The sequence below is a fragment of the Argopecten irradians genome, chromosome 13 (genome assembly GCF_041381155.1).
Source record: "Argopecten irradians isolate NY chromosome 13, Ai_NY, whole genome shotgun sequence".
Lineage (NCBI taxonomy): Eukaryota > Metazoa > Mollusca > Bivalvia > Pectinida > Pectinidae > Argopecten > Argopecten irradians.
In genome coordinates, this window is record NC_091146.1 from 22,669,390 (window position 1) to 22,783,575 (window position 114,186).

Sequence of the window (114,186 nt, forward strand, 5' to 3'; positions counted from 1 at the left end):
AATGAATAATTTTATTTATTATGTCATAACAAATTGTTAATGAGTCCAAAAATGGAAAATGTGTCCACAACCTTTGATGCAGTGACCCCATGATCTTACCTTTGGTCAGTCAAAACTTTGGTGAGTTGACTTCTTGTTTAATTCTGAACAACTCTGCTTCATTATAAATGTTGTAGCAAAATGTTCATGAGAAAATAATTTTTTTAAATTTGACCTTGACCTTTGACTTAGTAACCTTGGCCCATGACCTTACCTTTGGACAGTCAACTCCTTGTTTAATTCTGAACAACTTTGCATCATAATGTTATAACAAAATGTTTATCAGTTAAGAGCAACAACATTGTGATTTTTTTAAATGTTAAAATCCAAGATGGCCGATTTTTTAATTTAATTTCAGCCTGAAAAATTACCAAGCAGATCTAGGATGGATGGGGAATCATCATGTAAAATATGGGGAAAATACTCCACTCCCTTCCATCATTAATGTGCAAAAGAAAAAAAACGGACAGACGGACGGACGGACAGACGGACAACCTGATTACTATAGGGCACCCGCATCTCGATGCGGGGCCCTAATAATAGTAGATCAGAGGGATGGATATTAAATTTGGTTATTCGTTTTCTCTCTCAACAATGCATGACATGTCCCGGTATGGTAATAAATGGTGTTATATCTTAAAAAAAGAGAGTCGATTGTTTAGTGGGCCGGTCTTTCGGTATTGATAATTTAGCCTCGTATCGTAAATAGGATATGTTTTATGCTTTATTGCGCGCGGCAGTGGAATCCTAGCCAGAGTGACAGCTAAGGAATCTTGACCTTGGGTTGAGATTCATGTTGTCGCACTCTTCAGAAGGTTAATGATTATTTATTTTTAACCTTCGATTGTCCTACACCAAGGTATTGCTGTCTGATGTCAGATATTTCTCCTATGCGTGCCGAAAATTTATGAAATATTAATCTTACATTTCACGATAGTTCTGATATATATATTGTTGGCCCTCTTAACCGGAAATGACACCTAACAAGACATCCCTTACAACTATGCTTAAACAAAATGCAACTGATGACGATTCATCGTCGGAGACCCACGTGTGATCGCACAACACTACACTACACTTATCTCCTGTGGACAAACTTTTCGTAAAATCCTCGTAAAATATGCTAATTCATATACTAGAATTGACCAATTAGAATACTAGATATATATTTCGGAGCTCTTCAGAATGAAGGCTGGTTTATTGGTTTGCCCTAATTAATACTTTATACCTAATAACATTAAGACTATTAGTATAAAGCACTTATACAGAAATACCAAATAAAGTTTTATACTGCTATGAACGAAGCTAACAACGCTTTTGTTCATAGTTTACCTGGCCCATACACACACGTGTATACACCGCTCATGCGCTCACAGTATCGCGTACCCAAACATCTTTGTTGTGATGCCGTATACAGTACATAACGCTTACTCTGATTGGGTGGAATCCCATCGCAAAAATGTACTGGAACCTATCAAATTATTCATGCATATAAATTATCTACGGCGATTTTACGAGTTTGCCCACGGGTGAAAAGTGTAGGGTAGTGTAGTGCGATCACCTGTGGCTCTCCTACGATGATGACGATTCCTAAATAATGAACCATTGAAAGGAGAATTTGTACTATGTTCAGTCCAGGAAATAGTGCATGATGCTCTCCTAAATGACTAAAGAGAAATAGGTTCCGATGTACCCTGGCATTTTTCTGAAACGTGCTTTTAGGACCGAAATGATGTCTAGCTTCATTTCATGCTTGTTGCCATTAATATTTTATGCCCCATTAGGGTTATATTCGGCAATCTTGGATTTCAGTTATTACAAATCCCAAACAGCTCAAAGATGCAAATAACAAAGCTAGGCTTTCGGTTCTGTCTCCTGGCCAAGACACACACTTTGTTTGTTTGTTTGAATAATTAACGTTAATTATGTAAGGACGGCCTCCCATGTATGCGGTGTAATGTCTATAAAATTGGTATTTTCTGTTCGTGATTAGCGCTTAGTATACAGGGAGTGGGACGACTGGTACGCTCGTTGTCAGTATAATCTGACCTGGTGAGGTGTGTTACTTGGTGTCTTCGGCGGCATGATTTAGTGCCATAGCACTATACAAAGGGCAAATATCCACTATACAAGAAGACACAATACGAACATACCGCAGTCTCCCAAAACAGGCACATCGCACTACATACACGCTGCACATCGCATACTTCGGAGACCGTTCTTACATAAACCTGCCTTTTAATAGGACGTTAGTTAATCAAACAAACAAACAAAGATTCAACTACGGTAATTTAAGCTGAGGCATACTGCCATAAGGAATAAAAATAAAGACAATTGAATGTATACACTTATGTTCTGCATCTAAAGAATATGTAAATTATCAAAGTATTAATCTCAATTTACAGGTATAGGACTATGGATGTGACCAGGAAGTCAGTGGCACATTGGTTGTCAGAAAACCCCGGTTATTTTTTTTATATATGACCAATTGTCTTAAATATTTTATCTCAGGCTAATGATCTTTCATTTAATCTTTAAAATCTTTTATAAAACTTGTTACGAATGCACTCGGTCATAACAAACCAAAATAAAGTAACAAAGGCAGGCATGGGGAACAAAGCGACAATTTACGTACTTGAGGCTGCTAAACAGTCTTATGCACCGGCTGGTGAGACCTTTACAATGTTGATTTACTACGTATTTAATAAGCATCTTCAAACTTTGGGTTATTTGTCTATTGTAAACTTGAACTATATTTCAATTTAAAAAAAATTGATTGTATATAATAACTTAAACAAATCATATAAATATTTTAAAGCAGGACAGCTTTATTAATAAGCACTATTGCCATGTACTCTCATTAAGAAATTACATGTAGACATTCAAACTTAACTATACGCAAAATCGTTTGAAATATACATTGTACATGTAGCTACATTTATTCTAGCTAGATTGTAGGTTTTAACTGAAATGTATTATGATTTATTTAGTTTATTATCTAAATATGTGGTTTTAGGAACGTTTTCAACTTTCAATTTGACTATCATCCTGGCTCAGGTATACATAATAGTCCAACAGATCTAGTATAGAAAAGGATGTGAATACCTGAGACAGGATGATAAAATGTTAAATTGAAGGTAAAACAATTTATAGCTTGAGAGCAGACATTGTGCCAGTGTGGCGAAATACACATACAATTTTATAATAGCTAGCAATAAGGTAGGTTTGGGGTGAGGCTGGGGTATAAGTTAGCCAAAGGAGTATTGTATCTAAGCATGCTTGGAATACACATACATACATGTATACATGAAGTATAAATTTAACTATAGTCCATAATTAATAAATCCCTCTCCCTCTCCTCACAGAAGATAAATTACATAAAAACCACATACAAAATAATGTGTATATATGATCTGCATTTTGATGAAAAAAAAATCAATAACATAACATTTATTCTAAATTAAAAGAATAAGCGCATTTTAATAAAAAGTAGCTATTAGCATATATATATTATACAAATATAGCATTTTGATGAGGTCGATACATGGTTATATCGACCAAAGAAAAAATGTTGACCGAGGACGTACATTTTGAAATGAGTGTGAAACCAAGGATTTATAAATCTCATATACGTCCTTGATGAAACTAAATAGGCACGCATTGTAAATTCTGCTTCGTGAAGACAGTTACAATCTTATAATTTTGTAACAAGTTTAGTTTAAAAAATATATGAAAACAGTATCAATTGATGCACTTCACGCTTTTATTATTCACGCTTTTATTACATGCATCCCGGTGCATGCGCACGCTTTTATTACATGCAACCACGGTGCATGCGTGCTGTCAATTGCATACATGTACATGTACTCCATAATACCTGTAGCTCCATGTCGGACACAGTCAATTAAATGTATCGTTTGTTCTCCGTTAAAATAATCCACTTCGACGCCAAACATATATTAAAAGATTCAGATTGACATGAAGATACAATATCTTATGCTTAGTACTCCGTAAAACAAAAATCGTATACATACCGTAGGATTAGCCAAGGCCTAAAATTGTTACTAGTCTAGGTGGAATTTTTAAAATAAATATCAAACGTATTTACTATTCAATGGCTCCAGATGCTTAATGAATGTTTTTTGATTATTTCCTTCTCTCCTACCGTGCTTATGTTGAACATTTAAAAGTTTAGGCCTAGTCATCAGCTTGAAGTCATCATCATCTTTGATAAAAACCGAAACAATCAACGTCGTCTGTCACATTTTGTGGTTACGCTTCAAACTCAGGTCATCAAAGCGTTTGTTTCAAAGCGCCAGGAACACGTAGCGTTTTCGTAACGTAGATGATAACGTTATCTAAAAATAACCGTGCAATATACTTTTTCAATAAACTACTTCCGGGAAAATCGTGCAATATAGTTTTTTATCTGTGATCACGTGGCATGTTTTTGACCAATGAGAAGCGACAAAAAATCCAGAAAAATAATAAAGTTTATTGTTACTATTTAAAACAAAAAACACACATGGGGTCAAGTAGACAGTTAGACTTTACTTAACCACTCCGGTTATACAGGAACAGAGGCTGTTGCAGCATGCTATCAATTGAATTGAATGATATAATGGACACCTTGGGTATATTAGGTATACCTTACCTTTGACGCACGACTGGTCATCATCTCAAGAAAGGTATCACAGTCCTAAGTGGTGGGATGGAATAGTTTGTTTGTTTGTTTGTTTGATTTATTAACGTCCTATTAACAGCTATGGTCATGTAAGGACGGCCTCCCATGTATGCGGTGTGTTGCGTGTATGTTGTGCGAGGTGCGTGTTTTGGGAGACTGTGGTATGTTAGTGTTGTGTCTTCTTGTATAGTGGAACTGTTGCCCTTTTTATAGTGCTATATCACTGAAGCATGCCGCCGAAGACACCAAGCAACACACCCCACCCGGTCACATTATACTGACAACGGGCGAACCAGTCGTCCCACTCCCTGTATGCTGAACGCTAAGCAGGAGCAGAAACTACCACTTTTATAGACTTTGGTGTGTCTCGGCCAGGGGACAGAACCCAGAGCCTTCCTCACAGGGGCGAACGCTCAACTCAAGGCCAAAAGTGAGGCGGTGCCAAGGGAGGCATTAGGAAAGACAAAGTCAGTTAGGAAGTAGAGAAAAGATAAGATCCTAAATTTAGTCGCCTTTTACGATCAAGCAATAGGGGCAGCAGGTACAATTCTAATGCCATAGAGGTAGAATGTACAATCTACAATGTACAGTGGATGTATATCAGTGTATATCACAGACTTTTGTACTATATATCCAACACATCAACTATAAATGTACATACATATATGTACATGTAATAATGATATGATAACAATTAGATAATTAATATGTACACGAACGTAGTTAAAAATCCTTATATTAACTTTTTTTCATTCTATATCGATTGAGAAACAAGTTATACAACTAATGTAAATCACTCTCGATTGCCCGGATTTAAAAGCGCGATGGGTCTTAGTGTAGGACGCAACCGGAGTGTCCCGAAGAAAACCCACTTGATCGGGCAGGTGACCCCGGACCTTTTTACGTCCGTGCCGGGTATCGAACCCCGACCGGCTAGGTGAAAGGTGAGCGGCTTAACCACTGCACCACCCGATCATCTTATAAATCCTTGTATGTATATGATGAAAATATTGTATTTTATGTATATGTGAAAACACTAAAAAGGGATCTGACTAAAATGTCTCGACAACATGAATTATGTATGATACTCCATTTTATTGTAATGTACAAGTCACCACTTTTAGGTAATAACCTTCAATAAATGTACATTACATGTTTTAATTCGATATATATTCATTATTATTTCAGTATATATATATTATATATAGGGATTTCCAAACCGACAATACAATGAATAAATTCAAATTAAATATATATCAATCAACATATATTTCAAATATTATGATGCAATATTACATGTGTAGAAACATATGTTTAAACAGAAAATAAGTCTTTCATTTAGATATCACTAAAATGACAGTACATGTTAATAAGACATCAATTCGGAACATTTATGGAATTATTTCGCAAATTTAATTGACCAATCGTCTCAATAGCACAGCTGTGCGGTGCGGACCGCACAACTGTGCGTTAAGGATCGAACAATGCACAAAAGTGCGGACGATGATGTGCGCTCGCAAGTTTTGGTACGTTGGTTGTGTGGTCACACAACTGTATCCTTATCCACTTTAAACAAAACTCCGCATACGTGTTGAAAACGTATTTTACGGTTATTCGGCTCTTCTGGGTTCTGTTTTAAACCCAGCTATGGTAATCGTTATGTTTTTGATATATTTCGACTGAATTTTATTACATTATTTTATGGAAAATTGAATTTTTCATACAACGAAAATGACCAACAAAGTGTAAATACCGTTGAAGCGTAGCATTTCAAACATCATTTCTTTAATACTCGTATAATACCAGGCTGATGCCCTCCATGTTGCGTGCTTAGAACGTGAAAGGACCGCGAGTGTACCCGTCCCTATATATCACATTCAGAACGTTCCGCTAAATGGAACACGCGGTCGGTATTTCTAAAAATGGAAACTGTTTGGTATGGTTTGGTTTATTATATAAACGTCCTATTAAAAACCAGGGTCATGTACGGACGGCCTCTATAGAACGCGTGTATGATTTACATGGTGCATGTCCTGGGAGAAAGCGGTATGTTCGTGTTTTGTGTTCTTGTATAGTTGAATTTTTTTATAGTGCTATACTATCACTGAAGCATGCCACCAAGAAACACACCCCACCCTTTCACATTATAATGACAACATGCAACCCTGTATGCTGAGCGCTAAGCAAGAGGAGAAACAACCGTTTTTTTTAGACTGGAAATCAATCTTAGTCGATCTTTTATTTTGTTTTTATATTCAAGTCGTGATTCAACTACGTTAAGTTCAGCTGAGGCATACTGCCATCATCAGAGAAATAAAGACAATTGAATGTATAAACTTATGTTCTGCATCTAAAGAATATGTAAATTATCAAAGTATTAATCTCAATTTACAGGTATAGGACTATGGATGTGACCAGGAAGTCAGTGGCATATTGGTTGTCAGAAAACCCCGGTTATTATTACATATGACCAATTGTCTAAAATATCTTGTCTCACGCTAATGATCTTCCATTTAATCTTTAAAATCTCCGTTTTGTTACGAACGCACTCGGTCATAACACACCAAAATAAAGTAACAAAGGCAGGCATGGGAAACAATGCGCTCATATTTCTATATATTCAAAGTACGCGAAAGGCCAACAATGATTGTAATAATTTATCGATGATGGGTAACAAAACTAAAGTTCAAACACTAATATAGATACAACCAGGAAGAAAAATATCGACTGAACAGCAGCTTTTGTCTTATATTGACATGGTAACAAAAATGCCGAAATATTATCACGATAAGATAAGTGTCATTTGATATCCAGATTTTGGTGGCCTATGCATCATGTTGCTTGAAAAGTCTCAAATTGCTTTGACATGATTCGTTACATTAGCGTTAAACTGTAATAAAAGTTACTAAGTAGTGCGAATTTCTTAATATATTAGCTAATAAGATATTTTCATGGTTGAAAAGGAATTTCAATTAAAACTCGATTGTTTTCGTTATGCAAATGGCATTTAATTTGGTTTACCTGAAAGTTAACAATAACACTAATATGTTGATTAGATACCTGTACATTCGATCCTCTCCTACCGAGGCTATTTATAGGGGGAAAATTATTTAGTAAACCTGTAAAACGATGATAGGGATTTGTTGCTTATGTATTGAAGACACAGTAAATCTAAACGTGAACTATAAAGGATATCCATTAAATAATAAATATTTTGTTTATTTTTGTTAACTTGATAATTTACGTACTTAAGGCTGCTAAAAGGTCTACTGCACCGACTAATAAGACCTTTGTAATGTTGATTTACTACGTATTTAATACACATCTTCAAACGTTGGGGTTTTTATCTATTGTAAACTTGAACTATATTTCAGTTGGAAAAATGATTGTATTTAACTAGCTAAAACAAATCCTATAAATATTTTAAAGCAGGACAGCTTTATTAATAAAAAATATTGTCACGTGGTCTAATTAAGAAATTACATTTAGATATTCCAACTTAACTATACGCAAAATCGTTTGAAGAATACAGTGTACATGTAGCTACATTTATTCTAGGTAGATTATAGGTTTTACGAGAAATTGATTTAGTATATTATCTAAATATTTGGTTTTACGTACATTCATTCAGGTATTCACATCCATCGGTTTGACTAGCAGGTATAACTGAGCCAGGATGATAGTATTAAAAATTGAAAGTAAAACAATTTATGGCCAGAGAGCAGATTTAGTGCCAGAGTGGCGAAATACACATACAATAGCTAGCATTAAGCTAGGTTTGGGGTGAGGCTGAGGTATAAGTTAGCCAAAGGAGTATTGTCTCGAAGCATGCTTGGAATACACATATATGTATACATGTTGTATAAATTTAACTATAGTCCATAATTTATAACAACCCTCTCCTCAAAGAAGATAAATTAAATAAAAACAAGATACGAAATAATTTGTAAAAAAAATCAATATTATAACATTTATTCTAATTTGAAAGAATAACCGCATTTCGATAAAAAGTAGCTACAAGTTTATTATTATCATTTGAAACAAAAACCAAATATGGGGTCAAGTAGACAGTTAGACATTACTAAACTACTCCTGTCACACAGGTACGGAGGCTTTCACAGCATGCTTTCAATTGAATTGAATGCTATAATGGACCCCTTGGGTATATTAGGTATACCTTACCTGTGACGCATGACTGGTCATCATCTCAAGAAATGTATCACCGTCTTAGGTGGCGGGATGGAAAGAGAGGTAGAATGTACAATATACAATGTACAGTGGATGTATATCAGTGTATATGACAATCTTTTGTACCAATTACATTTGGTATATCCAACACATCAACTGTAGATGTACATACATCTACGTACATGTAATAAAATTATGATTGATATGTACACGGACGTAGTTATCAATCCTTATATAAACTTTATTCATTTTATATCAATTGAGAAACAAGTTATACAACTTATGTAAATCACTCTCGATGGCCTGGATTTAAACGCACGATGGGTCTTAGAGTGGGAGGAAACCGGAGCGCCCGGAGAAAACCCACGGGATCGGGCAGGTGACCCCTGACTTTTTCACGTCGGTACCGGGTATCGAACCCTGGTCGGCTAAGTGAAAGGCGAGCGGCTTAACCACTACACCACCCGATCGTCTTATAAATCCTTGGTATGCATATGATGAAAATATATTGTATTTTATGTATATGTGAAAACACTAAAAACGAATCTGACTAAAATGTCTCTTGATAACATGAATTATATATGACGCTTCACTTTATTTTAATGTATATATCACCACTTTTAGGTAATAATCTTCAATAAATGGATATAACTTTTGTTTTATTTCAATTTCGATTTCATATTTATATACATTATATATAGGGTTTTCCAAACCGACAATACAATGAATAAATTCAAATTATATATATATAATTCAATTTTGCTTGTTACGAGCATTTTCATTGGCTTAAAAATTTACTTTATCAGCCCATAAAGGAAAAAATGGCGTCGCCGTTTATAACGTTTCTTCTGATTGGCTGAGATGACGGCGTAATGATTTCATAGACAAAAGAGTCCCATAATGAATTTTGAATATTGAAGAGATTATCTTTAGTAAATTGAATTATAAGGATTAATTTGAATACATTTTTTATGTTATGGAGATATAACACAAAAATCTGAGTGTACTCTCATCATAAACCGCTTCGCGGTTTATTTAGAGTACACTCAGATTTTTGTGTTATATCTCCATAACATAAAAAATCTATTCAAGTTAATCCTTAAATATCAATCAACATATATTTCAAATATTATGATGCAATATTACATGTGTAGAAACATATGTTTAAACAGAAAATAAGTCACTAAAATGACAGTACATGTTAATTAGACATCGACTAGGAAAGTTTATGGAATAATTTCGCAAATTTGATTGACCAATCGTCTCAATAGCACAGCTGTGCGGTGCGGACCGCACAACTGTGCGTTAAGGGTCGAACAACGTACAGAAGTGCGGACGATGATGTGCGCAAGCAAGTTTAGGTACGTTATGTGGTCACACAACTGTATCCCTATCCACTTTAAACAAAACTCTGCATACGTGTTGAAAACGTATTTTACGGTTATTCGGCTCTTTTGGGTTCTGTTTTAAACCCAGCTATGGTAATCGTTATGTTTTTGATATATTTCGACTGAACTTTATTACATTATTTTATGGAAAATTGCATTTTTTCATACAACGAAAATGACCAACAAAGTGTATATACCGTTGCTAGCATTTAAAAATGAAGCGTAGCATTTCAAACATCATTTCTTTAATACTCGTATAATACCAGGCTGATGCCCTCCATGTTGCGTGCTTAGAACGTGAAAGGACCGCGAGTGTACCCGTCCCTATATATCACATTCAGAACGTTCCGCTAAATGGAACACGCGGTCGGTATTTCTAAAAATGGAAACTGTTTGGTATGGTTTGGTTTATTATATAAACGTCCTATTAAAAACCAGGGTCATGTACGGACGGCCTCTATAGAACGCGTGTATGATTTACATGGTGCATGTCCTGGGAGAAAGCGGTATGTTCGTGTTTTGTGTTCTTGTATAGTTGAATTTTTTTATAGTGCTATACTATCACTGAAGCATGCCACCAAGAAACACACCCCACCCTTTCACATTATAATGACAACATGCAACCCTGTATGCTGAGCGCTAAGCAAGAGGAGAAACAACCGTTTTTTTTAGACTGGAAATCAATCTTAGTCAATCTTTTATTTATTGTTTTATATTCAAGTCGTGATTGAACTACGGTAGGCTAAGCTGAGGCATACTGCCATCATCAGAGAAATAAAGACAATTGAATGTGTCAATTAATGCGAACCTGTGAATTACCAACGTATAAATAGAACTTCCTCAATTCACAGGTATAGGACTATGGATGTGACCAGGAAGTCAGTGGCACATTGGTTGTCAGAAAACCCCGGTTATTTTTTTATATATGACTAATTGTCTTAAATACTTTATCTGACGCTTATGATCTTCCATTTCATATTTAAAATCTTCGTTTTGTTACGAACGCACTCGGTCATAACAAACCAAAATAAAGTAACAAAGGCAGGCATGGGAAACAATGCGCTCATATTTCAATCTATAGTCAAAGCACGTCAAAGAACAACAATGACTATAATCATGTATAGACGATAGGTAACAAAACTAAAGTTCAAACACTAAGATAGATCCAACCAGGAAGAAAAATATCGGCTGGACAGCAGGTTTTTTCTTATATTGACTTGCCGAAATACAATGTATTATCACGATCAGATAAGTGTCATTTGATATCCAGATTTCGGTGGACTATGCATACATCACGTTGCTTAAAAGTCTCAAATTGCTTTGACATGACTCGTTACATTAGCGTTAAACTGTATTAAAAGGTAGTAAGTAATGCGAATTTCTTAATACATTCGCTAATAAGATACCCTTTTATGTTTAAAAGGAATTACAATTAATACTCGACTGCTTTCGTTATGCAAATGCAAAAGGCATTTATTTTGGTTATTTTTTAAAATTTAACAATAACACTTATATGTTTATTAGATAGATAATGTACATTTACGTCCTCCGCTATCGAGGCTATCCATAAAAAAATATATATACCTCACTTCACAATCGGTCAAAACGATGGTCAAAATGCAGCTAACGTGGATTTCGATAGTTCAGATTTCTTACCTTTTTTGAGACAGTGCTGAAGACATCTGTGATCTGTCTCAAATGTAATATGTAAAAGATGGTCGACAGTCAGCCTTCTAGAAATTTGATAGTCAAAGTTTGTTACCGCTTTTTCTCGCAAAGTACATAAGTATTTAATATCAAATTTCAATTAAAGGCCTCCTACCTATGAGCCCTAGTTTGTGCATATTGCATTTTGAAACCGGTTGGTCAGCAAAATGGCCGACCGATCGCCATATTCAATTTAGAAATTAAAAAAAAAATGTTATTGGTATTTCTAAGAAAGAACTGAAGAGATCCGTTTCAAATATTAGTTATTAGTTCGCCTTCTTTTATAGACGCCAATATCTTTTGGTTTGATTTAATCAACGTCATATTAACAGCCAGGGCTATGTGCGGCCGGCCTCCCATGTATGCCGTGTGAAGCGTGTATGAAGTGCGTGTGTATATTTGAGAGACTGCGGTATATTTGTGTTGTATCTTCTTGTATAGTGGAACTATTGCCCTTTTTATTGTACTTTATCACGGAAGCCTGCCACTGAAGACTCCAAGCAACACACCCCACCTGATCACATAATGCTTACGTTCCACTGTCACGAACTGGTTTGTCTGGCAGGGGTCTCCATGAAAGCTGGGTCCACGTCCAGAGACTGGGTGCACTGGTCTCCTGCGGATGGACACCACTTTTGGGGGTGTGATGTGCGTCCGTGTGATATCAGTGTAGCTGAAGGCTTTCCCAGTAGCTCCAATTTGAGCCAACCTGTTTGCCGTGGGTTGCATCTCGTATCCGGGGGAAGAAGGTCCTGGTGGTTGAATAGGTTTTGCTCTTTTTTCTTCCTTTTCTTACTGCTACACACCACTTTGGCTTCAGACTCCGGATAGACGGGAGGTAATATGGGCCCTGTATTATCAATCGGCTGGTCATGCCGAGCCCTTGGTATCCCGATTTCTAAGAAGGCGGTGGCTTAATTTCTGCAAGGGGGTAATCAGATGCCCTGCCTTGCAGAATGATACCGATGCCGATATCTTGCAGTTCTTCAAATCAGAGAATATCCCGGTCACGGAGGTGAGACGGATACTGATAAAGCGTCAAACTGTCAAAACAAACACATTTGTACTCACGTTCGCAGTGCCCAACCTCCCATCATCAGTAATGGTAGGGTACTTGCGCTGCAACATCACTCCATATATATCAAATCCTCTACGATGCCGTAACTGCCAGAGATATGGTCATCATGAGGATCGATGCATGCGCAAGGAGGTTTGTGAGCACTGTGGACGTGAGGGTCATAACGATCCTGACGATTGTGACATAGTAGGCAAACGTTGTGCTAATTGCAAAGGCACTCATGCAGCTTCGTCTCGCGATTGTCCTTCCTGGAAGAAAGAGAGGGAGATTGTTCGGGTGAAATATACCCGAAACATTCCCTTTCCTGAAGCCAGGAGGATAGTCGAGAGTACTGACCCTGCAGCATTGTCCTATGCATCTATAACAAAACCCAAGAAACACAGCACCATAACCGTTAGCGATGCAACAGTACAGGCATACTTTGACAAACCAGCATTCTGTTCTGAGGCACCACCATTGTATGATGAAAAGAATGACAAAATTCTTTTCGGATCACCATCCCGTTTTCAATCAGGTAGGGTTGCTACTGGTAGCACATCGTCGCCAGTCGAACCTGCCCTGCCTGATAACAAACCAACAGGCCCAGCACCTCCAACACGAACAAAACAAGCTATTCGAAACGTGGCCCGTCATAGACGTACATTATCACAACCGTCTATTGACTAAAAAAGCTTGCTGGTAACTACAAGCGACCAGCAACAACACCACCACAGGAGCAACGGCGGACCAAGGCCACCAAGGTAAAGCTGCCGAGGCTCCCAGCAATACAAAATAAACACAGTAAGGGATCAGATGGCCCTGTTCATAGTCGGAACATCTATGATGTTCTCTCGGACGACAGCGAGTTTGGCGACAGCACATCTACCATCGCCAAACAACCTACTTCAAGTAGTCCTGTCGGTCCGGCAAGCTATCCTCAGGGAGCATCATGACAAACACAATCATACAATGGAACATACGCGGATTTAAAGCGAACATAGAAGAACTGAAACATCTTGTACAAGCAAAGAACCCATCCATATTCTGCCTCCAAGAAATAATGCTGAAAGACACCATCAATCTCAGACAATTTACATTATACACCAACACTCCAACAACAGGCGGCCGGGCATCAGGTGGTGTGGCGGTGGCGGTGCATAAAAACGTCCCCCACAGACACATCCAGCTAAATACCACCCTACAAGCTGTTGCCGTAAGTGCAACTCTTCACAGAAAAATAACAATCTGTTCTATATATTTACCTCCAAATAATCCATTTAGATGTGATGAACTAAGTAATCTTGTATCGCAACTACCAGTGCCTTATATTATCATGGGTGACTTTAACGGTCATAATAGCCTCTGGGGCTCCCCAGGTACTGATGATAGAGGTAGACGTATCGAAGAGTTTATTGATAAAAACAGCTTATGTCTTTATAACAACAATGCCCCAACATATTTACAACCTGCCTCTGGCTCGCTTACCCACATTGATCTATCGTTGTGCCATCCATCAATTCTTCTGGATTATGATTGGAGGGTCAACGATGACCTTTGTGGAAGCGATCACTTTCCAATTATATAAAAAAAACATAGGGTCGACAAAACTTGAGGAGCCGGTTCCTCGTTGGAATTTACATAAGGCGGATTGGGCTCAGTTTAAAACCTTATGCGCCGAGGAGCTCATCGCGGATAATTTTCTGAACCTCGATGACCCCATCAAAATTTTCACAGAAGCGCTCGCTTCTATCGCTACAAAAACCATACCAAAATCCGTGCCAAAACCTACAAAGTTCCATCTGTCAAATGATTCATTTATCAATAGATCTGGTAGAAATGCAGCTCTGAGGCGGTACTTGGCTTCACCAACCGTCTCAAACTATAACAACTTTAAAATATGGAGAGCTAAAGCTCGAAGGTCTATTAAGTCCGACAAGAAAAGTACTTGGAAAGAGTACGTTTCAAAAATTAACTCCAATACATCTTCGAAGAAAGTTTGGGAAATGATTGGCAAAATTAGTGGGAAAAGAAAAACAACACCTTCCTCCCACCTCATTAACAAAAATAAAATCTTTTCTACTAAATCCGAAATAGCCGACGCCTTTGCCAAAAATTTCGCTGAACATTCATCGGTCAAAAATCATTCCAAAAATTTAAAAAAGAGAAGGAAAAGAGACGTCTTAATTTTAAATCCTCCAATACTGAAAGTTACAATAGGCCTTTCGAGATACCAGAAGTGCTAGAGTCCCTTGAGAAATCAAGGGACTCGGCAGGTGGACCAGACGAAATTCCATATATGTTTTTAAAACAATTACCAGACTCTTCACTAAAATGTCTTTTAACTATATTTAACCAAGTTTACTCTTCTGGCAAAACTCCCGAGTCTTGGAAGGAATCTACTATTATACCCCTTCCGAAGCCCGGGAAAGATGCTACTATCGTCCTATTTCATTGACGAGTTGTATTTGTAAAACTCTAGAACGTATGATAAATACTAGATTAGTTTGGTTCCTGGAATCAAACAATATTTTAAGTCCTTTCCAAAGCGGCTTTAGAAACCGCAGGGGAACGGTAGACCACTTAGTTAGACTAGAAACATTTATACGAGAAGCATTTGCCAAGAAAGAACATCTTGTGGCCGTATTCTTTGACCTTGAAAAGGCATACGACAAAACTTGGCAATATGGAATCATGAACGAGCTTCATGATATCGGCATACGTGGTAATTTGCCAAAGTTTATTTCAAATTTTATATCTGACAGGCATTTCAAAGTTCGAACGGGTTCAACTTATTCAGAAACACAAAAACAGGAGATGGGTGTCCCTCAGGGTGGTATCCTGTCCGTCACACTTTTTGGATTAAAAATTAACAGCATAACTAAATATCTTGGCCAATCTACGGAAGGGTCTCTATTTGTGGATGATTTCTTGATCTGTTACAGATCAAAAAACATGCCCACTATAGAACGACAACTACAACAATGTTTAGGCAAATTACAAAATTGGGCTGACGAAAATGGCTTTAGATTTTCAAGATCAAAACCTGTCTGTATGCACTTCTGTCAAAAACGAAAACCACACAATGATCCTGACCTCACACTCAATGGCATTAAAATTCCAGTAGTTGAACAAACTAAATTTCTTGGACTAATATTTGATTCGAAACTGTCCTTTGTTCCACACATAAAACATCTGAAGGATAAGTGCTCGAAGGCGCTGAACATTCTACGTGTTCTGTCCCATACTGATTGGGGTGCAGACCGTGAAATGCTTCTGCTTATCTACCGTGCACTTATTAGATCAAAACTTGACTACGACTCGATTGTATATGGATCGGCTCGCAGCTCCTATCTACAGATGCTTGACCCTATCCAGAATCAGGGACTGCGTCTGGCACTTGGAGCTTTTCGAACAACACCTGTGAAGAGTCTCCATGTGGAAGCTAATGAGCCATCTCTAGACGATCGACTAAAGAAATTATCCTTACAGTATGCTGCCCAACTGAAATCCAATCCCAAAAACCCCGCATTCGATCTTGTATTTAAACCACAACACCAGGACATATTCAGACAAAATCAAAAGCTCATACCAACATTTGGCATCAGAATTTCAAAGTTTTTGCAGGAATTAAATATAAATTTCGACGCCATTGACGAGTACACCATATCGGATGTACCACCATGGCTCATTCAAACACCTGATATCAATTTATCTTTGCATGAGAGGGCAAAGTCCAGTGCATTACCCGAAGAACACAAATCCTCCTTTCGGGAGTACATTAGGGCTTTCCCTGATCATGTTAAGATCTACACTGACGGCTCAAAAGATGGTGATAAAGTTGCGGCAACATGCTGTACATCTAATCACTGTTCCTCTATCCGACTTCCAGATGTTGCCTCCATTTTCTCTGCGGAATCTTGTGCTATCGGTCTGGCTCTTGACCACATCGAAGAACACCGCATTGAAAAGGCAATCATCTGTTCAGACTCTCTTTAGGTTCTTCAGGCTTTGAAATCAAGATGTCCTAGAAATACTCTAATTCAAAATCTTTTAATCCGAACATTTCGATTATCTTCTAAAACTCAAATTACTTATCTCTGGATTCCCAGTCATGTGGGTATAAAGGGGAATGAACAGGCTGATAAAGCAGCTAAGACTGCTCTTCGCCTAGCACAAATAGATTTGAAACTACCATACACCGACATCAAACCTTCAATTCAGTCAGCCATCAAACACCATTGACAACAAAGGTGGTCTACCGAAACAAACAATAAACTGTTTAAAATTCAACCTACACTTAATCCTAAACTGTCCAGTCGGAGAGACCGCAGAGAGGAAGTTGTTCTCTCTCGGCTCCGAACCGGACACACATATTTTACACATTCCTATCTATTGAGAGGGGAGGATCCTCCCACATGCCATGCATGTGATTCTCTCACAGTGGAGCATATTTTAGTGTACTGTATTGATTTTAAGTACATACGAGATAAGCACTACGATGTCTCCGACATGTACACTTTGTTTCATGCCGTGAGACATAATCGTATTTTTAATTATCTCAAAGAAATCGGTATTTTAGTTAAAATATGAACGTTTTTCTCATCATATCATCGTATCAACTCAACATCTCATCGTTTCATCAACATTTTGCATGAGTTTTCTCGTGTGTTTTAGCCAAAACTATTTTATCCCATGCAAACTTTTTTATCAAATAAACGTTTACAATCTGTGTTTTAATCTTTACTATACTAACTATACTACTTTACTATATTAATGCCTGACTTGTAGTTTGGCCCTAAATTACCTTAGTTGTCGATGGGCCGTAAAACTCAAACAAACAAAACAAACAAAATGTCTGGCAGGTCTCATTTGAAGATCACAAGTTAGAACCAATATAGCTGCTAGCGAAAGATATCCTAATCAAGTTTAATCAAAACTCTGCTTACGTGTTGAAAAAGTTTTTATGGTTTCCTGCACTTCGGGGTTTTGTTCTAAACCCAGCTATAGTAATCATAGATTTTTGTTTAGATTGCGACTGAACTTCATTACATTACATTAAAGGAAATTGCGTTTTTTCACATAACGAAAATTACCACGCAAAGTATAATTATCGTTGTTAGCATTTAAATATGAGGCATAGCATTTTCAATATCGTTTCTTTACTACTCGTATAATACCAGACTGTTGTCCGCCACGTTGAGCCTGGCGTACTTAGAACGTGAAAGGACCGTAAGTGTAGCGTTCCAAGTTGGCATATCCGGAACGATCCGCTAAAAGGAACACGCGGTCGGTATTTCTAACAAGAGGCCCAAGGGCCTTAACGGTCATCTGACTACCTTCGCAATAATCGTAACAAAATTAATTAGATTTAGTGTCATGGTAACCATCTTGGATTTGTGATCACCCAGAAATGTAACAACAATTTGTCGGGACCATTTCAGGATTAGATCATGCAAGTTTCAGCCAAATTGTACTGGTAGAACTTGAGAAGAAGTTCAAATTGTGTTTTCAAGATGGCGGCTGTGGCGGTCATCTTGGATTTCGGATCGACCCGAAAAATAACAACACTTTGTTAGGACCATGCCAGTATCATTTCATGTAAGTTTCAGAACAATTGCACCAGTAGAACTGGAAAAGAAGTTCAAAATGTGAAATGTTTACGCACGGCGAACGGCGGACGACGACGGACGAAACATGATGTCTTGAACTTCTTCTCCAGTTCTGGAAGTCGATCTGGATTGAATTTTTTCTTTTCGTTATTTCTATTCAGGTCGTGATTCAAGTACGGTAAGTTCAACTGAGGCATACTGCCATAAGGAAAGATATAAAGACAATTGAATGTATAAACTTATGTTCTGCATCTAAAGAATATGTAAATTATCAAAGTATTAATCTCAATTCACAGGTATAGGACTATGGGTGTGACCAGGAAGTCAGTGGCACATTGGTTGTCAGAAAACCCCCGTTATTTTTTTTATATATGACCAATTGTCGTAAATACTTTATCTGACGCTTATGATCTTCGATTTAATATTTAAAATCTTCGTTTTGTTACGAACGCACTCGGTCATAACAAACCAAAATAAAGTAACAAAGGCAGGCATGGGAAACAATGCGCTCATATTTCAATCTATAGTCAAAGCACGTCAAAGAACAACAATGACTATAATCATGTATAGACGATAGGTAACAAAACTAAAGTTCAAACACTAATATAGATCCAACCAGGAAGAAAAATATCGGCTGGACAGCAAGTTTTGTCTTATATTGACATGGTAACAAAAATGCCAAAATACAATGTATTATGACGATCAGATAAGTGTCATTTGATATCCAGATTTCGGTGGACTATGCATACATCACGTTGCTTAAAAGTCTCATATTGCTTTGACATGACTCGTTACATTAGCGTTAAACTGTATTAAAAGGTAGTAAGTAATACGAATTTCTTAATACATTCGCTAAGATACTTTTTATGGTTTAAAAGGAATAACAATCAATACTCGACTGCTTTCGTTATGCAAATACAAAGGGAATTTATTTTGATTATTTTGAAAGTTTAACAATAACACTTATATGTTTATTAGATAGATAATTTACATTTGCGTCCTCCGCTATCGAGGCTATCCATAGGAAAAATATACATACCCAAACTTCACAATCGGTCAAAACGATGGTCAACATGCAGCTACATTGGATTTCGACAGTTCAGATTTCTTACCTTTTTATTAGACAGTGCTGAAGGCATCTGTGATCCGTCTCAAATGTAGAAAAAAAATGATAGTCAAAGTTTGTTACCGCTATTTCCCGGAAAGGACAAATTATTTAATATCAAATTTCAATTAAAGGCCTCCCCCATGAACCATAGACTGTGCATATTTCATTTTAAAACCGGTTGGAAAGCAAAATTGCCGACCGATCGCCATATTCGATTAAAAACATTAAAATTTATTAAAAAGTTATTAGTTCCCCTTCTTTAATGGATGCCAAGATCTTTTTTTGTCTGATTCAATTAATGTCATATTAACATTTTATTGTACGAACTGCCTTCAATATATGCCGTGTGTGTAACGTGTATGAAAGAGCGGATGTGTATTTAGGGAGACTGCGGTATATTTGGTCACATTATACTTACAACGGGAATGGGGTGATGCGGAAACAAACGTCCTTAATATTTATATCAGATATGTAGTTGCTTTTACGAATTGGAAAAAACGTCTCCTATGTACATGTCAATTACAAGAAAAGCCTTTGCCATAGGACGCCACTCTGAAGAATGCAATGTTTGGCCATAATGAAAACATGCCAATTATGGACCTTTGTGGAGGTCCTTATGTTGTTCTATCGCCTGAGTAGAATAAATAATGACCAAGGGCGTAGCAAGGGTAATATTATAAGACTCTTTCATATGTGGATATGAAGGATAGCGATATTCTACCCTACAAAATGTAGTAAAACCCGAGACTTGCTGAAGGGTTTGCAACATTTTGTGATCCCGATGGTAGAATATCCCTATCCTACATATCCACTTATGAAAGAGTATTTTTCTTTCATACCTCGACGTTTTATTGCAATTTTACAACTATAATATCCCGCCATTTTGAACTAAATTCGAAGAAATCCATTTTCAAGTTTTTATACATGTAAAATTACGTGATATTTTCAACAAAAATCCCGTTGTTTGCATCTTTTTTAGTAAAACCAGTGAAATTAATGAAAAAAATGCTAAAATTTTACCGGGGAAATAGAAATTTTGTTGACGCCGTTACGTCACGAGGCTTTATTTCATGGGTAGCCATGCAATACAGCCTCAGGTTACATGAGTGTATTGCCCTAGATTAGCCAGTATTACACCCGTAGCTATGAAAGAAAACACCTTATGGACCTGCACAAAGGTTCTTAACTTTTACTATATTGGATGTATCGTTTCTTTAAAAAATCACAAAACCAATCTTTAATATATATAGTAATGATAAGAACAACGTTGGTCAAAGAACGGCACCCTGAAGAATGCAGCGGTTGTGCAATGAAGTTCAAAAAGGAAAAATCAATAGCGCAGTACACGCTTCAGTATCCATCTTGAATATTGAATAGAGTTTTTTATAAAGAAGAATCCATTGAACCAACCTCATGGGAAGCAACTCGAAGAAACCAGACTGACATCTAGATAGCCAACGTTACAACAGCTTACACCAAACAACAGACAGACGTCTTTCAGGCATAACGTCATTTTGTTTACTTGTTGCCTAGTTTTCAACATTGGGTTGGCATTGAAAAAAAGTGAAGTTGTGCTTAAAGCGATTATACAAGCAGCATAAGGGATACTAGCATACTAGCTAGATAGTTTCTTGAGAAACAACAGTGATGGAATTAAAAGACATGCAGACGGATGGATATACTAATGAATGGACAATATTAACAACAGAAAACAATAGAATCACCTGTAAACATATAAAAGTCAACGTGGGCCCGAACCGTACACAGTCTCTGTTGTGATCCAGAAACATGGTGCAAATAAAATGTCCTATTTTACGGAGGAATTCACATAATAAACACACTGGAGCGCTATAATCTAAAATAGTATTAGCACGCACCACGTACTTAATACACTCTACACACTACATACATTGGATGCAGTCCTTACATGACCCTGGCTGTTAATTTTACCTTAATTAATTAAAACGCAACTTATAATTGTTTCACAAAATAGGTATTTATTTTAATTCTTTAGGTAAGATAATAGATCTAAGCAATTCATAGATATTGAAAAATTAACCTTTCATATCGCTTTCATTTCCTATTGCGATTATAACTATTATTTTGTAATTTTTCATTATTTCCAAAACTACAAAATACATGTAAAAAGTACGATTGTTTACCTAACTAAAATATCAACTCCTGCAATTCCAGATGGTAGTATGTACCAACTTACACACACATATCACTGTAACTTAAAATTACAGCAACCGGTGACTGTTTAGGATTATCTAATACATCTCGGTACACACCCTAACACGTACACCTACAACCCTCATAAAAAAAAAACAAACCACCTAGTTGTTCGATCGTGAACCCAAAATAAAATAAACCCACAAAAATTACTCCATAGGATCGATCAATAAACGCAATTAGTAGACATATTAACCCAAAAAGAACACTGTAGGAAAACAAAAACCAAACATCCATCATAGTGCACAACAACCTTATTATTATGATTGAAAATGAAGCAGTAATTACCCTTTATATACATATAAAGATACTTAAACCAAAAATGTTTCCTCCTTAGATACAATTTTCAAATTTTAAAAATCAAATATAACATGATAGCTTCATTCAGTTGCCGTCGGCCTAAACATTTTATTGAAATGCTTTACGTACAATATACGCTAATTCTTGTCTTCAATGTGATCTTCGTTAAGGTAAATATTCATATTGATCGCTATTTTTATAATTTTATAATAATTGACCACGTGTTCATTATACAAGTCATTTAAGCATGCCGTGAATTCATCATTAACATGTTCTTCATACGTCAAAAAAATCTTTAAACAACTTTAATAACGCTTACTATCAAAACAAAGCACTAGATAGTGTAGCCTAAACCTTCTAATGACAACTAGGGGCCTCCCATATACCGATACTCGAATTAATTACATGTGTAGTGCGTTGGTGAAAATGATTTCTGTGGTAATCATCGATATATAATGATACAAAGCACAACAGGATTTATAAGTAAGGATAAACGTCATCATTAATGTAACAATGGGAATGTATAACATCACAGGTTAGCGATATGGTATGGGGCAAGTTAAAGAAAAGGAGGGTTTTTAAAACTGTTTAACTTACGTAATTGTGAGTATTGATGAAATTCAATCAGATGAAGTTTATATATCACGGGAAGCGCCACCAATTTCATTTTTATCAAATCGATACTGAAGGATATCCAAAATGATGATAAAATGTCAATAATTATTAGGGCATGACGGGAATTTATTGGTGTTATTTCATGTTAATCCGATACTCAGTTGAAATTTTAAAGACGCGTTCTGCGTATGGGTTTCAGGAAGAGTATCGTACTCAATACCTTGGCTAAATTATAATATAACGAAACACGGATATGAAAGAAATAACACGAAATTTATTTTATTTTGTCAACGTCCCTATGGTACAAGGAGGGTAATGCAGAAATTGTTTACTCACCATTAGAGGGTGCACTATTTATGCATGCGAGAGGTAATGTTTTTGTAAATGTGACGCCCACAATCAAAGCACAATGTAAATGGGTTATCCTGACCTTACGGGTCAGATGACAAAACACCATTGATAGAATACGCTCAAAATCAGTCAAGGATGAAATGGATTGGTGTAGTAGCTTGGTCTATAAGATGAACGTCCTATTAAAAGCCAGGGTATAATTATTTGTCGTTCAAGTACCCGAATACTTTTTTCGTTAAGCTATATGTGCTGTAATTGTCATACTCGCGAATACAGTTTTTATATGTCATTAGCCCCCATAAGTTACCAACATTTTCAGAATTACAATGCTTACACAGGTGTAAATTGTACACAGATAATTAATAGCTCAAAATGAGTTTTAGCTGTACATGTACATTACATTTATATTTACGTCTATAGAGCAGTAAAACGAGTAGATATGGCCAGATCGGCCAGATCATGATGTTCTTGTTTATTCTACAATATCTTTAAACATTTTAGAGTGTTATTAGGGATTGTAAATTTACTTCTCTGCAGATATGTTTTCATAAGACATACCTAAAGCATAAAAAAGATTGTTTACATTGCAATACTGTGTTGTGACTAATGTTTATAGGATGTTACAACCCACAAATTTACTTCAAAGTGCGTTAAATATAGTGCAGGTTCAACGCACTTTGAAAAGTATATTATTATTTCATTTTGCGTTTATATGATACAAATCAACGCACTTTGAAAACAAAGTTGATGCATGTATGAAACAACTCTCATCTCAACCGAACGCACACGAATCAAGACAAATCCTATCTAGGTACTTTTGAATACTGTGTAAAATTTAGAAACATCTACTAAAATAGATGATACTTTATACAAATACCTTTTTTATGTTACATATTTATGAGTTCATGCCCTATGAATGAACTATTTTTAAAGTTATAGTGAACTTCATCTTTTTACCATATTATCTTAAAAGTACATAATATTTATTACTTACGTAAATTTGTTAAAGTCAATGTTGTGACATCACCTTAAGCATCGAGGGCGTAGCCTCAACACATTATTAAAGATTCCACAAGGCGATTTATAGAGCGATTCAAAGGTCATTATTTTGATATAAGTTATTTTGTCCTTTTTTAATTTGAAAAAGAATATTTGATGCTCTTATAAAATGAAAAACAAAAACCATTGGACATCACCCTAATGAACGCACTTCTGGGCAAGTTTCTAGAGACAACGAATAATGGACATGATAATAAATAGTTTCAACAGTCTCTATGGCACAGGGACATCTACATACAGGAGACTTGATTTAATAAACAAATTTTACATCGGATTTAATTCGCTACATTTGTGCATAAGTCGAGTATTGATTATGTCCAGTTTTCTGTTACCGAAGGATTAGAAATTGGGAGCAAATTCCTGTTTATAAGATCCTTGTTTTTAAATGTTGAAATAGAATTACAATAACGCGTTTGAATTTTTGTTGCATGAAGTTATAACTGATTTTTAAAAGTGCCTAATCTGGCTCTTAAAAGTACGTAATTATTAAGATTTCATAAATTGTAATTGTTTACGGTATGAACTGGACTAGGCATGAGGTCGTGTTAATAGCGAGAAGTAAGGTTATAATGTATTTTGGAAAATAGTATTAATTTTCTAGAATTTCTACGATTGCTTTATGTTTCCCATCCGGTTTCATAATATAGACTTTGTCGACCTGTAAAAATAGGGAGACCAGTCACAATTCTGGCTACTTTTAGTTGTAGTTTTTTTAGTCTATCTGAATCGTAACTATTGCATTCATCCCAAACTTCACGAGCATATTCAAAAAGAGTTCTTATAAAACAGTATACAATTTTGAGTACTTGAAGTGAATTTCAATTTCCTTAAAATATCAATGTGTTTTGAAACAGTTTTAACTAGATTAGTTATATGTTCAGGCCGTTTAGAATTTTCGTTTAGTGTTACTCCTAGATGCTTATGATTTGGTGAAATTTGTAGTCGTCTATTGTTGAATATCAAATGTATATCAAGAGGATCATTACAACTATGGAAAACTTTTTTAAGGTGTTCAAATAAGCTTTCAACTTATTAGCCCAGTCTTCAATTACAGCTAAATTATGATTCATTACATATGCTATTTCTTAAGCATTATTAGCAGAAAAAGACAAAGGAATAAGTAAATTATCAGTTATATCGTTTATAAAAATAAGAAATAACAAGGGACCAAGAACAGAGCCCCGAGACAAACCTGCCTTTAAATGACAAGTAGATGAGGAAGTATTGTCTAATACCACTCGTTGCTTTCTATTCGTTAGGAGCTCTTTTAGCCACGAAAGAATATTACCTCCGATTGCATGTCTATGCAATTTTATTCGAAAACAAACCTTAAGCAAACATTGTCGAAGGCTTTTGAAACATCAAAGAAAAGTCATGTTGAATCTTTAAATCTCTTTCGGGTGACTTAGAGATGATATGCAATAAATTGACTTTCTCGTGACAATAATATATGTATCGGCATATCATAATAGTAGAACATCAGAGCATCTCACATATTTGAAAAAAACACGATACAAAGCCTATAAGATTCTGTCGAATATTTTTTCCACTGACAATTTGAAAATTCCTAAGATATCACGTGAAAGTGTTCGTAAGAAATCCTACGATAGGTTCGCGATTTTGCTTCTGTTCCAGGTTATAACGTTTATATTTCCTTTGTTGAAAACTGCCATATTTCGAACGCGTTAAAAATGTTGACTAATCAAGTGCAAAATCGACTTACAAACTCGTCAAGTCGACTTATTATGTAACTAAGTCGACTTCAATGTCTCGCAGTGTGATGACAGCCACATACTACCATATAAAACAGTGAAATTAACATTGAATTACAGCTAGAAATAGTGTGTATCCAATCTGATTAAAATACAGATCCTTATTATCACTACGTTTGATATATAACGGAGTGGTTATAAGGATCTGTATTTTAATCAGATTGTGTTTATCATGCTGCCTACTACATAATAGTGTACACATATTCTTATATAATAATATATATATGTATTGAAACATAATGAAAACGAGGATTTGTAGCTTTCTTACGTCGACAAAGATATAATGACTATAATTAACAATGAAAAGGGGGGTAACTCCAATAACATTATTTAAAAAGTGTGTAAAATGTAAGTCATTCTTATGTCACAAAATAAGGGGAGCTAATTCAAACATGCTTCTTAATTGTAATTAAATGAGCATTGCAAGGTGGTGTCTCCCATCCAAGGATGTTGTGCCATTTTCATAAGGAGCAATAAGATAAAAGATGAGCGTACAAAGATAACAAACGCGCAGTATTTTTTTGTTTGTTTATTGAAAGCCATGTTTTAATTAACTATGTTCCAGGATATCTAAAGCACCATTCGATGCTCCAATGATTCTTCAGTATCACTATTGTTTCAGTTGTGTTATGTTATCATATATGAATGTATAATTTCTATGGATAGTTTATCGAGCTATTCGGAAATAATTTAATACATTTTATAAGAAGACTGAAATTCGAAAACAAAATCACATTTAAATAATATCATCCCATATTTAAAGAATCGTTGGGTAGAGGATATTTTACAATATTTTAATTCAAATTTCAATATACAAAATAACTGTAAAACACAAACATCTGTAAAATATATTTTATCAACAGGTCTATTTATCACATATGAATTTTATTAAAGCATATAATAACCACTCTTTGATGCTGCTGATTATTGGCTTATTACCATATTTGCAATGAGCATAGTAGTAGGGGGGGGGGGGTCACTGATGAATGCGCCAATATAATGTGCGTAATAGACACACCTTCCCCTATGGAGGCCCGATACGAGCGAAGAAATACAAAATATTTCGTAATTTGCCCTGATAAAAAACGTTTTATTTTATGCCGACATTATTTAAAATTGAGGTAGTCAATCAAAAGGCAATTAATCATTCGTTACTTCAACTATTTGATACATCAGGAATAGTCGAACTATTGACCTTCTGTAACAAGGAAACCGTCATGATGACCTTGGGTCTTTTAGAGGTTATGAATAACATCGAGCAGACTAGTATTGTAGAATTACCATATACGACGAATTTTAACTTCCTTGTTAGTTTTATCGTATATTGAAAATCTTAGTTTGATATATCTAAACTCTTGATATTTTTATTGCATATATTTTGCTATACCTGTTGTACAGTTTTCCCATTCTGTTTGATATAATTTGTTTTTGTTTTATTTTTAAGTTAATAATTGATATGCGTATTACTCGTGTATTAGTGACTTAACCGATTCACCAAAACGATTTCCCTGATACGACATTGTTGCATGTGGCGAAAACGCGTGTATGTAAAAGCGGTTATCCCAGCTATTTAGAGAGGTTACGAAATAAACATTAACATACACTATCAACAGAATGGATACCTAACTGATTCCAAAATGAAAAAAAAAAACTTTTATAAATTTGACGCATACATCTAAACGGTTAGATATTGTCCAGTTTAAGAGCATCGAGTAGTTATTTATTAAAAATTTGAATCAATACAGTTGGCTGTCAAATATGTGTTCCATATTCTCCCTATGGACACTAATCTTACTACTTCACAAAATAACCGCCTTTAACGAAAAGTTATAACTTATGGACTCATGTATGAAACTAAAATGATCATTTGGGAATATCTTTGTTTGGAAGTCTTTTTGTGAAATGGACGCTAATGTAATACTGATATTATGGTGGAAATGATGGATTTTTAATACAAAAATTTGAATAATAATGGGTAAAAACATTAAAGGTTCCAAACATATTTCATTTTTATGCATTGGAGCGGTACATAAATAAGACGAGGTAAGAATGAACTTGAATACATATAATATGCTTTATGCACTGAGTATAAACTAATTTGGATGTATTATAACAACAACTGAATCAAATTCAATCATTACGGTCTATAACTAAAATCTAAATGTACAATAGATAGATAGAAATCGAAAATATGAAGTCCCACCGCTTAAACTCCCACCCAGGTAGCCATTTTGAAATCATTATGGGCATTCTACATTAAAAAAAAACTATTTTAAATACTATTGATTTGCTGCACCTAAACTGAAATCTGATCTAACAAATGATATCAATGTTACCTAGGAGTAATTGACCGGTCATGTAGCCATTCAATGTTGCAGAATATTAATTTTTCATCTTTAAAATTGATAATCAAACAGTTAACAAGAGGATCATTTCGAAAGTTTATTTATTTTTTTATTGTTTTTCTTATTCCCTATAAAATAATTTAAATTAAACAGTGAAAGTTGATAAATAAATAAAGTAAATAAATAAACTTAATTACGCATGCTTCGTAAGGTGACCATATATAACCTAAAACAAATATGACTGTATTGATTGATTGCAACATAATCATACACATTATTATGATATGAAACAATAGAATTAGTCAAACTGTTGAGAACTAAGGCAGCAGCGAAAGTATAAATATAAAAGCAACATTGGTACGTAACATTATATACATATCTGTTACAAACGCTTTAATACTAATGACGAGAAATTCAAAAACAGCTAACCCTGATATCGCATGCTTAGTTACAATGATTAAACACAGACCTAAGACCACTTGGGAGAGCCGTTATGATGCATAAAATGATTCTCATCTCATCTTGATAATATTTCTGCATATGTTATCACGCCAATATAAGCTAAATCATTATGATTATCGCAGGATTGTGTTGGTATTCATGTAAATATTTCTCATCCTGCTTGGTTTTTCAATTGTCATAAAATTATTTGGGTTCATATTCATTGTTACTCTTTGCTGTGGTCTGCCGATTGAGTTAAAATAAAACGCTAACTGCAAATGCACTTCATTAATTTGACACAGTCGCTGAAAATTAGACTCGTCACTGAAAAATAGACCACCGCTGCAATATTAGACTGTGGTCACCAAAATTAGACCGGTCACTGAAAATAAGACCCATCTCTGAAAATTAGACCCATCACTGAAAATTAGACCAGGTCACTGAAAATTAGACCACCGCTGGAATATTAGACTGTGGTCACCAATTTTAGACCGGTCACTGAAAATTAGACCCATCACTGAAAATTAGACCCGGTCACTGAAAATTAGACCCGGTCACTGAAAATTAGACCCATCACTGAAAATTAGACCGCTGCTGTAATATTAGACCGGGGTCATGGAAATTAGTACCATGGTGGTTATTTTTAGACCAGTTTGCTCAGAATTAGACTTTTTCTGATTATTAGGTCATTTTCTATCAATATTAGGCCTGTTTTGAAAATTAGGGCAATTTTTGAAAAAAATTAGGCCTTTATGGTCTTCCAGTGATGCATTCTTAACTTAAACTTCGTGCCAAATTAGTTTGATTAACAGCTACAGTTGTCAACGAATGTTTGTGCGAGTCGCTATGGTGCGTGGAATGATTATCATTTTATCTAGATAATATTTAAGCATATTTGTTATGGTGCAAAAATAAGACAAAACCGTATGATTATCGCAGCAATGTGTTTGTTATTCTGGTTGGTATTTCTCTTCCTGGTTGTATCTATGTCATAGTCATTGTCACTGTCTGCTCTGGTCTGACGGCCGATGTAAGATAAAGACGAAATATGATCGCTTTATTGGGGTTTTCCCCCTGCATCTCCTGTTACCATTCAGGCTATGACAAAAACACTTCATTAATATATGTCAGTTGCCAACACTTTAATACTCGTAATGAGAAATTCAAATGAATTAATACCTTATTTCGTCAAGCATAGCAAACAATAATTATTAACAGATACAAGTGCGACCTATTTTTTGTGTGACCCATTATGGTGCATTGAATGATTCTCATCTCATCTTGATAACATTTCGGCATAGTTGTTATGGTGCCAAACTTAAACAAAATCTTATGATTATGGCAGTATGTGTTTGTTATTGGGTTGGTATTTCTCTTCCTGGTTGTATCTTTATTTGTCAGAGGCATTGTTACTCTTTGCTGTGGTCTGACGAATGGTTGAAGATAACGACGAAATATGATCGCCTATAGGTTTTTCCATCCTTTGTTTTAATTTTTCTATCCTTGTGTTGGTTCAATATGAATGGGTACACACATAGATTTTTTAAAGAGATAAAATATTCAAGACAATGGATCATACATTGTTTCGCAAAATATGTGTTGTTAATCTAGCCAAGTCTACAGCCAAACACGTGTTTAAGCAGGAAGTGTTATCAATGGTTTGGTAATTAAGTCACTGGTGTAAATTCATTTTAAGATATATCTTCTCATAGCGGTGTCATCACTGGTACGTTATCATCCGTCAAACCTAACAATATCGTCGTCAATGGGTTGTGAACTGTGCTTGCCATACTCTGGTAAAATACAGATAAATCTTTTCCCCAGCAACTGAAAAATAACTCTGACATATATGAGAAAATATATAGTATTTTCATTAATTTCGAATAAAGTTAAATAAAGATCCAAAAAAGATTAAGAATATTATCTCATCATTGATGTATTTATCAAGGACCACATCGTATTACAGCTATGAGTTGCTTTCTTCAGCATTAATTCGAAATCTAAAATACTTTTTCATCCGAAATATATTATACTATAAATGCAAAAATAATAATGTAAAAATACTCAGAAAACGACATTTTGAACATTCTAAAACAGTAGGCCAACTTATGAGGGATATAGGCGATCAATCGTTTAGTAACAACAGAACATATCTGTACAATATCGGTTAGTATCGTATTCTGATAAAGCTTACGCATATACGCCGATCGAACGTTGACGGACGGACAGACGGACAACCTGAATTCAGTAAATCAATATATGCAGCGGTATGATAACATTAAACCGAAGAGCGTTTTAAACATATAAATGATTAAATGCAATTTTAAACTTTTTGTAAATTTAAAGTATAAATATTATTTCACTTATGAGGGCATAAGGATAGTTTAGTAGGTGAAATAAATGTATTCATTGAGAAGCTGAGTTACATAAACAAACACTTGCCAGATAATGTCAATTCTTTTAGATACTGGATCTTTCCTGAATACAACCCTTGCTATTCGTCTCCTGCAAGTAGACCTACATTATCTCCTTAATCCATTTGACGTTTTCGATTGCAGTGAACCATAACATATATTTCCATCAATATTTGCTTTATGTCATTTCATCGCCAATGAAAGTGTTATATGAACAGGATCGTCAAATATGTCAATCATTACATCCGGGCAAACTGATTTTTGTCTAAATGTAAGGAGGGGTGGACTATTTTAAGGTTCCGTATTATGTTCAGCAAGCTGGGTGTTTTCAGAAACCCGCTGTCTGCTGTCTAGAGACCTTGCACTTATTTTTCTGTTTTTATCCGTAAAGAAGTCACCTGTCGTGACCTTGAAGGTCATTGTTGCGGTCTCATCCGTACCTAAGCTTAACTGTTATGAATATGTTTCCCACTATTGTCATTTTAAAACTGCATTAAGGTATGTCTTAGACTCTACATCAAACAAGACGAGATCATGAAGGCAGAAACAAATAGAATATACTATTACAACGATCGTCATTGCAATATCTTCCGTCTTAGATAAACATCCTATTTTGTAGTTTCAATGAAGAAGTTATGAGTGTGGGTATCAATTACATATTGTTATTTTGAAACTGCCATTGTTTTGTTTTTGTTTTTGTTTTTTATTGGTATTTATTTTGCAGTGTCTCGTTTTACTAGTGGTAACGGGGAGCATATTCAGTTATGTTGTGATCCGGTCTGATGGCCCAAGTAAAGGCCCTTTAAAGTTTGGCTCTATTTTGAACTCAGTATACACACGATTATAGTATACACTCTTGCTTCATGTTATTTAGACGACGTGACTTAATTGTGTAATATGGCCTTATTGTTGGCTTTTCTCTGTAATTAACGAAAGTGATACAAAGCACTTACAAATTCTCTAGAATGTTCACCCCTCTTTTTTTCTGTCCAAATTCCATGTAAATATATCTTTATCCTTCCGACAAAAGTACAAATTTGACAGGCCGATATTGTGTACGTCAATAGTATGCATCACATTAACGTTTTCATGAATTAGTGTCACTTCCAGATATGTAAATAAATGGACAGAACAGGAGAAAAAAAACATTCACCCCCTCTTGGAAAATATGCTTAAGATTTTAACACGAATGCTTGAGAACTTGAAAATGCTACCTCAGAAGTCATTTCCCCTCTCTCAAAGCGGTGAAATATATTAGGTCCCTGAAGGATATGCCCGGTATCACAAGTATTTTTAATGTAAGGTCAAAAATACCGCTTCACGGACCGAAACTTGTAAAGACATAATAACAGCAATAATCATGCAGGGATGTCTGAGGCATTGAAGGGGAAAGAAAGAAGTGAAGTAGGTTAAACACCACACCGATCAATGGGTAATACCTGAGTCATGGATGGTAAGCGATATCTTGCTTAACACAATATTCACTCAACCAACTGATAAACATCGACCAGATGTAGCGAACACTGTATCAATGGTTCAATGACCACCGGATTTGAAAGACAGTATGCGATTGTTTATTTGTTTGTGTTGAACGGCCTATCGGTAGCCAGTGTCATTTAGGGTCAAACATTTAATTAAAAAAAATAAAATGAAAAAAAAATTAATAATAATTCATGTGGGACCCTCCTAGCCCATGGCCTATATATGATGTACATAATTACATTGAAGTCTCATACAAAATAAAATAAAAAAATAAAAAAATAATACACAAACAAAAAATTAAAAACAAGACACACCAAAGTTGGAATTATCGTTATACAGAATAGACTAAATGCCTTTAACGATTAAAATAAATTCTTTGATTAAATTCAATTTCAGTAAAAATGAAAAAAAAAAAAAATCTTTACATATTTGAGTTAGCATGTCGGAGACATGGAATTGCTTATCTCTGATATAGTTAAAATCTGCACAATGTAATAAATACATAGATAGATTAGGTATAAAAACAAATTGAATGTAGAACGGTAAATGTGTAATTATGTAGATGTAAGGTAAGTCTAAAATACCACCATTTATGTTAGCTAGGTATACTGTACAGAGACTGCAGCTAGTTTGTTGAAACATTGTAAAGACAACAGAGATAGAAAATGTTGTTAAGGTCATGTTAATAATGAAATACATAAAATTATGACACTATAAAAAAGTAAACACATAATTATGAAATACAATGACTTATGATGATATGTTTCAACAAAGTTGGGATACAAAAATAGACACAAACAAGTAGTTATCAACTGTAAAAGGAAATACAGGCACATAGCTGACGAACGTCGAAAATATATACCTATAAAATGGGTGGAGATGGGTGTTTTTTTTCCTTTGAGAGCTAGACATACAAAACTGGAACAAATCAGAGGCGAAAAACATAGTCGATCAGAGAAAATTTCACTGAGGTGAAAGAGACGCTATCAAATGATGAATGGAACGTTAACGCGGACAGACTCCGGCCCCAATAGTGCGCGCCAATCTGATTGGTCCTCCATAGATGCGGATAACGCTGATTGGTCAGCTAAACCTGATCACGCGCTGACTGACCCTCTGATGGTCAAGTATCACACGGTGATCACGGGAAGGGCTGAACTTAGACTTTGGTTAAACAATGCAATTAGTTTGATAAGGTTTTTCTAATTCAGTCAGATACTATTTTGAAACAATATTGGCTTACAAACAAATACGTAATTTGGCAATGTTTCCATTTCCAGTAGATTTAAAGTCCCACGTCCAATTAAAGTCTATTCAGGTTAACGTATTGATTCAATTTGTCTCGTCCAATTACATTAACTTCCTGGTTTTAGCTCCCATAATGCTTTGTATGCCATGTATATATAATATCTTCTTTACCGTTTAAGCATCAGAGGGTGTTAGAGCACCCGATCATTTAAAATGCAGTTGTCATCATAGTGTTGCATATACTGTAAAACATTTAATGCGTATCTAAGAATTGTGTAATCGCATACTACAGTCATGGATACCAACGCCAATCAGAAATACCGGCCTTTTAGTGCTGGTAGAGAGTTTATGAACTTAGAGAGAGAGAAGTCGAATGTTTTTGAGATCGCTATCAAGCCAGTATCATCTCCAAATCGTACAAAAACTCTCTTTATTGCTGGGACAGCCATCGTGTGCGTGAGTGTTGTTGTGGCCATTGCCGTTGCCGTAACAATTAGCACAAAAGATCAAAGTGATAGCAAGCATTCATCACTGAAGGAAAAAGGTAAGCTCAACACTTGTTTTATTTCTATGTATCTTATTTATCATTAATGTCAGAACATGTTGTCAGACTGCGTCTTCCATCGACATTTCTGTTAGGTCACTTATATTTAATCAATGCATTATGTGAAATAGAATCCCTTATTCATTATACTAATGAACAACGGACTTCCGTTACGATGTAATTTCGTGATGTATAGGTAAACGTTTTATTGTACTTGTACCTTTTCGCAGATTCTTTTGTTTCACCTCCGAAATCTGATAAGAATAAATAGAGAATGCATGTCACCACTTAAGTCTTTCTTAACCATCGCATAAATATAGCCTATATCGTAGGAATCAGACCATGTTTTCTTTTTTTTATCCTGCAACATAACAAAAAATGTTACATACATTAACATATTCGTACTAGTGGTGTGACACCTTGAGGATGTCGCAAATGCAATGAAATGAAGTAGGAACAATAACACTTTACCTGATTTGAAAAACCTAAAATACCGCTTTGTTTCGAATTATTTGGACTTTTTATATGCAACGCCTCAGTTTGTCAATTTTATTATTGAATTAGCTAGGGTGAAATAAACAGAAAATGACGATTTTGGCATATTTAACCAAAACATCTGTAACCAGATTATTCAAAAATATAACACGTAGTCAGAAATGTAGATCTCAAAGAGGTTTATAAGTATGGCAAGTTTCAGATTTTATGTGGGCTCGTTTCGTCGTTACCAAATCACTGTTATATGCTGCTAAGTAGGTGTTCTTTACCGTGTATTGCAAGAGTTATCATTACCTACTTCATTTCATTCAATATTTTAATGATCAACAAATATGTCCGACTTGCAAATAATCGATCAACCAATAGCAGGTCGATGGAATCGGCTCACGTGCTAAAATACAATTATTTTACGTGAGAGCTGACAATGCAAATGCTGGTTGCAGGATAAAAACATTATCTCTCCGTCGTTTGCCTCTATTACACGGAGTTATGATAAGGATCGGCAAGATTGACGGGATGATAAATCGTACGGGAAAATAAGATTGTGTACAGTATTGTGACTGATTATCCAACCCAAGATACTGCTTGGAATATTTTTGTTATGAAAAAAATGTGTATAGATTGTAAATAATTCATGAACACTGATAGTGAGACACAATGTGTATGATAATAAGAATGCTTATGGCAAAAATGTACTAAAAACACAAGTAATGGTAACCTAAAGAGCAAAAAAAAAAAAAAAAAAAAAAAACCACTATTGACTTTTTTTTCATTATTGTTCATTTTTGTCTATTTTACTGTGTAATTTATGAATGTGTAGGATGGTTATCAGGTTACCACAGCCACTTCAGCTAAAATATTACACAAAGGAGGGGTATCACTCTGAGCCGTTTTACGACCACTAAGTGATAAGCAAAATATATTTTGCATGACGATACATTAGGGTCAGCTGCATATTGTAAGCTATTCAGAATATCCGATTTTTTTTCTGCGCTCACAGTAATTTCAGAGGTCAAAGATGAAAGGGTGAAGTTTCACATTTTCATTGTTTAAATCATAATTAATTAAATATTAGAATATCAATTTCAGAATGGAAGCATCCAGTATTATGAGAATTTAATCGTTTCAATAACAAATTTTGAATTTGAACCTTTGGGACCAAAAAGGGCAAAACTATGACATAACGCACATGTTCGGTCACTTTTATGAATTGTGACGTCATTATCTTATTACATGACGAGCGCAATTGACGTCATTTACGACATTCGGCAAACCTGCAAGACAAAGAAAAAACGCAATTTTTCGAATACTTTTTTGAATTTTCGATAAAAAAGTAGAACGACGTCGCAGTCTATATTTTCTGACATGTTATTAAAATAGAAGAAAAACGTATTTTTATATTAACAATTCATGTCTCTATCTCATGTATTAGTACCGTTTTGTACTGTGTGTATTTGTGTTTTTTTTTTCACTTTTTTATCTTTTCTCTTCGGATCTGTCGATCGGCAAGTCTACAAACAAAGTCCACCATTTTGAAGTATGACGTCACAATTCATTATAACGAAATGACATCATGATAGTTCGTTTTTGGGGAATCTCTTTGTCAAATTTTACCGCCATGTGGTGTTCAGTATGACCACAGTGACACTTTAACTGAAACCGCATACAGGTGCGTGTTACATCTGTCGCGCCAAAAAACGTCATTTTCTCAACAAAAACACATCAATAGAAAAATAAATATTACAAATATTTTGATGAAAGTCCTCCCGTAATTGAATAAATATATGCTTTCTGTTTTTCTATTTGAAAAAATAGTATTGCGCTTATATTATTTTACTGTTCAACGCTTCCAATGAAATTCCGGCGTGACGTAAAAGTGACCGAAAATTGTGCGTTATGTCTAAATAGCTCTTAAAATGGTGAAATTAAAAATCCTATCCTATCATTCTCTCCAAAAACGACATGTTTTAATCGCAACATTAATATTTACCAACGCACAATAATTAGGAAGACGGCGGGAAACATAAGACGACCTGCGTTATGAAAATTAACATTTTATCTATTTTAATTCAATATTTCAGAAGGTGATGAAAAGAGTTAAAATAACAATAAGTTAATAACTTAAGGATGTATTCTTCTGAGGTTTCAGTCCCGTTGTAGTCTTGTTTCGAAGAAGTTATTAGATTTTCAAATAAAATCAATCAACATCTGTATCAAATTGCCAGTTGCAAATTTTGTCAAAAATTTACATTTCTATTTTAAGTAGATTTTTTTTATGGGAATTTTAAGAAATGGCCAATTTGGCGGCCATTTTAAAATTGTGTCTTTTTTCGCTTTGAGTAGAGTGACAGTTTTACCGTTTTTAACTGAAATTGGTTCTACTTAAATCATAACTGCGCCAGTATTTTTAGCGGTATCGAGCTAATTTCTGCTGTAAATTTTTACTGGGTTCGTGGTAATTAAATATTGAGCATTAATGTGTGATATGATACATTTTTGTCACTTTATTTTTACACATAATGGTAATTTCAGCACTTTTATTTTTTACTCTAAAATGCTGAAAAATGACAAATATTCAAATGGGGCAAAAGAGGAAGCACACGGACCCCCTTATGAGAGCTAAGCTACTCTACAAAATTATATATTTCTACTAAGAACTGTATTCTTCTGTTCATGGAGCAATACTAATGAATTCTAAACTCAATTTAGAAAAAAATAAGTATACAATGTATAAAACCAAGGTGATGTAGGACATTATAGTGTGATTTTTCAAATATAGTAAAGCGATCTAGGCGATATGTTTTAGAAACCCCGTTGTTATCATAGCGTTCATAATATATTGTATCCTTTTGAAATCAGAACATTCAATTATAAATTGTTTGACAAAAAAACTTCAAAAAATGTCTTCGATCCTTGAATGAAGCTAAAATGTTATAATTTGCGCTGACGAATCATAACGGCGTCACGAATTCGGTAATGATTCCATCGTCGTTGTAGGTTATAGTAATGGATCAGGGGATTTCACTTTTTGTTACGTGGTGAGATACTATTTTAGGAGCTTGGGCTTTCTTAGGATATTTTAAACTCAATTATTTTATCATTCAGAAAGATATTGAAAACAAAATAGCTTATTAATGTTATTAATACATACTACATATATGAAGTACATGAAACATGAATGTATATTGAATAAGAAGTCGGAGAATACAATCTACATAAATTAAGAATGAATTTATAGCATACGGATATATATGTAGAGCTTACATATTTTAGATGTATGCACATTGCATTTAGTGGAGCCCGTTCTTTAAAGACCCCAGCTGTCAGTAGGTCGTAAATCTATTCAATCAATCAACCTACCAATCTAATGACAAAACACTTGACATGACTAAATGACCACATTAGTAATTGTTCTAAAGACTATAACTTAGCCGAGACCTGTATTTTAATATTATTGACATGTGCACTAATTAAGTGTAGAACACAACTTTGACAACAAAAGTGTAATTCGATATCGACTCTTTGTAAATTAGACATAACAGACAAGAAGGTGTACAGTCACGAAAAAAACTCCTCAAAAATGGTTAAATTAATGCAACAATTTCCCCTCGGTTATAATTATTGAAAAATAAACATAATGTGTACATCTAATGTAATGTAATGTAATTGTGTTTTTGGAATAAATGACAATCCTATTTTGACAGAATAAACTAGACTAGTCGTTTGGAATATGACTTTTGATGTTTCATATAATACGAAATCTTCGTTTGTAAATAACTATCAAATAGTTATCAATAATACAAGTAGGAATAATGAATCATAAAGAAGGGTTCCTTTATAATTACGAATAAGACTTTCCGGCAATGTAAATTTTCTCTCTTTTTTGGAGATTAGTATTATTACCAAAATTATCACGTAACTTGAAGTGAAAATTCTTTTATCACATAATCCGCCTGATATCCAGTGATTTCGCCCATGTAATATTTTTGCATATGTCACTAGTGTAATATGACCTGGAGCGATTTTCATTGGCTGGAAATCTATTGTAACGTCAGACGGAAACAATAAAATGACGTCAAGATTACAAGGACGGCGGGACAAAATGGCGGCATTTGATGGAATTTCGGAATACATTTTGACGTGAAATTCGTTGTTATGTAGGTATTTGTAGATATGTGATAAAAAGTATCTTAAATTTGTGTTCAATTCATATGAGATTATATGAAACTCGTCTCGAAATTCTAATTGTGCTCGTCAAGGCTCGCTAAAATAAAAAACTTCTTAGACTCGTTTCATAAAATCTCATATGAAATGAACACTCATGTAAGATCCTATATATGTAATATATCGCTATCACAACAATATTTCACAGTCAAGGTAAATGCAAAACAATGCTGTAAACCAGCGTTATTGTATATGCGAATACAATTCGTGTATTTCGCAGAGAGTAACAAGACACCACAGACCTTAACCATCCCCAGTAATACCCTAAACGTAGTTAAAGAAGAACCTTATTACTATAAATCATGAAATTAAATTCCCATGGAAACGTCCTTACGCATGGAAATCAAATCCCTGCAAAAATCAGTTGGTGTATAGTAATGAGTGCGAATACGCCGGAGTGAGTTAAAACCATTTCAGAATAGATATATAATTAAATTCATAGATACTGTATATGTGTGTAGAATTAGATATTAGAGGGAAGTAACTCCTGTGATTTTAAAATCATTTGTGTAGTCTATTCACATAGTGGCATGGTTATACTATTACTTAGACGATATATAAGGTTAAAGATGCACCACCACGGACAGAACATAAACGATATCAATCATTTGAAAAATAACTGGTGTGTAATCGTGTTTATATGTGTCTCATTAACACAAAAATACATATAAATTAATGTGTATTTTGCTTTTGGTACATGTGCAATCAGTACTTCATCTCATAAAAGGCATCGTGCCGTGAAATATTTTTGGGACACTATCAATGATATGTAATATTTTCATCTTGAAGTAAAAAATGAGCTCAAACTTTTCAATGGTGGTAATGGTGTAAAGTAAGTCACTTTAGTAACTAAAGAAAATACTTATTCGTCTGCTGCTCATTTTGATATAAATGAAATAAATAAGCAATACATATTAGGGAAGACAGACCCAGACCTATTGAGTTTACATATGTAATTCTCGGGTCTTGTCTTTTTGAAGATAAAAGTACTACGATCACCAGACCAATAAGCCCGTTTACATCCGGTAATTTTGATTTATTTTCTGTCATCAGTTACCGTCATATTGTGTATATGGATGTTTTGGCTGTTACTTCACACAATATCAATGATAACCTTTACTATAATGAGTTGCGTCAAAACAGTTATAGATAACCATCATACTATCAACTTGAAAGAGAACATATGGAAACATGTAGGGCATGGTTCTCAGTTTAATCATTTTCTGTTTTAGTCAGAATAACACCTACCCCCGTAACCACCACAACCACCACGGCTGCGACACCAACAACGTCGACAACAACAACAGGCACCACAACCACCACGGCTGCGACACCAACAACGTCGACAACAACAACAGGTAGAGTAAAATCTACTTTCTTGCTTACTCTGCAACTGCTATCAAATTGATTAAATATGCAAAAATGTTCTTGCATTTTTTCAAGCAATGATTTTATAATGCATTTCCATATATTGAATATATGACATTGTATATTATCGTAGGACAAAAATGTATGATCAACACAGCAAAAATGTCGACATTCTCACCAAGTTTCAAAACTCATATACCTAACATGAAGTGATATATTTATAGGTGGTACTCCTGTAGCTACGACCTTACAGACTACTACACCTACAACTACAACTCCTGCAGTACCAAGTAGTAGGTATTCCGTAATGAAGGAGAGGACAATCGTTTAATTTGATTAATTATGATTTCTTATTACCCGTACTATTAACTGCGTATTTCTCTTGTAATCATTTAATAACAATTTCGAGTAATTAGTTAAGTTAACTAAGTATTGTGGGTATCTAAACTGTGGAGATGGCTAATATAGGCTTTGCCTGACGCCAAATCTATTTGCTCTTATTTGCAATAAAATTTGTTGAAATGAAATACATTTGTTGTAACTAATTTGGAAATAAAGAACGGATATTATCATGTACGGAAATGGTGTTATCCCTAACTTTTAAATCAATATAAAATGTAGAGTTTTATTATCCATTCTTCAAATTGTTTATCTTACACTTCCAACAGCAAACGGGACCTGGAATAACTGGGGAGCCTGGACTTCCTGTGGTGCCACATGTGGAACCGGATCCAAAACCAGATATAGAACATGCCTTCGTGCCTCACCCAGTGACCCTATTTGTACAGGAGAATATGTACAGACAACAACATGTTCCTTAACAACATGTCCAGGTATTTTCAGCGGTTGTCCCGCTTTATAAAAAAATATATATACGAACTGTAATAGTAAACATTAATTACAATAACCATTTTGAACAGCTAAGAGTTGTTTCATCTGATCGTATCTTATCTTATCCCATTGATCCAGAAGCTGCTGAGAAAATGGACCTAAAGAACACGTTAAGATTATAGGTAAAATAGTACTCTAGGATGTTGGGTAATATACACAACTGAACATTAACATATATGGTGACCAGAACTTGCTCTATGATAATAATCACCCATTGTTTTCGTCGTTATGTTTCATTAAACAAAAAAAAAAACCACTCTTATTTGTATTTTTCTTTTATTTTAAGTTTACGGCGTATGGACCACATGGTCGGGTTGGTCAAGCTGTGACGTCACCTGTGGTGGCGGTACACAACAAAGGACGAGAGTTTGCCAGAAAGCATCATTATCAGACTTAGACTGTGTTGGAAGGTCTTCTCAATCTCAGACGTGTAATACATGGAATTGCCCCGGTACGTATTATTGGGTCAAACGTCCAATTTCTCCATTATTGTAAACTAACTGATTTTGCGTATTCTACGGATGATTTTGATTTTGCAAAACAAATCGCTGCGACATTTCTCTATTTAACATTATCATAACTAGAAACAGCGCAAGAAAATCATTAAACGAATATAAAAATTACTATCTATAGGGCCTATATTGCCCTCTTTCGTACGTCATTCAGAGCAACGTTATCTTAGGTTATAGACGCATGTATTTCTGTATGGGAAGTTGAATATTTTGATTTTATTTCGGTTCTAGATTGTTCCCAGACCTGTACCACCGGTTCCCTGAACGCCGAATGTACGGCTTGTGAATGTACATCAAATACTGTACAGGGTATTGTACGTAACCATGTCAACGTCCCTTTAGATGAGGCTTCAATAGCACACGCGAATGTTCCATATAAGACATTAGCAACCACCAACGAAACTGGAGGATTCACATTGGATACGACGTGTGACGCAGTGGAAATCGTCATCACTAGGACGGGATATGCTGACGTCACAGTGGTCGTCACGGGAACAACGGTTTCTGTCCAGATGTCACTCATACGTATGATTATCTTACTTCTATCATTCATATGAAAAATCAGTGCTTAACGTTAGATTATAAGCTATCTCATTCCATATATATAATATACATCGTGTATTAAAATTTAAATATCCTTCCGATGCTGACGCCGGTAGTCTCGCATTCTCCAGACTCTCGCAGATGAACGAGTCTGGTCGGGTCGTGTTTAAAGTTTGCGACCAGTAGAGGGCGCGCTAAAACGGTAAACAAACATGGACGGCAATATTATGTAATATTATATAAATCGCGAGTGAAATATTATAATTTGACGGAAACATGATCCTCTGCCTCTCTCATGACCCCTCCCGCTCTCTGTTTTTCTCTGTATTCATTATAAATTAGCAATACATTATCAATTTTGTCCCCCATTCATGTCTCTATGTTTACATATGAACATATTTATAATACTATAATATATTGTACATTTATATTTATGCGAATAATTGTTTGCGAGGGAAAAAGGCTTTCAAAGTTGTGAAAAACTTGTGCCTAATCATCATCGTTAAATTTTGACAATAAAAATATGTTTTAATCTAGTCAGATTCCAAACGTTTTTGCCACTGTACAGTGTTTTCGCATATAGTTTTAGTATAAAGATTGTGCTTGGTATATTATCTGTGGAATCATACAATTGTATACCTTGAAATCAGTAAACAATGCCGTGAAGTTCGTTAAAAAACAACACATTAAAATGTTGTGTTTCTCAAAATATAATGATCCCTTGGCATAGTTTCTTCTTGTTTTTACTTACATATCTTTATTGTAATTTCAGAGATACCCATCTATCAAAATAAATCCGAGGTCACGTGTTCGAGTCCAGGGAGAAAACGTCACATTTTGTTGTGAGGCATTCGGAAACCCCGCTATTTCTAATTACGAATGGTAAAGTCACATTTAGTAGAGACCATTAGGGTTCATGTTTAGTGCGTGTTCATGAGAGATGTTTTCAGTTAAAATTTTCATTGAGAAATCTCGATTGTAACCAATATCTGACAAAAATGGAAATTTTATCAACATATACTATAAAATGGAGTAGGAGTCATATATTAAGTAAATGAGGTTGATTTGATCATGTTTGATTCTATTTAGTTATTGCACAATAAGTTGATATAATTTAATTTGAAATATATTTCCATGATGCCTCGTTGATCTAAATCATCAGAGATCGTCGGTAAAATACCAAAAGATTCAAACGGAGATCCATACAATAAGAATAAACGATATTTTTCAGAGGATTATATTATATTGACATACCGTAAATAATATGTGAGTAATTTTCTGTTTTCTAGCTGATATTTTTTTTAATATTTTTGTTAAAGGATGAAAGATGGTGTTTTACTTGACGATTCTAAATACCCGGATGGTTTCAATCTGACATTGAATGATGTTACTACAAGTGACAGTGGCGAGTACAAATGTCGGGCCAACAGTCCGGTCGGGGCTTTGTATATTCTGCTATCAGCATTGCTCACAGTGAAAGGTAAGATCATTTCTGATACTGTATACAAAATATAAGTTGAAGTGAAAAATACATACTTAACAGATACAGCATTTTAAATGTATTAAGTAAAATATGTTATTAGAATGCTAGTTGTTTTACTGTTAGACTTACGTTAGATAAAATGATGTTATAATGTAGTGTGAATATTGTGGCATCATAATTTAAGTGATGGCAATTTGGCAAAACAAAATATACATGTTTTCTTTTATCAATATTTCATACTACAGACAATATTGAAAATAAGTCAAAGTATAAATTGAAGTGTTGTTACACACGCTACATTTGAGTTGTTTGTATCGTTTTCTCATTGGCACAACTGATGAACCATATAGTTTTGAGTAATGATTGCAAAAAAGATATAGCATATCTCCTTTTACATCGTCGGAATTATATCTGTAATATCAAGACACGACCTCAGAAATTGAATATAACTAAATTTAATCTTTATTTGCTATTTGAAAAAATTGATTTTAATAAAAAATATTAGCGATAAAACAATTTAAAAGACAAATTTGATTTAATAGCTTAAAACCGCAACTCGCAGTTTACGCATCAAAATTATGTTTGATCAGAGCAGTTATGAAAAGTCGAGTTTCTAGAAATCTTTAGCTTAATGAAAACCATAAACAAAATGTCCATTGTTCAAAGAATTTATTGACATATTTAAACGTTTTATTATCAGTAAAAGTTATATTGAACGACAATATATTTCCAGCAAAGCATTAGTTTTGCATTACATAACAATGAAAGCATTTATGATTTACAATTTTGATTTTCGGTGGTTGTTATTCAAATCTTGTTTCATTTATACTTATAACACAGCGTGCCATCGACTTTCCATCTACATTAGTTATGTGATGAAATACTGTAAATCAGTTTTGCTTTTTCATATCACAGCAACAGAAATCCGGAGTTTTTGCGATGATGCTTTCGAGGAGAAGAAGATAAGTTTACCCATCATGACTGCGTGGCAAGGACGAACGTTACAACGTTTGGTAAACCGAAGGTCGGGGGATTGCGAGCGAAAAGACATGTCGTGAGGTAATAATACAGTGAAAATGGCGAAATGCGGGTCCATAGGAACATTTTTCGTGTTTGCATTCCATCCTCTGAAGAAGAAAGAACAGTCCAATGCACGTGGTTAATTCTCACAAAGATAGTAATATGTGACAAAGGGTTGGTTCGTTTATGTTCCTTGTGGGCAGTGCCTTCGTCTAGTGACATTCACTATTGTAGGGGAAGATATACTGGTCTAAACACAAGGGTATCCCGTTACGATTGGGAGTACTGTCTACGTGAATGGATCAGTCCGTTGCCACAACATCCTTAACAGGAGTCTATTTCTTTCACGAGTAATCCTAAAGGTACACTTGAGCGTTTCGACTAACTCTTGAAGACACTGCGTTACTTTCAAAACCACTCCCTTACCACCGCACCAAATTGATTAACTCCTGGGAGAAGATTACGTAAAGGCACTGTATATCAGCAGGATTACGTTTACTCGGAAGCCCCCAGTCGGCAATATACGGATTTCTTCACGACGTTGAATATACCATTCCGATGGGATAAACGATAATGGTATGCCTGGGCCATGACATGAGATAGTTATACCACCAAATGCAATTCGTTGAGCGTGCCTCGGTAAACCCATATACGTACTGAATCGTTTTAAGCAAGTGTCCGCACCCTATTTTGTTCCGCGAAATTTGACTAGCATGTCCAGCTGCTCCAGGTTCTATTTGAATTCATAGATGAGGAAGCAGAAAGTCAAAATCTACCAATACCTTTGGGGTCATTGTAATCGGATTTTTAACGATGAATCTGGAAATAAACTAATTGTGGCGTGGAATGTTGACCTTTATATTGGAAGCTTGATCTTGATTTGAAGAGTACCGTAACTTCATGGAATCTTACCGATGATGAAGTTATGGTGGGCTCAATACGGGTGGACTGGGATTTGGTAAGAGATTAGGAGGTAATGGTATATCTGGAGGGATTCAACGGACACGGGAAGAAGAGAACAAGATAGGAAAATAGATTTATGCATTGGAAACTATCCCCTTAAAAGGGTTCCCGGCCGATCAACTTAGACTGTATGCCGGCTTCCAAAAGATGTTACTACAAAATGTCGGGCGAAGCAAGCAAAAGATAGAGTAACCGATTTCACAGTACGAATCACACATATGACTTATCCAGGTAGAATATTTCCAGGCGTATACGCTCTACATATGTCACAGCAGTGAAAGAAGGTTTGTACAAGCACGGATACTAATCGCTATACATTTTGCAGTGATAACTCCTGGGGATTTATCCAAGCGTATAAAGGAAATGATATTTATAGTCCGGGCAATACAAGTGCAAGTGGATTATCCTCGGCTGCAATTTCTCGTTTTGAATTATGACACAACAACATATCCGGCTAACATCAAGGCAAATTTTTTAGCATCTCCCGACGGTCCATTTTACAATTATTGGAACGTGCCACAAAACATATTTTTCGTTTTTTATAAGTCTTCCGACTTTCCAGAATTTTACGCTCTTTTGACGATTCTCCACGAAAAACAATTAAAGAGACTCCGAGCTCAACCGACGAAAAGGGACCAAAGTCTTGGTATCCTCCAAAGTCGTTGTCGCTAAAAGACTTTAAACTGTGTATGGTTAAAATCAATGTCATTGGACCAACCTCTGGACTATCATTTATTGTTAGAAAGTAAAGCAGGAATAAACAGTGGAATCGAGGACACAATCCTTGGTGTACGTCAAGTCGCCGTTGAGGATGGTGGAGCTTGTGTTGAAATACAAATGTAGTGGTGTATATCCTTTGTATCGAAGTATTTTAACTTCACCTACGATGCAGTCCGATTTGACTAAAGTAACGATACAACCTGTCGGCCGATTGTGTACAGTTTTCTTGGGAAGGCGGCATCAGCTCACATTCAAAGAACTCTGGATCTAGCATCGGATCGTCCTCTGTGAATTGGTTTATCCCTGAAACAGAACAACACGGGATATATATCTACGAACAAACTCATTCTTATGACAAGGTTATTTGGGATACATTTCGTAGTGACACAAGGAAAATGTGTAAGGCAGGCGAGAAGCATCCACAACCTACACACGGCGCCATGGACGCAACAGCTGACCCTGCTATCACTTTTACGTGTGTATAGTATAGCATTTATTCACTGAGATACACAACAATGTCTGATGGCAACAAATATAACACTTCTATGTAAAGAACACTTGGACTTTTATACTTTTGATGGAATATAATCACGTAGTAGTGAAAATAACATTTATAATATTAAATGACTGTCAATTTCATATGACGCGCCCCATAGAATATATTCTTAGAGGAATTGCTCCATACAAGCATGGTTAACATAAAAGCGAAATCCAATCCCTATATTTACACTCACATGACTTTTTTTTATTTATATTTTATGCAATAAAATCGTCATTTGAATGTGACGTAATTATTCAATAAAAGTCGGTCAAAAGTGGGAGGAGCTTACTCAATTGAACAGCGAATGATGACTCTTCACATAAGGTAGAATTATTCATCCGCGACGACAAAAAGTTCAATATTTTATTGTAAAATAAACATGACAAACAAAGTCAATTTCAGAGATAATTTGATTTAATCAGATCAGAACTTTAAATATATATTCAATTTTTGCTAAAAGTTAGTATATAGCGTAATAACATAAAGAATTTGTACACGGTCACATGTGTGTACTCGGTGACCGTTATTGTGCAGCGAGGCGAAGCTGACGCACGCTTACACACTGCCAAAGTTGTCAAAACACCGATTTTCAAGTAGCTCAATGTGTTTGAGATGTCGTCTGACTTGACGATATTACATCCTTGGGAGCCATGTGATTATATAATCTACGCTCATATCGCCATCGATAGATGAAACAAATTCACTTGTATTCGATGAATACAATGTATTTGTGGTGACGCGTAACTGTCAACACGTGGATTATTAGCGGTGCATGTTTTATAATACACATTGATTAAATTCTCAAAGAACAAAGACAAGAGGATATGTTTATAACTGACCTCTATCAGAGGATCTCACGCCCGTCCACCTCAAAGACTCCGATCGTAGGACGAACATAGGCACAGAGGTAATGTTTTCATTTGACACTCATCATTTTTAACAAAAATGAAAGCACGTCGCCCCGGTCGGGATATTTTTCCGTTTCTTTATAAAATTGTTAATTTAAAAATTGTTTGAATCATATATAAATATAAAACATGTATTATTTTGTTTACATTCTTCCAAAATCCTATGAAAAAACAACAATATATACGTAATGTTGCGTCAAAATGTAAACAAAGCCATGTGTTTCTTTTTTAAAAAAGTAGTCCTTTTACGTTGCACAGAACATTTTCATACGCAAGTTCAAAGTTCAATGTTACCATGCAGTTATGGTAAACAAAATCGGCTAGTACTTACGTATAGTGACCAAGCCTAGCAAGTGTAAATATTATTAAATGACTGTCAATTTCATATGATAATTAATAAAACGTTTTTTTTTTTTTAAATATTTGCTAGCCACCTACAAAATTGAGATATTTTTTCCACATACGAACAGTAACCTATATTCCAAATAACGTGAACGCAAAAATGTACTGCGAAAATACCACCGAAGGATGAAATTGTCCTGCTGTCCTCGATATCCTGATTTTCTGCTCGCCACAGCCGATTAAAACCGCTACAGACTACAGCTGATCTGAATAAATTTGATTTGACTGACACCAGGGTCAAGAGGTGCCAAAATGTATATAGAATTAATCTTGACTCCCAGGTATGGTAGATTCAATTACTGATTTCCTCACGACATTCATGAAATACTTGCTGCGTACATTGTATATGGTGCTATCAATTATGATGCAAAACGACGTTTCTGTTTATTTGCTCGATGAAAAAGCTGGAAGGCAACCTTTACGTCATCTTCTTCTACAAAGTATGGGAGAAGGAAATCAAACACGGGACTGCCAAAGATATTGGCCGTCAACTTTCGGCAAGCTTTGGTCGACAAGCTAAATTCCCTCACGGGTTGAGACATTTCTGTCCATTTGACAGACTCAGTTGTTTGATTATTTGATTGCCCTCCTGTCATTAGTAGAAAATGATGAACTTCAGTGGTTTTGTCGCTTTTTTAATCACGCCAATATTATAGGAACGTCGTTTTGCGTCTAAATTGATAACCTCATCGACAATGTACAACGCGGTTATGTCGCATGTATTTATGACGTACCCATACACACTCAACAAAAATTATGAACTCGGCAAACCAATCAGAACAATACCCTGCATTCATGTCCCCGGTGGCAGTGTGATATGAAGGTTTATTTTACCCGAAGGTGTAATATTTCCTAAGGACTTGCATGAGGAAAATATTACATCTGAGGGTTAATAAACCTTCATACCACACTACCACCGGGACGTAAAGTGTTTATTATACCGAAAAATTCACGATTCGCTACTCTGGGTTCAATATCAATTAAACTTGCAATATTTAAAAAATGATGTTCTACGCTTCGTCCGTTTTTGTTGTAGAATTGGAAGGGGAATTAACTCCGTGAAACATATGGGCACGCGCCCCGGGGAAATGTGATGATTTATTTTCCCCGAGGGAATTACGGCGTTTTATTTCCCTGTGATGTGTTTCAACTAATCACAGACACTGTTATATGAGGTATAATAACATCATAAACATGTTCTATATAATTGCACCGAAATAAGACAATATTTTAATTTTGACAATTCAGAAACCTTAAAATAACGACACTATTTGTTGACGGATCAGGGACAATGATAGTTTTGACTTCAATAGTTATTGAAAATGTGTCGGAATGAAACATCTCGGAAAAGAAGAAGAGGATGGAAAGGAAGAAGAAGAAAAATGAGACAAGATATAACAAGTTATCTATTAATATTGTAGATTAAAATATATGCGAAATATAAGGCTTGAATCAATTATGAAATGCAAATTTAAACATCAAAACAATGTTTTGAAATAGATAGATATGCTTACAAATACATATGGTGTGAGGATTAAGGAGAGATAACTCTAACTATCTTCCCATCTATTTACCATTGAAAGTTCCCATTAATTTATAAAAAGTACATTTCAGTATATATTAACAAGTTTAAAAAATACTTACAAGAATTAAAAGACCAATAATTAAACAATTAGTTACAGGCTATAATGACCAGATTATACAAATCTAAAACGGACCTAAAAAGCAAATTCCAATATGTGCCTCAAAGTAAAGTGGTGAGTTTTTGAATTATTGATTCATGAATAAACATAGATATCAAAGAACAATGATCGGCCTCCTGAAATACATTTTAAACTAAAGAGATGTTTTACTATGCATGCCCAGATTCAGATTAGTAATTCAAAGATTAAATAATATGACCACTTTGTGAATTTAATGCACAATTATAGCATGTAAATAAAAAAGCCTTGGGGTCCAGAGAGCTACGCACAAGGGAGATAACTTGATCTGATGCGGTTTTTCTTCTTTTCCTTCCGTCCCTACTGAAAAGTTCTGTGTCCATCGACATGAGAGTAGACAAATATATGTTTATATAATAAAGCGAATAAATCTAAACATAAAGAATAAGAGATACAATAAACTGAAATGACATGTCTGCAGAATCAGGGAAATCGATTGGTTTACATTGAAGAAAGCAAATAATAAAGAGAAAAAACAAAAGTATCCTTCAAAGGTAAGAATGATGAGTGGAATTACTAAACAATGTTATCACCCCGCCCGGTGTGTTTCACATGAGGCAGCGTCATCAGTAATCTAGGATCAAATTAATTTTTTTTATACGACTCTTGTTAGAAGATAAAAGGCCTAGTTGTATGATGGGAATGAATATCAATATATCAAAACATTCAAAGAGAGAAAGGTCACACATGTGGAAATGTAAAAAAGTAATAATCTGGATGGATTCCAACACAACAACATAATTACATAATTGTTTTTAACACAAATGACAATGCAAACAGTGTTACAAATGTATTACCTTGAGTGTTCAAACGAGTCAGCTCTCTGTCTTTTAGCAACGGCATCAGTAATCTAGGTAAAATCTGGACTGGATTACATTATCAAATAGGAATCGGGAGGCCATGACAATGAAAAGACGAAATGAAAAGTCTGAACTGTCCATGCTTATATGCTTTGCTGAAAATGGAAAGTTCGATATCAAATATAACCCTTATACCAACTGGACCCTAGTTTGAATTACAAATGTGTTAGTATTCTACCATTCCATCGTCCAATTATGTAAACATTAATAGGCAATAAACTTCAGCTTAGGATGACATCATAAAACAAACGATAGAAAGACCAAATAATTCAGACTAGCATGTTTACTGCTAATTATGATAAATTATGGAAATTAAGTACTCGTATCTGCTCCCCTGCCTTTGAGATAATATCGCATTTCGAAAGGTACACAATTGTACATATAAAGAAACATGCAATCTCACTACATTTAGTATATCTAATTTATTTTATTACCCGGATTGACTTCCTGATTGGTGTTTTAATGAGGGCTATGACAGGTCCATTTCTTTATCATATCAATGGCTGATAGTTTGTAGATATAACATGCTAATTCAACTTAGAACAAATAATTTCGTCTAGGAGACTTCAGATCCAATTTCTTTTAATATGTTTTTTTTTTTTTTGCATCATGTTGTCGTCAATTAAAAGCAGTTAAGCATGAACGCGTTAAAATATGGATGAATATTTAAGTTAGATTTAAAATGTAAATAATAGCAAATAATTCATTAGCCACGAATAACGTCCAAATTGAATTTATGGACACTACTGTAACATAATCTTTAATATCAACTGTTACGAAACGAACGAAACAAAAAGAGAAATTTTAACGATAATATAGAATTATAAATGTGATGCTTTCATCATTTATTTTCCATCTCTGGGGGTAAAAATCCTCTACCATTCACTGAAGCTGGATATTTTGTTTTATGTTATAAAAGATGTTTTCTGTTTATGGAGAAACTACCAAATCTTAATGAGCTGATATTATTATTAATGTAGTTCATTTTGATGGATACTGTGCAATGTAAACCACGTATGTCCACGTTATCTTGTCCAACGATTTTACAGGCCATTTGTTTTTACTTTTAGTTGAATCATTGTAGCGGCTATTTATTTTCACTAACTCATAGTTTATATGTTAGCTAAAACAAGTTGTTTTACAGTACATATATTGTATCTGGGTTAAATATTTAATCACTGTCAGTGTTTTTTACAGATACGATATACGATCAATTAAGTATTATGTGATTTCTTTAATTCTCCCCATAGAATTTCTACATAATAGATCTCAATTATCTTAAACAAGTAAAACAAATATAAAGAAGGTGTGTATTTATCGGTTTGCTCACGTCTAAAACTACGTGCGTAACTGCTATCATTTTACGGGTCCCTCTAGAATAAACGGTATCCAGGAAGTAAACTATTTGCGTACATTTACTTATTTATTCCTTGTGCTTAAGGTATCTTGTTCATTCAGAAACGGACGGTGTTTATAAACACTTCATAAAGTCTGCTTGGATATACAATACACTAGTGAGAAATACAATATATCATAACTAATACGTACAGATACGTTACCGAAATTCGATTTGTAAATTAATCGATGTGATATCATTCAATTATTTCCTAATCATAATTCGGATTGATTGGAATATTTGTTGGTTTTTTTGTTGTTGACAAAACAGAGAAATATTCTGACGGAGTACGACAAATGTTAACTTTAAAAACATATTCTTATTTTAAGTCGATGTAACTCGTTACTAGTGAAAATGTTACTATTTTGTATTTGCGTTGTCACGATGGCGGGGCTGACGAATGCCTTTATACCTAGCCCTGGCCTCGATGATGACAGTGCTATGTATACCCATATGAAGATAACAGAGGAAGCCTTGGATATTGTAGCGGCTACTTTTCTCACGTCAACTGACCAGGTCATTACTACCAGGACAACCGAATATGATTACGTCATCAGTAGCCATTTTGGAGCAGGTGAGATTTTTCATTAAATCATTCCTTTAGTTATTTAAAAATCAAAGCGATTTTAACAGGTGAGTTTAACACGTGTTTGGGATGTACCAACGGTGGACCCTTGTATTTTTACTTGTGTTATTATATACTTAATTATTCTGTTGAGTGCGATTTACTTTCGCGAAATTCGCGAAAGTTTATTTCCGTGATCCATTAATCACCAACTATATCTTGATAAGAAATATTTGGCATTCCATGAAAATTCATCTTTGCGAACCTGTTCTGAATCTAAGTAGCCCCGAATTAATTTGGTCTACAATACTTGACACTATTTGATGTAATATATTTCAATTGGGTATTATTTAATTTCCAGATACAAACAGCTACGAGAAGTACAAAACACAGGCTCGTCAGCTTGCCATCGCGGTCTCTGATGCCTACAAGAATTTTAAAAGGAATCCGGACTACACTGTCAACTCCGAGCGTATCAGGGAAGGTAAGTAACTCCGTATTATATTTTTAAATTTTATTTTAATTCAAATATATTATTCACATAATACAATGATATCCAACATTTTTTTATATTTACATTTTGCCATGGAGATCTGCATTAAGAGTGACTTAAAACAGTCTTCATAAATGCGGGTCATGCTTCAGTTCGTCCGCGCGGGAAAAATCGACATTGTAGTTAGGGGAAAAAGTGAAATTGTTCCCTATAAACGGACGGTATTTATTTATCTGCCACCGGGATTGATTGCATTTATATCTCTATTAACTGCGATATGACTTTCCTTTGATTGTTAAAAATATCATTACTTTATTATAATCTGGAATTTATCGAAAAAGAAATAAATTGTGTCGTTATCGCTGAAACAATAATGTGATGCCAGGAAAAATTGTATGACGTCAGAATTTTTAAAATGGTCACAAGCTGAAGGTATGTTGCGATTTTATAAAACACTAAGATATAATTTTTGATCATCAATGCTTACAACAATTAAAAAAAAATTTTTTAGACACATTTCATAAATGTTAGGTTAAATAAACATTCATTTAAGATCCTATATATAAGAAATTTCTAAAATGTATATAATTGTATATAAACGTGTTTGCTCAATGTTACATATAGTTTTAAATTTTAAATTATGTCTTTAAAATATTTCTTATGACACATTAAGTGACTTGCTAACAATTTGTTTATGGTACATTAAATCACTGTAAAAATGCCTTTTAATACCAACTATCATGTTTCAGTAACGCAATGGGTACTAACAGTAGAATATGCGTATGATTACACAATACCAATGCCATATTTATTTACACAGAGACGGGCTAGGTTCATTTACATAGTAATGGAATAAGTGAATCACAAGGTACATTTTACAATGGAATTACTATTACCATGTCATGAATTTTGTAATGTATTAAATGAAATTACCATTCATTTGCGCATCTGATTTCTTAAATTGCACATTACTAGTAGTTTAAACAGTAAGAAAATACAAAAAAACTTCTTTTATGACTGGACTAGTACCATGTAATATTGTTATATTGTTATTCTTTGTATGGGACCTTTATTATCCTTATGATTTGCATGTAACGTTTATAAAATCATGCATGTGTCAGTGTCATATACACGATATGTCACAATAACGCCGGGATTTCGCGCCATTCTCATCTTTTTCATAGTTGTTTAAAAAAAATCGCCAATCATAATTCCCGATCTCGCATGAAAAAAAAAATATTACATGTAATTATAAAAAATACCATTGATACGGATATTGAAAAAATGAGGCAAATGGTTAAAGTCTAACGCCCTATCTGCAGGGTAGGTGTGTGAATTTCGCGGTGCGTGTTTTTTAACTGCGGTATATATCCTTGTGTAGTGCTTTCTAAATGGGGGCATTGACAACATTAAACAAGCACAGCCCACCTGGTCATATTATACTGACAACGGGCGAACCAGTCGTTCCACTCCCTTAATGCCGAGCAGGAGCAGAATCTACCGATGTTAGATACTATAGGTAACATAAAGATAAAATCTGTAAGATGTATATAGATATTACTTTAACCCCTGTTAAAAGAACGGATTATATTCGTTTTAACCAAAACTATATTGACAAGCACGCCTTTAAAGTAAATTGATGGTCAAATGTAAACTAACGTAACCGTGAAACAAAATAAATATTTGGCATTTAAGAATCATTAGATGTAATTTAGATATTTTTAATGAACTCAACTAAAATAAAGCTAAACAATTTATAAGACAGAAAATGAAGGATATAATTCATTCACCTTGACATTATGTGTATTTGCAACCAATTAATTGCCATTAGATGTAATTTTCATTTGCCTCGGTTACACATTACTTCAATTACTTGATATCATTCAATTATGTTAACCAAGAACAGGAATATGGAAAATGTGGTCAAACAACATCACATATAATATATCAATTGAAATGTAATTGAAAAGTAAATGTGTATTCTATGTATTTTTTTTGCAATGTAATTATCTAATGAAATTAAATGAAATTAAAATTCGCAATTACATTTTACATTTCATTACTTGAAACATTACAATGCAATACAATTAACTATCATTACATTCATTTGTTAATTACCTGATGTCTGCATTTACTTATACTTTACCGATATTTTCTGTAGCACACAACATTGTCCAAGAAACTCGGCTGATTATAGGAAATCTCCTAATGAAATCTACATTGTCTGAGATAAATATCTCACTGCTGGGGCAAAACGTGGCGAAATGTCTGCTGATCATTCAGTCATTTTACAGTAACACAAACTGGGTCGAGATGAATGGTGCAGAAACATACTCAGACTTCGGTGAGAATACTATTCAATGAAGAAAAATGTCACTTTTTTGTGGGAAAAAAAGTGAAAAAAAAATCTTTCATATTTCAAATATTGAAATTCATTTTTCTTAAATCTTTTTTTAAAAAAGAGACCAAAAGTGATTTTTTTCAAGTTTGCAGTTTTGATTACATTTAATTGTTGATTAAGACAAACGCTCTTATTAATGTCATTTTACTTGAAAATGTGCCAGATATTATAGAAACGTGGTATTAATTGCTGTCATTGCTTTTGTAACATGGGGAAATCTTTCAGGATCACTCAGGACAGGGGATTTAATGAGGATAGCTTCGTTAGAAGACAAAACATGTAGTTCCTGCGATTACACAAGTTCAGCGTAAGTTATTTAACTTGTAGCGCAGTCAATACTAATAATATTTTGACATTTTAGACCTAAGAATGATTTCTTTGACGCAGTTGTACAGAACTAAATTTATAAAAATGTCAGAAGCAACATGATTATTCATCGTAACAACTGTTGATGGTGATTTTGGTTTTTGACGAAGAACATTTATATGTGTACGAAAAAAGTGTAGAAGGTTCGGATATTGGCATGGAATGAAGAAGGTTTCACGGAGACTGGAACATTATTTGCTTTATTCTCTGAGAAAATATTTGTTAAATGCCACAATTTTGTGTTTTTTTTTGTTCTTTCACAACAATTTCGGCTCAGTCAAGAAAAAATACGCGTGATACTAGGAAATTAGATAAATAAATTATCTGAACGATACTAGGGAATAAGATAATTACAATATCTGAACGATACTAGAGAATTAGATAAATACATTATCTGAACGATATACTTCTGTATATTAAAGAACATTAACACTATTACATTGCGTGTGTTATCTACTTTCTGTTCAATATTTAATGATCTTCGTATATTAGACTTTATTACGCGTCATTCTATGTCGCCATTACTTACAGATTGCGTCTAGGTTCCTGTGACGACAACCTGCTGGTCAACGATCGCCTCACCAGTGGGTATTGGTCTATACACTCAGCGTACCCCAAACCGCCAGGTGTCTACTGTCATTATTTATCTACATATTATTAGTTTTGAACAGTTATTTTGGAAATTTATGAAATATATATGGCATGAGCCGAGAAAGCGCTAGGGAGGAAAAAACTGTTTTATAGTTGTGTTTTCTTTTTATGTATATGAAATAATGTATAGTTATGTAATTAGTTTTCGAGAAGACATGTATTTTGTTAATATAAATTTATACATCTAATTACTTTTTAGTTATTTTCGTATTGCACAACCATTCAAATTGGAAATAAAAAATCCAACTATATGCACAATACTGCACAGTACAATCACTTCGCGGTATCAACGTTTTGGAGTTTACTATATTGGGAATGTCCGCAGAGGTAACTTTTTGCGGTTCACCAGAACTTCCTCCAGTATTACTATGAGATAGTATAGGTGTGGATATATAGTCAGTGATAGTAACTCCTGGAGTATCGATGATGGCATTGAAATCGATTTTAATGTACCATTACTTATTTATTACACATTCTAGTTGGTTCAGGTGAAACTGACGGGAAGTGCAGCCATGGTGGACTGTGGGATTCTGGGAAAGATACCCCTGCGACAGGAGGTATCAATAAAGCTACCACAGACCCCAATGTTTCTCCTCATTATCATCTCCACCAACAGGCCGCCGAAGCCGCAGTTCAGGCTACTGTGGAATTCTTCATACACCAGAGTAAGTAAAACACTCTTTTCTACCTTAAAGGTTGTCTGTTGTAATTTATAAATCTTGCTTTAATGACTAGCATTGAATGTTTAAATTAATTAACATTTACCTAGCTACTTTGTTTTAAGGACCACGAAAGATACAACTTCTAAATTAGCATTTTTAATATTATTTCAAAATATAATACTTTAATGTGATGCAGTTGTAATTCAAGAACCTGTCTGGAACATTTAAACACTGAACATAACACGTCATGCCCACTTAATTCTATAATCCATTTATCGTATATGTACTAAAGGTATATGTTTTTTTCTTCGTCTTGGCCCATTTTATTTTCTGTTTTCGGTATATATTATTTCGTTACGAAATGTACACCTGGTTTCACAACAAAGATATTCATTTTTAATAACTCAAAGTTGTCAAACTAGTTATAACAATACATTATCATTCAAGCGAATGGGATACTTTCAAGCGTCTCCAATCACATGATTTCTCAGCTTATTGGATTGGAGTTGAAGTCAACACCATCTCTTGGTTTTGCTGTCGACGTCACTGGGTCCATGAGCGATGATATATCGGATGTGAAAATAGCTTTGACGAAAAAAGTCATCGCATCAAGAAACAGTGCTATCGTGCCAAGCAAATATGTATTATCAACATTCAGTGACCCAGGTATGTATCTCATGTCTTGTTAAAGAACATTTTATCGGTATTGAATTGGTTGGTAAAAAGTGAACGGAGAGTTTTCGTTAATCTTCTGGAACTACCAATTAGTATCTAGGAGCATTTAAGGTCTGTTTGTATAAGGAGGTGAATTGGCTGGAGAAACAAAATAGATCTACAGATAGTACAAGGCTAGAGGCAAATGCCAACATTTACGTTGGAATCGTCATCCGGAGGTTGAAGGTTTGTTGGGACATATTATTTGACAGTCCAGTACATCATATAATATCTTACCGATACCTAGGTTTTGTTCAGGTAATATCTTACAATTCATCTAGTTCTCTTTCCGGTTTTCATCTTGGATTTTATCTCCAGCTATACTTGGCAGTCAAAGAACAAGAAACAGTTCCAATTATGTGAAACATTATTGAGAAGGTATCTCGTACATCTTCAATCAATTATCTAGGTTTATTGACAGCATTAACTTTTTTACCGCTAAGACACTTATTAACACAATGTATTATGTAACTGTGGGTTTGAGATGCTTCACTCCTACTTACCACTTGATGTCAACTTTACTTACAGAATATCTGACTACATTTAACAGTACAATCGACGCCAATGAAATGATTCAGTGGATAGATGCACTCGTTGCAAGTGGAGGAGGTGATTGTGCAGAATATGCAATATCAGGATTACAAGCAGGTAAATGTACACTGTTGACTTTGTTTATATACTGTATAATGTATAAAATTGATACACAAATTACCAATGATCTAGTATATTGAGGTGCGTATTATAACAATTACAATATTGACATACCATTATTTGAAAATAACGGAAATTAGATTACCCAACATTCTGTATTTGGTATCTAGTCTTTGGTCCCGTTTTCTGAAATTCTGCCGTTTACCAAGGCTTGCGGTAGTGGATTTAAAGCGGAATCCACCTATATTAATATAGTAGAATGTGCCTTTCCCATTGTAAGGAAAGTGTTCTATCCCTTCGTTCTCTAAACATGTTCGAGAACATTTCACCATGTTTTTATTTCATGCAATGAACCTCAACCATTCTGAGAATTCTCATAATGTTAGTTTTCGAAATACCACTTGCATGAAATGATAAATAAATATTATGATTTATTCTGCAGCTATCGACCTCTCAGAACTGAATTCAAGAATATTTTTAGCTACTGACGCAGATGCTAAGGACTATACTGATTCAAACACTGCTATGATTGCTGCAATTGCTAAAAGCATAAAGGTTGAATTCCTTCTGACCGGATCATGTTCTAGGAGACGCAGAGGTACATTGATTGTCTGATACATATAGTTAGCTTACATTTTTTACATATTTTATCATATCATTATATCATAATGTATAAATATCAATTTTCTCTAGTACGAAATTACCTTTCATATTATTGTTGCAAATGAAGCGAAAAATGATAAAAACAAATCCAAAATACAGCACATGCAGTTAACGTGACGCTACCCAAATTTGAACACTACCCAAAATGGAACACCTTTCTAATATGTGATACAGAATTTTCTATTTACAATAACTATCTTAAACAAAAATAAAGGTGCTGATTGTAATTGTGACAATTTTCAGATGTGATTTTCTTTCAGTTGCTTATTATCTGTATTTAAAAACGAAAATAATGAAATTGTGAAAAAAATCGGAAAACGACGTCGTGCGACAACCCTTAAAACACCATATATTTAAAACAAGAAAAGCGAATGTACAATGGAATGTTTTAGACATGTGACTTACATAATCTAAAATATGTTTGAACTTTCCTTGAATGAATTCAGATATTTTTTATGATATCTTTGCATTTTTTTAATCAAACTATATTTAGGGGGTGTTCCATATTAGTTACTCGAACCTGTTGAAACACGTTGTTAGATCGGGCATGCTTTAAGCTATCTATTTCAAAATATATGCATTGATGTCAATTAAGCAAATCATGTTATTAAAATTGAATGCATCTATTTGTGGAAAGTTAAGAGAAAAATCTGGATTTATGCACACATTATATTTTTTCAAACTTATCTTCAAAAAGTGTTCCTATTTGGGTAGCGTCACGTTATACTACTTGATAAAAATCAACACACAATCTAGTTAAGATTAACGTCTAATATATGACAAATACTGTAAACCTACTTATTTTCATTTCTCAAGACTTTTTTTCACGCCGATTTTGTTTGCAACACTTCAATTGAAAACTTTTTTCACTTCTGAATCAGTTAAAATATTTTAAATACATTTTTCGACAGTTTACTTTCATGAATTGTAATATATATACAAGATTTAATCGCAGCAGTAAAAGAATATAAAAAGCAAAATATAGATTAATGGGATTACAAAAAACCAAAAAACAAAAAACCAAAAAACCCAACACCATGTGCAAAAACAAATGAAATAATATAATTAGTTAATTTTGGAGTTCAATCTGTGCTGTTTCAGATGTTCGGATGAGGCATAAACGAGATCTCGCGTCATTCCAAAGTATTGCCGCTGGTACCGGGGGAGGTGTGTATCAAATTGGTTCCAATGAACTTACTACAGTCCTCGATAGTTTGCTCGAGGTAAGTCTCAGTCAGGACTAGGAGTTAAAACTGATTACAGGCGATTTGTCGTTGAATATTGCAAAGCTAATTATGATATTTGACAAAATGTTTTAAACTTTTAGGTTAATTATCAAAAAGTGCATATTAAGCTTTCTATTTTTAAGTTCAGAACTAGCTTCCTTCAAACATATTGTTTGAATTAATATTAATCCGATATCCTAAATACAGTAAAATGTGTCGACAAAAACCAAACAATTGAATGACATCATGACCGGTAGTACCTGTAAATGTGATAATCTAACGTATCTATTGTTCAAGTTATAATCATATGAGATATCATTTGCCAACCAAAATGTTCAAAACCGTTCCATTTCGTTTGATTTAAATGACGTGATCATGTTTTTTGCCAATAATTGCCATTTTGAGGTCACTCCTGGTTTATACTGATGCATTTTTATGTTGAACTATTTTGCCACATTATTAACATCGTTAGATTATTCTTTATACCTTTTTTGTCATATAGAGTAAATAAATTGGTTCAAATTCTCCATTCCCCTTGACGTTATAAACGAGAGTATATCATAAATTATATGATAAATGATGCCGTGGTACCTGTTGACTTACCTGTAATCAGTGGGTCATAAGGGTTCAGAGAAAACATTGGTTCTTTAGGGTACACGAGGATTCTATCTGGCTAACAGACTTGTCTTGGTAGAGAGATGGTCGCTAAGACAGGTTTTAATGTATAAATTAATACTCATCGTGTCATTTTTTTCCAGGACAATTTTGCGTCCTCAACGGCGGTGGTCGACTATTTTGTCCAGACAACAGCTGAAAATGATTCGATGGATATATATGTAGACAGTGGAGCAGACAATCTTGTCATCGATATAGATGGAGCGTACAGTTTGTATTATGCATCACTGACCAACCCAACAGGTGTGCATTTAGTGCGGCATATTTTGGCTTTCTAAATCAACACGCGAGGTTAGATGTTTCCTTTATGTATTTTGGGAGGTTCTGAAACGTTATGCCGTATTGCAATAGGAAACCATTTCTAAGTCATATCTTATTAAAGCAAACTGTCGCGGACATTGAACTGCACAACCAAAGCAGTTGAACATGCCAACGGAAATGAAAACAAGTAGGATTATCAATCAAATAATTAAATTATTATGACATACATGTACGATATAGGAAGAGGTACAATATATGGAATAAGGCATTATAGCGATAATAAAGTCAGACATATAACATTCGTGTGTGTTTATGAAGACAATACCATTTTCATCACAATTTTTAAATAACGCCTATACTTTTACTTTTATTACAATATCGATTCCAGGTACGGTTGAAGGTTTTTCAACAGACAACGCCACCCTTTTTAGTTCAAGTTCAAAGATGACAATGACGATACAGGTAAGACAGAATTTTTGCAGGTAAAACATAAATATCTTAATATTAAGAACCTCAGTGTCACATTGTATCAATATTTCCAATCATAAGCGTAAAAGCTGTGCGTATAACAAAAGCATATTTCTTGAAATGTAGATAAGAATGACTGGTTTATTAGCTATCAGTAAGCTTATGTCATGCGCGGCGTCCGTCGTCGTCGCCGTCCGTCGTCCGTCAACATTTCCTTAAATACTAGTCATAAACATGATTTTCTTGAAATGGGTAGGGGATAAGAATTTGTATAAATTTTTTGACTGGTTAATATTAAATCTCCTTCAGAAAGAAACATGAAGCTGTATTCAGAACATTACTTGGCATTACAAACCAGGTGAGCGATACAGGCCCTCTGGACCTCTTGTTAGTTTTAACATCCTTTTAACATCCAGGGTCATTTAAGGAAGGAATTCTCGATGTGTGCAATGTTTTGTATGTATGTTCTGGGAGGCTGCGGTATATACTTATATTGTGCCATCAGTGTATTGTCAGGTTTTGTCCCCTTGCCATAGTGGTACTTTCTATAGTGTTATCTCGCTGACGCATGCCGCCGAGGATACACCTCACATGGTCACATTATACTGACAACGGGCAAACTATTCGTCTCACAATATTAATGCTGGGTGGGGTGTGTTGCTTGGTGTCTACAACTAACCACTTTTATGGGAGTTGTGTTGAGAATTAACACATTCTTTTAAGTGCAATACCATTCTTGCTATTGAATCCTTAACTACCACATTACTTTGTTATATAATCCTTAACTACCATATACCTTTGTGGTAGAACTCTAAAGTACCATATGCCTTTGTTGTAGAATCCTAAATTACTATATACCTTTGTTGTAGAATCCTGTCCCTGGTACCTGGGTATTGTCACGCCTGGTGAGTCGACAGTGGGAAGTCAATATCACGGTGTCCAGTACATTAGATATAAGCTATCAGCTGATTGAGACTGACGACTTCGGTATACACTACGTGTCCGAAAGAAACCCAATAGTAGGTGGGTATGATGCCATATATGACATTTTCTCAATATATAGTCTACGGATAACTTAAAATAAGCGGGTATGTTTTGATCTATCTTAAAAATGTATTTGTTCTGCCTCCTTTCATAAATTTGAGAATTTTCCTGTTGCATCTATAATAAAAATCCAAAACATCTTCAATTTCTTTCATCAGTTTTATTTATTTATTAATCTACCAGGAAAGAACTACACACTTGCTGTCATAGCCTACAACCTTGCTTCGTCCTCTTCATCGTTTGCCTGTCAACCTTCTGGACGAGGACGGTACCGTCACATACACTACCTCTATAATCGTGACGTTTGGAGCGTCTAAGACCATCGGATACACACCAATTGTAATTCCCGCTACAGTAAGTAGTGACTACCAATGACATATCGTCAGCCTGATACTGTAAAAGTTGACATTTACGCGTATGGATATTTACGCAAAATGAACATTTGAACAGTTTTCAGTGCTCTATCTATGGTGCAATATTAAAGTTAAAATAGGAAAAAAGAACAGTACTAGGTATAGTGTTCACCGTTTTCGACAAAAATCAAAATATATATTTTTCAGTGCAACAAAACCTGCCCAAAGAGAAAGAATACACATATTGTAGCATGCGATAAAATAAACATTACATAGATTTATTATATGAACAGAGATATCGATATTATTGTAAGATTTCAGAGTAAGGGACAAACTCCGAGGAGCAGGCTTATGTAATGTAAATCTGAATACACCATATAGCACTAACCACCAAAACATACTTTATGCTGAGGTTCAAATTCCCGAATATCCCGATGATACAAATTTACAATACCATTCTCTTTAGAACTTTTACGTCCAATTGAGCGGGGTTGACCAGAATGGGTTCCAGTTCAAGAGAATGTCCGGTACATCAATCACACCTGTTACTGTGGATCTGTTTGTACAGCCAATATTTGGTTAGTAACAAGTCCGAAAACGAGATGTTATAATGACACACACCATTCACTCTCTTGAATTTTGTTATTATCGATTTATCTAATGATGAATATCTAAAAAATAATAATAACGAACTTATGTACTGTGACAACACCGTGTATACATGCCATTTAATTTTTTTGTTTAAATAAGTTCATCATGAAGTATATAGTTAATTATGACATATTTACACATGCCTGTATACAGACTTAATCCAAGCATCTATACTTTAAAAAAATTAAGTCGGAATAGTATTGAATACAATTTATTTTAACAATAAATGTGCTTGATTGAAATGTTAACTCGTGATCAACAACACATTTTACAGAAAGTGTTGCCATGGGAACACCTCAAGACATTACCTACACGCTAAGTAATCTCGGCGGTTCCACGGAAACTTACACCGTTATGATTGTGGATGATAAAGGGCGAGTCCTGTCCCCGACGTCAAGGGACCATAATATGACTGCAGGGACCAGCGTTAGCGAGAACTTTCAGCTGTTAAGTACAACCGAGCTGGAACAAATGTTCGTATTAATATCCATGGGTATTTAGCTAAAACACTCATAACGGCCAACGATTTAATTTACTTGTATCTTTCCATTGTCACATTATCTATGCTATCCAATATTTCCATATGCGGGTTGATATTGATAGTGGCGTCACGTGTTTGTGGGCTTAACGTCATACATTTTAGTGGAAACGAAGAGAGTTTACTCATAAAGTAATGCCGTCACAATCGAAACATATCCACAAGGGAGATAACATTGTAATATGCAAAAGTGATTTAATTGGTAATATATTTATTTTCGGATTTTTTTTGCGTGATAGTTCTAACGAATTTGAGTAGACCACTATTTCATAGAAAAAAATATTTGATTACTTTATATATATAGTAATACAGTATTTTTGACCATAACAAAAGATAAAAATGAATTTGTTTTTCATTATTATCATTTCCATTACTTCAACACCCTGAAATTATTCAAATGAAGGAAAACCCATATTGATAATATCATGTATCTATTTCAGTACATACACAGTCAGTGTAACCACCTTAGGATCGTCAGACGTTCTACAGTCAACAACATACACTGCCATGGTAAGACACTCATCATTATAAACAGTATTATGTAATTGTTTTAGACAACTATTCTACTGTACTTTTACTCAATTTGTAAATAAAAAATATGGTAAAATGAATTATATAAATAATATTCAGTCATATTATAACAGTAAAGCCTTTGACTGAAAATTTTGGTGAATTAAGCGGTCACAAGCATTTAATAGCACAGACCGTTATGTATAAATAAATATTTAAAAAAATATAGGTAACGACTCCGAATTTTTGCACCTTCAGTTCTTGTTTTTAATTATAACTGTATAAGTATGTTTACATTTCCCAACAAATACTTATTACACTGTAAGACATGAAATGGCTTCTGTTGATTTAAATATATCAGTCAGTGTTAATTGTGACCATCTTGAAGATGTAATTTTCTTTTTTTCTTTTTGTGTCTTGTTAAAGGAGTAGATCGCCTTGAAAAAAGTGACAATATTTTGTCCACAAATTACGTCTTTGACCCCAATTGACTACCACAAAGTAATTCATAACATACAAACATTAGTTTGTAAGGGCCCGGTGTTATCTCAAATACAAATGCTGATATTGCTTCTTTGCCCCATGTCAATATCTTAAAATGTATATATCTGATTATCAATGCACAGGTAACTGGGCCATTTTGTTCGTCATTTATGACGTCAGCTGTATGCAGTGAAGCCAACACCCAAAGCAGTAACTGCTCATCATCCACATGGTCTGCTACTGCAGTTTACTCGTTTGATATATGGGTGTATGTGGCAGATAATGACGTCACAGTAACCATTGATACTGTCGACATAACACGACTACATATTACGTAAGTGTTGGCTAAAACGAGGAAAAGTTTACTTTCTGGTCTTTATTTCTTTAACGTTAGCCAGGAAGTAGATGGATCCCATGCATGCATTTTGGGAGGCTGTGGTATATTTGTATTACTGAAGCAAAAACTCACGGCGTATGTTATTGTTTAAACTTATAAACGTATTCCTTTTTCGTTGAAAATCCAAATTGCGGGAAGTATGAAAAATATACAGTAAGAGTATATACCACTCAATAGATGTTCATGCAATGGGCACACGAGACACAGCTCAGAATTAATGAATGTAATCAGAATTATAAAGTTTGATTGAACATGTTAAAAATTAAGTTTAATTTTATTTTGATGTTGTGATTCGGAATGATTTGGAAATATTTGCATTAATGTATATATTCATAAATTATCAGGTTTTAATGTTACAGCATATCAATATCAGAAAAAAAAAACCCAGCTGCCAGTTAAAAAGGGTTAATACAATCGTAAATTTTATTGGGTTATCTTATTAAAACATTGTATACTCGAAATATCGATGTCTCAAACAACATTTTCCTATGTTACAGCGGAACTTGCTGCTTAGCTAATTTTACAGTGAATGCTTCTCCTGCTTCCGGAAGTGGTTGTCAGGTGACACAGCTGGTAACCGGAAGGACACTGTTACAATCAGTGGTTAATGACGACAATTCCGGACAGGTATTACTTTCTCACTATGTGTTGCATGATGTAACTATTTGGCGTGTTTTACAACGCTTTTTAATCTATGTTGATATATTGGTGTTGGCTTATAAGAAAATTTCGCACAGTACGTAATTTCGCACACCTGACGATTTTTTTTGCGATTTTCCTTAAAATGACAGAAAGATGTACTTTATTGTTTATGATGTGACTAAAGGAGGTCTCTCACTGTGATTTTGTCACATTTAGCTGAACTTTTCAGGATAAGTTTGTTTTGAAAATCGAAATCGAAATAATACGGCCCATTTCAGTAAAGAAATTTATAGAAAATAAACTACTCGATATAAAATAATTCTGTTTAATATCTGTTTCACATGCAAACATATAGAGCAAATATCCTTTTTTCAGTATATAACGAAAACCGTATGAAAATCCATCAAGTATAGCGGATATTTTCTGCGAACACCCTATGACTTTCTTGGCCTTGTTTACATTGTTTACTATGGGGAGCGGTCATTTTTGTAACCAGAATGGTGGCGAGATGTCACTTATTCATTTCGAAATATAGTTGGGTTTATTTGTCATTTCAAGATTGGAACTGTGCTTAATCTTTGTTTATGATGCTGTAGGTCTGTTGAAATGTTTCAAAATAATTATTTTCTCCAAACACAAGAAAGTTTTAGGGGTGTTCGAAATTACGTCCCAAAAACCCGTTCAATACCAGGTTTAACCTCCAATTGATAACAGCCCCCGTGCGCAGGGATACGTCTGCGTATATCCGGTTACATACTCATGTGTTGTAAGTCAGTCTATTTGATTCGGAATGAATGAATTTGAGATTCATTAAAACCAATGCCAAAAGTTTACGAAATTACGTACTCCCACTCTAAATATTTAACAAAATACCACATTATATTTGTAAAATGGAAAAGAATTCAGTAGTAATATATATAATATACATGCTGATATGGAAGACGTTTACATTGATGATTTGTTTTGGCGTTTGGTGCCGTTACTGTATCTGTTTTCATTTTGTTGTTGTTGTTGATGATGATGATTGATGATGATAATAATGATGATAATGATGATGTTGTTGATGATGTTGGTGTTGATGATGATGATGATGATGATAACTATGTAATGATGACCATGTGATAAGAATGATGACAACGATATATCTTTGATAAATATAATCAATATCTATCAGGATGAAGATGACAGCTATCTAACCGAGGATACCGGAACCAACATTGGACTGATCGTCGGAGTACTGGTGGGTGTCGGTGTCCTCGTTTTGGCGGTAACGGGATTGTTAAAGTATGTCACGAGGAAAAAGGATACCGCGACAAACGATGTTGTCATCAACTTTGAAGAGGAACCACATGCCGATACTTCAGCAAGGACAACATTTGACCCAAAACAACTGAATCCTAAGGCTTTGGAGTAAGATTTGTGATTTTGTTTTGCCTAACGATATAATAAATAGACGGCAAACTAGAGTAGATTTTACTCTAGTTCCGTACATGTTTTACCGGGGTACGTTTTATTATCTATACTGGTAAAAAATTATTACATAATTTATATTCCATTGTAACCATTACATTTCTTTATTATTTCATACCATAACATAACATATGACTATATCATCACTTTTTGTCTTTGCAAGGAAGATATTTTATAAATGAATCAAACAGTAATTCGTAGTTCCTTGTTTGAGTATGATCTGTTTTGTTTCTAATGTTAAAACAGTTCATTATCACGCAGATTCTTGTCTCTTAAAACAGTGTCATGTTCACTGCTCCAGCACCGCAGGCTACAACGCTGAGTCATGCCATCAGATGATATCAACCAAGGAAGTGAGAACAAGTCGTTTGATGGCAACTTGGAATAAACTGCATTTGTACATATTGAACATAAAACTCGATCAAAGATCGATAAAAAGAGTTTTACGTTTCACGCCTTATTGAACTTCTTTATGCTTATTGACCTGTTTTATCCCTATACTCCCGGGCCATACTGTCGTAGTTTACGTGTGGTTTAATTGGGACTTTTCCAATAACCCTTTCACCAGTCCCGTGAATATTTTCGTTTTTACTAATTCATTCAATTTTTATTTACGCCAAAACAAGTGTTTGTAGTTGTCGGTTGACGTTGAAACTGATAATGAATGTCGATATCTTTGTGAAATTTAACTTTAGATAATAAATATGATAAAAAAAATAACCTTGAAATAAAAATCACGATAGATTGCCGTAGACAATATCACTAAAACGCAACAAATGACATATTGGCGATTCAATATTGATAAAGCCATTCTATATAATGGATTAGATTGTACATATTTTGCCTGATATTATAAAGATCCGTTGGTATCTTATTCCAATGCTGAAATAGAAAGAATAAACAATTGACTGATAACAGTACATGCTTTTCTCTCTATTTATTCTGCAATATGTTTTATTGTTATGAACAATATGTAATAAAATGTTGGTTTATATAGAAAATAAAGACTTTTTGCATAAATCACATTGACATGTTAATATTGTTTGATTAGCCTTCAATCTCAAGTATTTGTCTCATACTCAGGTGGTATGAGTCGATGTTGTTAACACGATGAGTAAGTATTTGAACAATAAAGTTTTTAATTAGGGGATATTTGCCAAAAAAGAAAACTCATGTTCAGATTGTACGTATGACGAAACTTCTTGGTCTGCCGCAAAGGGTCTCGTAGTTGAAAAACTATTGGGAATATTTGTACTAAATGTAGCTGAAAACAAAACAGCTGTTAAGTGTTGCAGAACATAGTCTGTACCAAGCGTCTACCAGTATTTACTATTTAAACTTGCTTTCGATATTATTTATTGGTGTCTGTTTACGACATGTCATTTAAAAGATAAAAAATATACACTCTCATTCTGAATGTGTAATATACCTTATAGGCACAGTAAACATGATATTGTTTTATTTTCCAAAATTGGTTAAAGTTACCATTTCAAATTTCATCGACGTTTCACTTTCGTCTGTTCACGATTGAAATAACGCTCATCCGATTTAAACTAAAATATTTTCTAGTAATAGTTTACAAAAAAGGACTAGCGTACTTCATTAAATTTGATGCAGTCTAGGTGGCATTTATACTCCCATATGAGACCATATTTCACATAGCAATATTCTTCGTTTTAGATGTAAATAAGCATCTATGTATCGCACGAACTTAAGACGACATAAAGGTACTTAAATCTCATATTGTCTTTGAAATAGCTTGTTTTTTTTTTAAAATCACCACACAACGGCGTATCGTAGGGTTTTGATATATTTGTCCCGTGCTACTCTGAATAGAATCATTTATGAATACATCAGTATGCAGTTATAACGCAAGAGGATGGATGTTTACTTCATTGTACAATGTTTTTCATTAACGCCATCAGTAAATTGAGAATGTATCATTGAGGGATAAACTATTTATTTAAATTATTATATAAGTTGAATAATTTGATACTCACATCGAAAAATCTCTGGATTAAGGATTTAATATTTTTACAGATACGACCTACGATACAATAAGTATTATGTGATCTCTTTAAATCTCATAGCATATCTACATGATGGTTATGAATAATCTGAAATAAAAAAAAATGAAATGTGTATTTATCGGCTTCTTCACGTCTATAACTATAACTTCTATCATTTAGAACTAACGGACTCCAGGAAGTAAACTAGAGGCGTACCATGAACTTATTTCTTTCATTGTGCTTTAGGTATCACGTGTATTCAGAAAGGGACGATGTTTATAAACACTTTATTTAGTCTGCTTGGTTAAAATACGATACACTGATAGGGAAGACACTATTATAACGACTGCAAACAAATACGGAACAAAAAAAATAAAGTTAAATCGGTTCGAAAGAATTTAATTGTTTCGGAATCATAACCTGAGACTTATAAGAATCGGAATTAATGCTACAATTGTGTTCGGCAACGCTTACAACAAACTGATTACAATGTGATATAGATTCCTATAATTGCTCTATTCTATAGAGGATCTGACAATATTATATAAGGGGTCATGTTCTGAGGACCTTTTTTTTAGTATATTACATGTACTTCAGATCAAATTTTCTATACCTAACTACATCAATTGAATGCGAATTGGGAGAAAGATAGGTGAATATAAAGCCAGCACTGAGTTTAGGATAGTATACATTATAGTGCACATTATGTATTAATGACATAATATTATGTTTGCTAATCCTTAAAGGCCTATTACCTTTCCGGAGCAAAACATAAATGTTTCTTTAAAGCATTATTAATACCAGAAAATATATACCGATGATCTAAGCTGAGGTTAAAACACCAAACATATGCTAGATTTCCTGCGTAATATATGATAACAGTGCAGAGTCATTTCACTGTTTTGCCGCCTGGCGCAGTGATAGTCAACTACTGCGCGGTATTTAGCATAGCGGCGGGAAACATAAGGCGACCCGCGTTATGAAAATGTATTCAAATCAAATTGTTCAGAAGGTGATGATACATGTAGTATTAACGGTAAGTTAATAACTTTTGCGACTCTACAAAATTATCGAGCTCGTTTTACATTCCCATTTTAAAAATTAAAAGCCGTTCCGGAAAGGTAGTGGCCGTTTAAAAGATAATAATTAATAAGGCAATGCAAATATTCATATAATCTGTAAACGTTCGGAAAAAATGGAAGCCATCAGACCGGTATAGCGTCACTATTTGGTGAGGGTTCAGAGACCATGATAAATGATTATGCAAAATACCATTAGAATCCCTGCAATAGTTATTGGAATTGTGTCGGATAAACAATAGGGGTAGAAGAAGAAGAAAATCAACATGTCAATATGTAGTGATAATTCAATGGCTTAATGTGTAACGCTTAGTTGTTCCCCCTTTAATCTGTAGTTGTAAAATGCAATGAACATTAATTAATGTCATTATATATGGAAATCCACAATATCACGGAATATTATTCCTAAATAGGCAATGAGTGGATTGCCTAACGTTATTCACATATAACAAGTTATTTATTGATAGTGTATATTAATATATAAATATATTTGCGAAATATGAAAAAAATATATTTAACTGAATAGTCAGGCAAAGTAAACAAGTCTAAATGCGTTCCTTGGCCTTCCAAAAGTCCTTACATTTCAAAACGATGATGTGGTTCTGCTTCCTTTGTCCAGTTTTGACTGTTGAAATTATGGAAAAGCCCCGTGTAACTTTAGCACATTTCTAAAAATAATTCTTTGAAATCGAGGCTGCAAGGAAATATCAGCGCAGACATAGCCAGCCGGGAGGACATGTAAGGATTCCTATAATACATATATGAACTTCTTCGCATGCAGAGCGATTTTGACCGGATATTTTATTTTTCTCTGTCATTATTAAATTATACTGAATTTATTAACACCACTTTTATCGACTTTAGTCTTCCTTTCCCTGACTGTACTTCAAATTCATATTAAAACAATATTTTTTCCAACAGTTTTCCATATTTTCCATATATACATATAGTGTGAGGATTAAAGAGAGATAACTCGTATGATTTGTCCCTCTCATCATCATTGAAAGTTTCTAATCAAAGTACATTTCAGTAAATGTTCAAATTTCAAAGAAAAGTTTAAAAATACTTCCAAGATTATACAAATCTACAACGGACCTTAGAAGCAAATTCCACTATGTGCCTCAAAGTAAAGTGGTGAGTTTGAACTTATTTAAATATTGATTCATGAATAAACATAGATATCAAAGAACAATGATCGGCCTCCTGAAATACATTTTAAACTAGAGCGAAGTTATACTATAAATGACGAGGCCGCAAAAGAGTAGGGCGTAGGTAGCACTCAACAGTAAACATCATCCTGAATATGGCCAAATTCAAATTGTGAATTAACGATTCATTTGCATGGACAGCTTGTGAAATTAATTGTAAATAATAACATGTAAATGTGAAATCTCCCCACAACACGTGCCCGGATCATAAACTAATAAACTGAAACAAATAAAACAGATATAAGTAAGGTGTGTATTTATCGGTTTGCTCACGTCTGAAACTACATGTATAACTTACAACCCAGGAAGTAAACTAAAGGCGTACACATACGCATCTGTTTCATTGTGTTTTATGCAGCATGTGTATTCAGAAAGGGACGATGTTTATAAATAGTTCATTTAGACCGCGGGGTTAATATACGATACACTAGTAAGAAACACAATATCATAACGAATACATACAGATACCTTACCGAATTTTGATTTGTAAGTTAATCGATGTGATAGAATTTTATTATTTTGGAATGAAAATCTAGACCTCGGATTGATTGGAATACTTATTATTTGATAAAACAGAGACATGCTGTGATGGAGTACGCAGAGGGAAATCTGATGTTTTAACATAATTCGTAATAAGTAATTTGTATTCAAATCGCTGTTGCCAGGTTAAGATGTAACTATTTATCTTGAATGTGTGTTGTAACAAGGGCGGGGCTGACGAATGTCCTTTATACCTTAGCCCCCTGGCCTCGAATGAATGACCATGCTATGTAATACCCATAGTGAAGATATACAGAGGAAAGCCCTGGACATCGTCCCGCGGCTCACTTTTTCTTAACATCCACTGCCCATTTGTAGATTACTAACCAAAGGACAACCGATATATGATTACTTCATACATATCCATTATTACGGAGACATGTGATATACTTACTTTGAATCCTTATCTTTAATTATTTTCAAAATGTAAAGAAATAACCACGTTTTAAAATTGATGTGTTTGTGGGCAGTTGAACGAGACGGTGGACCCTGTAAATCCTTTCTGTACATAATCTCATCTATTAACAACCAATTCTTTCAGTCACGTCGTCGATTTTCGCTTTTTGCGACATTCGCGATTGAATAATTGACCAAATACTAAAATGAAAGATATATTAATTAATAAACATTCTCGTAAAATTAACTCTTTTCTTGATCCTGTTCGAGAAACTTAGTAAGCAGCCAAATTAAGTTGGCTTTACAGTACCTGAAACTATTCAATGTAATAATTTTTCAATTGATTGTTATTCCAAAATTCCCAGATACCAACAGTATAGCGAGAAGTAACAACAAGACTGCAAAGCTCGTCAGAATTGCCATCTGCGGTCTGCTGAAATGGCCTACAAGAATTTTAAAAGGCAATTCCGGACTCACTCCGAGCCGTATCAGGGAAGGTAATAAACTCCGTATTATTCTGTAGTATTGTTTGAAATTAAACATATTAATTACATAATCCAATGATATCTAGGGTGATTTATTATTTGTAAACACATTTCTTATGAACACATTTAGCTACAACAAAATTATAAAATTGTTAATTTGTTTACGGTATAGTCTTATACCCATTAATAGCAATATCATGTTTAAGATAAGAATGGATATGTTGTTTGACAATCACTTCTCTTTGTTCTGGTATTACTATATGCATATGATTACACTACACAAATGTCACCATGATATTAATTCACACAGGGATGGGCCGGGTTCAATTACATAGTAATGTCATTATTAAATTACATATTATTATGTTTTAAAATAGCATTACCCTGACATGTATTTTCCAATGTATTCAATTAAATTACCATTGCTTTGCCCATGTAATTAACTAGTAATAGTTGTTTAAACAATAAGTTTATACCAAAAGAAAAAGTCCAATTTGTTATAACACTGGGCTAGTACTTTTTAATACTATTTATATGAAATAGATGATTATATGTTGTTGATACTTAACATTTAGGATCCTTATAAATACATGATAGTTTGATATAAACATATCAATGCATGTTTGCCATAAATCCCAATATCGATCAATGATTAAAAACATTCTTTACAACCCACTATAAACAAACTTTCTTTTGCGTCTACTAATTTTCGCGATTTCCATTTCAAAACAAGTTCATGAAGATTAACACACGCAGATTTAAAAATTGACTGGCAAGTTGAATCAGTAGTAATAATGTAGATGATTGATAACCACGAATCTATTTATTTGGATCGCTATAGAAAGTTGGTTTTACATCACGTACTTAATAGTATTAGAATAAGGTATAAGCATAGAGTTTCCTTTTGTACGTACTGAGAGATCTGCACACTATTGTGCCTAAATGATATATATTGCTATATACAATTGTTATACGAGTTCAGTGTACTGTCTGCCTTATATAATAGACAATCATATGCAGCCAAGTAAGTGTGACATCAAATGATGCAAAAAACCATCACTAAGAAAAAAAAATAAGTAATATAGAGATTACATCAACTGTAAAATGTCAAAGGTTTATAAGGAGTATGAGGATTCTGGGTATCGTTTATCTCTCATATTTAATATGCCTTGATCCCATACAAATTACTCTTTTATAACGTATATATGACAAATATAAGAGATATAACTCATCCATTGGCATTCAATCACATCTAGATATTAGGATGATTTTCTATAGGTTGGATTGATTGAACTAGCGTCCTAATAACAGTCTAGGTCACGCTAGGATTGACTTCTCTTTTTTAACTCTGCACTGTGTTTGGACCATGTGTGTGGCAGTATTATGGTTTGGGATGCCTCGTGTAATGCTGGTGTTTATGATCTACTTATAAATGTGTTGGAATACTTTGTTATTTCTATTAAAGTGCCATGCTATTGTATGATGCCTGCTGACGACATAATAAAAAAAAACATCCCCACCTGGGTCACATTACACTGACAACGGGTCAAACCATGGTGTGTCTCGGCCAGAGTCCCTCTGCATATGCGCAAGCGCTCTACTGAAGGCCAAACGACTAGGCAGTGTCCAGAAAGAATTACATGGTTGTAATGTAATTAATTAAATTTCCATAAATTGTAAATGAAATTAGCCTCAAATTACATATTACATTCAATTACTTGAAACATGACAATGATTTACAATTAATGACAATTACACTGTTAATTACTTGATTGTCTGCATTTACATATACTTTAACCGTTATATTTCTATAGCACACACAACATCGTCCAAGAAACACGCTGATTATAGGAAATCTCCTAATGAAATCTACATTGTCTGAATTTGATATTTCACTGCTGAGGCAAAACGTGGCGAAATGTCTGCTGATCATTCAGTCATTTTACAGTAACACAAACTGGGTCGAGATGAATGGTGCAGAAACATACTAAGACCTTGGTGAGGATATTAATCAATTAAGTAAAATGTGATTTTGTGGCATTGTTTTAAATACGATTATTTTCAATGGAAAAAAAATCTTAAATATTCAAAAAGTGAAATTAATTCCTGCTTGAATCTCTTTTAAAAAGAAACTGAATTTCATGTATGAAGGTTTAATTTTATTTAATTGTTAATTAAGACAAAGGTACTACTTTTTATTCATATATTTCTACTTTAAAAGTAAAATAAATCATAGCCTTAGTCATTTAAATATTAATGTTATTAATTGCTGCCATTGGATTTATTTGTAACGTGGGGAAATCTTTCATTTGTGCTCAGGATCACTTGGGACAGGGGATTTAATGCGGATAGCTTCGTTAGAAGACAAGACGTGTAGTTCCTGCGATTACACAAGTTCAGCGTAAGTTATTTAAGTTATAGCCCAGTCAATACTAGTTATATTTTGAAGACACGAAATTATTATTTTTTGGCGCAGTTGCACCGAATTAAACTGCAAAAAAAATGTCGTAAGCAACATGATTATTCATCGTTACAACTGTTGATGGTAATTTTGTTTTTGACAAAGAACATTTGTATGTGTAAGGAAAAAGGTGTATCAGGTTCGGACCATATTTCTTTTATCAAATGACCATATCATTATGCGAACATGCACTCCCACTTTTTAACTTTACAAAAGCTTGCACATTGAGTACTTTTAAGACCTTGGCATGCAACTGACTGTTGCACATTATGACATTTAAGATGTGCAATAGGTTTCACGGGAACTAAAGCGTTAGTATGCTTCATCCTTAAAAAAATATTTATTAATGACATAAAAAATGCCACAGTTTTGTGTTTTCTTTCAGGCCAATTTTGGCTCGATCTCGATAGAACACCGGGAATTGGATTTAAAAGATTATTTGAAAGATATACATGTGTTATTTACTTTCTATTCAATATTTAATGATCTTATAAACCATTGTAAAATTGGACTAAGTCACGAGTCATTACTGGTTTGTCCATTAATTACAGATTGCGTCTAGGATCCTGTATCGACAACCTGCTAGTCCACGATCGTCTCACCAGTGAGTATTTGTTCTATACACTCAGCTTACCCCAAACCGCCAGGTATCTACAGCCATTTGTATATCTACGTATTACACTTCTATTGTTATTGAGGAGTTTATCAGGTTCTTTGTGTCCATTACTCTTATCATTTGCCAAACGGTAATGGTTGTTTTTGAAAATACATAAAAGCGTTTGGTGACGTAATCGGTTCACAGGAAAGACATGTTTTTTGTTAAAAATATATTCAAATATCTAGTTACTTCTGTATTATTAAGACAAATTGGAAATAAAAATCCAAACCATAGGTACAATTCTTTTACAGTACGTTCAGTTCTCGGTATCAACATTTCCATGTTTACAATATTGGGCATATTTTTTTCTTCGGTTCACCAATTCATTTAATGCTTTAAACTATTGTCCATAGGTACGTACGTTTTTTGAATAATTCGATGGTTTTTTTCAAAATTTGCAGATTTCAGTGCAGACACGAATATAGTGAAAAAAACTAATTGTATAAATCTAACTGTTAAACAGTAGATATTTTTACTTGTAAATCGCAAAACATTTGTTGGGCTTAGAAAACATGAAATTTAATAGCCTTTTGGGAAAGTTTAAGCTATAATCTGTTCGTTTGGCTTTGATTTCTAATAATGTATACTAGTATCCTCATTACATTGGCAACATTGGATAAATTGACCAATCATAGACGAATTCAGTATGCAATATTAAGCTATTTGCATACCACTAACCATCAACAACAAGTGTTTCCCTCCCTGGATTATTTCAAATAAAACTGGATATATATCGTCAGTGATAGTAACTCTGGAGTATCGATGATGGCCATTAAATTGATTAAATACCATTACTTCTTTATTACACATTCCAGTATTGGTTCAGTGCGAAACTGAACGGGAAGTGCAGCCATGGTTGGACTGTAGTGAATTTCCTGGGAGAGGATACACCCGGCGACAGGAGGTACATCAATAAAGACAACTACATGACCCGGAGTGAAATCTGTTACTCACATGAACTCATTCCTCCACCAAAAGGCTTCCGAATCCGCAGTTCAGAGTCTACTGTGGAATCCATTCATACAGCCAGAAGTTAAGTAACATACTCTTTACTAAATCATAGGTTGTTTTGATGTAAATTGTAATGCTTAAATCTAGCTATCGAATATTTAAGAACCACGCGAAAATACGAAATGTCTGTATTTATTGCATCTTAGAATACAGATACTTTAATGTGATGAAGTTGTAATCTATGACTCTCTCTAGTAACATTTAACCATAAGTCACACTACGTCCTGTCCACTTTAACACTGATAAATTCGTTTATATGTCCATAGTATAACTACTCGCACTAAAGATATGCGTTTTTTATTTCGGCTAAGTCCCTTTTTTATTTTTCTGTTTTGGGTATGTATTGTTTAATTACTAAATATACACCTGGTGTCACAATATCGCATTTGTACAAATATTTTAATTTACTAAATTACATGTATACAAACGTCATGAGTAATACTAATACATTATCATTCAAACGAATGGGATACTTTCAAGCGTCTCCAATCAACATGATTTCCGAACTTATTGGATTGGAATTGAAGTCAACACCTTCACTTGGTTTTGCTGTCGACTGGTTCCATGGGCGATGATATATCGGATGTGAAAAATAGCTTTGACGAAAAAGGTCATTGTAGCAAGAAACAGTGATAACCTGCCAAGCAAATATGTTATTATCAACATTCAGTGACCCACGCAATGGTATATCATGTCTTGTTTAAAGTATATTTTATCGGTATTCAATTAGTATTTAAAAATGAACGGAGATAGGCTTTATATCTTATGTATGTAAATCTTATTTAACTTCAATCTGATTAAAATACAGTTCCTTATCATCACTACGTTAGAGAGGATCTGACAACAGCCCATTAGGGGTCATGTCCAGGTGACCTTTGGAAATGGCCAATCGAATTGCTGCTGTCAGAATCTTGTTTGAGGAGGAAATAGTTTGAAAAACTGTCAGAATTATTTAAGTGTACGTAGTCATCTCCCCCAAAGAGCACACCAAAGCTAAACGAATATGTATAATGGGACGAAATAGCGTTTTCAACTGATGCAGCAAGGTGTAGATGGTACATGTATAAAGGTTATCTGAACATGACCCCTTATGGGATGTTGTCAGATACTCTATTGAACGTATGTGGTTATAAAGATCTGTCATCAGATTAATTTAACTTTCAATCAATATCTAGGGTCGTTTAAAGTCCGAGTGTATAAGGAGCTGAGTTGGCTGGAAAAGTAAAAATCGGCAGATAATTAGTACCAGGCAAATCGTCACTAGGAGGGTTAAGGCTTCTAGGGACATCTTAATTGATTGATTTGGTTTGTTTAGTGTTACGTCCTATCAACAGCCAGGTTCATGTAAGGACATAAGAGGTTATACTTGGAGAAAAATCACCGATCAACGGTCAGTACCCGGCAACTGCCTCAAATGGGATTCGAACTCGCAAACCCACAGGTTGGAGGATTTGTGGTAATATGTCGAGTCATCTTAACCACTCGGACACCGAAGCCTTAATTGAATGTCCATTATATCATATTATTTGTTACTGTTATCTCGTTTTTGGTCTGGTAATATATTACAATGAATCAGAATTCCAGATTGGGATTACATTGAGTTTGATCTCCTGCTAAACATGAGATTCAAAGAACAAGAAACAATTATATGGGAAATTATTGAGAAGGCATCACATAAGTCTATTATCAATTACCAGTGGGTTTATTGGCGGGGATGACTTTATTTTAACCAATGTTTTATGCATGTAACTGCCGGTTTGCGTTGAGATGCTTCAATTCTTCCTACCATATGTTGCAACCATTACACAAAATCGGACTACAGTTAAAAGTACGACCGACGCCAATTAAATAATTGAGTGGATAGATGCACTCGTAGCAAGTGGAGGTGGTTATTGTCCAGAATATGCAATGTCAGGATTACAAGCGGGTGAATAAACAGTGTTGAATTTGTTCATATATTGTTTAATGCATGAAATGTATCACAAATCTTGTATCTTGGTGTGTTTCCTTTTGAGGTTTTGTTTCCTATAATAATTGATAGTATTGACATATTATATTTTTGAAAATAACGGAAAAGAAAGCAGACTATCCGACCTATATATATCTGATACGAAGTCTTTTTGGCCCCGTTTTCTGAATATTTTGTACAGGTTTTCACATAATGTATTGATGAATCGGAAAATGTTACAAGTATATAAATGCATTTGGAAAGACTTAAGGGAATTAACATTTAAGGATATGTATAGAAAGAGTTCTATAATAAATGCATCTATTCATCAAATATGTATAAGGGCATTATTTGGCTATATTTTCAATTTTATGCGATGAAGCTAACAATTCTGAGATACAATTCTGACTAAATACTATTATATATTCTGCAGCTATCGACCTCTCGAATCACATATTCAAATATAGATATTAACATACCTAGCTTTCATTGCAAAAATAAAAAAAACATTTAATGAAATAAAGCGACATCAAAGACAATATGAGAACACGAAGTAACCAAACCGAACGCTTCAAAATATGGATTGAAAGATTTTCAAAATTGGCAAACTAAATATCCCTCTCCATTCTGTAATAGTACAATGATAAGATAAACAGCTATTACATAGCGCCATTGCTATCTTATACGTTGCTATCTATTGTAATCAGCAAATATGTTGTGTGATAGATATACCGCGCGATTTCATGTAAAGAAGAGTTCAAATGTACACCGTTGCGTACATACTTTATATCTGAATGATGTGGAAATGTCAAAGTTCATATGCGTTTGACTGTGAGTGGATATGTGTGCATTGATTCTATTACGCATTGTTTTGTCACATTTAGAAGTGTTCCAATGTACGACACAAAGTTGTCTTCGTACTGTTGCAGTCATTGCACATTAAACAATTCCATATTTTCCTACCATGTATGGACATTTAAACAAAGTGGAGTTCTAGTTGTCTCGTCAAACTAATTATTCATTAATTGTCTTTGTTTGTCTTGTTCAAAGGTAAAATCTATGACGGGACATTCCATGTAAAAACGCTATGTGGTCCACCTATTGACCACATAGTTGTTTTGTATTTATTAGAATTGTTAATACAGACTATAATATGTATGCGTTGTTCGTTATACCTGTAGTTCATCATAGTAAAAACCAGATGACAAAAATAACGTCTTATGACATATCGTATCTACAATATATATAGAGGTTATATGGGTCGTGTCTGGGCAAAAATGACATGTCATGTTTTCGTCAGTATCCTATTTAAAATAATGTGTTTTGATGAATTAAGTTGCGGAAATCATTCAAATGGACTGACAAACATGTATGATGCATTATAAACATCAGTTATACATCTAACACAGAGTTCATACACTGTTAAGGTTCTACTTTCTGTATTAATGAAAACATATCTGCAGATATCACTTTACAATTATGGATAATACTGTACCATTGTTAAATGAAATTGAAGACCGCAACTTGCCTTCATAGTTTGACCTATTCACCCCTTTCATCCCAGTATATGCGTAAATATAATGATTTTGGTAGTACTACTAAATTTCATTTGGAAAGTGTTGGTGGTGAATAACATATATAAAACAAACTCCTCTTGATTTGAGATTATATAAAATACGGCACTTTAAACTTTAAGACAGTGTCACACTCAGAAAACTTAAAACTACCTTAATATTTTCTTTTGGTTAACTAAGCATAAACTTCCTATTAACAGTCCAGTCATTTAAGGACGGTCTCCTTTGTGCGATGTGTGAATGTCATGTTTTAAGAGGCTATAACATATTTATGTTTTTTCTCATTACATAGTGGCACTCTTGTCATTTTTATAGTGCTAGAAGACACCAAGCAACACACCCCACTTCGTCACATTATACTGACAACGGACAATCAATTCGCCCCACTCCCTTTTTGCTAAGCGCTAATGGTGAGCAGCAGTTACCCCTTTCATATAATATGGTGTCTCAGGCATGGGTAGTCATGCAATACAGCCTCATAAATCACAACGTTCTTGAGACCAGCCAATATTTCACCGTAGGTATGAGAGAAAAAAGTAGCTTGAGCTAGTGTTCGTTTCATATGATGAAGTTTGTTTCGAAGTTATAATTTCCAATGGAAATATTTCACGTACCACTTGATACCCGATAACGTTTGTGCAAGACTATTGTTTCTATTTGTGATGAAAAAAAAATGAAATTGCACGCTAACAACATTTCAGCAGGAAGATTACAAAGAGTTACGAAGGTGCGTTCCATCACCACTGGATATAATACAAACGTTATCGGGTATCACGTTGTACGAGAATTAGTTCTTTTAAATATGCTTGATATACCCGTTTTATTGTTCAATATATAACACAACGGTTAAATGTGATATGAAAAACTTTATTTGCTAGGAGAAAATAGGTAAGGTAACGTTAAAATTCTGATTATGTTTTGGAACTTAATATACATTTCAATTTATTTTTCAGGACATTGTCTATGTCAAATGAACTTCAAAGTTGATATAAAGATTATGTCTAATTGAAAACGTACTAATATATGTGATTATATCATAAACATCCTCGTCACCATTATGGTTGTACCATATAGATATAACTTAACGAAATAGTCAAACCTTATATTTATGTTATTAAATTGGTCGTAGTGTCATTTTTGAATGTGCATAATTTGCAGATTCATTACGTTAATGCATATTAAAGAATAACATTACTTTATCGTTGCGTTGTCCTTGTTAAAGGAATTGAGGGAATTACAGCAGCGATATAATATCGGGGCAATGTCAAAACAGGAAACTTATGAAAAAGAAACCACATAAAAAAATAACAATGTGAGACAAACATATTTTAAGACAAAAGATACTTTGGCAAATATGTTTTGCCTAAATTAAAAGTATCTAATTATAGACACCTATATATCACAGCAGGTCCAACTGTGGTCATATCTGGGTTGGCTGAGCCTGGACTCTTCACGCCCTCTTTACACATGTTTCTTGTCGTCTTACGGAGTTCGGTCCAATCAATATCGTTGTAATCAAGGGTTTGTTCATAGATATAGACCCATGTTCTTCTGTGTCAGGAATAACCCACGCATGAGTCACGTCACCGATGTTACTTTTTCTAGCATTACTACCGTGTGACACGATGTCGCTCTCCCATGACACTGTACAAAATCTGCCTATCGGAGTTATAGCAATTTTCGTTTCATCATTAATAATATAAGGCATTGCTTGGGCTGGGTCGTCTATCATGTTTTGAAATGAAGGGAAAACTCCGCTACATTTGTATTCCACACAAGCTCCACCATCTTCCACGGCGACTTGACGTACACCAAGGATTGTGTCTTCTATTCCGCTGTTTACTCCCGCCTTGCTTTTAACTGAAAAGGAAAGTCCATCCACTTGCCCATCCACTACTATTTTTATCATACAGATTCTAAAGTCTTTCTGTTCCTGTTCATGTGTATATGGATACCAAAGCCTCGGTCCAAGGTCATTTTTGGTGTTAAACGATATTTGAAAGGCGATAGCGGGATCCATTGGTTCAGGATTTGTAAAATCTGCATATGTTAAAGCGACTGCATTTTCATAGAAGTGAAAATGGTTATCCGATATCGGCGCATAGCAGGCATGGAACCAGTTTATATAAAAGGGGCCGTCGCTAGACAACAGAAACTTTGCTTTCAAACCAATAGGATTGTTTATTGTTTCATAGCCCAAACGCAAAGTAACAGCCGCTGACAACCCACTTGAACTTGAATTGCCTGGAGTATATACATTATAACTTTTATACGCCTGAATGTAACCCCACGAGTCATCTCGGCACCACACAATAAGAACATGGCCATTGTTGCTGGCGACTTCCTCAACTGCAGTTACGTACTCGGTTGGAATATTCGTATCTGTATCAATTGATTTTGGATATTTCATATGTATCATTCTTACAGTGAATTTATTTATCGGATTGTTGTTACTATCTGTTACTGACACTTTGTAATAGCACGTATTGAAATCGAATACATAGTCTACGTTGAAAGCCGGGTATGCACTTATTAAAATTGTTCCTACAATATAATATCTTGCTGTTTCCCGCTTCTGTCGTGCTGTTGTATCGACGTCCATTAATCCAATTTCTTCCCACTGACCAGTGACGTCATTTAATCCCCATAATTTTACATCTGCTGATTCGTTTGTAAGTATGTTTTCTACAAGTGAAGCATCTAATTTAATTGTCACGTTCCGAGCGACATTCAGTTTACTTCCAGATTCATCTGTAAAATCCATCACAATGACCCCAAATGTTTGAAGATTTTGTGTTTCACCTTCCTCATTTGTAAATTCGAACGACCCAGGCGCAACCGAAATGGTGCTTAAATTTCTGGGATCATACAAGGTGACGCTCGCTTTCACAATTCCATTGTATGAGTTACCGGACGAGTCCACGAACGATTTTGGTGGAATAACTACCTCCATAACGGCCGGCATGCCACTGCTGTTTCCCACCAAAATAGTATTTTCAACATCGGAAGACATTGTAATTGGAGGTGATGCTTCAAGTAATGTAATTTTCTGGTATACCGTGCCCTTCATAGACTCACCTAGATTTATTACTTTTGTGGACGACAACAGGGAATTGAAAATGGTGTCTTCTAGGGTTATCACAATACGACGAGTACCAGCAGGAAGAGTATAAGAAAATAAACCAGAGAAAGTTGTCCTGGCAACGACCGATCCATTCACGTAAACTGTACCTATACGTAACGGGATCCCAGTATTTAGACCGTTGACTTGTCCTTGTATCGTGATATCACCAGAAGAGCATTGTCCACAAGAACATCCGGTTACTACGAGAACTTGCAGAGTATATCCATCGCATTGGACAGTTCTTTCTTCAGTGGAGAATGGTATGCAGCAGAAATTTTTACTTGGACCACATAAGTCTTCTTCATCTGTATCACCTCGGCAAGTCTTTTCCGCGCATCCCCCGACTTCATACATTGATGTACCGTCGACCTGCATGCAGTCAGATGGTAGATTTATTTTTCGTTCCTCGTAGGCGTCTTCGCAAAACCCTATTTTCGTTTCTGGAACAAAAAAGAACAGTTTAACCATAAGTAATCTCTTTAAACGGAACGAATATATTTTCAAACAAAACACTGGCATTTGCAGTTAAATTTCATAAAGCAAAGACAAACAAAAAATTACTTTCCGCAAAAGTAAAATGCATGTCTTATGGTAAAGAAACCTCGAAGTCAAGCCTAGAGAGTCATAGCAAGAATTGGCAAATGTGTTGTTTGGTTTTAATCATTCTAATTATTGCTAATAGCAGTTTGACTAGACAATTCGAAAGGTCACCAGATCATGTCCCCTAATGGGATGTTGGCAGATCCTGTTATCAAATAGAGTGATAAAAAGCTTTGCATTTTAACCAGATTGGAATTTTTAAAAACAAAAAGCATGCCTTATGATATAACGTATATTGAACTCCGAAAGCTATATCTTTTTATGACTACAGTGTGTATTAAGATGTGTACTGAATTAAGTACTATTATTACGGTATACGCATTTGTAATAACCTTTATTTTTGCAATTATTTTGTATTGCTTAATCACTACCATTATTGAAACTTACGTTTTACTGTGAGCAATGCTGATGAAGAATATACAGCCCCGACCGGACTGTTGGCGCGGCATTTGTACTCTCCACTGTCACTTGTAGTGACGTCATTCAGTGTCAGATTAAAACCGTGGGGGTACTTGGATTCATCAAGTAAAACGCCGTCTTTCATCCTGGAGAATAATCATAAGATAAAAAAAATATTAAATGTTTGTTTGTATGTTTTAATTGATTACATATGATCCTAATAACAGCCGTTTCAGTTGCATGTGAAAAATTATTTTTTTTATAAATATATAATGTAATGATATATCAAAAAGTTTTGCTTATGTAATTATTTTTAACCGTTATGACGGTGTTTTTGTTGTTTTGTTTTTAATTTATTTCTTACTACATAGGATCCAATTATAGAAATAATTGCTCCTATTGAATGATCGTAAAAGGCGACTAAATTTAGGATCTTATCTTTTCTCTTCGCTCTGACTTTATCATTCATAATGCCTCCCTTGGCACCGCCTCACTTTTGGCCTTGAGTAGAGCGTTCGCCCCTGTGAGGAAGGCTCTGGGTTCTGTCCCCTGGCCGAGACACACCAAAGTCTATAAAAGTGGTAGTTTCTGCTCCTGCTTAGCGCTCAGCATACAGGGAATGGGACGACTGGTTCGCCCGTTGTCAGTATAATGTGACCGGGTGGGGTGTGTTGCTTGGTGTCTTCGGCGGCATGCTTCAGTGATATAGCACTATAAAAAGGGCAACAGTTCCACTATACAAGAAGACACAACATGAATATACCGCAGTCTCCCAAAACACGCACCTCGCACAACATACACGCAACACACCGCATACAAGGGAGGCCGTCCTTAAATGACCGTAGCTGTTAATAGGACGTTAATTAATCAAACAAACAAACAAGTTCTCTTTAATAAACTAATTTGAGTTTGCATATGCTATATATCACGATAACTTCAACATATTTACAAAAGACATTAATTAGCGATTACGTGCTGTTCAGAATATTCATTTTTTGTATTTGTAGTATTTGCGTTTTATACAATTATTTGCAAATCAAATGAATTAACGTATTTGCTCTCTCGTGAAAGAATGGGATTTGATATCTTATTACAATAAAGTGACTTAGAATACAACTTACCATTCGTAGTTGGAGATGGCGGGGTTTCCGAATGCCTCACAGCAAAATGTGACGTTTTCACCCTGGATTCGGACACGTGGCCTCGGTTGATATTGATAGCTGGGTATTCTACAATATAATTATACAATGTATTTATATTACACACACATATATACATTCAATACAATAAAATTGCTGTAAATGACGCTTTAAATCAAAATATGATTAAATAGTATATTCAAAAGGCACTGTGGTGGAATACAAGGGAATCATAGTGTATATTTTATGAAAGTAAATTTAATTATTATGTATAAATAATTGAAAATTTCTTTATTTTTTTTTTCTTTTATAGATGAACTTGAGATTAAAAAGTAATGACAATCATCTGTATTCTTACTTATTAGCGACATCTGCACTAAAATTGTCGTCCCCTTGACGATCGCTGTGGCGTCAGCATACCCCGTCGTAGTGATAACGATTTCCACAGCATCACATGTCGTATTCAATGTAAATCCTCCAGTGTCATTGGTTCTCGCTAATGTCTTGTACGGAACACCAGCGTGTGCTATTGAAGCATCGCTCAAGGGGACATTTACATGGTTGCGTACAATGCCATGTACAGTATTTGACGTACATTCACAAGCCGTACAGTCGGTGTTCAGGGAACCGGTGGTACAAGTTTGAGAACAGTCTGATAAGAAATAAAATGATGTCTGCATAAGTACTGATGGACTCACAACAAAAATATAAATGACATGTTAATAGTCAAGGTCAAAACTATTACATTAAAGCTTATAGTGCCCAAGTTTTCAAGCCAGTTTATGATATTAAAAACCTGCATTTAATGGTACCTTGACGGCGGTCATCGTCTTTCTGAAAACATATCAATTATCCGGTAAAACATAAATATTGCATTGTTTTAAACACATACCCGGACAATGCCACGTGTTACATATCTGTGTCTGTGACGCGCTTCCTACACAGTCTAAATCGGTCGATGCCGTTTTCTGACAAACTCTCGTCCTTAGTTGTGTACCGCCGCCACACGTGGCGTCACAGTCTGTCCAGCCAGACCATGTAGTCCATACTCCATATACTGAAATATAAACCATAATCATAAAACAGATGTAGTTTTCATTTCAAATGACATGTTCGTTTTGATGAATAGTTCACCTAAATATTGGCTAAAGATATAATAAATTGTTGATTTCGAGTTTGGTATTGTTGACCTTATTTTGAATAGTACATGTACCTGGACACGTTGCTACAGAACAAGCAGTCATCTGGACATATTCTCCCTGACAAATTGGGTCCGTTGGTGAATCACGAAGGCATGTTCTATATCTGGTGTGGTATCCGGTTCCACATGTGGCACCACAGGTAGTCCAGGATCCCCAGTTTTTCCAAGTTCCATTTACTGATGAGGTGAAAAGGGAAGTGTCCATACATTCACACACCAACAATGTTAATAACAAATCTACTACCATCATATTCTGAATTGAAAACAACTGCTTTTATAGACTGTTAAGTGAGGTAAATTACGATATATAATGTAATGTATCTAAGTAGCAAACCAGCTGGAATTAAGTCTTTTAATATTGAGTAAAATAGAAAAAGTAAAAATTATGATCTACATACTCCCTGGAGCTTGTGTAGTTGTGGCTATTCCTGGTGTAGTATGGACTTCCGTCGTCGTTGGCGATTCATCTGTAGTCGTCATACCTACATGTAAATACAATCGTAGGGGGAAACAATAGAATTCATCAAGCATGTTGAGAATATTACTAAAGTAGCACAAGTCCCCTGTCGGTCCCCCATAAGCTATCACATTAACCTTACCATATCTGTAGTAACAGTGACCTAATTGGTTCACTTTTGACCGCCAAATCAATCTGTTACCCCCAAAAGCTAGATTGTTTAAGTTTATGAATATTCAGTTATTGTATGGGAACCAACTTTTCCAAACGGCAGGGGAATAATAAAGGGAATGTATAAAAAATGTTTAATTAGTCAGGATGTTTTTTGTGATAATTATATATATTTTACTCATGTGATGATGGCTTTGAATTTTGTCCAAAAGCCGGGATAACGTATGGTTTCTGCACTTGATTAGGTTTATTATTAGGAAAGGGAATGCTACCGTGTAGATATGTGGGTATTGTCAGTGCAATATCGTAGTAAAAGGGGTAAGAACTCCTCAATAAAACGACAACACTTAGATTTCAGCAGTCTTCCAAAACATAAACATACAAGGATTCAATAAATTTCAAACAGATGAGGCAGACCATTAATTAGCCTAGCAGTTAACACAAATAAGCACCACTGACTAATTAATCAGCAAATTTTACAGAAAGCAACATCAGTTATGAACTATAGTTTATTATTTCACCATAACCAAATGATTCAAAACTTCTGCACGGAAAATAAATTCTTTTAACTCTATGAAGATGCATGTCAAGGAAATTGCAATAATTATAAGGCTTTGTAAAGTTTGGGCACTGTAATAGATATCTTTGGCAAAATAATAGAGTTGTCAAAAATGCAAAGGGCATGGAGTTATCTTCATTTTTAATTTATATTTTTTTTTTAATTTCGAACATAGACATGGTATCCTTGGAATCCCTAATTTTTAGAATAACGTCTCAGACTTATTGCTAGCATATGCTATTTCTTCTTTTCCTGCGAGAAAATACCACATTGCAACAGCGCTTAATTTGTCTGTTGCATCATGGATCTGTCTCTATACTTGATTATGCTTTTAATATAAGTTTACAAAATGTAAGTTTCATAAGTTTTTAATAATAAAGGTATTGCGTTCGTATTTTGATTTTCCTTGTCATAACTCGAGGACGTACAGGCACAAATGATCTTTATAAACAATACTCGTTTGGGGTTTTAATTAGGTATGTATATTCTTTATATTTGCATTTTTGTACGAAACATGTGAAAATCTGTAACAATAGCTAAACATACATACTCATAATTGGATGAACCTTTGACAAGTTTTACAAATTTCACGAACATACTTATATTTTATTTATGCTGCATATCATAGCCAAATTCACATTATTCTCAATCAGCTCCCATTGAGGATTAGGAAACATTTTTAATAGCAATTTCTTTTAAACTCGATTTGGGACTTTTACTATGTGTATATTATATATATCATACGGATTATTTAATAATGCTTTTATCACCTGACGTTATTGTTGAACATGTTGAAGGTATTTATGTTGTCTGTAGCTATTTTATCTGCGCAAGGACAATTACCGATTTTGTAGCTGGTAATATCAATAATGAGATGCTGTAGTGATTTCGTAAAAACCAGTGTTTCCATAACGTAATTTGGTTATACAAAAAGTCTAATTTTTACAGTATCAATTATTCTTTTATTATCTGGTCGTATTTTATTCAATTTCTATCGAGTTTCTATATGTTATGAAGTGTTGGAACAAGGTAACATCTAACACCTAATGAATTTGATAATCACACTATTTAAACCCTTAATAGTTTATGCTGGGCCGGATAAAAATATATCTTTTCACTTTCTTAAGTGTAATACCCACGTATTTTTTCACATTTACATGTACATACAATTAGTCTGTTGAACACCCTATAATAATATAAGTGTTAATATCATAATCGAAATGATTTCATTCCTTCCCTTCTATTAGTAGATAGTCTTGTCTTACCGAAATTGTTTTAACATATGCATGTCAATAACAATAATGTTTTCCCTCCCCCTTATTTATAAATATGTGCCAGCAGTAGAGTTCTGGAATGTATTTACATTGTAATTGGCGGACATGTTTACTCAATCTTATTACTTTTCTCTATAGCTATTTGTTTCACATTCCAATTAATGTCATTAATATATTTGTATATAATTATATATAATGGCATTTTGCATGGCTGCGTCTGGTCTATCTACAAAAACTTTGCTACTCACTTCCAAATTTTTATGAACCTATATTGATACTTGTCCTTCTTCTTTCGTATTAAGTAATTGTTGTTATGTGTTTTCTTTACTTTGAGCGGTATGCATTATACAACATACCGTTATTTAGTCACTCACCAGCAGCTACGACGGATCAGCGGTCCCAGCGATAATTTATGTTTTAGTTATTTAACTCGTTTTTGGAGGCAGACCCTGGTTTAACAGCAGATCTCTTAGGACGTCGGAACGCTACACTCCTGTTAGTACAAAATATACTCCCCTCGGGCAACTTAACAGGACCGACTTGTCCGTGACAGAGTTTTTGATCCCTTGAAATTCTATTGAGTGCTAACCAAAGTGATGTTTGTTTTCTACTTGGTCATTCTAAACTATAATTCTACAAGAACCTCTCCAGTAAGGCAATTCAGGTGGTCATTCTAAATGTTTTTTATAAAAGGAGGTTCATATAATACTCTGGGTGGTGCAGTGGTTCATTGGATCCTGATCATATGGTCCTTGGAAAGACCTCATTTCTTCATAATATTTAGGTATGGACCATAAGTATATGACGCAGACTACTTTTTTAACGTACAATTATCAATAGAAAATGTGGTAATAATTGGATCATGATTTGCATTTACCAATTGTAAAACACAATATAGCCATACTTCATTAACAATGACAATACATTGTTTCAAATCATATGTTCATATTTTGGAAGTTTCCAATTTGAGGGTGTACTATTTATGCATGCGAGATGTAATGTTAATGTGACGCCCACAGACAAAGCACAATGAAAATAGGTTAACCCTGACCTTACGGGTCAGATGACAAAACACCAACGTTTAGAGTACACGCAAAATCAGTCAAGGATGAAATTAATTGGTGTAGCTTGGTTTAGTAGAATAATGTCGTATTAACGGCCAGGGTTTAAGTACTTGTTAATATTTACAGTTTGCACTGACTTGGACTCAATAACCATGCTTTCTAGTGTTATCATTAATGATAGTATAACATGATGATTCTGTTGTTACGGGAATAGCCGCTGGCGTAGGAATAAAAAGACAATCAATCAAGAGGAGGTAACTATATAAAAAAAAATCTGAAACATCGAAAATCTGAAACATCGTCTGTTCAATAATGAACGATAAAAAAATGTTTAAATGAATAAAAATTTAAAACAATTTTTTTCTTTTTTTTTTTATGCAACAAGAAAAAAAAACAATAAAGGAAGTATTGAAAATGCCTCACCAAAACAAAAGAATGTAAATAAAACGTGAGCCAGCGTCTTTGATCAATCGATTTTTAAGGAAAATTCAAAACAACAGCGAAATTATCAATTTATCGCTACTGTCACACCGACATTATAGAAATTGATATTTATATTTGGTGGATGCAATGCATGATAGATTTGAGCAACGAGAAGTAGACAACTTCATCGCACAAATTGAAATTGCTTCTGAATTAATTGATGGCAAAAATCAACACAAATATCCAAGACGCACTGCGACGTCCAGCATTGGATATCCCAATACCCGAGACGCCATGACAGCTGAACTTTGCTCAAAATCGAGAAACTGAAACCAAGGAAACTTAACAGATACCAAAAAAATAAATGGGGAGTGAAAATACTCGTGTAAAATCTATGTTACATCTAATAGTTTTGTACCTGATCCTGATTTATTTGATGTTTGCGTTTTATTTTTATCAGAGTTACCTTTCTTGATTATTTTTTTAGAACGTCCCTCATAGAATTGATTTTAGTGAAACTGAATTATAGCTTCGGCGGTTGCCTTGTCTGAACACTCGTGTGATAAACCATTTAGTAAATGAAACAATTTATTACAATATAGAATATCGAAAACCAATGCATGCAGACAATCGAAGGAGTGAAAAATTATACTAATGCATAATTTTTTATTTAATTATTCAGTTATATAACAGTCAAACTGTCATTTTGTTGTCATAAATATGTCTTAAAACTATAAACAGAATTTCCACTTCAAACTGGATATAGTATCTAATGTATAGCACAAGTTTAAATAAAAAGTAGTGTATACATAAAACAATCATCAAAATTAAATAAAATTTTGCATCGCTTTCGTATGAACAGTAAATATGCAGTTTTTTGCTCAAGACCTTTACTAAAATTTTATCCCTCTCAATTTGTGACAACGTGTTATTTTGACTCATATATTGTTTAATCATCTGTCAAATACTTTAGTCCATCCTTTTGTTATCAATTAGTAATTAATTTCATTTAGCAATCTCCTGATCGTTCTGAATGATTTCCCCTTCTCCTAACATTATATTTGTTGCTAAATGTCTCACAGAATGCATTTGTAATAGTACTTGATTTCTCTGGGTCATTTATGTAATGTTACATTAGGTAAATATAAAAGGCAGATATGTATTTTAATTGTTGTTGCTTTTATAAGTACCATATCACAATTTAGAGAACTCATAATATATATGGATAATTTAATTTCTTCCGTATGTACTTCCCACCCCAAAAGGTAAGTAATCTCGCTATCGACCCAGTAGGCTTTTAAATTGTCCTGAGCACCTATCACTCAGATCAATGTCGTCTTTACTATTAAATACCGACACATATAACAACTACGTGTCCGAAAGGAACCCAAATAGTAGGTGGGTATGATGCCATATAATGACATATTTCCAATATATATTTCTAAAAACAACGCTGGAACAAAAACCTTACAATAAGTAGGTATGCTTTGATCTCTTCTTGAAAATACATATTGTTCTGGCTCCTTTCATAATTTGAAACTTTTTCTGTTGCATCACTGATGAAAATCCAAAAATCTGAGCAGTTTCTTTCATCATTTTTATTTATAATCTACCCAGGAAAGAACTACACACTTGCTGTCATAGCCTATAACCTGGCTTCCTCCTCTTCATCGTTTTACTGTCAACCTTCTGGACGAGGACGGTACTGTCACATACTCAACCTCTCTAATCTTGACGTTTGAAGTGTCTAAAACTATCGGATACACACCAATTGTCATCCTGCTACAGTAAGTAGTGACTGCCAATGAAATATTGCCAGCTGAATACTGAAAAAGTTGACAGTTACGCGTATGGAACTTTTACGCAAAATCAACATTCCGCAAACAATTTTGCGGTGCTCTGTCTATGGTGAAAACATTAAAGTCTAAAATAGGAAAAAAAGAACAGTATTAAATATTATGTTCACCGTTTTCGACAAAAGATCAAACTATATATTTTCAGGGGCAAAAAACATGACAAATAAACAAATAAAAAATCTAATTACATAGATCTATTACATGGGTAGAGATATCGAGATTATTGTAATTATGATAGTTCAAACTAAAGGAATAAAACTCCGAAGAAGCATGGCTTATGTAAAGTAAATCTAAATACACCATATAACATTAAGCACCACAACATTACTTTATGCTGATGTTTCAAACTCCCGAATATCCCGATGATACAAATTTACTCAAATACCATTCTATTTAGAACTTTTACGTCCAATTGAGCGGTGGTGTTGACCAGAAAGGGTTCCAGTTCAAGAGAATATTCGGTACATCAATCACACCTGTGAGCTGTGGATCTGTTTGTACTAACAGCCAATATTTGGTTAGTAACAATGTCCTTAAACGAAATGTTATCATGACATAAAGCATTCACTCTCGTGAATTTGTTATTATCAATTTATTCTAATGATGAATGTCTAAAAAATAATGAAAAATGACTTTTGTACTGTAACAACACCGTGTATACATGCTATTTAAATATTTGTTTTAAATAACTTCCATCATGAAGTATATTGTTAATTATGACATTTTTTGCCAATGTCTGTATAGGCACTTATTCCAAGCATCTATATTTTAACGAAGGAAGTCAAAGTAGTATTGAATACAATTTATTATAAAAATAAATGTGCTTGATTTTACAGAAAGTGTTGCCATGGAAACACCCCAAGACGTTACCTACACACTGAGTTAATCTAGGCAGTTCAAAGGAAACTTACACCGTTATGATTGTAGATGATAAAGGACGAGTCCTGTCCCCCGACGTCAAGGGACCATAATATGACTGCCAGGGACCAGCGTTAGCGAAAACTTCCAGCTGTTAAGTACAACCGAGCTGGAACAAATGTTCGTATTTATATCCATGGATATTTAGCTAAAACACTCAAAATGGTCAACGATTGCATTTACTTGTATCTTTCCATTGTCTAACCTGCTATCCAATATTTTCCATATTGCGGGTTTGATATTGATAGTGGCGTTCATGTGTTTGCGGGCTTTACGTCATACCTTTTAGTGTGAGTGTTTCCTCATAAAGTAATGAAGTCACAATCCGAGACATATTTTACAAGGGAGATAACACTGTAAATATGCAAAATTGATTACATTGGTAATATATTTGTTTTCGGATTTTTTTTTGCGTGATATGTTCTAACGAGTAATCTTCATAGAAAGAATATTTGATTATTTTATATATAGTAATACAGTATATTTGACGATAACAAAAGAACTAAATGAATTTTGTTTTTCATTATTATCATTTCCATTACTTTCACATCCTAAAATTATTCAAAATGAAGGAAAACCCATACTGATGAATCATGTATCCTATTTCTTGTTAACATACACTGTATAGTGTAACCACATTAGGATCGTCAGACGTTCTACAGTCAACAACAAACACTCACACTGCCATGGTAAGAACACTCATCATTATTAAATGTATTATGAAATTGTTATAGACGGACTATTCTACCTGAACTTATACTCCGTTAGTTGAATAACACATTATGAATATTCTGGGTTAATTTTATGATATAGATAATCATCAATCATAATTATAACAGTATTATTCTTTGACTGAAATTGTTTAGGTGATTTAAGAGCGGGTCATACAAGAGATTTGATGGCATCAGGACAGTCCATGTTGAATAAAAATATTATTACTATAAGGAAACGACCCCGAATTTTTGCACCTTTAAGATCCTTGTTTTTTTTAATTATCTACTGTTATACGTAAGCTTATACATATTTCCCCAACAAAGACTTATTACACTGTAAAATCATGAAATGGACTTGCTGTTGTATTTAATATAGTTTATCTGTCAATGTTTATTCGTGACCACCTTTGAAGATAGATGTAACTTTATTTGTTCTTTATTTTGTCTTGTTATAGGAAGAAGATCGCCTTTGAAAAAATGTGAAATTTAATTTTGTTCCTAAGACAAATTAGCGGTCTTTGACTCTAATTGCCTACCACAAACAACTATGTAATTCGTAACCTTCAAGAACTCATGCTGGCAAGGGCCCGATGTTAATATAATTTAATATAATGTTTGATAATAGAGCCTCTACGTAACCCATGTCAAATGTGTTAATATGCACATATCGATTATCAATGCACAGGTTTCCAGGTTCAATTAAGTTCGTCAGTTAAGACGTCAGCTGTATGGCAGTGTAAGCCAACAACAAATAGTAATAATCAGTTTCATCATTCAAATGGTCTGCTACTGCAATTTATTTGTATTGTGTATATGGTGTTGTAAGAGGCAGATATTGACGTCTACAGTTAACCCAACGTTACTGTTCGACGAGAAACACGACACAACATTACGTATGTGACTTGAACTTAATCGATGAAAATGTTTTCTTTGTGGTCTTTATTTCTTTTAAGTTAATCTAGAATTAATACGATCTCACATGCAATGCATTTTGGGAGGCAGTGGTTATATTTGTATTTACTAAAGTAAAAACCTCAACGGTGAAATTTATCATGTGTTTAAAACTTTTTTAAATATCGGATTCCTTATTATCAGTTGGAAAATCTAAATTGCTAACTTGGTACGTATTGATAATATTATATATACAGGGATAAGAGTATATAACCGACTCATTAATCATTCACAAGCAAATGAGCACCACGAGACTACAACAGTTCAGAATTAATGATCTGTATTCCGGATTTAAAAAGTTTGATTGAACTTGGTTTAAAAATAAGTTGAGTTTTAATTATTTTTGGATTTTGTGATTCGGATTGAACTTGGAATTGAATTTAATTTCATTAATATTTGCCATTAACTGTTTTTATTTTCTTAAAATAATTTGGTTTTAAATTGTAACCAAAACTTCTAGCATTCACATTTCAGGAAAAAAATACAAAACCCAGCTTAAAAGTTAAAAAGGGTTAATACTAATTTTATTTTGATGTTATCTTAATTAAAACAATATGTTTTAAACTCTTTCGAAAAATGGATATCCTCACAACTCAACTATTTTCCTATGTAACAGGCGGACATGCTGCATAAGCTATTTTAACAGTGAAATGCTCTCTCCTGCCATTCCCGATGTGGTTTTGTCAGGTGATACAGCTAGGTAATCCGGGCCTATGGGACATTGTTTACAATCATTGGTTAATGACGACATCTTCCAGGACATGGTATACATTTTTCGCATATATGTGTTGCATGAAGTAACAGTTTAGAGTGTTTTACAAAACGCTTTTTAATCACAAGAATAGATATATTGTTGTTGGCTTATTATGAGAATTTCTGCACTGAACGTAAATGATGCCGCACACTGTCGAATTGTTAGCGAATTTCCTCTCAAATGTCTTTAAAGAAGTACTTTCTTTTGTTCATGATATGACTAAAGGAGGCCCTATCACCACTGTAGATTTTGTCATATTTAGCTGGAATTTTCAGGATATGTTTTGTTTTATAAAAACGAAAACACCGAAATATTACGTCTACATACTCACTAACCGAAATTTATAGAAAATAATGTATCTCGATATATAAATTATATTCAGTTTATAACTGTTTCAATAAAAACATGTAGTGCTAGTATCCTTTTTTTCTGTTTCTAAACAGATAAATCCTTCAAGTATAGCGGATAATTTTTGCGAACACCCTATGACATTTCTTGGCCTTGTGTACATTGTTTTACTATGGGGAGCTGTCAGTTTTGATAACCAAAATGGCGGCGAGATGTCACTTATTCATTTCCGAAAATAAGTTGGGTTTAGATGTCAGTTTCAAGATTGGAACTGTTAACTTTAATCCTTTGTTTATGATGTTTTTGATCTGTTGAAATGTTTGAAAAAAGAAAGTTTTTTTCAAGGTTGTTCGGAAATTACTCCCCCAAAACCCCATTCAACCACAGGTTTAACCTAAAATTGATTAACAGCTCCCATGCGCAGTGATACGTCTGCGTATAATCAGGTTACATAACTCGTGTGTTGTAAGTACCAGTCTATTTGATTCGGAATTGAAAGAATTTGAGATTCATTAAAAATCAATGCTAAAAGTTTACGAAATTACGTCCACCCCACTCTAAATATTTAACAAAAATACCACACTGTATTTGTGAAATGAAAAGAATTCAGTAGTAATATATATAATATACATGCTGATATGGAAGAAAACATTTTTGATGACGTGAACATTGATGATGGCTTGGCGTTTGTATGTTTTCATTTTTGTTGTTGTTGATGTGTAGCTGCAATATTTGTGTAGTTTAAAAGACTTTTTTAAACAGAAAATGGTGTCGTCTTTAGAGCTACAATTGAAGCCTATTACTGCAAAATGGAGCAAAAATTAATGATTATGCAAACCATTAAAAAGTTTGTATGCATTTTTGTAGTACTTGTTTTATATAGCTGACCTACATAAATACATATTAAGATCTTTCTGCAGAATTTATACGGCAAATCCACAAATTGTGAATTTGAGGTCTTGTGAGCTGTACGGCAGATATTAAGAATGGTAGTTGTGTTTGTTTTGGACAAATACAATATGTAAATTATGTATACGCATAAACTATAATTGGAAACCTACAAAAAGGTACAGAAAACTGTGCCCCGAGTGATTTTTCGGAGGCAGTGCTCAACAACTGACAACATAGGGACCGATTCGTACCCGGCCGAAAGGTATAGTAGGCGGGGTGCGTATACTCGTTCTATTGTTGATGATGATGATGATGATGATAATAATGGATTGATGATGATGATGATGATAATAATAATAATAATGATGATGATGATGATGATGATGATGGATGATGATGATGATGATAATAATAATAATGATGATGATGATGATAATAACAATAATGATGTTGATGATGATGATGATGATGATGATGATGATAATAATGATGATGTTGATGATGATGATGATGATGATGATGATGATGATGATGATGATAATTTAATGATGATGATGATTGATGATGATGATGATGATGATGATGATGATTGTTAATAATGATGATGATGATGATGATGATGATGATGATGATAATAATAATATATGATGATAATGATGATGGATGATGTGAATGATGATGATGATGATGATGCTGATGATAATAATGATGTTGATGATGATAATATATTAAATGATGATAATGATGATGTGGATGATGGATGATGATGAGATTGTTGATAATAAATATGGATGGATGGCATGATGATGATGATGATAATGATATTAATAATGATGGATGATGTTTTGATGATAATTAATAATGATGATGATGATGATGATGATGATGATATAATAATATTAATATGATGATGTGATGATGATGATGATGATACATGATGATGTTGATGATAATAACTAATGATGATGTTGATGATGATGTGATGATATTAATAACAATAATGATGAATGATGATGTTGATGTTGTTGATGTTGATGATGATGATGATTGATATTAACTGATGATGATGGTTGATGATGATGATGATGATAATAATAATAATTATGATGATGATGATGATGATGATGATGTTTAATGATGATGTTGTTGATAATAATAATGATGGATGTGATGATGATGATGATGATAATAATGATGATAATGATGTTGTTGTTGATGATGTTGGTGTTGATGATGATGATGATGATGATGATAACTATGTGATGATGACCATGTGATAAGAATGATGACAACGATATATCTTTGATAAATATAATCAATATCTATCAGGATGAAGATGACAGCTATCTAACCGAGGATACCGGAACCAACATTGGACTGATCGTCGGAGTACTGGTGGGTGTCGGTGTCCTCGTTTTGGCGGTAACGGGATTGTTAAAGTATGTCACGAGGAAAAAGGATACCGCGACAAACGATGTTGTCATCAACTTTGAAGAGGAACCACATGCCGATACTTCAGCAAGGACAACATTTGTCCCAAAACTACTGAACTCCCTAATGACTTTTAGAAGATAAGAATTAGTAATTTTGTTATTGCCTTAACGGTATAATTCAATTAACGACAACTCGTGCAGATTTTTATATCATTTTTCCTTTCTGAGTTTCTCATTACTTGGTTCACCGTGGTGAATCTCATTATAATTATATTCACCGGTCAACAATGAGTTTATTACTAATTTTTTCCAATTGTAACTATTACATTTTCTTATTTTGATTTCATTCCATAACATAAAACAATAAGTCTAACATCTTCCTCTTTTTGTCTTTGAAAGGAAGGTTATTTCATAACTGAATTCAAACCATAATACGTTGTTCCTTGTTTTGAGTATGCTCCTGTTTGTTTCAACTGATATTACATGTTAAAAACAGTTTATTATCACGATTGATCCATGTCTCTTAAAACAGTGTGATGTTCACTGCTCCAGCACCGCAGGCTACAACGCTGAGTCGTGCCATCAGATGATATCAACCAAGGAAGTGAGAACAAGTCGTTTGATGGCAACTTGGAATAAACTGCATTTGTACATATTGAACATAAAACTCAATCAAAGATCGATAAAAAGAGTTTTACGTTTCACGCCTTATTGAACTTCTTTATGCTTATTGACCTGTTTTATCCCTATACTCCCGGGCCATACTGTCGTAGTTTACGTGTGGTTTAATTGGGACTTTTCCAATAACCCTTTCACTAGTCCCGTGAATATTTTCGTTTTTACTAATTCATTCAATTTTTATTTACGCCAAAACAAGTGTTTGTAGTTGTCGGTTGACGTTGAAACTGATAATGAATGTCGATATCTTTGTGAAATTTAACTTTAGATAATAAATATAATAAAAAAAACAACCTTGAAATAAAATCACGATATATTGCCGTAGACAATATCACTAAAACGCAACAAATGACATATTGGCGATTCAATATTGATAAAGCCATTCTATATAATGGATTAGATTGTACATATTTTGCCCGGTATTATAAAGATCCGTTGGTATCTTATTCCAATGCTGAAATAGAAAGACTAAACAGTTGACTGATAACTGAACATGCTTTTCTCTCTTTTTATTCTGCAATATGTTTTATTGTTATGAACAATATGTAATAAAATGTTGGTTTATAAAGAAAATAAAGACTTTTCGCATAAATCACATTGACATGTTCATATTGTTTGATTAGCCTTCAATGTCAAGTATTTGTCTCATACTCAGGCAGTTTGAGTCGATGTTGTTAACACGATGAGTAGGTATTTGGAACAATAAAGTTTTTAATTAGGGGATATTTGCCAAAAAAGAAAACTTTATGTTCAGATTGTACGTATGACGAAACTTCTTGGTCTGCCGCAAAGGGTCTCGTAGTTGAAAAACTATTGGGAATATTTGTACTAAATGTAGCTGAAAACAAAACAGCTGTTAAGTGTTGCAGAACATAGTCTGTACCAAGCGTCTACCAGTATTTACTATTTAAACTTGCTTTCGATATTATTTATTGGTGTCTGTTTACGACATGTCATTTAAAAGATAAAAAATATACACTTTCATTCTGAATGTGTAATATACCTTATAGGCACTGTAAACATGATACTGTTTTATTTTCCAACATTGGTTAAAGTTACCATTTCAAGTTTCATCGACGTTTCACTTTCGTCTGTTTACAATTGAAATAACGCTCATCCGATTTAAAATAAATATTTTCTAGTAATAGTTTACAAAAAAGGACTAGCGTACTTCATTAAATTTGATGCAGTCTAGGTGGCATTTATACTCCCATATGAGACCATATTTCACATAGCAATATTCTTCGTTTTAGATGTAAATAAGCATCTATGAACGAACTTAAGACGACATGAAGGTACTTAAATCTTACATTGTCTTTGAAATAGCTTGTTTATTTTTTTAAAATCACCACACAACGGCGTATCGTAGGGTTTTGATATATTTGTCCCGTGCTACTCTGTATAGAATCATTTATGTATACATCAGTATGCAGTTATAACGCAAGAGGACGGATGTTTACTTCTTTGTACAATGTTTTTCATTAACGCCATCAGTAAATTGAGAATGTATCATTGAGGGATAAATTATTTATTTAAATTATTATATAAGTTGAATAATTTGATACTCACATCGAAAGATCTCTGGATTAAGGATTTAATATTTTTACAGATACGACCTACGATACAATAAGTATTATGTGATCTCTTTAAATCTCATAGCATATCTACATGATGGTTATGAATAATCTGAAATAAAAAAAAAATGAAATGTGTATTTATCGGCTTCTTCACGTCTATAACTATAACTTCTATCATTATAGAACTAACGGACTCCAGGAAGTAAACTAGAGGCGTACCATGAACTTATTTCTTTCATTGTGCTTTAGGTATCACGTGTATTCAGAAAGGGACGATGTTTATAAACACTTTATTTAGTCTGCTTGGTTAAAATACGATACACTGATAGGGAAGACACTATTATAACGACTGCAAACAAATACGGAACAAAAAAAATTAAAGTTAAATCGGTTCGAAAGAATTTAATTGTTTCGGAATCATAACCTGAGACTTCTAACAATCAGAATTAATGCTACAATTGTGTTCGGCAACGCTTACAACAAACTGATTACAATGTGATATAGATTCCTATAATTGCTCTATTCTATAGAGGATCTGACAATATTATATAAGGGGTCATGTTCTGAGGACCTTTTTTTTAGTATATTACATGTACTTCAGATCAAATTTTCTATACCTAACTACATCAATTGAATGCGAATTGGGAGAAAGATAGGTGAATATAAAGCCAGCACTGAGTTTAGGATAGTATACATTATAGTGCACATTATGTATTAATGACATAATATTATGTTTGCTAATCCTTAAAGGCCTATTACCTTTCCGGAGCAAAACATAAATGTTTTCTTTAAAGCATTATTAATACCAGAAAATATATACCGATGATCTAAGCTGAGGTTAAAACACCAAACATATGCTAGATTTCCTGCGTAATATATGATAACAGTGCAGAGTCATTTCACTGTTTTGCCGCCTGGCGCAGTGATAGTCAACTACTGCGCGGTATTTAGCATAGCGGCGGGAAACATAAGGCGACCCGCGTTATGAAAATGTATTCAAATCAAATTGTTCAGAAGGTGATGATACATGTAGTATTAACGGTAAGTTAATAACTTTTGCGACTCTACAAAATTATCGAGCTCGTTTTACATTCCCATTTTAAAAATTAAAAGCCGTTCCGGAAAGGTAGTGGCCGTTTAAAAGATAATAATTAATAAGGCAATGCAAATATTCATATAATCTGTAAACGTTCGGAAAAATGGACAGACCATGATAAATGATTATGCAAAATACCATTAGAATACCTGCAATAGTTATTGGAATTGTGTCGGATAAACAATAGGGGTAGAAGAAGAAGAAAATCAACATGTCAATATGTAGTGATAATTCAATGGCTTAATGTGTAACGCTTAGTTGTTCCCCCTTTAATCTGTAGTTGTAAAATGCAATGATCATTAGTAATGTCATTATATATGGAAATCCACAATATAACGGAATATTATTCCTAAATAGGCAGTGAGTGGATTGCCTAACGTTATTCACATATAACAAGTTATTTATTGATAGTGTATATTAATATATAAATATATTTGCGAAATATGAAAAAAATATATTTAACTGAATAGTCAGGCAAAGTAAACAAGTCTAAATGCGTTCCTTGGCCTTCCAAAAGTCCTTACATTTCAAAACGATGATGTGGTTCTGCTTCCTTTGTCCAGTTTTGACTGTTGAAATTATGGAAAAGCCCCGTGTAACTTTAGCACATTTCTAAAAATAATTCTTTGAAATCGAGGCTGCAAGGAAATATCAGCGCAGACATAGCCAGCCGGGAGGACATGTAAGGATTCCTATAATACATATATGAACTTCTTCGCATGCAGAGCGATTTTGACCGGATATTTTATTTTTCTCTGTCATTATTAAATTATACTGAATTTATTAACACCACTTTTATCGACTTTAGTCTTCCTTTCCCTGACTGTACTTCAAACTCATATTAAAACAATATTTTTTCCAACAGTTTTCCATATTTTCCAATATACATATAGTGTGAGGATTAAAGAGAGATAACTCGTATGATTTGTCCCCCTCTCATCATCATTGAAAGTTTCTAATCACAGTACATTTCAGTAAATGTTCAAAATTTCAAAGAAAAGTTTAAAAATACTTACAAGATTTTACAAATCTACAACGGACCTTAGAAGCAAATTCCACTATGTGCCTCAAAGTAAAGTGGTGAGTTTGAACTTATTTAAATATTGATTCATGAATAAACATAGATATCAAAGAACAATGATCGGCCTCCTGAAATACATTTTAAACTAGAGCGAAGTTATACTATAAATGACGAGGCCGCAAAAGAGTAGGGCGTAGGTAGCACTCAACAGTAAACATCATCCTGAATATGGCCAAATTCAAATTGTGAATTAACGATTCATTTGCATGGACAGCTTGTGAAATTAATTGTAAATAATAACATGTAAATGTGAAATCTCCCCACAACACGTGCCCGGATCATAAACTAATAAACTGAAACAAATAAAACAGATATAAGTAAGGTGTGTATTTATCGGTTTGCTCACGTCTGAAACTACGTGTATAACCTATAACCAAGGTAGTAAACTAAAGGCGTACACATACGTATCTGTTTCATTGTGTTTTATGCAGCATGTGTATTTAAGGATTAAAGTCTCTTTCTGGTGGTTCTATCGAAGGATAAAGTTGAGTAGGGTATCGATATTTGGAATGGACCGCGAAGCGGTCCATGAAACAAATATCGATACCCTACCCGAAGGATAAAGTTGAGTAGGGTATCGATATTTGGAATGGACCGCGAAGCGGTCCATGAAACAAATATCGATACCCTACTCAACTTTATCCTTCGATAGAACCACCAGAAAGAGACTTTAATCCTTATATTTACAGTCTGAACTATTATTTTCATAGCTCAAAATTTACCCTTAATAGTGTTTATGGCATTTATAAGACTAAAATTGAATTATATCGTTTGGTTCCGACAGGCATTTGGAACAGCCACTTGAAGTGGCGGAAATTCCCGCCAATTTATCAATGAACATACCAATAAAATGAGTTCCGTCTGATGAAGCATATATCTGGGGTTTTCCCGGTATGGAACTATAAATCATTTTATTTATCTGTTGTTAAAAACACCATGGTGCAAAGCAGTTTGGTTTTAATCTTTTGCTTCGTATGATTTCAAACGCTTACACAATTCATAACGTGGCAGGATATTTAACGTAGTTGTGACGCGGTGTCCGATTCAAACCGCCGTGTCAAGGAGGTGTGACAAACAGAGAGTTTCTTCAATTTTGTGATCACTTGAGTTCTACTTAATCAGTTCACGTTTGAAATTTCTTGAATACACGGATGTTTACATAGTTTCATGTCATTATTTCCGGATTTTGGAGATTTTCAAATGTATCGGACGTCGTTTCGAGGAACATGTACAAACACAGTAGGCCCACTACTGTAAACGTTTACTGTACCGCTCTCAAAATGTTAACTATATTCATATTGTTGTTTCAAACACTTCAATAAATATTAGAGGTATCTATTACAAGTATTGTAAAGCTACAATTGTAGGATTCCGTTTCATTGATATTTCGAAACACCCAAACGTACCTACTCTCGCCGATTCACAGTAGATTCTAGATAACGTACAGGACTTGTCTGTCCGCCGAGGTGAACAAAAATGCTTTGTCGTGCTAGGTCGTTTTGGTTAAACTTATCCACCTCAAATACTGATGTTGTTCTGACATATCTTATCCATTCGTGTACAACCAAAGATGTTAAAAATACGAATAGAATGAAGATCTAGGCTACATGTGGTAGAGAACAACACAGACTCACCGACACACAACATGTAAACATTGCGACGTCATCGGAATGTGCAAAACTGTACATTGTACAACATTGTTTATTTATCATACGCACGGAAGCATTGGTCAAAGAGGTACGTAGTAACATAAACAATGTAACTTTTCTACATTTGTATTTACACACGTACATGTATATGTGTTAAAACCTAATTTGATACATGTACATGTTCATCGAACGTACGTTCGGTTACTGAAAACACCAAAAGTTTCTGATTTGGACCATCATAAATTCATCCGCGCGGCTCCAAATTGCGCGTGACATACTCAATCTATCGAGAAATAAAGTTGAGTAGCCTTTGGTTGAAATCAACAGGGTTTATACTATCAATTCACCACTGACTGTAAATATTCAGAAAGGGACGATGTTTATAAATAGTTCATTTAGACCGCGGGGTTAATATACAATACACTAGTAAGAAACACAATATCATAACGAATACATACAGATACCTTACCGAATTTTGATTTGTAAGTTAATCGATGTGATAGAATTTAATTATTTTGGAATGAAAATCTAGACCTCGGATTGATTGGAATACTTATTATTTGATAAAACAGAGACATGCTGTGATGGAGTACGCAGAGGAAATCTGATGTAGTAACATATTCGTATTAAGTATTTGTTTCAAATCGTTGCTAGTGAAGATGTTACTATTTTGTATTGGTGTTGTAACAATGGCGGGGCTGACGAATGCCTTTATACCTAGCACTGGCCTCGATGATGACAGTGCTATGTATACCCATATGAAGATAACAGAGGAAGCCCTGGACATCGTCGCGGCTACTTTTCTAACATCCACTGACCATGTGATTACTACCAGGACAACCGAATATGATTACGTCATCAGTAGCCATTTTGGAGCAGGTGATATATTTCTTTGAATCATTTCTTTTATTATTTCAAAATGTAAAGAATTTAACACGTTTTAACTTGTTGTGTTGTGGCATGTACGAACGGTGGACCCTGGTATTCCTATCTGTAATATCTCAAGTATCAACAACCAATTTTCTGTCACGTGCGATTTTCTTTTGCGACATTCGCGATTGAATAATTACCAAATACTTAATGAAAAGAAATATTAATTAATAAGCATTCCGTGAAAATTAATCTTTTTGAACCTGTTCAGAAACTTAGTAGCAGCCAAATTAAGTTGCTTTACAGTACCTGAAACTATTCAATGTAATATATTTCAATTGATTGTTATTCAAATTCCAGATACAAACAGTTACGAGAAGTACAAAACGCAAGCTCGTCAGATTGCCATCGCGGTCTCTGATGCCTGCAAGAATTTTAAAAGGAATCCGGACTACACTGTCAACTCCGAGCGTATCAGGGAAGGTAAGTAACTCCGTATTATTATTCTGTATATTTTTGAAATTAAACATATCAATTACATAATCCAATGATATCTAGTGATTTATTATTTGTAAACCATTTCTTATGACACATTTAGCTACACAAAATATAAAATTGTAATTGTTAACGGTATAGTCTTTACAAATACCCATTAATAGCAATATCATGTTTAAGATAAGAATGGTAATGTTGTTTGACAATCACTTCTCTTTGTTCTGGTATTACTATATGCATATATTTACACTTGCTAGGCTTGTTCACTATACGCAAATACTAGCCGATTTTGTTTACCATAACTGCATGGTAACATTGAACTTTGAACTTGCGTATGAAAATGTTCTATGCAACGTAAAGGGGCTACTTTTTTTAAAGAAACACATGGCTTTGTTTACATTTTGACGCAACATTACGTGTATATTGTTGTTTTTCATAGAAATTTGGAAAAATATGAACAATACATATATGTTTTTATTTTTATACATGATACAAACATTTTTTAAATTAACAATTGTATAAAGAAACGGGAAAAATATCCCGACCGGGGCGACGTGCAGTGCTTTCACTTTTGTTAAAAATGATGGATGTCAAATGTAAACATTACCCCTGTGTCTGTGTTCGTCCTACGATCAAGTCTTTGGGGTGGACGGGCGTGGGACCCTCTGACAGAGGTCAGTTATAAACATATCCTCTTGTCTCTGTTCTTTGAGAATTTAATCGTGTGTATTATAAAACATGCACCGCTAGTAATCCACGTGTTGACAGTTACGCGTCAACACAGCCACATTGTATCCATCGAACACAAGTGAAGTTATTCAATCTATCGATGGCGATGGATCTAAGCGTAGATTATATAATCACATGGCTCCCAAGGATGTAATATCGTCAAGTCAGACGACAATCTCAAACACATTGAGCTACTTGAAAACCGGTTTTTGTCAACTTCTGCAAACTCCAGTGTGTAAGCGTGCGTCAGCTTCGCCTCGCTGCACAACGGTCACCGACTTCACACATGTGGCCGAGTACAAATACTTTATGTTATTACGCTATATATTAACTTTTAGCAAAATTGAATATATATTTAAAAATCTGATCTGATTAAATAAAATTATCTCATAAATTTACTTTGTTTGTCATGTTTATTTAACACTAAAATATTGAACTTTTTTGTCGTCGCGGATGAATAATTCTATCTTACGTGAAGCGTCATAATTCGCTGTTCAATTGAGTAAGCTCCTCCCACTTTTGACCGACTTTTATTGAATAATTACGTCACTTTCAAATGACAATTTTATTGCGTAAAGTATAAATAAAAAGTCGTGTGAGTGTAAATATAGGGATTGGATTGCGCTTTTATGTTAACCATGCTTGTATGGAGCAATTCCTCTAAGAATATATTCAATATGGGGCGCTAACGCGCCCCATAGAATATATTCCTAGAGGAATTGCTCCATACAAGCATGGTTACCATAAAAGTGCAATCCAATCCCTATATGATTACACTACACAAATGTCACCATGATATTAATTCACACAGAGATGGGCCGGGTTCAATTACATAGTAATGTCATTATTAAATTACATAATATTATGCTTTAAAATAGCATTACCATGACATGTATTTTCCATTCATTCAATTAAATTACCATTATTTTGCCCGTGTATTTAATTAAATTGCACATTACTAGTAATAGTAGTTTAAACAATAAGGTTATTCCAAAAGAACAAACCCAATTTGTATAACACTGGGCTGCTAGTACTGTTTATATGAAAAAGATGATTATATGTTTGTTGATACTTGACCTTTAGGATCCTCATGAATTACATGTTAGGTTGATATAAACATATCAATGCATGTTTGCCATAAATCCCAGATAGATTTTGTAGTGTATCGATCATTGATTAAAAACATTCTTTACAACCCACTATAAACCAACTTTCTTTTGCGGCTACTAATTTTCGCGATTTTATTTGGATCGCTATAGAAAGTTGGTTTACATCATGTCCTTAATAGTATCAAATTAGGTATATCATAGAGTTTTCCTTTTGAAGTACTGAGGGTCTGCACACTATTGTGCCTAAATGATATTATTGCTATATAAAATGTATATATGGAGTTCACAGTGTACTGTCTGCTTATATATAGACAATCATAGCAGCATAAGTGATATCAATTGATAATTACATTCACTAGAAATAAATAGATTAGAATCACATCAACTGTAAAATGCTAAGGTTATTATGGGTATGGTTTCGGATATGGTTTTCCTCAGAGTTAATTCTGTTCAAAACAAATTACCATTTATAACGATATAGACCAAAATATGAGATTTAACTCATCCATTGCGATTCAATCACATCTAGATATTAGGATGATTTCTATTAACAGTCAGGGTCACATAAGGATGACTTCTTGTGTATGCAGTGGGTTGCCTGTGTGTGGATGTCTTATGGTTTGGGAGGCTGCGGTATGTTGGGTGTTATGTCTACTTGAAATAGTGGAATACTTGTTTTTTTATAGTACCATGCTATTGTAGGATGCTGCTGACGACATAATAAAAAAACATCCCAACCTGGTCACATTATACTGACAACGGGCAAACCATGGTGTGTCTCGGCCAGAGTCCTTCGCATAGGCGCAAGCGCTCTACTGAAGGCCAAACGCTAGGCAGTGTCCAGAAAGACATTACATTTTTGTAATGTAATTAATCAAATTTCCATGAATTGGAATTGAAATCAGCCTCAATTACATATTACATTCAATTACTTGAAACATGACAATGAATTACAATTAATTACAATTACACTGTTAATTACCCGATGCCTGCATTTACATATACTTTACCGTTATATTTTTATAGCACACAACATCGTCCAAGAAACTCGGCTAATTATAGGAAGTCTCCTAATGAAATCTACATTGACTGATACCAATGTCGCGCTCTTGAGACAAAACGTGGCAAAATGTCTGCTGATCATTCAGTCATTTTACAGTAAACACAAACTGGGTCGAGATGAATGTTGCAGAAACATACTTAGACTTTGTGAGGATATTAATCAATTAAGTAAAATGTAATTTTGTGGCATTGTTTTAAATACGATTATTTATCAATGAAAAACAAATCTGTAATATTCAAAAAGTGCAATTAATTCCTGCCTGAATCTCTTTTAAAAAGAAACTGAATTTCATGTATGAAGGTTTAATTTTATTTAATTGTTAATTAAGACAAAGGTACTACTTTTTATTCATATATTTCTACTTTAAAAGTAAAATAAATCATAGCCTTAGTCATTTAAATATTAATGTTATTAATTGCTGCCATTGGATTTATTTTGTAACGTGGGGACATCTTTCATTTGTGCTCAGGATCACTTGGAACAGGGGATTTAATGCGGATAGCTTCGTTAGAAGACAGGACGTGTAGTTCCTGCGATTACACAAGTTCAGCGTAAGTTATTTAAGTTATAGCCCAGTCAATACTAGTTATATTTTGAAGACATGAGATTATTATTTTTTGGCGCAGTTGCACCGAATTAAGTTGCAAAAAAATGTCGTAAGCAACATGATTATTCATCGTTACAACTGTTGATGGTAATTTTGTTTTTGACAAAGAACATTTGTTTGTGTCAGGAAAAAGGTGTATCAGGTTCGGACCATATTTCTTTTATCAAATGACCATATCATTATGCGAACATGCACTCCCACTTTTTAAATTTACAAAAGCTTGCACATTGAGTACTTTTAGACCCTGGCATGCAACTGACTGTTGCACATTATGACATTTAAGATGTGCAATAGGTTTCACGGGAACTAAAGCGTTAGCATGCTTCATCCTTTAAGAAAATATTTATTAATGACATAAAAATGCCACAGTTTTGTGTTTTCTTTCAGGCTAATTTTGGCTCGATCTGGATAGAACACTGGGAATTGGATAAAAAGATTATTTGAAAGATATACATGTGTTATTTACTTTCTATTCAATATTTAATGATCTTATAACCATTGTAAATTCGACTTAGTCACGCGTCATTATTGGTTTGGCATTAATTACAGATTGCGTCTATGATCCTCTAGCGACAACCTGCTAGTCCACGATCGTCTCACCATTGTGGGTATTGGTCTATACACTCAGGTATCTACAGCCATTGTATATCTACGTATTACACTTCTATTGTTATTGAGGAGTTATCAGGTTCTTTGTGTCATTACTCTTATCATTTGCCAAACGGTAATGGTTGTTTTTGAAATACATAACAGCGTTTGGTGATGTAATCGGTTCCCAGGGAAGACATGTTTTTTTTGTTAAAATATATTTGAATATCTAGTTACTTCTGTATTATTAAGACAAATTGGAAATAAAAATCCAACCATAGGTACAATTCTGTACAGAAAGTTCAGTTCTCGGTATCAACATTTTCCAGTTTACTATATTGGGCATATTTGCAGAGGTTTTTTCTTCGGTTCACCAATTCATTTAGTGCTTTAAACTATTGTCCATAGTTACGTACGTTTTTGAATAATTCGATGGTTTTTCAAAATTTGCAGATTTCAGTGCAGACACGAATAGGCTATAGTGAAAAAAACTAATTGTATAAATCTAACTGTTAAACAGTAGATATTTTTACTTGTAAATCGCAAAACATTTGTTGGACTTGAAAACATGAAATTTAATAGCCTTTTTGGAAAGTTAAGCTATAATCTGTTCGTTTGGCTCTGATTTCTAATAATGTATACTAGTATCCTCATTACAATTGGCAACATTGGATAAATTGACCAATCATAGACGAACTCAGTATGCAATATTAAGCTATTTGCATGCCACTAACTATCAACAACAAGTGTTTCCCTCCCTGGATTATTTCAAAATAAAACTGGATATATCGTCAGTGATAGTAACTCCTGGAGTATCGATGATGGCCATTAAATTGATTAAATTACCATTACTTCTTTATTACACATTCCAGTTGGTTCAGGCGAAACTGACGGGAAGTGCAGCCATGGTGGACTGTGGGATTCTGGGAATGATACTCCGGCGACAGGAGGTATCAATAAAGCTACTACAGACCCGGATGTATCTCCACATTATCATCTCCACCAAAAGGCCTCCGAAGCCGCAGTTCTGGCTACTGTGGAATTCTTCATACACCAGAGTAGGTAACATACTCTTTCCTATATCATAGGTTGTTTGATGTAAATTGTAATGCTTAAATCTAGCTACGAATATTTAAGAACCACGAAAATACAAATGTCTGAATTTGCATCTTAGAATACAATACTTTAATGTGATGTAATCTATGAGTCTCTCTAGTACATTTAACCATAATCACACTACTTCCTGTCCACTTAACACTATAATTCGTTTATAGTCCATGTATATTCGCACTAAAGATATGTTTTTTTCCGGCTAAGCCTTTTTTTATTTTTCTGTTTTGGTATGTATTGTTTAATTACTAAATATACACCTGGTGTCACAATATCGCATTTGTACAAATATTTTAATTTACTAAATTACATGTATACAAACGTCATAAGTAATACTATTACATTATCATTCAAACGAATGGGATACTTTCAAGCGTCTCCATTCACATGATTTCCTAACTTATTGGATTGGAATTGAAGTCAACACCTTCACTTGGTTTTGCTGTCGACGTCACTGGTTCCATGGGCGATGATATATCGGATGTGAAAATAGCTTTGACGAAAAAGGTCATTGTAGCAAGAAACAGTGATATCGTGCCAAGTAAATATGTATTATCAACATTCAGTGACCCACGCATGTATATCATGTCTTGTTTAAAGTATATTTTATCGGTATTCAATTAGTATATAAAAATGAACGGAGATAGGCTTTATATCTTATGTATGTAAATCTTATTTAACTTCAATCTGATTAAAATACAGTTCCTTATCATCACTACGTTAGAGAGGATCTGACAACAGCCCATTAGGGGTCATGTCCAGGTGACCTTTGGAAATGGCCAATCGAATTGCTGCTGTCTGAATCTTGATTGAGGAGGAAATAGTTTGAAAAACTGTCAGAATTATTTAAGTGTACGTAGTCATCTCCCCCAAAGAGCACACCAAAGCTAAACGAATATGTATAATGGGAAGAAATAGCGTTTTCAACTGATACAGCAAGGTGTAGATGGTACATGTATAAAGGTTATCTGAACATGACCCCTTATGGGATGTTGTCAGATACTCTATTGAACGTAGTGGTTATAAAGATCTGTCATCAGATTAATTTAACTTTCAATCAATATCTAGGGTCGTTTAAAGTCCGAGTGTATAAGGAGCTGAGTTGGCTTGAAAACTAAAAATCGGCAGATAATTAGTACCAGGCAAATCGTCACTAGGAGGGTTAAGGCTTCTAGGGACATCTTAATTGATTGATTTGGTTTGTTTAGTGTTACGTCCTATCAACAGCCAGGTTCATGTAAAGACATAAGAGGTTATACTTGGAGAAAAATCACCGATCAACGGTCAGTACCCGGCAACTGCCTCAAATGGGATTCGAACTCGCAACCCACAGGTTGGAGGATTTGTGGTAATATGTCGAGTCATCTTAACCACTC

The 114,186-nt window shown here is 34.3% G+C and overlaps 3 protein-coding genes and 1 pseudogene across 3 annotated transcripts; 3 read left to right on the forward strand and 1 right to left on the reverse strand.

Moving 5' to 3' along the window:
- The first annotated feature begins 34,206 nt into the window (after window positions 1-34,206).
- Window positions 34,207-42,645, forward strand: LOC138306281 (semaphorin-5B-like). Its single transcript, XM_069246693.1, has 6 exons — window positions 34,207-34,583; window positions 40,535-40,660; window positions 40,895-40,963; window positions 41,339-41,503; window positions 41,848-42,012; window positions 42,305-42,645. Exons 1-6 carry the CDS (start codon window positions 34,334-34,336, stop codon window positions 42,628-42,630), a joined length of 1,101 nt encoding a protein of 366 aa, XP_069102794.1. The 5' UTR covers window positions 34,207-34,333; the 3' UTR covers window positions 42,631-42,645.
- Window positions 42,646-52,675: 10,030 nt separating this feature from the next.
- On the forward strand, window positions 52,676-101,341 carry LOC138306175 (von Willebrand factor A domain-containing protein 7-like). The gene is given in 22 exon segments (XM_069246566.1): window positions 52,676-53,204; window positions 53,557-53,679; window positions 55,850-56,032; window positions 56,315-56,396; window positions 56,987-57,081; window positions 57,586-57,771; window positions 58,216-58,434; window positions 59,011-59,130; window positions 59,576-59,731; window positions 60,898-61,019; window positions 61,781-61,940; window positions 62,347-62,420; window positions 63,296-63,449; window positions 63,654-63,715; window positions 63,717-63,824; window positions 64,290-64,401; window positions 64,749-64,947; window positions 65,453-65,522; window positions 66,149-66,339; window positions 66,900-67,029; window positions 68,219-68,454; window positions 100,691-101,341. Coding segments are annotated over 22 exon segments (3,060 nt in total). The 5' UTR covers window positions 52,676-52,984; the 3' UTR covers window positions 100,749-101,341.
- On the reverse strand, window positions 82,746-88,826 carry LOC138306534 (cartilage intermediate layer protein 1-like). The gene is made up of 8 exons (XM_069246985.1): window positions 88,745-88,826; window positions 88,359-88,523; window positions 88,038-88,202; window positions 87,656-87,797; window positions 87,504-87,548; window positions 87,128-87,235; window positions 85,995-86,152; window positions 82,746-85,447 (listed from the first exon to the last, which is right to left on the reverse strand). Exons 1-8 carry the CDS (start codon window positions 88,824-88,826, stop codon window positions 83,334-83,336), a joined length of 2,979 nt encoding a protein of 992 aa, XP_069103086.1. The 3' UTR covers window positions 82,746-83,333.
- Window positions 101,342-106,638: 5,297 nt separating the features above from the next.
- LOC138305711 (von Willebrand factor A domain-containing protein 7-like) lies at window positions 106,639-113,928 on the forward strand (annotated as a pseudogene).
- Window positions 113,929-114,186: the final 258 nt, after the last annotated feature.

Coding starts and splice junctions, on each gene's coding strand:
- LOC138306534 (XM_069246985.1), bottom strand. CDS start 88,826: ATGACGACTACAGATGAATCGCCAACGACGACGGAAGTCCATACTACA. Junction 88,203..88,358: donor TTCTGTAGCAACGTGTCCAG/GTACATGTACTA, acceptor TTTATATTTCAG/TATATGGAGTATGGACTACA. Junction 87,798..88,037: donor TAACACGTGGCATTGTCCGG/GTATGTGTTTAA, acceptor ATTTCTTATCAG/ACTGTTCTCAAACTTGTACC.
- LOC138306281 (XM_069246693.1), top strand. CDS start 34,334: ATGGATACCAACGCCAATCAGAAATACCGGCCTTTTAGTGCTGGTAGA. Junction 40,661..40,894: donor AACGTCGACAACAACAACAG/GTAGAGTAAAAT, acceptor ATATATTTATAG/GTGGTACTCCTGTAGCTACG. Junction 41,504..41,847: donor TTCCTTAACAACATGTCCAG/GTATTTTCAGCG, acceptor TTTTATTTTAAG/TTTACGGCGTATGGACCACA.